Genomic DNA, 110922 nt, shown 5'->3' on the forward strand with positions numbered 1-110922 from the left:
ATAAAAACAAGATTTATTTAAAAAAATTAGCTGCATGCTACTGCACGTACCTTGAACTGAATTATGTAAATACCAGTAAAATGTTACGTTTGGATACAAGGACAAGTAGGGATGACCTAAGAGGTATAAATATAGATATACACACCAACAATGATTTTAAAAAAATGAGAAGCAGAAATAAATTATGATGACAGGATTTGCATCATATTTGTTGGTCGTTTTTTTTTCTCATGAGAACACACCATTGACCATAGCAATCTTTATATTGTCCAGATGTGGTTCAAAATCACCATTTACAGTAATAAAAATGTTGTTAATACTTATATTTTCCTTTCTCCAATTGCAGTTCTCAGGAACTTGTGCTTGCTGAGCGGAGTCCTTACAATTTGGCTGTCGAACGTTTGGGGCGTGGGGTAGAGGTTTCTCAAGAAAATTCGAATGTATGACCTTTTCTTCTTTTTTTTCTTCATATTTTATCACATTTATTTTAGTTCATAATACCTTATAGTTATAGATGATTTTAAAAGAAAGGCAAGCAAGGCATGAATCTGTATTTCTACATGAAATTTAACCATAGTAAATGGCCCTAGGGCGTTTATCCTTGTACTCGGCATTATTTCCAACGATTGTGTGAATACATGATTAATTATTAATCTCAGAAGGGGTGTCACAAAGTGAATATTCTAAAGATTCCCAATACTGCATATATAAGAAAATAGCGAGATGAAAATGTGTTTCAATAATATACTTATAAATATTTGATATATTTATGTTGGTAATTCGGGCTTTGTTTGACGAGAAATGTTGTAGACGGCTGAAAAACGTTTCCTTCCAACAGAGGACAAACTGTGTGTGAAGAATATGCAGCAATTCTTGTATTTGTATATGTTCTTAATACGTTAATGAAAAAGAAAACAAATCGTTGTTGGAAATATAATATTTTGACCAATAAGATCACTTAATACAAACTAATATGCGGGGATTCTTTTACTAAACACAACATTTACTATCAAAGTGTATATCCATCTTGATGTAAAATGAACTTCAATAACTGCAGAAAATGAAAGAACGGGTCAGAGAACCTTTATAATCCGATTAAAAAAAAAATAGTTATTACATTTTGACTCTTTAATAATAGACAAATTGACAATGTTGTGGGTTCCTATGCAAGTTACTCTCTGTTTTGTTCAAAAGATTTCAATTAGGAAGGAAATGTCTTCTCAATCATAGTATCATAACCTAATTATTTCATTTTAGGCAAACTCTGATAAGTCATTTTGTGTAAAATACTTCTTGACTGAAACCAAAGAAGAGGGATATTTATTTTGTATAAATGAATAGATAAAATGATGTCATGACTTCCTATTTTATATTGGTCATCATGTTTTTAAGACATGGGCTGGTTTTGATATCACCAAAATAATATTGGAATTCTTGATGGATAATTTTGTTTGTTTAAATACCAACATACAATCTGATTTGTGTTTTAATACTGGTTTCACCAATTCACTGATATGAGGATACAAAGTGAATACCTTATTTTAATGTATGACAAAGGATTTTTTTTTAAATTGTTAATACTATTTTAGTAAATATGTATATATATGTATATATATATGTATATGTATATTGTTATTATAGTTATATACAGTGATGAGAATCCAATAATTGCATGTCAAAGTATATTTTATTTGATAATAAGAGATCGTGATTATTGAAACAATGTGAATTTCAGAAGAGAATTGTATGAGTTTTATTTCATGTGACTAAAAGTATGTTTTTCGTTAATATTTGAAATCACGATAAATGTTATTGATAACTTTTGGATGACTTTGTGAAGTATAAAAAAAAATGAGTTTCAAAATTGTCCTAGATAGATTTTCTAGACGTTAAAAAAGTAAAGACTATGCAAGAGCTGCTACTATATAAATGGTACAATGCTCCAAATTAATCTAGTCTCTGTGGTCTAGTGGTTAAGACTCGAGAAATCCGTAACCCGGGTTCGAATCCCGGCGGGGACATGTTTCTTTTACGTTTGGAGTCATTTTTGCCTGAAGAATAAGCAGTAAAGACGTCTTTCCTCTCCTTTTATTTCTCATATTATGTATAATTCAAGAGAAATATTTTGTTGTTTAAATAATATGGTTAAGGATGGTAAAATTGATATTCAATAAATTTATACTCAACAAAATAATTTGTTAGTTCAAGGCCTTCTTTGCATAAAAAGTTGTACTCAAATGCAACTCACAAAATTAAATGCAACAAAAAAAGTTGATTTCTAACCAAACAAAATTGAAAAGAGGCCAGAATTGGAAGAAAATCTTTCTTCAGTTGAATAATAAAGATTATAATTTTTTTTAAAGCCGTAAAAACTCGAAGAATATGTGCGTATGCGTATATAATGTAATACCTACACGTATTATCATCAGCACTTCAATTATTTTCTATTACTGACTGAAGGAAATTTGAATTAAATTGCAAGATAAAGGTTTTATTGTCATGAATTGAAGGTTTTTATTATTATTATTTAATCTGTAAATGTATAATTTTTTATATTATTGACTTCATTCTACCTCAACTTATTGTCTTATTTGTATTGTTATGTTTGATAAAAATTTTGTAATATTGAGATGAATGTCACAAATTTAGTGATATTTTACTTGTAAAATAGTGTATTTGTATATTTTATAATGCTTTCTAGACTCGATCAAATGAAATGCTTTTTATAATGCAACTTGAATTTCTTCTATTATTATATTAGAATCGGTATTTGGGACCTGTACACTTAATATATTTATGCGTTTTACGTTTGATCACATTTAATTATGTAAGAGACACGATATTATAATGACAATGATTAAAAACTGTGGAGAGAGATTTTATAGCAAAACATGCAATATCTATCTTTTAATTTGTATAAAAAAATGCATAAGAAATTAAAGTGATTTCAACACATATACATAATATATTATCCTATTTAGTTTTCTTTAGTACTGTACATGTCTGTCCCGTCAGTTGAAAATCATTAAAACTTCTCTTTCTCTGTCTTTCTACCATTTCCACCTTCTCTCTCTCTATCTATCTCTCTCTCTCTCTCTCTCTCTCTCTTTCTCTCTCTCTCTCTCTCTCTCTCCGAGTCCCTCTTTTGCTCTTTTATTTTAATGTTTAATGTGTTGGTCGGCATTTAAAGTACAATTTTCGGAAGGTAATTGAAGACAGCAACGCTTTTAGAAAATATAATATTAATCGAATAATGTGTTATACGAAATATGTATCAAATCTCGGCCTCTAAGTTGAATAGTACAGTAGTATTATTTATTGTAAATAAATGTATACATGATGAAATTTACTCGAAATAATATCATAAACATGATGCGAGAGATTATTGATTGATACATGAATATATCCCGTCTTAAGTTTACTGATACCGATACTGACGACAAAGATAATTGATAGTGAGTGATCTTATTCCAAAGTATCGAAACAAAAATCTGATGCGCTCTGAGACACTTTCATCATTTAAAAAATCTTTGAGTTTGAGTATTGCTTTACCTGACTGCAAAGAAAGCATGTACTATGCTTGTAAGTAAGTAACCAGGGGACAAACGGTTTTAAGTCCTCTCCGAGGGACTTTGTATAATGAGGGTTAAAGCCTTACCAAATGGCAAGAGCGCATTGACTTGGTTTCGAACCCGAGACCTTCCTGTTACGAGACCACTGTTCTTCAATTGAGCCATTATTAATACTATTATTGTTATCTATACACTGCGCTTTTCCCAGAGCGGCCCAAAGCGCTTACAACAAGAAGAATCCTACGAAAAATAAAAATGAAAACTTACAGAATTCTAAAAATCTGGATTACCAAAAAAATGAATGGATTTTAATGAAGAGACAGATGGTGATTGCTTGAGTATTAAAGGTAGTCTATTCCACTATGTATATGCATTTATAGTGAAAGTCCTATCTCCAGCTAGTGTTAGAGTGATGTTGTATGTGTATATTATGTATGTGGTATGTGGATGCTCGTAGATTCCTGCGAGGGGTACAGGGTCAAACAATCACGTAGGTATTGAGGTGCCAGTTTATTAAGGGATTTATGGACTAAAAATAATAATTTAAAAATATACGATGTCTTACAGGATGACAGTGCAACGAGTCAAGGAGTCACGGTGGCAAATCATTAACATGTCGTCCAGGTGTATATCATTGGAAAATTTTTATTTGGTGTCATGTTTGAACATTACGCCCCATGTATTTTGCCGCACCGTGCCTTCCTCTCAAAGTGATAAAGGCCACCGTAACACCCAGTTCACGGTTAGCACATTACTGCAATGACCCCGAATATCCACAGATCTTGAAAACATGAAGATGTCCCACTTTGTACATTTTGAAATAATCACTCCTACAGCGATGGAGGTGCTATATGAATAGCCTTTTTCCCCTTTTCAAAGAATACTTCCACCTGTGTATCATGGAGTGCACTGAATGTGCATGAATGAATAATGATAACATAACTTTCATGAGCACATATCCAGTATTTCGTCTCCGTGTATTACAAAAATTGTTCTGCAATGACCTTTCTCTGCTCATGCTCAGACTGCAACCGTGAACTGGCTTATTGACAACAACTACATTTTGGTAGAAATTGCAATGGTAATACGAATATTTAAAAGTGGTTGTGCGACACACGCTCCTGCGACAATTAATAAGCCGCAGTAATTACTCAACACGTTAAACTTAACCCAAAGCCTAACCCTAATATTAAAGCTGGACTACACTGCTTGTAGCTATTTGAGCCCACTATAATTATAACAAACAATGCCTAAGCGGTACCCTTTGGTCTCCCATGTTCCCCTTTTCCTTATGTTCATGGAGAGCTGATTTGATGAGAAATTTAAAAACGTGCATATAGGCTTTAATCTATTTATTTAAACATTACAACACTAACCCTTTGTCGCGAGAGAAACTGTTGGAGTTATATTTTCTCATTGAGGTCCCTAACGGTCATCTTAAAAACGGAAGAATGAAATTGTGGAAAGTTGTGAGCCTTTTATTCAGAGGAGAGACCAGATTGGCTGCGAATCGTAATATCTGTTTTCATTTTTTATATTCATGCCTCGCTTAAATTAATCTATTATCTTATCAAAAAATTGAGGGGCTTGAAGAATTCAAAGAGTAATTTTTAAGGTAGCCAAAGGTGAAGTTTGCTCATATTCTAAGGAAGACAAATGATATCTTAAAAATCACCCCTTGACACCAAACTCCTAAATTTATGATTACTGTAAAAAAAAAAAATACGTTTTCTACTTTGACGTGTTAGAGGTGTTTTTTATGTTTTAGTTTTACCTGGCTTATAAAAGAAGTGGGAATTTTCAGGCATTATAATTATTACAGACAAACAGGTGCGGACTGAATTGATCTATAGAGGAAGGATGAACCAGAGATTCCAGATGTTGTCTGGTGGAATTCCCCAGATTCGATCGTTTTATTCTATACTGTTCCCATTTGATATCAAACAATAAATTTGGCTGGATATCCTTGATAATCCCACACCTAGTGACTATATCTCAACTTTAATGAAAATGTTTGGCATGCATTGCAGAAATGACAGGTACACGCTTTTGTACACGCTAAAAATTGCATGTGTTTACAGAAACAGTAATAACTTTGTAGCTTCAGCTTTAAAATCCTTGTGAAATTCACAAAAAGGGTAGGAGATATTACCTACAAAATATCATTGAGGATTGTTTTTACATTTAAAGATTTTGCCAATCAAACTCTCGTTGCATTTCTTTTATTGGAGACATCCTGTACCCGCCCCCCCCCCCCCCCCCCCCCCCCACTCCGAGAACGGACGGACCCCATGCGTGTTGCCAAAATGTCCTTTTCGTAACAAAAGAAAAAGGTCGACCCGTATTGACTTTACACACCGGACTTTTGCTGAAAAGGGGGGGGGTGCTGAAAAAGGCTCGTATACAAAAGAAAAAGGTCGAGCCGTATTGACTTTACACACCGGACTTTTGCTGAAAAGGGGGGGGGGTCGGTTGGAACACGCATATGCGTACCCTAAATAACACTGAGTGGGGGGGGGGCCGGGATCCTGTATAAGCTATAGGAGGAAATCGATGTGGAAATAGAGTGATATATTGAAAAATGGCTTGTAGATGGAATGAAAATACCCCTGTTTGCATAATAATAATTTCTGTAGTCTCTAAGTATATCAACGGGGAATGCTAATTATGACAAAATACGTTTTGAAGGGGTTAGGGTAAAGACCGAGAAAGGGAAGGAGGGGCAAATTAAAACAGACAGGCAGATACAGTTACGAGTACAGATAAATGTTTATTGGGATAAAGTTACAGTGAGAGAGAAAGAGAGAGAGAGAGAGAGAAAGAAAGAGTGCGCACACGTGCGGGAAAGAGGGAGAGGGGGAGGGAGATTATGTAGGGAGAACAGACGGAGAAGAATATTTATCTAGTGCCAGAGGGGGCACTGCTGGGGGCAGGGGGCATGGTGCCCCCCTCCCCCACTTTGTCAAGCACCCCAAAAGTGCCCCTCTTTACATAGGAAAAGTGCCCCTTTAACTTTGTAAGAAGTGCACCTTTTTACATAGGAATAGTGCCCCTTTTACTTTGACAAGTTCCCTCTTTCCTTTGCATTAAGTGTCCATTTTCCATTTCATAAGTGCCCTTTTTAATCCCTAGTAAGTGCCCCTTTTCAGGTAAGAGAAGTGCCTCTTTTTACTTTTGCTAAGTGCCCCCTTCACCTCTGATAATTGCCCTATTCAAATCTGAGAGGTGCCTCTTTTACTTTGACATGTGCCCCTTTTCCTTTGTAAGAAGTGCCCCTTTCCCTATTAATAACTACCCCCATTTTAACTCGGATAAGCGCACCTTATATTTTTACATGTGCCCCATTTTCTTTCAACTAATGCACATTTTCCTTTATCATAAGTGCTAATTTTTATATCTGGACATTGCCCCTTTTCAGGTGCGATAAGTGCCTCTTTTCACCTCTGATAATTTCCCTTTTAACAATTAAACGTTCCCCTTTTTCTTTCAAATAAGGGACCTATCCTATTTTCATAAATGCCCCTTTTCATCGCAATTAAATGTTCAAACCATCACACCCAACTGCAAAGCATGATGCTTAAAGATGAAGTTGAGTTCTGGTTATGCGATTGCATTGTGAAAGAAACGGTGTGGAATCGACCAAAAAAGGTTGATCATCTAGCATATAAGAATTTGTACGTATTGTAAGGTTCTAGAATCATCAAAATGATAAGAAATTTGGCCAAGTCTTGGTAAAGTTACAAACACTGTACACAGAAAGATGTATATGGGACTACATGAACACGTGGCGTAAAAATCCTACCCTCCGAGTTTTACGATGTTACTGACATATTTAGAATATAAAGGCATTTGAAGAGCCATGCTTTTCAGGGAACATGTCTTATCTGATGATCTTCCACACTTGCATAATAAGAATTATTACGCTCACAAATAATTTTTCACCTCTTCCCAGAACTCAACCTTCTCTTTAAGCAATATCTTGTATGGTATATAAAGTGAAACAAATATTGAAATCATACCTAACAATGTAATCACAATGTAGGGGCTTATACTAGTGTCTACAAAATTGTATATTTTCGTTTTCAGATTTCCCTTCGTAGGTACCCTTTTTCCAGAAAGTGCCCTTCTTTCTTGGTGCCCCCCCCCCCTCCCCCACTTTGAAAGTCGCTCGGCCGCCTCTGTCTAGTGCTAAAGGCAGAGATTTAAGACTTAATGAAATAGCAGAGGGTAAGAGAGAGAGAGAGAGAGAGAGAGAGAAAGAAGAGAGAGAGAGAGAGAGAGAGAGAGAGAGGGGAGAGAGAGGAAGGAACGGAAGGAGAGGGATGTGGGGAGAAACAGAGAGAGAGAGAGAAGAGGTAACGTATATTGGGTTACAGGCAGTGCTTTTTTTAAAGAGAAAGAGAAAAATTGCAATTTGCAGATATTAAAGCAGAGAAGATTCACATAAAAAGTCGGAAAAGTATTACAGAGAACGAAACTATCTACATGCTGGGGTGGGTGCGTGGGTGGATGTACATATTACCTATTTAAACATCGGGAATCCCCTTTAAGTGTAATGATGTCATACATATGTGTCAATACAATTTCATTAAGCGATAAATTATGTATCAATTACTAGGTCTACCATGCTTGGATGACAAAATAAACAGCGGAGTAGAGATAAATGTAATCATATAACTGTAAAGCGCTTAGAGACATCGCAAAAGCGGAATATTATTATCATTATTAAATGTATGGTGATCATCCGTCCTTGGCTCTCTCCGAATCCGCCACTACCCTTAAAAAAGGGGAAAACATGTATACGGGGGAATACATGTACTCCTATGTCGCAATACAAGTTGCCAATTAGCTGCAAAACCATCGATTTTTAATTTCGATCTTCTCATTTGAATGCAATTTAAGTTGATTTTGAAGATGATGAGATAGCAAAATAAGTATAGCAATCAACTAAAAGTAGAGGTGATGTGATAGATGGGCTGCAGCCAATATAATTTTTTAGATTTTCAGTCGAGCAGGTTTTGTCTAGATCCGCTGTAAAGGGCATTTTTTAATGTTATATCATGAACACTTATAAATTACTAAACTGACTGGCATGAATTGCATCAGCGGATCCTATCAATTACAGGTAATAGATCAGATGTTTTGATAGGGGCGTTTTTTCCGTAGATAAAGCACATGACAAGTGGTTCTAAACAAAAGGGAAGTCACAGCATAATTAAACTTGAACTTTCTTAAATACCTTTCGAAGGACATTCATTAAAAATAACAATGTATGAGCTTGATACAGGATGGTAAAACAGAAACTAACATCGTGCCTATACGCCCGTTACGCCACTTAACTTTCATTTTGTATGGATCGTGTATTTTAATAAAGACACTGAAATGTTCTCACTTTTCTTTCAGAGATTTAGTGAATATCCTTCTGAATGCATGACAAGTTGGCCGTGCAGTGACCTTTATTGTCATAATCGCTCATTGCATTAATTTGTTATTTGTTAAATGGAGCAACCTATAAATTTAAAGGTGTAGAGAGAAAGGGCTGATAAACGTTGAAAAAGATTATCTCAAATCTTCCCCTTTTTTTGTCATTTATAATGAGTGTATTTCACGAATGATGAAATTTATTTTGATGCTCACTAAATTGAGTATGAAAAACACAAATTTCATCTGGAAGAATATGAAAAAGAACTGTTCGAATTAGTGTAAACAAAAGAAAACAAAAGATTTTTTTTTAAATATTTAAAAAATAACAAAACAAAACAAACAAACAAAAACAATAGACGGCGGTGTTACAGGACAGGACGGCCAACAAGGCGAATGCAACGTTTCCCGTCGACTGACCATGTGATTTACTCCACTGTGTTTCAGTTTCACGGTCTAATAATTGATTGCCCTAAAACGAAACATTAGATTATCCTGCTAGTGCTAGTTATAAAAATGAAAGTCGTATTTCAGATGTTGGCTACACTGAACTACACGTGTGAAAGAAGAAACCTTCAATGAAATATTCATGTAGGAACAAGGAGGAACAAAATGACCTATTAAAACACAGCGTAATTAAGTCGTTGGTTAAAGTCATAGGGGCTGTACCGACGCTGTGACATCATAACAAATGATTTATTTTTATTTTTCATTTTCCGAAAGAGCATAACAAATGATGTCCATTGTCCAGTATTGGCTGAGGTATCGTAATGTTATGAGCCAAAGCAAAATAACACTGAGTTCCTAAAGGAAATATATTTATTCAAATTGATTTGATGACGTCACTACAGAGGAAGACTCACGAAGACTGCTTATAACACAAACTAAAAATTTATTTGTAGTTTGTCTTTAACATATTTCAAAGTTCAGATCACCAATCTGTTTGTAAGCTGTATAAAATCACGTAGAAACATAATATTACTGTAACGGCGCTTTCAGAATGGAGTTTTAAATGTATTCATTTACGAATGTTTAAGCTTTATAATTCATATTGATAATTGAACACGTCACCTCTATACTTTTGATCAAAGTTATTCATTTTCTACCTTTGCCAAGCTTCGTTCATTTTATTTCCTCAAAAAAAAAAAAAAAAAAAAATGCTACACCGTTTTAGGAAAGAGACGCTATTTGAAGTATATTGGCAGAGAAAAATAATATCATCTTTAATATTCTCTGCTTCAGTGTCTCCCATATTCCATCTTCTATATTTTCCCATGACTTTGAAAGTTTCATTGAAACACATGACTTATGAAACAAATAAAGACCAATTTTGCAAGGTAGACAGACCATGATATGAACTTATTTGGAAGGAAAAAAATAGGAAAAATAAGGAGGGGGTTAATGGAAGAAGACGAAAAAGAAGAATAATAAGAACAATAATAATAATAAGAAGAAGAATATGAAGAAATAGAAGTAGTAGTGGAAGTAGTAGACGAAGAAGAAGAAGAAGAAGAAAAAGGAGAAGAAGAAAAGTAAGAAGAAGAAGAGTAGGAGGAGGAGGCCTCGAAAATCACAGCATTTTACAGAAAGGAATGTAATTGCCATCATTCTAACAGCAACAATTACCAATCGAATTAGTTTCCTTTTTGAAACACATCAAATATTACCCACTAATATAACCCTGTATTAAACCGTGAAGGACAAATCCATACTATTTGTTAGTTCCATTATCTTTGTTACAGTTAAACTCTAATAAAGTGATGTGTCAATTATCGCCGAGTATATTTTGTACCATAAATAACCGCGCTGACACCAAAATATATGTTTTTTTTATCGAGAGATGACACTTGAACTGTGTATTCTACAAAAATGAAGCACTTGAAATTATCTTCATGATATGCCTGCACGCAATCAGTTAGTATTCTTTGCCATAACATACATTCTCCAAGCTGTTACGTGAAATCACCAATGTTGAAGTTTTCCTCTCAAATGTAGGATAATCAATCTATGGGACTATTTCATATTTGACACGGTCGTAAAAATAGTCAAATAAATTGTCTGTTTATTGATCTTAGAATGTTAAGAAACGGTCCCTAAATTTTCTTTAGGAACTCAGTGTTATTTTGCTCTGGCTCGTATTGTTATGAACCAGAGCAAAATAACACTGAGTTCCTATAGGAAATTTATTTATTCAGATGGTCATATCTCAACCAATGCGTTTGCGTGCCTTGGGGCTCTCTGGGAGCAGACGTGCGTGGATTCGAATGCATTTTGGAAACAGGATTATGTCTGGGCTACGGTCTACATTATTTGTATACACTACTGTAACATGATTGTTCATGTCTACTGCCTCGCTCGGGTGACCTCTCGTTCAATAACCTCGTTTAATGACCTCAATATTTTAAAGTGACTATTGTCTCATTTCTTTGGTAACAAATTAATTTGCTTGCTGTATTTGCTATTTTTGCTATTCTTGCTTGTTTCACGTTGTATAATCATCCAGGCGCGGATCCAGGATTTCTTAGGGGGGGGGGGCCCAAATTTGAAATTATGCGAGCCAAATATTGGTACGTAATATTGACCAGCAGTGACGTAATGCGGGGAGGGGGGGTGGGTGCAGGGAGGGGCAAGTTCCCCCTCCCTCTTGACGTTTCATTGAATTATTAAAGAAAGAAGACGTTTCGTTGTACCGTTTTCGAAAATAATCCTCGTCTAAATTCAGTTTTTCCCCGCCCGCGCAAAGCGCGGGAGCTTTTACGATTCATTAAACCATTAGAGAAAAAAGACGATTCGTCGTACAGTTCTCGACTCTAAATCCTCGTCTGAATTCAGGTTCCCCCCCCCCCCTTTTGCGATTCATTAAACCATTAGAGAAAAATGACGATTCGTCGTACAGTTCTCGACTCTAAATCCTCGTCTGAATTCAGGCCCCCCCCCCTCCCGCGCGAAGCGCTGAAGCTTTTAAGTTTCATTAAAATGATTAGAGAAAGAAGACGATTCGTTGTACCGTTCTCGAAAATAATCCTCGTCTGAATTAAGTCCCCCCCCCCCCCCCCCCACTCCCGCGCGAAGCGCGGAAGCTTTTACATTTCATTAAATCATTAGAGAAACAAGACGATTCGTATTACCTTTCTCGACTCTGAATCCTAGTCTGAATTCAGTTTTTCCCCTACCGCGCGAAGCGCGGAATTTTTGACGTTTCAAAAGATTATGAGAGAAAGAAGACGATTCGCTGTACCGTTCTCGACTCTTAATCCTCGTCTGAATTCAGGCTCCCTCCTCCCGCGCGAAGCGCGGAAGCTTTTAAGTTTCATTAAATCATTAGAGAAAGACGACGATTCGTTGTACCGCTCTCGACTCTTAATCCTTGTCTAAATTCGTTCCCCCCCCCCCCCTCCCGCGCGAAGCGCGGAAGCTTTAAGTTTCATTTTCAAGCGGAATTTTGGACGTTTCATAAGATTGTGAGAGAAAAAAGACGATTCGCTGTACCGTTCTCGACTCTTAATCCTTGTCTGAATTCAGTCCCCCCCCCCTCCCCTCCTGCGCGAAGCGCGGAAGCTTTCACGTTTTATAAAATCATTAGAGAAAGAAGACGATGCGTTGTACCGTTCTCTACTCTTAATCCTTGTCTGAATTTCAAAGATGTTCTTTGTCTGCTCCTTTTTATTCCTACGCCCTCTTTCTTTTCTCTCCTCTCTTTTTTATTTTGACGGCGATTTTCGGGGACCGCCCCCACAGCCCCCCCCCCCCCCGGCTACGCGCCTGCGGTCAGATAGACACATTTTGATAACTTGTCCGACCCCAGAAGCTCAGGGGCTATAAATTACGGTCAGATAAGCATTCAGGGGCCCGCCTTAGGGCCCCTGGTGGGGTCGAGGCGGTGGAGCCCCCGGAGGCTCAGGAGTTTGAGACATTAAATTACCGTCAGATGAGCATCTAAGGGCCCGCCTTAGGGCCCTAGGTGGAATCCAGGGGCCAGCAGAGCCCCCGGAAGCTTGGGGGGCTTTAGGCATTTAATCACGGTCAGATGAGCATATTTTGATGCCTCATTATTTTTTGACACTGGCAGTTAACTCTTTTTTCTTTCTTGCTCTCTTTCTTTTTTATTTTTCTTTAATATACCTTTTCAAAAAAAGTGGGGGGGGGGGGCTCGAGGCTCTCGATCCCCGCCGTTCCTCGGGCCCTGACATGTAGGAATCTCAAGAATCACATTTCTTGCCTGGCTGAAAATTTAGGAATTTGTCACATAAAAACGTATAATTTACTAAAAAGTGAGGAAAAATCTCTGAAATTATGTCATTTCAGCATTATTTGTAATCTACCGTTATGGAATTAGAAATAAACCACGTTTAAATTTGATTTCCCACAAGCCCCCTACCCCCTATCAGTTTGCCAGTATCTCCCCTTTTTCTTTTTTCTTTCCCTTTCCTTCCTTCTCTCTTATTTTTGTGATTGGGGGGGGGGCAACAGCCTGGGAGGCAAGGCCCTTTCGGCCCCCCCCCCCCCCGATCTTTTTCTTCCCCCTTTTCTTTTCTTCTTCCTCTTCTCTCTTTCCCTTTCTCTCCTTTTTCCTTTTTCCTTCTTTTCCTTTCTTCTCTCTCCCTTTTTTTTTTTTTTTTGCGGGGGGGGGGGGGGCCAAGGCACGCTCGGGCCCCCCCCCCTGGATCCGCGCCTGTAATCATCTTATGTTAAGGCTTCTTGCCCACCTATTATTACTGTTACGTCCTCTACCATTACAACTACTTCAACCAAATGTTAGTTTTTATTTATGGGAACCTATAATCTACAAGCTAAGCTTTTTAATAGGTTCCTCACATTTCACTCTGTATAACCTTATATTCATTACAAACAATTTCGACGTCTTTTCAAAGAATTAGTTATATAATGTGACACTTTTAGTATATTTCATATTATGTTCTATTTTTGTCTACTATGTAAATTCTTTTTATTTGTGAAATGTGAAATAAACTTGAAACTTGAAACTTGATATTCAATTGGTTTTCAACATTTTGGACATTATTTTTTATGCTCTTTCGGAAAATGAAGAACAAGTTATATATACCATAAAGCAATGACTCTAAAATGTCTAAATGATAGGTATTATCAGAACTAGAGTACAATTTTCAAAGAAAGTCTAAGCATTTGTCACCGTACTATCTTACTGCTCACAAACTGGAAAACCAATATTTGTTTGGGGGAAATTGTGCCTTGATCTGTATAAAAATCTACCACTCTTGGTTTTTTAGTCTCTTGATAAGACAAATGTCCGTTCGCGTGTTACATTCGGGGCTCTCCATCTCATAAACAGTTGATTAATTCGCCCTTATTTGATGATATACAGTATATATAGACCACTGATCTTGTAAACATGGAGTAGTCCCGCTCTATACTTTGTGTCCCCCCCCCCCCCCCGGAAAAGGGGGGGGGGGGTACTCAGATTTTGTTTGGATTGGGGTGTGTCGCTCAAGCCTCGAAACCCCTAACACATTTTAAATTGTCATTTTGGCAGAAAATGGTGCCATTTGGGGGGATTTTTCTCGCAAAAAAGGGCCCATTTTCCCAATTTTCTTATCAACTCGCAGCTTTCTGTAATTTACTTCCTCCCTCTCTCTCTTTCTCTCTCTCCCCTCTCTCTCTCTCTCTCTCTCTCTCTCTCTCTCTCTGTTTGTCATTGATTGGGACTTTTTGGAAGTGTGTGGGGGGGGGGGATGTTCCCCATGCCTCCCGGTATCTTTGCCACTAATTAGTATTAATAAAGCAATTTAAACAATCCTACCGACAAATTTGGTCAACAACTAAAACTGTAATCACGCCTCTATAATACAATTACCGTTTTGCAGGGCAACCTTTCGAATGAGAATTCACTCAAGAGAAAATCCATATTGTGGTGAAAATAAATGTTTTTATTGAGAAAAATTTCAATTTTGAGTTTGTCATACGATCTCTTTATATAGAATATACAGGGTGTACCACAACATATTGATTACAAATGCTTTAAAGTAATATACATAATACATGTGACCTAATTATTTTTGCATTCAAGGGAATTTCTATACAAATATACATAAATAGAAGTTACAGAAAAAAGGAAATCCAAAGTTGCCAATATCTTGTTTATAAATGCAACGTATTGTGTATACACCACTATAAGTTCGTGAATATTTATTCATTTTGTATTTTTAATGTTCTCTAAAAGGACTACCGAAGTATAAAGTTTTACATAATGTGAACGACATCCATGTAGGCCTACACCGGAGAAAAGAATTAGATGCAAACTGGAAATTGCGTAGCCGACAAATCTGATCAGAAGTTTGAAAAACAGTTAACGTGATTGCAAAGACTAACCAAAACCAAAAAAAATCTTCCTTACGCAGTTTCGATACTCTTTTCCATTAACTTTAGATTATTACAATGAAGTATCATCTAAGGATTATACATCGTTACTGTGTATGGACATTGTCCTTAGTCGATCTCTCGAGAGTCTTTGCAACAGGCGCGGATCCAGGATTTCTTAGGGGGGGGGGCCCAAATTTGAAATTATGCGAGCCAAATATTGGTACGTAATGGTGACCAGCAGTGACGTAATGCAGGGGGATGTAGGGAGGGGCGAGTTTCCCCCTCCCTCCTCTGCAAAGCGCGGAAGCTTTATATGACGTTTCCATTCAAGTATTAGAGAAAGAAGACAATTCGTTGTACCGTTCTCGACTCTTATCCTTCTCTAAATTCAGCCCCCCCCCCTCCGCGCAGCGCGGAAGCTTTGACGTTTCATTAAACTATTATTGAAAGAAGACGATTCGTTATAGCGTTCTCGAAAATTATCCTTGTTTAAATGCAATTTTCCCCTCCCGCGCGAAGCGCGGAAACTTTTACGTTTCATTAAATCATTGACGAAAGAAAACGATTCGTTGTACCGTTCTCGACTCTTAATCCTTGTCTTAATTCAGCCCCCCCCCCCCTCTCGCGCAAAGCGCGGAAGCTTTTACGTTTCATTAAATCATTGAAGAAAGAAAACGATTCGTTATATCGTTCTCGACTCTTAATCCTTGTCTTAATTCAGCCCCGCCCCCTTCGCGAAGCGCGGAAGCTTTGACGTTTCACTAAATTATTAGAGATAGAAGACGATTCGTTGTACCGTTCTCTATACTCTTAATTCTTGTCTGAATTTCCAAGATGTTTTTTGTCTGCTCCTTTTGCTCCCTACTTCCTCTTCCTTTCCTCTCCTCTCTATTTTTTTCTATCCCCCCCCCCCCCCTGGCTACGCGCCAGCGGTCAAATAAACAAATGTTGATACCTTGTCCGACCCGAGAAGCTCAGGGGTTTTAGGCATTTGATTACGGTCCGATGAACATATTTTTATACCTTATTTGTGACAGTGGCAGGACACTAATTGGCGTGAGGTCCAGCGGGCGAAGCCCTCACAAAACAGGGGTTTTAGGCATTACATTTCCGTCAGATTAGCATCCAGGGGAGTCTGGGGGGAGTGGAGGGGGGGGGGGGACCTCGAGGCTTACCGATCCCCGGGCCCTAACTTTTCTCAAGAATCATATTTCTTGCCTGGCTGTAAATTTAGGAATTTGTCATTTTCCAACAAACGCATACAAAAGTATAATTTACTAAAAACTTCAGCATTATTTGTAAGCCACCGTTATGGAATTAGAAATAAACCACGTTTGAATTTGAATTCCCCCAAGCCCCCCCCCCCCTATCAGTACGCCAGTGCCCCCTTTTCTTCTTTCTCTTTTTTCTTCTTTCTCTTTTTTCTTCTTTCCCTTTCTCCCCTCCTTAAGGTTTGCCGAGGGGGGTGGGGGGGGGGGGCAAGGGCCTTTAGGCCCACACCCCGATCCACACGTTGTTGGCGGGATTAACCGGAACTGATTTCTCGTTCTTTTCACCCTTTTCTTTTCTTCTTCCTCTTTTTTGTTCCCGTTTAGCTCTCCTCTTTCCCTTTTCCTTCTTTCTCTCTTTGTTATAGCGGGGGCGGGGGGAGGTAAGGGCCTTTTGCCCCTCCTCGATCCACCGGCGGGAAAATTGCAAATGATATCCCCTTTCTTTCCTTTTCTTCTTTTTCCTTCCCTTTATCTCCTCTTACCCTTTCCCTTTCCTTCCTTCTCTCTTATTTTTTTATTGGAGGGGGGGGTGCAACAGCCTGGGAGGCAAGGCCCTTTTGCCCCCCCCCCCCGATCTCCTTCTTCACCCGTTTCTTTTCTTCTTCCTCTCCTTTCTTCTGGCGCCACACCTCTTACAAAAACAAAATGCAAAAATATCCAAAAAGAGAGGACTGCAATGGGGAACTTTGATTTAAGCTACGCGACCATTATTCTCTCATTTCCTTTCACATTGTATCTCATAACCATGAGAATTGCCAAGCTATTATATACGTTATTTTGTTACACGAACACACACAAACACACACACGCACACACACGCACACGCACACACACACACACACCCACACGCACACGCACATGCACACACACACACACACACGCACACACACACACACACACACACACAAGATCATAACCTGCACGAGTCTACAAGGTGTGAGAAAACTCAGATTCAGGAAAGAATGCAAGGGTGAAAGTTAAAGCGAAAAAAGTGGACACTCTCACATGGCTTCCATGGATGCCGTCTTTGTTCTCTTTTTGCCTTCTTCTTACTCCTTGACCGTTCGCGCATATTTTTTTTTTACAAAACTGTTTAGCCATATATAGTACATGTGCAAGCACGTATACCCAGGGAAGAGAAGGTAATAGAAAAGGGAAAACAAAAAAATGCATAAGGTGAGTGCAGAGGATATGGAGAAAGAAAGACAAAGAAATACATAAGAAATACATAACGGAAGGGCTTTTAGGCACCAAATTACGCATCTAGGGACCCGCCTTAGGCCCCTTGGTTGAGTCCAGAGGGCAGAGCCCCCGAAAGCTCAAGGACTTTAGGCATTTAATTACGGCCAGATGAGCAAACAGGGGCCCGCCTTAGGGCCGTTGGTGGGTTCCAGGGGGTAGAGCCCCCGAGAGCTCATGGAAAAATACTGCCATTTTAGCAATACTTGTAAATCACTGGTATCAAATTAAAAATAACCCATGTTTAAATTGTATTGGGGGGGGTTACTGCCCCCCCCCCCCATCAGTACGCCAGTGAAAGAGGCGGAGGTGACGGAAGGGACTACCCCCATAAAGCTGTATGATAAGTCTTATATGTTGAAGTTTTGTTGTGTTACAAAATTACATTCTTTAGCAAAACTACAGCATAAAAACAAGCAATATACTTTTTTCACGCTTCACTTTTACTTTGCCGATATCTAGTGTGCAGTCCGAAGGGTTGTAAATATTTACTAGGTAAATTTTAGTAAGTACTGAGCAGGAAGGGACTTCTTAAAAGAGCAAGCTGAATATTCATTTTTGGAACACTGATCTATTTCTATAACTTTTAATCTTGTTAACATACAGTGTAATTTGTACATACGTGATACCAACAGAATACATATTTTCTTCAATATTTACTTGTATATTTTTAGGATATTATGCGAAGGAGCGTAGCGACCGAGCGAGAAGATTTTAGCATTATTAGTCTAAACGCTGTACTCTTGGGCCCACCAGAGCCTTAAAGCGTGTTGCAGTCTTTAGTCAGTATTTGCTATACATTTTGTTGGTGTGCACTTTTTCAAATTATCCATGGGGGACGATCCCCCTCAGAAAATTGAAGGAAGACGTGTACCCCGTCCTTCCACCTATTTTGTGTTTTGCTAAAAAAACTATCCACAAAAAAGGACTATGTATGCCCCTTTTGTGAAGCGACCTATCAATATTAATGTTCACATATCAGTCCCTTTTTGGATTGCCCTCCTCCCGTCCCCCCCCCCCCCAAGAAAGAATATTATCACATTGTTACATGTGTGCACAGTATATATTGATGTGTCAACCTTACGAAAGTGGTGTTTTCATAATGATTATTGACCTCCTTTAAATTTATATTTATATGGAAGACTTAAGAAGACAACTGTTTACAGTCCAACTAAGAGTGTAGAGCATGCCGTGTAGACTAAAATGTGCAATGTTGTTCAATTTCTGAATTCTTTGTTTAAAAAACTTGCTTGCTGTCAATAGTGTATACATTTTTTATACATTTCAAATGTCTAGTCCGGTTAAAAATAGCACGTAATGATTTCATTATTTGACACGTACTTCACATTGATTCATCTTATCGATAAGCGAAACGATTTGCTTTAGTATCATATAACAAATATAACAGTAATGACAAGTATGGTTTTCCTGAAAATTGCATTATACAATGTATATTCATCGTTATGGAAAATGTTGTATAATATACAACAATGGGCATTAACATTTTCCAGACCATTGATTTAATTACGTTAAATATTGAAGCTGTTGCCCTTTGTATATACATGAACTTGAAATAATAAGTAGCCTTGAAAGTGTCGCAATAAATCGTCCCTATTTTCACGAAGTGACGGTAGTGAGGAAAATCGTAACGCAAAGTGAATGCAATTTTTTTTTCACTACCATCATGTGTGAGTGAGCTTGAAGTTTAATGGTGTAGGTTTGTTTGAAGCTGTATAGCCTTTACTCTGTTTTTAATGAGATATATCTCCAATCAAATCAAATCAACTGAGTGATGTTATCGTACAACTAAACAATATCAATCTTCTGTTCTCCTAAATAAGCCTGGGAAACTTGAAAATTGCATTACAATGTGAATTCATTGTCAGTGAAAATGTAATACAATACACAACGATGGGCAAATAATTGTTTCCATACCAATGATTTAAGTAAGAAGAACTTACATTTTATATTAAAACTGTTGCCGTTGTATATACATCAGGCGCGGATCAAGGATTTCTTAGGGGGGGGCAAAATTTGAAATTATGCGAGCCAAATATTGGTTCGTAATGGTGACCAGCAGTGACGTAATTGGGGGTGGGTGGGTGCAGGGAGGGGCGAGTTTCCCCCTCCCTCCTCCGCGAAACGCGGAAGCTTTGACATTTCAATAAATTATTAGAGAAAGAAGACGATTTGTTGTACCGTTCCCAAAAAATAATCCTCGTCTGAATTGAGTTTTCCCCCTCCCGCGCTAAGCGGAAGCTTACGTTTCATTAAATCATTAGAGAAAGAAGACGATGTGTTGTGTCGTTATCCCCTTTTTTTCTTTTCTTCTACCTCTTTTTTCCTTTCTTGTATCTCCTCTTTTCCTTTTTTCTTTCCCTTTCCTTCCTTCTCTTTTATTTTTTGATGGGGGGGAGGGGGGGGGGCAACAGCCTGGGAGGCAAGTCCTTTTGCCCCCGATCTACTTCTTTCCTCTTTTCTTTTCTTCTTCCTCTTCTTTTTTCCCTTTCTCTCCTCTTTCCCTTTCCCTTCTTTCCTTCTCTCTCTCCTTTTTTTTTTTTTTTTTTTTTTTTTTGCGGGGGGGGGGGGGGGCCAAGGCCCGCTCGGCCCCCCTGGATCTGCGCCTGCTTTGCAATCATGTCATTATAGCCTGAACATCTTATCGAGACCCTGGTAATAACTTTGCAGCTCTTAACCCGTTGACTAATGTATTATCTAATTCCCATAGACTTAACACAGGGTCCACCAGGTTCCAGTAAGCAATGGGTTTAATGAGTGCAACTATGGAGAATTCTCACTCATTGGGTTACCGTATTGATCACAAGACAGTGAGAGGGAAAGATGATGTGGGGGGGGGAATAGAGAGAGAGAGAGAGAGAGAGAGAGAGAGAGAAAGAAAGAGAGAGAGAGAGAAAGAGAGAGAGAGAGAGGAGGGAGGAGAGGGAGCGAGGGGGTGGTAAAGCGAAAGCATAAGGTTGCATGTGCAATTGAGTTTGAGAGATTTAGACTGAAAGAATAAGAGAGCAGGATTTATATAATTGAGGGTTTTATTTATGACATAAAATCCCGTTAATATATATTTGTGTCCCAATATCAAGTCAGATTTATGAATAAGATATAAATATAGTTCCACAGTAAATGTCCTCGAAGCAAAAAGGATGCATGTCATGTATGAACATTCTCGGTTTCCATCCAAGAGGTACCTATAAATAGATCATTACGTCATTTTCTTTTTACTTTTACAAAATAGACAGAAAAAGAAGACCAAATGTAGAATAGAAAGGGTATTTCGAATCAATTATACCTGTTTTAGAGGAAAAAAATAAAGAATAATAAATCATTTGCCAGGCTTGTACATGTAACCATCTCTTTTTTTTTAAAAGCTCAATGCTGTATCTTTTCATGCCCGAGTTCAGAAACTGAAGTTTAATGGGGAATTCCAATGTCGATGTTGAAACAGCACTTGATGACGTCAGACAATGAAGATCAATTTCAACTTAACACTGATGTGAGTACAGTCACCCTGATTTATTTGCTATAACTGAAGCAAACCAATGCAGCCTGTGAAAGACACCATGACACCCTTTGTCAAATAGGGATTAGCCAGTAGAGCAGAAAACATGTTTGTATCAAAGTTAAAAAGTTCAAATTAGAGGGGGGAGGGGCTAATGGATTTTACATTAACATCTCAACAAATGCAAACGATGGCCTTCAAAATAAGAATCAAATTTGGAAAGTTCGAAAGTATGGTCCTTTGTTTGGAGAATGCAGTTGAATGCTAACTTAAAAACAAAGACGGATGTCAGACGTAATAATGAAGATGACAACTCTGTGCTAAAATATTGTTCCGTTCCAACACATGGATGTATAGGGATATAGACTAATGTGTGAAACTATAACTAGACTGGCTCTCCTACAGATAAATGGTATAATAATAAGTCAATAGAAAGTTCAGAAGACCTCCTCAGCCCCAGACTAGGGCACTGAGAAAAGCAACCAGATTGCGTTTGTACTTTGGGCCATTCAGCATAGTCCACAAAGTAGCAGTGGGTACATTTACTATATTTGCAAATATATCATCATTTTGTTGTTGTTGGAAACTACAGATGTCAAAATAAAGGGTTAAAAACATCATCATAAATGTGATGGTGGACCGTAATATATTTACTGCAAATTGTATCGATTCGACTTTCATGCTATGTCCTAAGGGAATTTCATCATCTTCAACGACATGTTCTGATGTTTTCACTATCATGAAATACAAGAGAGAATGTACCCCCCAACAGAGTGACAGTTATATCACGTGATGACCACCCCAATCAATAAGGAAATAATAATATCCAAATAGAGCAATTACATCGCTTGTTGGATGCGTGACAAGCCTCAAAAGACAGTCAAAGAGATCAACAGTGCATGGCGGTACAAAAGCAATACAATATCCCCGAGGCCATTGCATGAACTTTGAATAATATTCTCATGCATTTTTATTCTTTCTGCGTCATCTGTTTGTGCGAGACTATCCTGGAGATCCCCACACAACAGTCTTTGTCTGGAAGACAAGTAACCTTGACGTTTTCCTAACAGTAACAGGTGTAGCTCCAGGGGTGGGGGGAGGCGAGCGTGTGCCCCGAAATTAAATTGCAAAAAGAAATTAAAAGGGAAGTGGGGGGGGCAGGAAGATGGAGAAAGGAGAGGGGGCAGATCATTTCACACTCTCACCCCACTAAAGGCTTGGTGTATTGACATATTTCAAGAACATGGAATGACTGACTGGAGCCCCCCCCCCCCCCCCCCACCCCCTCAGGGTGCCAGTGGCCCCTCTTTAGCTGCATCCATGCTACGCCATTGCACACATTTACTATTTTTATTTTCCTTGGGAAGTTTTTGGTGACTCATATATAGAACCAGGTCCTCAAAGCAATAAATAACAAAGCGAGTTCATAGCAGTTTATCATGTTAACTTAAAACATCATTTTTTATTTTTTTTGTTGGAGGGGGGGGGGGGGAATATTTTTATTGATATTACTTGTCCCTCTCTTTTGTTTGGAATTAAAAGAAAAAGTCGCGTGATATAGCCCGTTTCTTATTCCTTCTCTTTGTTTGAGATTGTTATGCCGTTTGGGGCAAATTTCCCATGCTTGATGCGTCCTTCATACTTTGTGCACTCATAACATAAAGAAACCTAAAATACACATATCTGTGAATCCCCAGTTGGTATCACCCGACACAGAAAACCGTGACCCTCTTTCATTAAAATGAAACTAAAATCAGGGCCATTGTGACATCATTCAACTGACAAAATTCAGCCATAAATTATGATATGGTATTACATTTTAGAAGATGATCTACTATAGCTCACAGGATGATTAAGAAGAAGTAATGATGATTTCAAACATGTGATGGCTGCCAAATAAATTAAAAAGGAAGTAATTTCTAATGATTTATAGTTTATCGACTTATTCAAGTTTTTATGAGAAGAGAAATTGAAACTAATGAAACTAAAATCAGTGCCATTGTGACATCATTCAACTGACGACAATATTCAGCCATAAATTATAATATATTATTACATTTTAGAAGATGATCTAGTATAGTTTAAAAGATGATTTAGTAGAATAAAGGATGATTTCAAACATGTGATGGCTACATTAAAAAGGAAGTGATTACTACAGATTTATAGTTTATTGTCTTAATATTCAAGTTTTTATGACAAGAGGAATTGAAACTAATGAAACTAAAATCAGTGCCATTGTGACATCATTCAACTGACGACAATATTCAGCCATAAATTATAATATATTATTATATTTTAGAAGATGATCTACTATAGCTAAAATGATGGGAAAGGAAAGGATGATTTCAAACATGTGATGGCTGCCAAATACATTAAAAGGGAAGTAATATAGGAAGTTACAGTTCATTGTCTTATCTAAGTTTTAATGAGAAGAGGAATTTTTTAACAAAGCCCACAAGATTTTTAGAAAAAGAACTGGGTCTAGGTTCATGGACAGGTGTATTACAGCAAAATCAAGGAAAAAATCGTCCCGGAAATAGTTTTATAATTAATATGACATTATTTGCTGATTTGTGGGAAAGACTGTGATTTGGATTCCTGCCAAAATGCTAGTGTCTCTTTTGGATACTTTGCTGTTGATCCAACGTGAAGACCAATTTGCTCAAAAGGAAAGATTTATCATGAATATCAAATGACCTTCAGAGAACATAAAATAAACTGAACAATCAAAATTATACAATGCATAACAAACAGACCATAAAATATTCTTTTATGATTGGCTGCTCAAGAAGTGACAAAATGCCCAAACATGGTCACTAGTTAAACGGCTTGTGAATTTATGATGGTTTCTACTTTGTTTAGATATCAAGGGAAGTTTGATCTCTCCAGTCATAAAGGGTATTTTCTTTGATAAATTTAATTAGAGATTACTATGTAAAAGACAATTTACCGATCAATCTGATGTCATAAATAACAGATATCAAACACAGTTATGAAACTTTGAATCCATTAGGCAAAATGAAACTGAAATGAAAAAACCCAAGAGGTCAAGCTCATACTCTCTGTCTTATTGATTTAGGTCGATAAATATAAAGTATATTGATTTGCTTTGAACAATTTCTTTTAAATCTTCATGATTGAGAAGTATTGCATGAAATAAAATAGTAGAAATCTTGTACATATCTCTGTTTATTTATTCCTTCTCATGTCTGTGTCGTTTATATGGCAGTCTCCTGCGATTTTCAATTTTGAAATGATTTGTTAACTGTGTTTTTTAAAGGTATAATTATGTAGTTGAAAGATATTATATGAGTTTAACTTTTTATAAATATTATATATGTACCTAGTTTGCATATTACTTTCTATTATGTTGAAAAATGCAGATATAAATTAAAACAGGGAAAGATCCTGATCAAGAAGTATATTAAATTAATTGTTAATGCGAAGGTTGGGAGCTTATTTATGTTTACCAATAGCGAAGGAGTTGACCATCTGCTACTACCGGTATAAGAAAAAGGATGCTAGTCAAGTAGTTTTCTTTTCTCATCTTTTAAAGGAGTTGAGTCAAGTAGTTTCCTTTTCTCATCTTTCAAAGGAGTTGACCATCTGCTACTATAAGATAAAGAATGCTAGTCACGTCGTTTCCTTTTCTCATCATTCCACCTTTATTGTAGTTCTTGTAAAATCATTTATAGGACCATGAGTAGGTCCATGATAGGACAGAGGCATCTAGTACTAAATCTGTCACATTTTAAGCGTTAGATCTGAATTCCTTACTTTCACATTGGATGACAAGGACACTGTATTTCTGAGCCAGAATGATGGTATATATTCTTTATTCTTATAGATGTAGGTTCTCCATCATGTTACAGTGCACATGCAATATCCCTACAAAGTATCAAATATTCAATACAATAGTAATGAGCTGAGGCAATCTATTCTTTATCAAATTGTCACTTTTATACTGATAAAATAAGACAGGGTTCGTCTTTGATATACCTTATCTTGGCTTATTCCATACAAGATTATAGTTTCAGTATGTGAGTAGTTCATGCTTAAATACAGCACAGTAAAAAGGCACATCTCGTTCTACTGGTAAAGATAAGAATATATTCACAGTTTTACATACATGTAAGCAAAATATACATATTTCACAATTTGCATTGAATTCTAAGAACGAACATCAAATGCTAAAAAGTCCAGAAGACTTGAGAGAAACGATTGAAAGACATCTTTTTAAGATTATCCAGTCTCGACTCAGGGCTTCACACCAACAGACATCCGGTACACATCAGCTTTCCAAATTGGGCCGGGACTCCAGACATCCCCCAACCCACCCCCTTTTGAAGAAAAAAATGTGATAATAATAATTAAAAGTTGAAACAGGGGGCACATGCATACAGATTCTAAAAAATTCAACCTTAACCTCTTGTAAAGAAGAAAAAAGTTAGTGTACGGCTCTGCTTTATTTGATCCCCAAATAATTGAACACTTCTACTATGTACACACTTTAAGTACCGGTAATCTTTCGGGGCTTCAATCGATCTCTAGTGAATTAATCTCTATTTGCGTAGGTATTTTTTTCAAATGATGTTTCTCATAAATGCTATTCTTACTATTGTGTCTAGGATTCACAGTTATACTCATACATTATCCAACAAAAAAGCATACAGTATCTGTATGTCAGTAAACAATTGCTCAGAAATCTGATAAATATCGGTGAACTTCGCAAACAAGAGTTTACTTTCCCGCAAAAAAATTCTCACCTTTGATCCCTTAACTGATTTCCTGTATTTGCGTAGACTTTGTGTTTACTCATAGATGCTAAATAAACTCTATGAAAAGCATAGTTTTCAAGAACGGACAAAATTACCAGAAATAAAAGTTAACATGGTTAGTCCTTAAATATTTGTTTTTCACATGTGTAATTTTTGTATTTGATTAATGTTATTTAACCTTGTTTTTTCCAATAACATTAGCCTATTATTTGCATGCAGTGACCTGTAAATGAAAAGCCCTATCCTATATGCAAAACAGATTTTAATATATCGCATTACAAATTAATATTTTATGAATAATACTTATACAGATGTTGTGTATTAAACCAATTTTGAATAGATACTTTAAAGCTACACAGTAGTCGGTGTCCATGTGTATTGCATCATAATTCGCTGACACCAGATTAAGTTGAATTCCCATTTAATGTGTCTGTGTGTGCAAAGGTATCTGAAGCAGCAAACCCATGGTCCCATCAGAAAATACCCCAACACACCTTCCTATCTGAAGGATGAGGAAAATTTAATATTCATGTTGAGAATTCCTCATGGCGGTAGGCAAGGGCATAGTGCATTACACCAGACCTACTGGTCGTAAAGTGAAGTCCACTTTAGGTGATTGACAAACACCTGTAATTGGGTAAAGAATCAAGTGGTGTCAAAATCCCCATGAAAATCCACTACTATGAACCTTTAAAAATAATTTAATTGCTTGTTCGGGTCCCCTTTAAGAAAGGCAGATGGGACATTATAATCATGACGTTGTTAGGGTGGTCAAAGACCAAAGGTGTCAGATAGTCCTGTTATTATCTGATATCGATAGCAGAGTATTAAATGGGGGGATTATAATAAACTATCCCCTGCAATACACAATCACTATTCAACAACCAAATTTCATACAATAGACTGTATGGTTGACCTAATTCACTAAATGTATTGTACATGTTAAATAGCCAGGTGCAAGCACCAAGCAGAAAATGTTTCGCCAAGTTCCTGTTTGGATCTTAATTCATTGTATATAAAAGGTACAGCTGCTCACAGCAAATTGAACATGTTGTGCAAGCGTCAGGTTTAGATTCCCCCCGTTGCAACAGAATGGCATGAAAAGATCTTTCCTTTCACAATGATTATGATGTTAACTCCACATAGAATCTATCTTCTTTCATTTGTCCCTAATCGTAGTCGTATTGAGCATTAGTGGTAGATGAAGCTGTAACCGGTTGTTTACTAAATTTCAGAATATGCCGCTTTAAAACTTATTCAAGACTCATTACATAAAAATGAAATTTTCTCCAGCTTGGAAGAGATGAGCACATGAATACAGAAAAACATCAATAGAGATTCAGATCTATGTCAGAACTAAGATCACTATTCCCTTGCCGTGCTGCATTCAAATAAGAAATACTATAAAAAAAAAAAAAAGGATCCAGGATGAAGCACCAAGGCTACAAACTGATTTTAAAAAGATGACCATGGTTCATTTGTTCTGTCAGACACAAAACATCAGAGAGCCTTATTAGGAGCTCATATTTCATCTTCACAATATGGTCAATCCCACTCTTAGGGTAGGGTATGCCTTGATGTTTCAAAGAAAACATTTGACAAGAGCCAGAAAGGCATTAGCGCAAACTTTTAACACAAGAGTTAACCCATTGCCTACAGGAACTGGCTGGTCCCTGTATTAAGCATATGGGAATTAGAGAATTCAGTAGTCAGGGGGTTAATGCCTTGAATCAACACCCTCACCTTTCTGGCTTTTACAGGCAAAATACCCTAATGGCTGCAAAATTGTAATTGAATCAAAACACCAGTCTACCACCTCTCCACTTTCTTTCCTCCCCAATAAAATAACGTTAGATGCTCTAAGGTTGTAATTCTCATTTTGTGAGAATACCAGTACCCCCGAGACGGCGAGTCCAGACCTAAATGTGAAGATCTTTTAGAACAAGGCTCAATCATGTATTATATCCATGGCTTCGTCTTGATCAGATTGTGAAGTGTGCTGCTTTTTTTTTAAGACAAACTTTATAGGGCATTAAAAACATGTTGTGACATGTGTACATGTATGTCATCTGAGGGTGGATTCTATGACAGGCTCTTGTGGTGTTCAGTTCAGTGACACTTCATAAACAATTGTAGTTGTTCTGAAGTCATTTGTGATTTTAAAGTAAAAACCCAACAAAATTATTAAAAAGAACATAATAAAATGAAAAGTAATATCTTTTCTCATGAAAGATATACTCTCCCTGTTGAACATAAAACAGTACTAAGTTAAAGAGGATAATATATACCTACTAGTTGTATCAAAAAAGTCATACTTGACACTTAAATCACAGTGACAAACCTTCATTTCAGAGAGAGTGAGATTAGCAAATTAAGTAGTTTTGTACATTATGAGAAATATAAAACATATCTAGATAAATACACCAATCATACATTAAATGCCTACTATCATTTCCTTCGTTATTGCACTCCTATTAGAATGATATTTACAGTTAATCTAGTCTAGACTAACATCTAGGTGATCTTCAATTACACTGAGATATCAAAATGCAAGAGGACACTCTCTATCACTTATTACTTTACGGCCTCAATGATTTTGACTGGAAGAACTGAATGATGAAAATGAGATCTTTACAAATCAGAATGAAATAGTTCTAGTGATGTTGAGTGTGTACAGGAAGGGAAATATCACAGGAAAGGTTGTGATGATTCCCAGAGAAACTTGGTGTGGCAAGTTAAAGTTTCACAGAGATACACAATAGTGATTGACATCAAAGTCAAACTTTCTCTGAGGCAAATGCAGTGTTCCATCAATAGTCACTGTCAGTCTCCTAGTTCAAAATGAATTCTGCGACTATGCAATCACATTTCAAGTTCCTCTACGGTCTCCGCGTCGCTCTCTGGTATCTCACCACCCCCCTCCTGCTCTAACAAACTCTGTCCTCCTAGAAACCTTGCAAGGGGTGTGGCCAAAAAGGACCTTCGATCCCCACCTAGAAACTCCAGATCGCTGATGGAGTAGGGGAAGGCGGAGGTGAGCGCCTCATGGTTCCGTTTCAAGTCATCTTGAGAGGTGAAAAATAACCTGCTCTTTCGCTTGGGCTTCGTAGGAGGCGCGGCTACGGATTCCTTGGAGACCTTCAGGTTCTCCAGGGTCTCTCTGAGTTGCTGTATCTCATCCACCAGCCGACATTGTTGCTGGTAGATTGCGGGACTTCCCCCTCCCACCGTGTGGACACTCGGCACCCACCGCAGGTAACAATGATTCCATAAGGTGATCGTCGGCGTCTGCAGTAACGGTATGATGATCTCCTCCTCGCAATTAGCAAACACACTACTCGCAGAATTGGCACCGTTCACATTAGGGTTCTTCCTTCTCTTCCCGCCATTGAATGTCCAGCTGTCCATCTCCTTGAAGTCGGAGCCGATGTACGACTTGCCATTGTTCAACCTGCGGATGCTGCGGTAGATACCGGCGTTGCATCCCTGCCTATAGTCGGGCTCGTCGTCCAAGAGGTCGTTGTACTTGAGCTCAGACTTGGCAATGTAGAGAGGGTTGGTGAAGAGCGCCTGGTCGTCTTTGGTGAACTGTAGCGTCCAGGCCCATACAGTGGCCAGCTGGGTGGTCTGGTACTGGCCCTTGCTGCTACTGACGCAGGTCCTCATCCGATGGCGCTCGCTGTTGAACAGGAATGTACCAAAGATGCCTGAGTGCATGCTGTCCCAGAGGGCTATCAGGAAGGTGTCCGTGAACTCAAAGGCCGATGGGAACTGCTCTATCAGCTGGTGGACACAGTCAAGGAATAGCAGGAAGATCGGGGACTGGTAAAGAAAATAATGAAAGATGAAGAAAGGTTAGAAAAAGAGCTCTTTAATGTCATTCTAGTATCAAATGGAGTCTGAACAAATCATACATGCAGATTCTACCAGCATTTTTTAAATCTTAAAAGCAACTTATTCATAATAATTTAAAAGCAACTAAAGAATGTGTTTCAATGGCAATAAAAGCTATTGCACTACACACTTTTTAATCAAAATATATATGAATTACAGCACACAAGACTATATGGTCATGAGTGATGTATAGTTAGCGCTCCTCTCACCTCTTAGGTAATAAACCCTCTTAATCCCCAAACTACCAAATTGACCATGAAATGACTGCACATCATCATAATCTCAACCATTGAGGATGGTGTCCGTTTACTGTCAGTTATACATGGACACATGTCTATTATCTGCGTTATGAGCCTTTTAGCAGTTTGGGTTGATGACAATTGTTTAGGTATATCTGGTCTTTTGAATAAGCTTGAAAGGTCCTTCATCTACAACATGTTGGGGGCTTGTCAGGTATCAGTCCGGGTCTAATGGGTGACAGTTCCGCAAAAGAAAGTGAAATTGATCATCTTTTTTTGGTCTATAGTTAATCTCTTGTTGGGTTTGTCAGAGTGACTGGGATATAAAATTGACAGTACAGTGTAATGAGTTGGGTATCCTGCAATCCTACCTCTGTTCCGCTGCTGGGGACACAGTGTCCACAGCGGTCAAGGAACGGGTGACCAGCTACTATCCATTCCTTCTGTAACAGGCTCTGGAAGCCCAGCTGACTGCGGTAGTGACTGTCTAGCATGATCTGGGAGAGGCTTGCCACTACACACGAGTAATCTCTACCCTGTGATTCTGTACATGGTGGAATCAAGTAGAAAACAGAGAGAAAAAAAATATTAATACGAACAATATCAAGAATAATAATAGTGGGTTCTTGTCTGTCTGACTTGACACTCCTGACCTGGCGCTTCACAATTATATACCTCGGCTTTAACACGGCTGCTATTAAGGCGCTCTAGCATTTCAAGGAATTAATTCCTGCCAGGTACCCATTTACCTCATCTGGGTGGAATGTGGCAAATGTAGATTGATGTCTTGCCATAAAAGACATTACCAATAGTCCTCTTTTTCAAAGTGTATCTTTGTCGGATTTTATTGTTATTTGGTGTGCTTTGTTTTCTCATTATTGGTTGTTTGTTTCTAATTGGCACCAGGTAGGATAGTAAATATCTTAATTCATAAAGGAGAATCAAAATGTTGGCGGAAATAGAAATCCATTAGGCTATTAAACATAATCAGATAATTAAACTGCATTAAACTGATATGGTATTAGTATTCATTACAGTTAAACATTTTCAGTCCCCAGACCTTAATTAAAGTAGAATAACCATGCTGGCATATTTATCAATTGGTTTCATCGCACTTTATCTAAGAATAAGTCTTCAATCAGTTTAAATAAGGAATACCTAAACCATTTTATCCATGGCTTGCAAACCTTGCCTGAGGGCATTCCGACCTCTCCTGGGACCCTTTTTAGGTCTGTCTTCATCAGCTCGAGATTGCCAAATATCCCGCTATTTCAACTATCCCGATCGCAAATTATCCAGTCAATGTGGGTCTTCATCAGCCCTAAGTTGCAATTAGCGGGATATTTGGTCGAGATGATCATCCCAAGATATCTTGGGCTAGTTTGCAAAATATCCCGCTATCTGTCCGGTGCGTCTTCACCAGCCCGAAGACTCGCACTAGCGCAAACGCTGAGGAAAATATCTTGAGCTAATTTCCAGAGCTCGAGTTTGAAGTTTTGAAGTCGAGTCTCGAGCTGATGAAGACGCGATTTGTAACTTCGGGATAGCGGGCTATTTGGCAATCTCGAGCTGATGAGGACATACCTCATGAAGCTCAACTCCCGAGGCGAGGGCATGGTTGACAGGAAGGAGAGAGAAAAGAGGGAATATATCGAGAGGGGACAGGAAATTCTAGAGGAGTTTTGACCATGATAGGATGAAGAGTGACCTTAATCCTTTAATAGGGAGATTCTTACCCTGCATTTCATCTAGTAATAATTACCCTTCCTAGGGGAAAAGTGTTTAGAGTGCCACTCCCTTTCAATAATATAAAGAGGTATCTCTCTTTCACTCTTCTTCTTATAAGTACATGTTGCATAGACTTAATTGTTGGTTAATCATTTTGCCACAATTCTAACAAATAATGCATCTGTAAGATTGTGTCCTGTTTTGAGGAAAGGTTACTCATTTCATCTTTACATAAGTAACCTGTCCCATGGGACAAACAAATGTATTAAGCTGTCTCTTCCCCCCCCCCCCCCCCCCCCCCGCCCTCCCCCTCTCCCCTCCCATTTAGAAGGGATATATCTATCTTCTTTCAAAGTACTGGTACAAGGAAGTACAATCAGGCTTCATATTTTACAACTAATTATATGAAAACATTGGATATGGGGAGGATACAAATTGGGACCTTCTGAAGAAAAATATTGCCCTAAATTTCATCTATAAGTTTTTTAAACCTTCCTGCAAATAAAAATGAATTAAAAAAGGATAAGATGGTTCCCAATTCTCGATTATGGAATAATGGATACCTCTGTCAGGTTTTATTGTACCGGTAAAATCTAAGCACCTGTTGGCTTGGTGTTTGATCCTGATACAATTTACAATTAGGGAAATTTGCCTTTGAAGCCCAGATAATATGTAAATTATTGTACCTTTTCTGTTCTTAACAGTAGTTGAAAACAACAACAACAACTTAGGAATATACGACTACAAATAATTGTTATGCTCTTAATGTTAAATACAGTATCTACATGGATGCAAATGTGAGATTACAAATTCTATCGGTTAGTCCAGATAAATTTTATGTCCGTTGGCCTCATAAAGCGGCCATTTTTTTAATGAAATAAGACCAATAAATGTCGAACAACCACCCCTGTTGCAAGACCTGCATTTTTAATAACGCTTTCAACAGCTAGTGAAAAGAAGTACTCAAAGGAAATCTAAAAGTATTTTTCATACATATCATCTACATGTTGAGTGTAAACAGGATTTCAATTCCATTTCCTTTTCCGTCTTGCTTCCACATTTCAATCACCATTCCTGCCCCACTGACGTAGAAGCCCACTTTGCTGGGGATCATATTTCAAAATAAATTTATTCCAAGCCTTTACCCGGATCGTGATTCTGCCTATTAAAAGAAGTCTGGTTCTTGAGATTAAGGACAGATCGGACTATAATGTACACAAAAATAATTTTCTATGCTAAATACGTCTCTGAATGCTTGACACAATAAGTTTCTCCAATAGTAATATCCTTTCATATGTTTGTGTAAAGATATAAAGATATATGCCCTTGATGAGGACAATCTTTGTGTACCTTAACAATTTCTATGTTAAAAAAAAAGATTATCTTCTGCAAATGTAGTACTAATAACAATGTACAACAAAACTGTTGGTGTAAAAAAGCACCCAGTAAGGTGGAGGTAGGGTTAGTAAATCTTTCCCTGCAGTACTTGATGGTTTGCTTGTCTTACCAACTGCTAATAATGCATGTGTATGCTTGTAAGTAAGCAACCAGGGGACCTGGGACAGCTTTAAATCCTCTCCAGGGGACTTGATAACGAGGACTGGCTATGCCTTGCCAAAGGGCACTAGCGCATCAACTTGGTCTCCAATCTGAGACCTCCCAGTTATGAGACACCAACACTCCCATTAAGCAAATGCATCTCCACAAATAATCAAATGTACAATTAAAAACTGTTGATAAAACGGCACGCCCAGTCAGATGCCATGTACATACAAACAAATTTCTGATACAAACATGGTTTTACACTTAAAGATAAGATTAAAGATCTCTTCTGGCTTCCGGCACAAACAGCAGGTTATAATTTAGAATAAGCACCTTATGTTTACAAAGGTTTTCTAAAAATTCAGTTAAAGCCGAGGGTGGGTCTAAGATTGTATTGAACAAAGGAAAACATTGATCCATGACTATTAACCTCCTTGGTTAAACATGGGTTTTATCAAAAGCTTAAGCATTGGGTTTGAATTTTAGTTGAAAACAGGTCACAGACTGTATAATCTATGTAAATAAGCATGATTGTACAAAGGGCACATGAATGTATTAGATATGAAAATCTAAATCTAATCTGCTATTAAAAGGACAACAGTTTTGTTATATATACCTTTAATGATGACGGTCTTCTCTGCAATGTAGATTCTGTCAGCTGCTTCCTTAGCTAGACTGAGGCATGTTCTGTAGAATTAAAACAAAATTGAAGATGGAGAGGAATCAATAAAATGCAATAGAAATAAGAAGATAAGAAGAGACTTTCTCTCTAGGTTTTAAAACAAAATCTGCTGTCTCTGAATTTTCTGTTTCCAAACAATTCAAGTACTCCAAAAGATGGATTACCCTTTAGAATTCTTAATATTTGAGAACACACCTTTAACGATGCACCTATATTCATCTTTCCATTTTTTATGAATACTTATTTCATGTGTGAAACCTTTTTTCACTGATACACCTGACAGAGGCTTCAGTGACAGAGCAACAGTACATATGCAAACTAATGTTCCAAGGTAAACAAAAACAAAAACAAAAAAAAGGAAAAAAGGAAATGGGTTGATGGAAGAGATCAACAAAACAATGGGACAAGAAGGAGAGAACAAGAAATCACAGATGTAAACTATTTACTCATTCTTGCACAAAATTTACAATGACCTTGTGTCTGGTTGTTGAGACATTGTAAAGTTTAATAATTACAAGCTGAACCCATGGTCAATTGATATATTAAGACAAAGTATCATTTGATTTGAAAATCATTGCAGTGACCGTCTATCACATACACAGCATCCCTTTAAATATCAAACCAATAGATTTTTTTCCAAATAAAAAGCCATTAGCTGAATATATGTCACTACAGTGTGCACTCAACAGATGTGTTAACAACAGGAACTGGGTAATTACAATGCGAACATTGGGGCTCACATCTTCCTCATGAACAAACTGAATTTCAAAACATTGACAACTTCCACTCAGCAAATATTTTGAGGAATCATGCAAGGATCAATTACAAACAGTCATCTAGGTATTTATTTCCTGTGTTTATGGCACGTGTCAAAGGGATTTGAAGATCAGCGAAAGGAGTACAATACATTGCAGGATATCGCTTAGAGAAGAGGAGAGAAAATCAGGGGTTTTTTTCACCAGAATGGCAACATTATGAAGTTTTAAGATTGGATATTAATGCTCTTCATTTTTTTAACAGCATCCAAAAACTATTAGATTTCTCTGATATGAGTTGATATCATCAGGATGTATAGTTTTTTTGTTTAGGATTTGAAGAGAAAAAATAAAATAATAAAAAACTCAAATTACCTTGTTGAATCTGCATTTGTAAATTACATTTTTCCTTTTCATTACCCCTTTATTTTAACACATCCTGTGTTAATTTCTTTAAGCATTATAATTAAGCAGTTTTGTTGGAATTTGCCTTCTTTCTAAATTTGTATTTTGGATGATGCAATAGGACTTTTCTGTAAAACAGGCAAATGAATGAATGAATGAACTGCTACCTAACTTACAATTACTACTTGATCTTTGATAATAGATAAATCTTGAAAATATATTTCTGAGAATTTGTGACCTATTTTCCTACTATGCAGTACTGTACATTATTTTTAAATGTTTCTGATGGCCTTGTAAACTTTGAAACTTCCGGACCTGAAATGAGCTCATAAAACTGACAAACTACTGGGACGTGAAAAACAACTACATATTTCTCATTCATATAAAAGTTCTTAATAGTTGCACCTTGAGCACTTGATTGTCAAGTGGATTTCCCGCCTTACAAATCTCATGTTTTATTATTATTATTATTAATAATCAATCATTTGGCAAATGTCAACATCACCCCAAAATCAAAGTTACAGGTGCACATACTAATGTTAATCACAAGTAAACAAGTACCACTCAGGTATGGAATGGGGTATACAAATTCCTCTAAAAAAACTTGGAATCATTGGTGCGATCTTTCACTGGGGATTTTCTGAATAAATATGCAAGATATGAAATACCCCCAAAGAAAGGGGTTTTCACGTTCTGTTCGTTGTATTCAATGAATTATAATATTGACTCAAACTTCCTTGCTCAGAATGTCATTATGACTATAAAAGGCCCTGTTTGCAAACGATCTGGTATTGGTAAACTGCCAAAAAAAAAATCATGGTGGCAAAATAGACTACCGGTAGCACTTTTAAAGGTAATACAAAGTTTTGGTATGGGGTCATGAATTTGGTTCAAATGAACATATTGGAAGCATATGCGATCCTACAATATTCAGTGATCGTTGTCCCAGTTGAAATCGAGTCTAAAGTGATGAAATTGTAAATGATAAACTCTTTATGTTGTATAGTGCCCTCTCAAGGTCAATATATTAATTTAGCTATCAAACAATGTTATTTGACTAAAATCGACCGATTTGCTATTACCGTTTGGAATATAAATATCACAACTGCATATTCTGAGATTTTCATGGTCGCAACTACCATCGTATGGCCGTAGACGCTATTATAAATTTATCAAAATTTACCGGGAGCACCGGTAAATTTTTATATTCAATTTTTCTCGAAAGCAGAAGTGTTTTAGACGCTAAATTTGTTGGTGCTTATAATACATCCATAGGGGCATCCAAATATATCAATATTGTAAAGAATCACTATCCACCCAATTTTCAAAATTTACCAAAACTTTGTAATACCTTTAAAGCTGCACATTTCTGTATTTCATGACACACAGATGCCCATGTTTGGTTTACCGTTTAATAGGAGTCTTTGTTGCATGCAGATTCATCTCCACTTCCCATCTATCTCAAAGAAGGGAGTTTACAGATACAATCTGCGCATGGGCAGATATAGGTCATTTGTACCAAAAAGGTAAAACCCACAGAGATGAATATTGGATATGCGCTCATGAAAGTTATGTAACATTATTCATTTATGCACCAACGGTACATTCTAAGATACGCAGGTGGAAGTATTCTTTTCAAGAGGGCAAACAAAAGGTATTCATGAAGCACATCTAGGACATTGGCAGTTATTATTCTAATATGCTCAAAGTGGAACTTCTCTCTGAGTAAAAGATCTGTGGATATTTGGGGTCATTTGTACCATGTGCTATCTGTAAACTCCCTTATTAAAATATCTTCATTTTGCTAGAAGCAATCAAGCATGTAAACAAAGTGTCACAAGAAGACAGCCAGCTAAGTAATTCTATCAATCATTAAAACATCATCTCCACTTCTTATTCTGTGGCCTTTTTCTCCTTTTATTTTTGTTGCCAATTAATTGCATCATGTCTAAATGACGCACACATGTCATGGAACTGTCTCTGAAGGCAATCAAGCATGTAAACAAAGTGTCACAAGAAGACAGCCAGCTAGGTAATTCTATCAATCATTAAAACACCATCTTCACTTCTTATTCTGTGGCCATTTCTTTTATTTTTGTTGCCAATTTATTGCATCATGTCTAAATGATGCACAAACAAAACGTCATGGAACTGTCGCTGGAGACAATCAAGCATGTAAAACAAAGTATGACAGGTATTACAGAAAGGAAGACAGCCAGTTAGGTAATTCTTTCAATCATTAAAACAAGGTTTGATGCAACGATGTCTGCAATTGATAGCTTCCTTTCTTCACTAATTTACAAACAGTTCTTCCTCCAATCTATGGCTAGAATTCGACTTTGTTTTGAATATTTGAAAGAAGATGTGGAAATGAAGTTAATCAAGTGACTAGACCCTGTACAAACAACCACAGGCAGGGGGGCTTCAGAGGTTCCCATCCATCCTATGAAACAGACACCTATCAATCATTTTCAGCATCTTTATGGAACCCTTATCACTTAAGATTCTGCTTATATCTACAGTTAAAAACTGAATTATTTATACTCCTTGTAAGTTCAATGTTGTTGTTTTTGTAAGGTGGACTGGTTGAATTAGGGACTTTGTTGAATACTTTTACCGGTAGATGTAAGCTTTTATATGTCACATTCTCAAAAACATAATTGGGGACAAATCAACTTTTCACATACTTTCACATACGATTAAAAAACTTGGTCAGGGTAAACATAATTTTGTTGACTGTATGTTCATGTCCAATTAAAAAACTTGGTCAGGGTAAACATAATTTTGTTGACTGTATGTTCATGTCCAATTAAAAAACTTGGTCAGGGTAAACATAATTTTGTTGACTGTATGTTCATGTCCAAGCATACATATACATTGACAGAGACTGTGACATCATAAATGTCCGCTCTGTAGCTTTATATTACAGAAGATATTTCAATAATAGAATACAAAGCACTTCAAAACTCCTTTTCAATAAAAAATAACAAAACAGCTACCAGGTACACTTATATTTCCCACATACCGAACTCACCCACGGGATGCTCAAGGTGCCTAAAAATGTAACCATTACCCTAAATTATTAAGCTAAGCTGTCCTAATGTGTTGAAAGTATACAAATAATTAAATATTGGATTCCATCAAGTAACTCTACTTCAATTTTAATACTACGAGTCAAATACCAATATTCTAGTATTATCAAGTGCATATTCATGTACCGGTAGATTAAATATTCTGAAAATCCCCACAAAAACACTTAAATAAACAGGACAAGGTAGACCATGGTTAAAATCTGATTTACTCAGAACTAAAATGGTGCCTGTAGTAGGCAGTCAAAAGGTATGTCTTCATCAGCTCAAGATTGCCAAATAGCCTGCTATTTCTGATTTGGGAAATAAGCCCAAAGTTGCAAATCGCGTCTTCATCAGCTCGAGACTCGACCTCAAAACTCAAAACTCAAGATATTTTGCTCGGCCTTCGCGCATGGTGCGAGTCTTCGGGCTGGTGAAGGCGCACCGGACAAATAGCGGGATATTTTGCAAACTAGCCAAAGATATCTCGGGATGATTATCTCGACCAAATATCCCGCTGACTGCAACTGCAGGCTGATGAAGACGCAAATTAGCTGGATAGTTTGCGATCAGGACAGTTAAAATAGCGGGTTATTTGGCAATCTCAAGCTGATGAAAACAGGCCTAGACAGACATCATAAATTTGAGAGCTGTCAGAAGTCAGGGGGAGAAGGCTTCCTTCCCAAACTCAGCTTATCTAAATGTCAAACTCGAAGGCCAGGAAACACTTAATCCATTGACTAGACCAATTACATTAAGAAGAGCCAGAAAGGGGCGCTGAGTCCATGCAGCAAAATATTCCACTTACTATCTGACAGGGATGTTGTTATTGTTGTTGTTTTGATGCCAAGTCATCGTGAGAACAAACAGTCAGAACATGAAATCATTTAAAGCTCAGAAATGGGTGATTACAAAGAAAAAAGTGGAGTGGGAGGGGGAGGGGTGGTATTATATAATATTGTGAATAAAGAAAGGTAAACAGTTTCCTTCTCTTTCCAAATTATGAAATGCATACCGGTACATTCAGTGTTCTTGAATGAAAACTGTATAAATTGATATGCAAGCTTTCATCTATATCCTCAGCCCTGGGACGATCTTATGTTTTAACATTTACCTTTTCAAAACCCTTTGTTATAACTGTATTAGGTTATTACATGTCTGTTGTGAAAGTAATGACTTAACCAAGTAGATTTGCAAGATAAATTTACATAGGTAGACGGGGAACCAAGTCTATTCCCAACTTCAAATTTTATGTCCAATGAATACATCTGCACTTTGTTTTTATTTCATTTTGTTTTAAAGTATTTAAAATAAATCTCAAGATACACTCATCTTTCAAATCCACATATTAATCTTGAATAATACTTTCCATTACAATTCAATACCTCAGATAAAAGTGGTATCATATTTCTATTACAAAAGTCCTAATTTTAGCCCTCCATTTTCCATAATCATACACCTAACTTAAATAGGTTTGGCAGAGCCTATCTTGGGTGCTATGCCTCATGCATGAGAGGAAATGATATACGCCCGTTTCACCTAGACTGATTAATGGAGCATGTCAACGCTCTAAACTGCTCAAGCTGTCCTCATTATCAGAGAGAGAGAGAGACAAGGGAATCAAAGGCAACACATAAGGAAGGACTACAGGAGGAGGGTTTTTCTGCAAGCACATCTGTAAACAATCTACATGTATATAAGGAACTGAATTCAAGGGTATATCTATTTTGAAGAACAAACATAAAGTACTTCTGGATTAAAATTATTTCCCATGTTCCCCTGTTTGGTTGTACGACACATGCTCCTGCGACAATTGTTTCGTTGTCAATGGCCAAATTCAGTTCAATTGCAACAATGGACCCAACACTACACCTAACCCTAACCCTAAACCTATAACACTAACCCTAACCTTAAACCCAATTGCAACCCCCAGGCTAACTCTATACTTTTGCTGGAAAAAGTCAGAAGCAACTGTACCCAGAGCATAATGTCAGATCACCCCTCCCCCTTTAAGAAGGTTGTCTATGTATATGTAAGCCTTTGTGTTAGTAATTTCCATATCATGCCCTCACAGTGACCATACGTAGGAATACTCCCCAGGGAGTGGAGATGGTGCACATTGCGCCTGAATGAATCGGATGACAGGGGTAATAACATCTGTAAAGCGCTTTGAGGCAGTATTTTGTATTTAGTGCTATATATATCCAGACTATTTTTGAGTAGGGAAGTGTTTTATAGATGATCTCATATCTTATTCTTACCCCTCCCTTCTCCTCCAACAGCAAATTATACCTCATAGCCTCTCACACCTTCTCCCGTACCTTATAAATCATGGTACTTTGGAAGACGTTATGATTCATGGGGTGACTGACTTGGGGTACAGTAGCCAATGACATCACCTCTGTGGGGTTTATTCACAGATCATCGAGAAAGAGATTTTAGCTCATGGATCATTGACAGAAACGTAGGGAATAGTGCCAGAAAAGAATGAGACAGACAGGAGAGATATGCAGAAACAAGTAGAAAAGATCATCAAGAAAACGGTGAATATAACTTGTGGAGCAAAAGACTTTGGAAAGAGAAGAGTAAGAAGACAGACAAACAAACAAAGCAAAACAAAAAAAGCAAGAGAAACGGTAAAAGATACCAAAAAGGGAATAAAAGTCAGGCAAAAGAGGGGCAAAGCACCTAAACATCAGTACTTAACATTAAAGGTATGTAATACAGATGATAATCAAAAGCCCTTATCAGTGCAATAAATAAAGGAAAAGTGTAATAATTATTTTGCTATGTTGTTGCAAATGCTTTAAGTTTTCATGAAAAAGGTTGTTTTCGTCTTCTCAAAAGGATGACTACGGACAATGAATGGTAAAAAAAATTGTTCAAGGTCCGTCATAGAAAACAAGAAGTAACCAGACATCTATTTAGAAGCTATCAGACAAGAGATAAACACAAAGTGACTGTGCAGATAAAAAAAATCACAGCTTTTCAGAAAGAATACTTTCTTCAATTCTTGATAATCATAAACAAATAATTACACCCCAAAATCAAAGTTTCCAGATAAAGACCAACTGTTTATACATGTAGGTAAGCAAAGAACTTGAAAAGAAATGTACTTATATTCTAGATAAATTTCTAGACAAATTCCATGTAATTATTGACAGAGATAATTAAGTTGTCTGTACACCAGTCATAGTACAAAGGAACAATACAAATAATGCCAATATGTATAAGGAAATATTAATGGGAGGGGTAAGGTCCATGTTTGAAAGATAATTTCATGAATGAACAGAATTGATAGTACTGGTACTCATAACAACTGATTTTTATATATCTCTGAGACATGTAGTTACATGTCAATGGACTTTAAACACCATCTACTTAAACAATATAAATTTCTTAATCAAATGTGGATAAGAGGAAAGTTAGGGGGAAATGACCCATTTCTAGTACTCCTGGTACAGTGTAAACTTCTGACACCCCAAACAGTCAATAAAAAAGTTCACTCAAACAATTGCCCTGTGATTATGTATTCCTCAGAAAGGAGCAAACATTTGATATCATTCTTCATCCCAGGTGACTGAATGTACATGTATATCCCTATTCTCTGCGTCACCACGCTTTCAAAAGAGTCATTTACAAATATGTCATGTGCAGCTACAATGATCGATAAGCGTAAGTTGTAATAAAAATAACAATAATATTTGTTTCTTGTATAGCACATATCACATAACATTTCTATGAGTTTCCAAAGAGCTTTGGAAATTATGTGTATGAGGGCAACTACTTGATGCCTCTACTGAGAAATCTTAAGTTTGCAGTGCAAGACTTTTAATATTTGCTTTCTTCTGATGGCAAAGTACAGAGCTGCAAATCTAATCTTTTGTCTCAAATCTCTATTCTCAAATCTCTATTTCATAATTAAATTTGGCTATAAATGTCTTTTCTTGGAAGTTCACGACATGCCTTTGATTTTGACAAGTAGCTTAACCTCTTCTGTGTGGTGGCTGGCACATACCACACAAGAATATGAATGTTCCACTATATGTTTAAGGAAAGTCGTTGCTATTAATTTTAATCCTGAAGCAGAAACACAACTCTGTACATCATGACTTTTCCAAGAGAAGATATTTATAGCAAAATTTAATAATGAAATAGAGATTTGAGACATAAGATTTGATTTGCAGCTCTGTACTTTGCTGTTAAAAAAAAGCAAACTTAAGATTTCTCGGAAGAGGCATCGAGTAGTTACCCTCATAAACTAAAGCTTATCTATCATTGTAGCGTCATGTGACATACTGGTAAATGAGTTCATAGAAAGCATTTTGATAGTTGATTCAGAACACTGTTTGCAACCCTCCAGGGCACAGAAAGGGTTAACATGTCACAAATTAAAGTTTGACAAAGTACAGTCGAACCTGCACAGAAAGACCATCCAAGGGAGATACAAAAGCGGTCTTTGTGTACAGATTCAATGAGAATCAGTGTTTTATAAAGGAAACAGAAAATGTGGACTTTAAAGACGATGTACTCTGACACTTGTTTTTTAAATAAGGAACAGTGTTTTGAGGTAAACAGAAAATGTGGTCTTTATGTACAGGTTTAATCACTAACTCATGCTTTTTAAATGAGCATCAGCGTTTCGAGAGAAGGTCTACTGTACCAAATATTTAAAAACTGAGAAACAGTGTTTCCGGAGAAAACAGGAAATGTGGTCTTCATACAAAAGTCTACTGTATCACATATTTTTTTAATGAAAAACAGTGTTTCAAAGGAAACCAAAAATGTGGTCTTTATACAATAGTTTCCTCTATCACAATTTTTTTAAAGGAGAAACGGAAAATGTGGTCTTTATATACAGGTTTAATCTCTAACACATATTTTTTAAAGAGAAACAAAAATGTGGTCATTATAGACACATGGTCTCTGTACACAGGTGGTTGCTAAAGCAGACTGACTGTTTACTATCTTACCCTATCGTCTGTAGCCACTTGGTACTGTCCAACGTTGAATACCACTTCTCGTCTGTCGTCCAGAAGTCTTTGATGTTTTCTGAAAAATTATACAAAAATATGAAATCAAAACCTCAAAAATCAGGGATAGAAGATAGTTTTTACTTTTTATCCAAATTTCCTTTGCAGTGAACTTCATACGTCATAGCCTAATTGTGTACATATAATAATAATCATAACATATAGGATTTATGAGGTGCCAAATCCACTTAAAAAATTAAATATGAATCAAGTAGGAAAAGTCTAAACAAAGAGATATCATGGCCTGAAAGCTGTACACATGCATAAAGTGTTTGGGTAATGTAAGACAACAACTTAGTTATTATATCACATCATAAAGAAATACCCAGGGCATCGTTTCACGAAACCGTCATAAGTACCCGGTGGGGTCACTCAATGTGACTTCCGGACCGCATGACCGTTACCAAAATCGCGGAAAAAGGGGTCAATTTCAAGCAATGTCCGCGGACAAAATATTCCTCGAAATAAAGAAAATAGGGGTGCACAGGTGCCCCCGAAATTGATAAATAGGGGTCAGGAAAAGGGAAAAGAGAAAACCGGGAAGGGAAAAGAGAAAACCGGGAAGAAAAATTCTCAGAGCCGAGTCTTGTCCTTGAAATATGGTAAAATAGGGGTAAATTTGCGAAAGTGTCCTTACAATCTTATAAATAGGGGTATTCCAAAGTCCGATTTTGTCCTTGTTTTGACGTAAAAAAGGGGGTTAAGTTTCACAAAATGTCCTTGAAATTGACCGGAAAAGGGGGTTATATGCATTGGTGGTAACGGTCATACGTGTCACTCTTTGCAGGGGAGTGACCCCACCGGGCATAAGTATAAGTTCAACAGCATTGAGTCAGTGGTCATTTTGTTGAACTATTAATAACCCTCTGAATCAAAAGGGTCGAAATGCAACATTTATCTGTCTGAAGCAACTGTCTGAGCAAGAACCGAATCGGTGGCTGTCTATAAACCCACAGTCGTGAAACATGAGATTTCTACTCCTGCATGGTGCTAATGAGACTGAGTTAAGTCACTTTTTGTAACAGAAAACTAAGAATGAGCTCGAATTCCCAGAGCCATGAATCACACTGCCTTCAATGCATGAAGGATTGCCAAATTGAATTAAAAAGTCATACCCCTCTGACCCTCCCCCCCCCCCCCTTCTGATGACGGCAAACATTCTATGAGTATGTTTTTTGGTAGTGACTTGGCAGAATTAAATGGTTCTATCACAAATTGATAAAAAAGCAGTCTACCATGCTCATATTCTGTGCAGGGTAGTTTTAAACAAAATATATATGGGGAGAATACAGGTATTTTGGAAGGAGGACATTACAGTAGTAATGGTATTTATCTCAAATAGATGCATCTATTCATCATTCCATTCCTTTATTCACTAATTGTTTTTGTATTAAAGAAACTGCTCCAAAAAGGTTACAAAATAAATTTCTCTAAATTATTCACAATGAAAAACCAAATTGTTTAAGCCTTTCAATATTGCCATTTCATATAAAAATGATTAACAGATTTGTCAACAGAAATATGTAGAATGACAAGCCATTTTTAGGCAAAAAATGAACCATCCTAAGTTTCTCATTTGTATCATCAGGTATTTGTTAGACGAGCTACAATAACAAAAATGCAAAAGCTACAATTTTGTTGCGCAGTGGTGTTTAACATTATAAGAAGCAAAAAAATATTTCTATACCAAACACTCCCTTTTTTAATCTTTAAAAATAGATTTGTCATGGGGACTAACATAACAGCAAAATGCATGAAATGGGCAGTCAGGGTTTATACATTTGTTAAAATTTAATTTAGGGGAAATCCACGAGGAGTCTGACAAAATTAGAGTGCCATGATAAGATTAAATTTTACACATGTTTGAAGAAAAAAAAAATTCTTTTAAAAACCAAGACAGCCAATTAGCCTGGTTATGTAATCAACACGGGACTTGCTAACTTGGCAGTGAATTCTGGAAAACTGCCACATTCCTTGGAGGCTATTTCTGAAAACACCCATTTTTACTTGTAAGGGATTTAGGAACGAGGTAATCCAATTTGTTTTGGTGCTGAACGATGATCTTTTTTCTTCATACCACATTTTTGTACCAAAGAAGAGTTTGGTTTATCGTGGTTTAGTGGAGGTTATTTTACCTGACTGCTAAGAAAGCATGAAGGCTTGTTAGTAAACAACCATATGACCGACAGCTTTAGGTCATCTCCGAGGGACCTGGTAATGAGGATTAATGCCTTACCAAAGAGCACTAGTGCATCAACTTGGTTTAGAACCAGGGTCACTGAATTTACAGACCACTGCTCTACTAACTGAGCTATCACGCCTCCTCCTTGAGTGGTCCTAAAACATCAATGGGAAGGTTCTTGGGAAAGCTGAGACTGCAACGTATCTTGGTATCCATCTCAAGAATAACCTGAACTGGACCTACCACATCAAAACTGTCATTAAGAATGCAAGCAACATCGGTGCCTTTCTGCAGTGAAACATCAGGCCTTGCCCAAGGAAGACGAAAGCACTGTGCTACTTAGCACTTGTACGTCCCTTCTTGGAGTATGCTAGCACGGGATCCTCATAGTCAAGACAACATCCAGAGACTGGAAAATATTTTTTTCATTTATAAGCGAACCTCTCTGCTTTCAAGGTTTGCTTATTAGTGAATCTCTCTGCTCTTAATGTCCGCTTTAATAGCTAACCTCTCCGCTTCCAAGGTTTGCTTATATGCAAAGTGGCTGTTCATTGTTTCCACCATATCTCTATTGAGAAATGCTGCATTGACCTACCTGGCATGCACATGGACTGAAGCTTGAGGTAACCGCTCTGTAGTTCCTGTATACTGGGACATTCTTTGCCGATGTCTATGATGTCTGGATGCACCTTGGAGGGATGGATGTGAATAACGCTGTCTAGAAACCTGGATCGGGAGAGAGAAAGATGAGTGAGTGAGTGAGTGAAGAGGGGTGGAGAGTGGAGGATTGATAAGGGGAATATGAAAAATAAGAGGAAGATATAAGAGAGGAGAGGAGAAAATGGGAGAGAGGAGGAGAGAAAGTGGGAGGGAAAGAGGGTATAAAGGAGAGTTTAGAGGTAGAGAGATAAAGGAAGGGGAGAGAGGAGAGAAAAGGGAGAGAGGAGAGAAAGAGGGAGAGAACGGGGGATAAAGGAGAGTTTAGGGGTAGAGAGAGAAAGAAAGGGGATAGAGGAGAGTAAGAAAGGAGAAAGAGGGGAGAAAGAGGGGAGGGAGAGAGTGAGAGAGAAAAGGGGGAGGGAGAGGGAGAGAGAGAGAGAGAGAGAGGGCAGAGGATAAGCAGTAGGGGGTCGGTTGCAAAAAGAATACTAATGATATCTTGGCAATGAGCAGGTGAGGTTTACCTTATATCAAATAAAAATATAAACCAATTTAGGGACAGTCCATTGTTGCTAGATCTTATCAGAGTGGTCTACACAATCACATTATCTATTTCTGTACCACATTAAATCTACTTATAGGGGATTAAGGGGGTACTTCTAGCATTACCCCTGGTATCTGTGTATTACTCATTTCATGTAACTCTTGTAAAATCATATTTCTGTCTTGATAAAAGTGTTCCATACATTTCTAACATAATTTCTTTATACAGGTGAATCATAAGCCATGAGATTAAATGAGTTGGGGAATAGATCCATGGGCATAATATGATTTGGTACCATATAGGAAATGGCAAAATTGAATCATGTCACTTGATGTTTGCAAATTTACGGATATCCCTAAAGACCTATCATACATCAGATGACACAATGTGCAATATTTCTCCCCCTTTGTATCTGAATATAGATTTCTAGCAATGATAACAAATAAAACAAAGTAAGCATTTGCAAACTAAGTTACCATGAAACAAAGGCCACTTAATTCTTGCAGACCAAATCTGTTCATATTGTGTAAGTGCTCATTTTTGTTATAACTACATGAATATTCCAATCATTTCCAAGTGTCAATCACCCAAGAGTTCTGTCTCTCTCCTTCAAAACTCTCTTTCAAGTCCGCTCCTCAAAAGTTATGTTTATGATAGAAGAAAACAATTTGATATTGCATCATATTGACGGGGCTCCTGCATCTTGACTTATGTGAAATCAAACTTCTATTTTATACAGTTGATCTTTTCTAAAAAATTAGAATTTGTCAAATGTTTATGAACAGTGTAAATGTATATTTCTTTCATATTGCTGTGACATGTTTTAAGATTAACAGTAATATCTAGAAACCAATGTGTAATACTTCAATATGAAGTCAATGTTGGATCTTTGATTTGTATTGGCCCAATATTTTTTCTGGCTTTATTCATTTTTTTTTAAAGGTTTCTATGACTTCTAAAGACTCCTACAGCCACATGGAGAGAATTGAAGAGGCTGCCTGTTTTCTGTGAGGGGATGTGAATTTTTCACACCTAGATAGAATATTTCTTTGAAAGGCAAGGTGCATATGTTATCACCACAGACACGGTGGATATGTTCTCACTAAGAGATACGATCATCTGCAGCTTATTTAGTCATCAAACAGAACCTAAAAGTTGTAACAAGGTTCCGTTGCAAGCACGTCCCAGAGACTATTGTTTCTAAAATTATCATCACGGACTCCCCAGTGCTTCTATTCTTACGGGAGAATCTGTCTAACATTTCTGTGTGAACTCCCATTGACTCCACTCCTATCCCTAAAAAGCTGAAATTTTGGCTGAGGGCTTCATGAGTCATGTGATAGCTGGGTCCCCATGGTCCCATCGGAGCGCGCGAAACTCTATTTATGAATTTGGATGGATATTTTCAGGAGCTTTATCAGGTTGGCAGCACCTTAGACCCTGCATTAGCAGTCCTTCTCCCGTAATAGAATTATATATTAATTAGCTAAAATTCAATTAAGCATCCATCTAGTTAACTGTACTTTGGAAACATGAAACTTCTGTCAATCTCGACCGCTCCTAAAATTCACTTCAGTTTCATGCTCACTGAAATTTCATGCAGATATATGCTTCTGGTTCTACAGTTACTGGTTGCGGGATTTTTCTACTTTTTTTTTGTGGTAGGCTCTGAAATACTTTAAGAATATCTGAAATGTATGATAAATAGTCATCATTGACAAGTCGCAAAAAGGTTCAGGTCAGAACAAAAATTATGGTTGGAGAGTATGTAACCCTGATGCTTACCACTTCTCAGACTCGTTTTCGATAATGCTGTCAGAGGGTGCCGTCATCCTCATTAGCATACTCCCATTCCTGTGACTCCAACACCAGAACTAGAAAGAATGAAGAAGGACAAAAAAGAGGGAAAATAAAGACTAAAATCAGAAATACTGAATGATGCAAAGCAAGAACAATTTAAGATAATAAATACAAGGAGTTCATTAACGTTACATTAAAATTACAGCTCGAAACAGTGTCTCATTTTTGTACCGTATTAACCAAATTGATAACGAACCATATTCTTAGCTTTTTGATACCTCTGTCAAATAGACATTCGTTCAGGGGGAGGGGGGGGGGGGGCTTAAGTGTTGGTTCTCATTTTAGTTTCCAGAGCACATTTTGAGTTTTCCAGAGCTAAACTACTAAAGTCACTCTCAGCTTCTGCACCTGTATATTCATTATCAGTAGAAACAACTTTCAAAGAAAGCTAGTGCGAACAGAATTAGTGATTATCAGAAATCAGGACATAGAAACTGGGAAAATGAATGAAACATTTATTTGTGTCATAATGAAATATGAAATGGGTGTAACTTTTCAAAAATTGTACATTCCTACATTATGATGGTGACCATGAAACATACATGTCTACATATCATGTAAGCTCAGTTCTCTTGAATCTTTGATGTTGTAAATCTCGTAAATCCATAATGTTTCCCTTTACGCACAGGGATTACAAGATATATATATATTTGTTTGATGTAAATCCTCTGCTAAGTTCTGGACTCAGACAGGGGTGAGAAGTGATTGGTTTCCATGGCAACACATCCCTTCAAGGCAGGTGCTATGAATTCCAGGAGATCCAGAAATCTAGAGCATAATAGCTGATGAAAAGCCATGGCTGGAAATCTGGTTTTCAAAAAACCAGGAATAGACATGCTGTCAAGTGTCAGTCAGATGACAATCTCAGAACTGTTAAAAGGCACCATTGCATTGCTGTCTGAATCGGAGGGGGCCCAAACAAGGGATTAGACCCTCTTCACATCAGCTCAATAAAACGTTTCTTTCTATACTATTATCAGGCCTGTTTATAACCACCATTACAATGCTGTCTGTATCTGAGAGGCCTCGAGCAAGGAATGATAACTGGGTTGAGACCCTCTTCGCACCAGCTAAATATCGCAATTCTTTTCATGCAATTTTGCCTGTTTCAATGGAGTTTCTAACATGGAAGGACGAACAATATGAGACACTGTTCACACTAGCTAAAGACAGTGTTACTAGTAAACTGTTAACTGTGTTATTCACCCCATTAATGCAAACCGGTCTACATCAATCTCTACAAAGAATGGACACAGCAAGATCAAGTTCGTACCAACAATATTCCCCATTTCATATAGGCCCCATTCACACCAGATACATGTACACGTAAAACTGTGTTTCTTTTTATATCATTTTTAAGATCAGCTGACCACCAAAATGCCATGATGTCTGTATCAATGAGGCCTTATTAAACAAGGCAAGACGTCACCAAAGAGGCTGTTGAAATACAAAAGTTTATTTTCATGCATAATCTTCTGTAATCTATAATGTGGTTATTCTACAAGGGATCATGTGGCTTCAAACTTGTCTGTCAGAAGAAGAAAAAAAAGAGGTAGAGGTCCTGTTTAGGCCCAGCTTACATCAAGTTTTCATTAAATACTATGGTAAACATTACATTCATAAGTTAACCTATTGACTACTGAAGGCTCTTATTCCATAGACTTTAATACATGAATCCCTGGTTCCAGTGGGCACAAGGGTACTCTACTAAAGCCACAGCTCTACAAATCTCTAGCCTGATATAAAACATCTATCTCATGATATAATAATAATAATAATAAATTATATTTCTATAGTGCATTATACAAGGTATGTCTCTATGCGCTTTACATTATATTACAAGCTTAATTAATTACATACATCTACTATTGAACTATCCTCAAACTAAAATTCTGACAAGATCTTAACTAAAATAGTATAACAGTAACTAGATAGATAAACATTATAATTCATTCTTAAATAATGATACAACATATAGATATGATTACTGGTATGACACCGTTTAGACTTGGCTAAACTGACTGTTTTTATATGGTAACAACAAACTTGCAGAACTGAAGCTGAGCCCCTGCTCTTCAAAGTAGAAACATGATCTGTCAAATATGTTGTCAAACTCCTCTATGAATAGAATAGAAAATCATGTTGTCTCATGACAGGTATTCTTCCCTATCCAGAAAAAATACAAACTAAACAACTTGTTCGGCTCTTTTGATTATCGCCGGCTGCCTGCAAGAAAGCTTGTTATCACCATTGACAATACATAACTTTATGGACTTCTTGCTGGCAGCCAATATTCTTTGCTATCTAAAGAATTTCAGAAGTTCTTCATGATATAAATCATGCTTATCAGATGCCAATCAAAATCTAATTCATTTGATATTTATATATCATGTACATGTATAGGATGAGAGGAAGAGGCCTGTTTTGTATATCATGACTGAAGTTTTATCTGAAATTTAATGTTGTGCATTGAAACATTACCGATAATTCCAATCACGTTTCTTGGCATCTCAGTGATAAAGCATGTATGGTTTCATCAATCTTGGCTAACCATAACTTTGCAGTTTATGTTTCGTATTATCTAGAAATATCAAGTGATTTCCTTCCTGCTTTTTCAATATTTTTAATCTTGATGACATTCAAATCAATTTGCATCTCTTTTAAAGATAATATCAACCATTCCAAAAGTTTAATACATGTATTTACTTGTGTGACTCGTATGTTGGATGGGATGTAATGAACCAAGTAGCTGAATATTTAGATTTTGCATACCGTACTAGTAGACATCGCAAAATAAATAAAACGACGCAAAACAACACCCCCTCCCCCCCCCCCCCCAAAAAAAAAGGAAGGGGGTGTTGTTTTGCCTCGTCATTTTATTAATTGTTTGTTTTTATTATCATTGTGATGTCTAATAGTAAGGTATGCAAAAATCTAAATGTTAAGCTACATGGTACATTACATTCCATCCAACATACGAGTAACGCAAGTACATAGTACAGTATTTACAATGAGTTGAAAGTGATACCAATATTTTCCATAAATAGAGCACTGGCTAGGATTAGCAGCACTGGTGTGAATAACATGAGCCGCAATCCATAGGTTTAACTCAATACAATTAACCCTTTCCTCCCCGGTGTATGGGGGAAGACCATAACCCTGATAGTCTGAGTGTTAATCATGTGTTGGATGTTTGGTCCAGACAGAAAGGGAAGGATGAATAGTACATAAGACACTGGTTGAGTTTGCTACTAGGAGGGGAGACGATGTGAAAAAAATGTATTACAACAATACACATTTCTTCACATCCTCACCCCTCCTAGCAGCAGAATTTACCCCCTTCCTCCCTGATGGATGAGGGAAGACAGTAACCCTGATAGTCCGTGTGTTAATCATGTGTTGGGTGTTTGGTGCAGACAAAAGGAGAAAGTACACAAAGTACACGGGACTCTGGTTGAAACTGGTTGAAATCTACCCCTTTCACATGCAGAGTATCGTCTTACTCCTTCTGTGCCATCAAGTGGTTGAAAATTGTCACAAACAAACCTTAGGTATTAGAATCTTTACTCAAAATGTGTTTTATTGTCAAAAAACAATTATATCCCTACAATCCCTTGGGTAGCAACTTTACTAAAGAAATGGTGTAACTAGTTCGTACAAACTGTTGAGCATTAATAATTTTCAATGGAGTTAGCCACGACTAGAATACTGTAGATGGAGTTAATAAAATTGTTCACACTGTACGCATTTCATGAAATTATGCTTATGTCATTAAACACATAGAATTATGCCATTTATTAAGCGCGCTTTATGGAAAGGTGTAAAAAAAAAAATATCAAATTACAGACAGACCAAAGTCAGTTGATAACTAGATGTTATATAAGAAAGAAAATCAGTGTGATTATATGAAAAGGGTCAATTTCACAATGCCTAACAAACTGTGAATACTCAAGCCTTTTGCCTTTCTAAATTTTCACGTAAATGCCTATTATCATTTCAAGCTTTTTCCTGTTATTATATAATTTTTTTAATCTTTACTGGGAGTTTCCTCTAACATGTGATAAATTCCTAAGATAGTAATCCTAAACTTTCCTGTATACAGGTTTCATAAACCTCACTGTAGTCTTCAACTCTCCCCTTCATCAATATAAAAAAAAAACCATAATAACGATGTACCTTAAGAGGGCCTTCATATTAAGGTGTTGAGCCAGCGATTAAGTGCTGACAAATCACTTAATGAGTTTAATCAAGTTAAAACACACCTACTTCGAGAATAAGCTACACCTTGGCTATCAAAGTCTTCAAAAATACCAAGGAGCCTCTTTAACTTTTTCTTTTAAGAATCCTACAAATGATGGGTATACCTAAAGCCTTCAGAACCCCAGGAGCCCCATTCCAATAAGTTTTCACTTGATTAAATGATTAGTTTAGGGATCAAAAAATTGTGCTATGCTAGGACAAATATCCTGATCAATTTCCATGCAAGATATCCTTCGGAGATAAGGACAGGAGATACACATTGAATATCTACACCAATAATCGTGGGGGCAAGAACTGGGCCCTGTTTCACAAAACTTGTCATCAGTGAGAATGACAGTTTTTGTTATAAGCTACTGAAATCCTTGCTTCTGATTGGTTATAGGCCGATATGTCACTGATTTTTGTCATTTGTCATTGAAAAAAGGCTTTGTGAAATTGGTCCCAGATCACCATCACCAATGCAAGGACTATTTCTTATTCCAACAAGCCATTTAATTTTCCTCTGCTCTTGATAGTTACCTACAGTAGGACAATGCACAAGGAAGCCATGATTAACATCAGTTTTGGTTTCAGCATGGAATCTACCACACTAACAAATAAATTATTAGGTTCTTGTGATTTCTGACCACTATTAAAGAAGACAGCTTTGAAAAATGGGATTGACAAGTAATTCATCATCCCAATGTTTTAATCTCTGAAATGCCTGCTTGGATAAAAAGTATGATACAGGGAAGTATCTGTAATCCTGGGGGGTGTTTCACAAAGATCCTAAGTAGAACTTAACTCTAAGTTGGACTTAAAAATTATGGACAGCCATTGGAGTCTTAAAATGAAATATATTCAAAAGCAGAAATTCGAGTATTTTAGACTTGTTATAAATTCCACATCCAGAACATGAAATCTCCTTGATGATAGAAAATATGAATGATTTGAATAAACAATTAATGCCTTTCAAAATAACTTTTACAAAATATTTTCAAAGATGCTAATGGCTTTCCATAATTTTTAAGTCCAACTTAGAGAAAAGTTCTACTTAGGATCTTTGTGAAACACCCCCCTGGTCATTTAAAAAAAAATGCTAATTTTCTCCCCTCTGCCCCTTCATTTGTTTAAAGCTGCATATACATGTTTCAAAGTGAATGCCCACGAACCTGTTCTAGTTCTCCGAACCCCATGGCTACTGAAATACTATTTTCTCTCTTAACTTCATCCTTGACGGTTGCCAAAATTAACTCCAGGAACCCAACTGGAAAATAACGGAAAACCAAATGTCTCACCAGGGACTGAAAATATCAGCCAGCGACACGTTTTCTCTCTTCTCCTTGCTTTGGTTCATTTCCATTGAAAGTGTTTCTTTAAACAAATACATGTTTTTCTTCATTTCGGGCTGGAAAAAACCTGACTTGCCTTAATGTGTTAATTATGTGGCCTTCCTGATCATTGAAAGAGTGTGTATCGGGATCCTAGTTTCCATGAAGTACACCTAAAAATGTCTCTTCTTCACCCTTCCCTAGTTGCTTCTCTGTGTGGAAATCTCTGGATTGTGTCAAGAAAGTTTTGCCTTTGCCAGAATTGCTTTGGTGAGGTTACGGAATGATTTGGGAAAAATATACAAGGTCTATAGATACTTCTTGTTGAATCCATTTAGGGGAAACCAACATATGTTGCGATGTTGCAAAATCTTCAAACAAAATACATCTAACCTATATTTGTGGTATGGTCAAATTATACTACGGTATTTAATGATTTTTAAATAGTCTTTGTTCGCAGAAATAATTGTCTCCCATTTTTACTCTTCACCAGGAGTATAGAAACCTACACTAAATAATGAAAATAATCTGACCCTGAAGAAGAATACAGTATACAAAGTGATTTTAATTTATCTACAAAGCCAGAGAGAGAATGAAAACAAAGATGTGTTAGCTCATACAAACTGACGATGAAAAAAAAAGGAAAAAATAATAAATATTATATAAATTGTGTACTTCATGGCCAAAGATAGTACAGCTGATGATATACATGTACATGTGATGATTCCGATGAGAAGGAGGATGATGATGATGTTGGTGATGATGATGTTGATGATGATGATGTTGATGATGATTATAATAATAATAATGTCTGATTAATGATGATTATCTGAAATACAGGTACACATAACATCACAAAAAATGTTACTCCCCAAAGGACCTTGCAATGAAAGATGCTTGCACAGCCAAAGAAAGAGTTAAGAATCCCAAAACAGGAAAGTTCTCCCACTTTAATAAAAGGAACGAGACTTGAAGGAACACCACTGGGATTTTCATGTAAAACTGAGATAACATGTTTCACTGACAGATGCATTACCTGTATAAATTAAACACCATGCCGACAGTAAACAAGCTTCATATCAGCATTAAGCATAAACTGTGCATATAGGAAACACTAATGTATTAAGAGAATTACCCAGAAGGGTAAGGCAAAAAAGGTAATTAAGTGCATCTGGGAATATTTCAACAAGCTTTGGAATAGAGACAATTGCCAATTTGTGTATATTGTGTGAATATTCAGGATTCCTAATTGTAAGCTTTTATACATCAAAACTGTTATCTTCTTCCTCAATATTATATTACCTACATGTAGCTTTGCCCCCTATCCACAAGTTATAAAAGAAGTTGCTATGTCATTGCTATGGCACTACTATTTCAGCAGTGCCATAAATACAGATATAATGCAATGTGTCAATTTCAAAAACTCCTTTTTTTTTCTTCTTCTGCCTTGTCTTTGAGGGTGTAAATCACGTACAGATATAAATCTAGTGAAAGTAGGAGTAAATTTGGATCCAATCAAAACTTCTCAGGACTTCACAGAACTATCGGTAAGACCTCAAAATTTCAACAGATTGTTCATCAGATGAAAAAGAATCAAGAATGACAGAGGAATACAAGATCGCATGGTTGACAATGCAGGCAAACAGAGATATGAAAGACTTGCTTTCCTATGACTTTTCTAACATGACATTTATGGATCAGTTAATGTATAAATTAAAAAAACATGATACGGAAATGAAGGGAAGACTGGCACATGTTACAAGGAGAAGCAGGAAATATAAACATTTACACGGTCATAGCATTCTCCTCAAGTCCTCAGGAAACCTGAGATCTTTACCAAACTAATGTCTCTTTCATGAATATAAATATGCTCAAGCACGTCAGAAAGTATTCATCCTTGAATTGAAACTGTACTACCAGTTCTCCAATCCATTCATTTTCATCCAATCTTCCATGATTTAACATGGAACAGAAGTAGTTAATACCAAATTACAGGCAGAAGGTCATGCAATGGGGGCATGCTGACTTGGAGCAAAAAAAAGAGATGGTCTCTAACCACAAGGTTCTAGGTTCAATTCCAAGTTGATGATGCAGTAGTGCCCTTTGCTTTACTAGGTACTAATTCTCAACTATCAAGTCCCTAGAGGTAAGACTTAAAGATGTACACTGTAGGTCCCCTGGTTCAGTATCTACAATCAAATACTTGCTTTAAATGCTTGCTTTCTTAGTAGTAGTTGAGTAAACTAAACCATCACCAAGTGTCTTAAGGTCAACAAACTTTGGCAAGTTGAAGGTGAATCACTTCTAAGGCAATGCCTCTACTCAGAATGAACTAGATCATATTTCTGTCATCCGAACTTATTCTCGTCCCAAAGAATAACATACCATAAAAGTACTTCAAATTGAAAGAAATCTCAAAATAGGAAGAATCTTCGAGGCACACTCGGTGGAGATTTACCAAATTAATTTCCAAGGCAGTTGTGTTGATCTACACCCAACACCTGATGGGTATTTTTGTGACATTGGGAATAGAAACGGAGGAACACATTCGCAAGCAGGTGATAATTAGCTGGTAAATGCCTGGACAGGATAGCTCGTCACATGCTAACCTTGCCTTGCATGGATTCAACAACAGCTGGGCGATCGGGAGCATACGTGTGAGGGAAGGATAGAGGCTTAATGGCGGAACACATGCAGACTATCGGGGCTGTGTAAAGAGCGTGTGCAAGTCTCATGAGAGGATTAACGTTGGCATAAAGGCGTTATCAAATTAAAAGTTTCATGGCAGTTTGGGCTTTGGGTCAATTAATGCAGAGTTTGTCCAAGAATAGAGATAGAAGCAATGGACACAGTTGGGTCTTTATAAATTACGTATGAGGTGAAAGAGAAAGAGTTGGGTAAAGTACCGTTCCCTAAATTCTAAAAATCTAAATTCTACATACCTGAACAAGTGACATGCATGTAGTATTCAATCTTATCTCACATGCATTTACATGTATTTATGACTCCATGTGCTTCAGGTTTTATTCTGTAAAAGCTATATGGTTGGGTTGAGATGCACAGAGCTACAAGTATATAAATGTAAGTGAGATATATATGAAATCACTTCTTTATTCTTAGGGAGATAATCTCTTGACATTTGAAGGTTTCTGAATTGAGTGTACTGGTACAAATACATCCACATATCTACTTACAGGTACTCTGCAATCTTCAAAGTTTGTTGATGCCTTCTTTAGCTCGTAGTCTGAACACGGGTCTGGTACCACAAAGAACTCTGGCATGCTGTGTGCGGAAGAGAGAGAGAGAGGGGAGAGAGAGAGAGAGAGGGGGGGGAGAGAGGTGGGGAGAGAGAGGGGGAGATAAGGAAATATTAGAGAAAGGATAAAGAATGGAAAATATAAAATCAAATTAATATATATATATATCTATAATCAATAAACAGGTGAAGCAATAATTTAACAATTATAAGAATTATAAAAATAAAAAAGTTCAAGGAACTGAAGGGGAAAAACACATAAAGTAATCAATTAACACTAGTGAACAAGGAAATAGAAATATAGTATCATAGTTAGACAAGATTCAATAGCAGGGTAGCAAAGAATTAAGAAACAAATTTTTTTTTAAAGAATAGAAATACTCAGTTTTTACATGTACATCACAGTGGAGGCCCCTATACTTACTTTGTCAGAGTTGAATATAAAATTTTCTTTTGATAAATACAAATATCTCTGCAACCCCCTTCTCTCTCCCTCCCCCTTTTCTATTCCTCCCCTACCCTCTCTCTCTCACTCTAAATAAGTAAACAGTATCTTATCTCTCATCTGAATCTAAATTCTATTGATATTCTGACAATGTTTGAGTGTAAATATACCTTTAAAGCTGGCTTTGACAGTCTTCTCTAATCATCACCTTATAATGCACCCCAAGAATGCATCCCTTTCCTTCTTACACCACACAATGAACCCCTAACCCAGAGGGGGCTACAGGTTCTATTTAGAGATGCTACAAATATTAGCAGGCTTCCTTCATAAAACCTACACATCCTCTCGCATTTCAAATTCCATTTGTACAATTTCCTTGAAACCTGGTAAATTGCCCATTTTCTGTCCGAAAGCAATCCAACGATTCTATTCCACACAGATGCATTTTTATTTAAAATAACACTTGTTAATAGAATGTGAAAGTGTATTTGTGTGATATGTAAATGTGTTAGATGAAATTGACACTACGTGTATGAACATGTAGCATCTCATTACAGCAATGTTTATTAAAGATCCATTTCTGTTTGTTGAACAAGGAAGGAAATTACAATTAGTTTCTCACATTCCCTTCGAGCTTGAGTGTTTCCTGTAGTGCACAAGGATTGTATTTTGTCCATCTAATGTAACTTCTACACTTAATTCAGGTGGGAAGAAGCATGACTACCAACCTATTACAAGGTTTACAATCATTAATGAATTCCTTCCATTTTTGCCCAAAAGCCAACTTTTTGAGCCAAATGTTTTAATGTTGCATTACCCTTTTTGGCACCTGTCACAAGAAAGAACTTGCCCTATAAAGCATTCTTATTGTTAAGTCTCCAAACTTGGGATCAGCAATATGCATGTTGTACTAAGTGAGAATTGGTATTGGGTACGATTCATATCATAATAACGTTCACATGTACATGTAACCTATAGAGGGTGTACTTGAAGTGCGAGTGACAAAGCCCAATTATCAAAAGCAGCATGGTTTAAATAGAGATGACAGACAATAGGAGTGCAAGCAGACAAGGGGATGACAAGACCATGCCAAACACCTCCCTCTATCAATGAACGCTAATTTCCCCCTGTCTGGTCAGGAGACAATAGCCAGCAAAGGATTGTCTTACGGCTCCAGGGGACATGAGGGTGTCAAGACCACAGAGTCTCGTTGAAACTCAACAGAAATAAATGCATTATGGAGAGTACTATCCCCACCAGCCATCCAAGAATATCATAGGGAGATCTCTCTGTGGTTATGTGAGCATTTGCCTCTTTTTCTCTGTAAAGCATAAACATATACATGTACATGTACATGTACATGTACATGTAACAACAAGGTCTTTTCTCACTAGCAACACAAGAGAGATACAAGTTGATTTTGTGTTTGTTTTTTTGTCATTTGCCTCTATTTTTTAGTCTTTTGCCTCTTCTAAATGTAAAATATGCAAACCACCAGGTTTCCTTTCCCTTACAAAGTAAAATTCCATGACAAATCTTGTGATTATTCCTTTGGCTCATCAACGTGAAAATATCTCCCAGCCAGGTCTTGAGCGTATCTTTTTCTATGCACTCCACATTTCCTTCCCGTTCATCAACATTTATGCCTTGTGGTATGTTGCAGGAACGAAGAAAATCATTCTGTTCTTGACTCTTCCTGTATATGAGGAAGGTGGAATATTATACAGGGACAATATCACTCTCCAATTAATCTTTATTACAAAATTCAAAATATATTTCCCACAAAATGTTACCCTGTTATCATAATGATCATACTCCTATAGAGAAAGTTAATTGAATATACAAAGTGATAGATTTTCCGTCATTGTTTGCCTTTTTTTCTTCAGAGAATATTTTACAGCCTTATGAGTTTGTTAGCTTTAACCATAGGGACCGCTTTTTTAAAGTATTTTAAGTATGAAATCGACGGGTGTTTCCAAAGCGGTACCGCCTGATTCTGACGGCGCTGCCTCCCTAACGCATGGGTAACATCCTGTTAACGCCTTGACGTTCCCATAACGTCCTATAACGGGTCCATAACGTGTCCTTACCTTCACAGTAGCGTCATATGAACGTGCCATTACCAACAAATTTACTTTTGTCACCGTGTGCCACCGTTTGTCACTAATTATTGGGTATATATAGAGGGGTTTCGTCAGATGAGCTTTACTTTTTCTTGTCATGACGTCAGCAGTCCGGGGACTCGCTCACAGGACGCTCCGAGCGGTGAGGGGACGCTAAGTGACTGGTAGGTGGCTGCTACAAACCCGGTGCACACGTTCGAGACCCGGTATGGGCCTGGTATGGAAACGGCCAGAAGATGGCAACGAAACGGTGAAAAGATTAATTTTATGATTTTTTTTTTGCGGCCGGGGACAAGTTCGCTCAAAACCCAACGTTCTGGACTCCATTCTCCACGTTCTGGAGTGTGAGAGCTCCATAAGAGAAAGGGTCAGTGAAGGTTTGAGCAAAATCCAATTAAAAATAAGAAAGTTATGAATTTTTAAAGGTGCAATCGATCAAACATAAATTGGCAACTCTCTGTGATATATCTTGCAAGCTTCCCTCTCATTTGCTCTGTACTAAAAAAAAACACCTCTATTTAAACCTTTATGTTTCAATAAATGAATAGATCAAATATCCAAAGGGCTAGACATTCATATTATTCTCCAAACATATTAAAAGTCATGAAGATGCTGATTAAGAGCTTTAATCCACCACCTTTACATCATAGTGTAACTCTTAGCCCTGAAACCATTTCCTTCTTTGCTTATGCTTAATTACCCATAGATCACGAACAGGTGGCAGCACCGTGACAAACTAGTTTCACAAGAAACTCTCTTATTTAACCATTAATCTCTCTCTCTATCATAAGAAGCTATAAAACTTACTTTCTTTCTTTTGTTTGCCTTGTGAGACGATGTAATATGAATGTACTTTACCTACATATTGTTATTGTGTAGAAAAGAGAGTGTGAATGGTGCAGAAAAGATTGTGGGGCAATTGGGAAATTTTGGATTGTTTTGATATTTTAAGTATTTCTGAACATTTTCCTGCCCTTTCTTTGGACAGTTCAATCTCTGAATACTTTTCTGAGACATTTACAATACAAACTTGCCACCAAAAACAAGGTGAAGTCATGTTTATAGCTGTAAACAAAAATTGCATATTTTGTAACCTGCATACATGTACACAGGTTTACAATTTCACCTAGCTCTTAAATTCCTTTCTCAGCAATATCAAAATGCAAATTTTATTTATCACTCTACAATTATTTGTCAAAAGCATCATTGTTGTAATCCACAGGAAATTACTTCATCATCCCATTGACTGCATCCCAATGGGTTCCTTCCCATCATCACTATCACTATTCCTTTCCCAACTTTAACATTCAAATAAACTACCCAAATCACAATCCAGGCAGAACCAAAACAACTCTCTGTCATGTAACATGAGATCATCCGAACGTGCAAATCTCCCCTAAAACTGACAACTGCCTCGCTTCTCTTCGTTTTGATATATCCAATGACAGATCCTGGTGTAAAACAAACTGCAGGATTACATTTAATCTCCGCGCATGATCCGTCATTTTTTCCTCCGTGTCTCTCAGCGCCTATGTTGTCAGAGAGGAGCTATATTTAAATGAAATCTTGCTGTGATTCACGCAGGAAGTGGATCGTTCCGTGTTCGATTTCAACTCTGGAGTTGCTGGAACGAATGTATAAATGGTATTCGAAAATAAACAAAAACAATATTGATGATACTGCCACGAACAATCATGAGTATGATCATCATGATCGTGACGATTATTATATTTTATTTTTAAAAAATCCTATTTATGCACTTCAAGATAATACTTTACAATGGTTTTGTACTCATGGTTCAAGTTCCATGTTTTTTTGTTTTTTTTGTGTATGTCCTGTTATGAGATAATTTATGTCCGATTTAGATATAGCTGAAAATGAATGACCCTGTCTTTGTACGTTTCCATTATAAATTTGTGCTGATAACATCCTTTGTTTCATTTTCTGCACAGGAAATGTAACACGTGAATTTTTTTGTTATTCTCTTTCTATTAAGTACAACATTTCAAGATTCATAACATTAAAGGTGAAAATAATTACCATCTGCTAGATAATGACAACAACCATCACAAATGATTGATTATGTGCTGGTAATAGCAAGTCATAATAACATTTGAGTATGTTTTGGTCATGATCCACCTTTGGATGTAACGAAACATAAAAAAGCTACTGATCTGAAATTAAATGCATACAAATTTGTCAGGGGGAAAAAAATGATAATGTAAGTTTCATCCTAGTCTAGGGATCTAATTTATTGTTCATCTCTCATTTTCTGAACATTCCATTTTTAGAAAAAAAAAAAAATCTTACCAATTGCTTAGAATTTAGAGCACATGTATTAACAACTAAAATCAAAGAAATCTGATCAATTGCTTTTCAGGCTTTGTATTCACTTTCGCTTTCAACTTAGGATTTTGGTAACATCCAACAGAAAAACATTCATATTAAAAAGTAATGATAATGCGAACAGAACATTTAAATGAAGGAAACTTTCTTCCCTCCACAATTTTTATTAGATTTGAAAGAAAATTAACCAAAGTGAAATGAAATCCATAAGCAACAGTAAAATATCCTTCAATTTGAGCCAATTTCCTGTGTGGCCACACATCCCCCATCGACTGCTGTCAAATGATTAGGAAAAAAGTGCTTTGTTCTTTATTCAATTACCCTCCTCCTATACATGTATATATATATTGAAAAGCAAGAGCGACCTCTTAACACATCGGGTTTAAGCAAGGGCTGTTAGAGTATTGCAACGATATTACTTCTGACAGTGGGCGCTGTTAGGATTAACACAGACTGTCCGGTAGGTGGTGCGAAGGGGGAAAGAGGGCAGAATAGTTGTACATGTACCCCCACTCCCCCCATCATACACACATAACCAATTAAGCACATACCCTGGCACAAACTTCCTAATGCACTCTTGTAATGTGCATGTAAATGCAATACAAACTATATCGCATACCTTCTTTGATATTCTTTGCATTTCAATATGATATTTCTTGAAGACTTTTTTGAGTATTTGCTCTGGACTGTTTTTAACGTTCCATATGGTTCTCACCGGGTCCATAGAATCCAATAACAAAATAATGAAAAAGAAAATGACACAAACTGTGTAGGAATGACTTCTCCTTTTTTAATCCAGAAATAAGTCTTTTTCAATCTCCTGATAGAATATAACAGATTTCCTTGGAGGTATTTTCTGTAAAGACCTATTTTTGCAGAGCTCATTTTGAGACTTGCCAAAGCTATATTCCAAAATACCAAAGCTAAATATAATCACTCCAGATTTTAGTGTATTTTTTGTTTTCCCAGATATATGTAATGACATTGAACTGATCTGATCTATTTGGCACACCTATCAAGCTAATCTAAGCTTGGATACGGTCACAATGAAACCTTCTAAGGGTCAAAGTAGGGTCTGTGCTTGCAGACGGCCAGAGAGTTATCCCATGTTGCAAGTACAAAAGGAGACCGAGAACAGACCTTCTTTTCCCTCGTGCCATCACCACTGCCGAAGCAGCATCGTCTAGCTAGCGGAAGGAGGGATTTAATCAGGGCTGGCCCGAAATATTGGGTGGCACGGTCAAATTGATTATTGGTGCTCCGAGCTGCCAATTTGGGTTTGGGTTAATCTCTAGCGACTGGCTACCTGGTGGCTATGCGGAGAAGAGATAGTGGGGAAGGAAATCCTGCAGGGAATTGTATCTTGATTGGTCAGATGCCGTATCAAAGCAAGGTTAAAGAAACAGTTCAGCTGTTAGAGGACCGAAAGGATGTTAGCCCTAAATACTTTGTACAGCTCTTCTCCTTCATGTGACACCAATTTACTTTGGACCAATGTCTTTGGTGTCCTGTGAGACCTTCCCTGGGACTTGTGTCTAAAGTTTCGTAGCAAGATACTCACACCAACATGAGCGCAAATACTTTCCCCAAATGAGTCTGAGACCATTTCAATACCCTTGCTCCTCACCTTTTGGAATGTGAGATAACTATACAGTGACATATTACATACTCTGAACATGACAGACAAAGGAACATTCCTTCACTGCTATTGTGTAAAACAGGTGTCACATGCATATTCACCTGTCCTACACATTTTTACATAATAGCAGCGAAGGGATGTTCCTTTATTTACCTGAGGAACTGTATATTTTGTCCGCTTTCTTTGTCTGTCATATTCATAGTGATATTACATACTCTGAACATGATTCCTATAGCCAATACAATAAAGTATTGTGATTTCATCCTGAAGTTGGTAAACTTATAATGATAATAACAATAATAATACTCAGTTTTTATATAGCGCTTATTAGAATCACTATAAGTTGAAGAAAGACACATAATAACCAAATGTAGGTTCATCACTTACTGTTCTTGAAATGCGTCCTAGATATTTATTCCCCTACCCTATTTAATCACATTACTCTAACTTGTCTCAAAATGATAACATAATATATCAGAATGTGTTAGGATAGGGGTATTGAGCAAGTAACAAGCAGACCCCTTCTCTGGACAATTTACAAATGAGTAAGCACTTTCATGTTCATGCACTTTTTATTTATTACTTTTACTCTCTGATCCCCTTTTTCGTCCAATATTTTTCCGATCCCACCCTAGTGAGCCCTGTCAATTATATCATTTCCTGGTCCCATGTTTTCATACCTTGCAGAACACACATGGGTAGGTCTTTTCCACAGTCTGTTTGCTTTAATACTGGCTTCGGTTCCACCTTTCTCCCGTGACCTCCATTTTCTGAACTTCTGACCTCATGACCTTCCCACCTCCAGGTATATATATCTTTCTTCAACTGATATACCCAATCATCATCTTAAATGACCAATTTAGTCTTCTGATTTCTCTTCAAGGAGCATTTAAAACAAATTTCTGACTTTCTTACTGCTTGATTGTAAAATTGCAGTCCCCATAGTGATCCCATACCGGCAAATCTTTTGGTAATATCTCGGCCATTGCGTAAATTCAAGTTGTTTTTTTTGTCCAGTGTCAGTCTATGTCATTCTCGATGGTACAACTAGGATGTATATATCTCTTCAATATTTTGAACTCTGTCCTACTCTGTTCAGTGCCTTGTTAATCTGGTGTCGGCCTCAACGGTGTAATTGGGGTGTACATGTATATGATATATATTTGACATTTTTAACAGTATCCTTCAATATCGTCTCTTTAGCTGTACCTGCAATAGCCTACATATATCTAGCTGAATACCAAGGTCCTTGTCCCTGTCTTATACATGTAAATTAAAGCGATTGATCCAGATTGATCCAGATTGATCCAGATTGATCACACATTCTCCAATCAATCAAAAACTCATGAAATCCAACCTTTTCAGTACAGAGTTGTGATTGAGGTCAAGTTGATTGAAATCAATCATAACTCTTTATTAGACAGGTCACTGGTTATCAAATCTTACCTTTTGGGAACAACTCACCTCCCCTCCCCTCCAACCCACCTACTTCTCTATATTTTCTCACCTGTCTGATAACCTGAAGTCTCGGTTGACCTCCGTGACCCGGACGTTCCTTGCCCCCGTCCTCTTTATCTCACCTCCTACCCATCTTTCCCCCTCCCCTCCCCTCCACCTCTCCCTCCAACCCACCTACTTCTCTTTGTTTTCTCACCTGTCTGATAACCTGAAGTCTCGATTGACCTCCGTGACCCGGACGTTCCTTGCCCCCGTCCTCTTTATCTCACCTCCTACCCATCTTTCCCCCTCCCCTCCCCTCCACCTCTCCCTCCAACCCACCTACTTCTCTTTGTTTTCTCACCTGTCTGATAACCTGAAGTCTCGATTGACCTCCGTGACCCGGACGTTCCTTGCCCCCGTCCTCTTTATCTCACCTCCTACCCATCTTTCCCCCTCCCCTCCCCTCCACCTCTCCCTCCAACCCACCTACTTCTCTTTGTTTTCTCACCTGTCTGATAACCTGAAGTCTCGGTTGACCTCCGTGACCCGGACGTTCCTTGCCCCTGTCCTCTTTATCTGTTGCTCCCAGTCTGCTACCCGTCTGAACTGGGGTGTCCTCCCGTGCCTCTCCCGATCCGGTTTATTCGGCGGCGGGGGCGGAGGCGTGGCCGATATTCTGTCACGGTACGGCGTGTATTTAGGCTGAGGATGGAGGAGTCCCTTGATGCGGGTTCCGCTGCGGACGGGTAACGCCTTCTTTGCTTCGTGTCCGTTTGTGAGAGAGTTGTGAGTGGATTCGGTGCGTTTGGGGCGCGAGTTGGGCGAGTTGGATGGAAGCTCAAAGAAGAAGGCAAAGAGAAGTTGTGGATTGGTCGGGAAGGCATGATGCAAGATTGTGTTGATCATCTAGACATGACAAGATAAAAAGAATAAAAGTCTATTAAACAAAATTCATCTTAATTCTATCATAGCTGGATAATTCTCTACTTATCATAATTAAACATGTTGAAATATCATATCTTTCTTATATTCCTTCAAACTCTATGTGATGTTAAGTAAGAAAATCTTAACCTTTCTCAATACATTTCTCATTATAGGAAAATATAAGTGCAACTTACGAGCTGACATTTTTTTAATGAGGATGTCATCATGTTTCATTGTGAGAATACTATCCTAATCTGTACATAAACTATGAGACATTAATCTTCATCTAAGAATAAATTGCCACTCTTCAGACAATGTAACCTCTCTATACCCTTCCACCCTTATCCAAAATAATCCAAAACCAGTTGAAAACCTGCCAAGATTGGTGTCTTTTCACTTTACAGACCAAAATCGAATCAAACACTTCTTGCACCACAAGACGAGTTTCTCAATCAGGGTTATGCATTAGTCACCCTCCCGTCACTCTTCATGTCCTTAGCCAGGGCAGCTAGGAGGTGGGGGTTATCCCCCTCTCAGGAAATTAATTACCCACATGTCTCCTCACATGGTCGACTTACTGCCCAAGAAGCCTCGTTTGGGCCTCTGTGGAGTAGTTAGGAAAGCTTCTTTTCTTATTCTTCTTTGCTGATCGCACAGAGATGTCAGGAAGAAGACTTTCAGGTTTTAAGTTACTTATATTCTGTACTTACATACAAATGTTTTTCAATACACAAACCAGCTTTATTTGCTGACATTCTTTCAACTGAAAAGCCCAATGGTCTTCAATCATTCAACTAAAAATGTAAAAACTTTAAAAGACACTATTACAGGTGATGATTTTTGTTATTGAATGATCGATAATGAACTTCTTCTCCCCGGTGTGTATTGAGTCTTTACAGACGTGTATCAATCAGATAAGATCATTTACGTCTGGAGACCGACCTTTAAACGTTATCATCCGAAAGACGTGACTCAATTTCAAACCTGCGTCCTCGGCTGAATCAGTTTGTAACTTCCATTGTTAGCTGGATTACAGGCGCATGCCACAACGTGTACACCATGTACATTTATTACAACAACAGATTGAAGAGTTCATTTGATTTGTGAAGTTAATTAGAACGATTTCTCTATACACGATCAAGATTTATTTATCTTGTGAAACTTCAGCTTACAAACAATAGCAGTCATTATTAGACGACTGGCAGCAAGCCAAGCTGTAGCTGGGAGAATGGCAGTCTCTCTGACTGTCAAACTGTCAGATTGTCAGAATGTACAATGTACGACTGTCACACTGCCATTCCCCCACCTCGGGCAAGTCTTCAACACTAGTTGTTTGATGGGACCTACCATAGTTGAAGGCAAAAGTCTCACCAAGGCACATGCATATGAATTTTATTTTGTTTAATAATAATTGTTTTCTACTACACAAACTCTGATTTAATTTCCTACAATCATTATCAGCAATTGTAACAAGAATCCTTTCCCTTATCTAAATTAATGCTGGTTGCTGAGCACTTTTATACTTAATTCTTTTGCGTTTTTTAACATTCAGCGCCCAAAGTACATTTGTACATGTGACACTTAATTCCTTTTTAATAATTACATTTACTATGTACAGTTTGCATAAATGACTACATTTATTAATAGAGGAGGGTTAGGGGTTGAGAAATACAGATACAGGTAAAAGATGAAAGTGAGTCATGAATCAGATATGATCAAGTTTTTCTCCTCCTTTTTTTCTTACCGACAACTACGTCCCACCTAAGGGAGGCGAGATCAAGGGCGATTCAAAGGCACATGACTTCATGACTAGACTAACGAGATTACAACGTGAATGTCTCCACAACCCTCAAAATAATCACATACTTAGGAAAGCCAACTAACATGGGTGATGAATCCTTTCAATACTACCTTACATTTTTTATTCAACAGCCAACTAAAATTTTTACAAGAATACTATCAAAGAATAAATAAGACTTTGAAAAAGGAAATACAATTTAAAAACCAATAAATAATGCAATTAATGTCATGGCTTTTCTCAGAATTAGGCAATTATTAATCTTCAAAAATACAAACTGAAGTTTCTACTGCTTGATATTGCCATTTTCCAAAGAATAATTTATCTTTAAGAAGAGTGAGAAGGACTTAATACAGAATTGACAGGTTCTGACTTCATGCTAACATATCTATTAATGGGGGTGCAAATTTGATGACTATGCTGAAAGTCATCTATAACTATAAATGAGTAAGACTGCTAGCCATCAAGAAATATCTTTTCAGTAATACTCATACTTTATATGAACCTACAAAGTGTGGAGTTCCTATCCTTTTGCGAATGATAACACAGATTGGCCTGGATAGATCATACACAACGGAACAAAGCCATCTTTCTCTCTGCAGGATTATGATTTTTCCCCGCTCAAGCTAAAATCGTCTATTTGGAGCCAGAAGGGCATTATCCCATCTAAAGTATCATAGAGGTAACACCCTTCTGGCTCTCAACAGAGTCAAAAATCCAAAGCTTCTGGACCCTGTTTCATAAAACTTGATATCAATATACATGTAAGTTACAAGCTACTGCTATAAGCTACTGAAATCAAAGCATCTGATTGGCTGAGAGCAAATTTGTCATAGAAATTTAGCATTTGTTATAGATAAAAAGTTTTATGAAACAGGCTCCCGACCCTGTGATGCCTAGAGATACATGCAACCCACTAAGGACTGCCTTGACATTTCATATTAAGTTTCCTGAGTTGTCTCTGCCATGATCTCCCACAGACAGACCACAGGGAAGATACTAAAATATCATGTAGAGATATTATGATCTAATTTTCCTCATAAATCATTTTTTGTTAAACCATATGTTCTTGACCTTTTCCTCTGCGGGATAACTACCCTAGACATCAACTTAAAGGGATCGTTTAACAATATTAAATCTGAGATACACGGCCCTAAGTGTTATCAGTGTCTGTGATATGGTGTAATATTGAAGCCCTAAAAAAATTGCGCTTCAAAATGATCAAGAAGTGCCTCAAAAAAGTAAAACTCTTTGAGTGACCGGTTTTACCATACTCGTTTTCCCCAATAGACTGTAGTGTTATGAAAACCGTCAGGCGAACGGTTTTCAAAATTTGTAATTCCAATCTTAAATATCTTGATAATCAGACAGGCGATCGGCTTGTAAAAGTCATGGGGCTCCTGACTGACCTAAAGGTTTATAATTATCATTGCATCATGAGCTAAATCCAAAATTTTGTTTCAGAATCTGAGACAAAGTTACCGGATGCCTTTAAAGCCTATAAATGTTTCAGAATAGAGAGAAAGGGATATTAGTTGAAACCATGAATTTGAATATGTTAGATTGTACGTAATAAAAAGGTCTTTGGGACGCATCAGCTTTAAATATTCATTTTTTATATTTTCTCTTCTTTTAACCCTTAGCAGTACAGTGCCCCCTTTTTAATGATGTCTTGCATTATCTCTTGATCTAGAATGATTAAAAATTACACATACATGAGCAGAAAGAGCAAAAATCCAAAAAATTATTACTCTTATCCACTTTTCATTAAAAAAAGGAAAACATCTTGATATGACCAGTGAATAATAGCAGTGATACTGAAATATCTATTTATAGTCAATGATCGAGAGACTTTCATCTTTGGTGATATAAATGGATAAAAATCATATATTCTATGTGCCACATAGCATGAAATCCCCACATGTACATGGGCATCAATTCACTGGAATATTTCACCCTTTGCAGTTGCATGTAGAGATCTTGAAAGTTGTAAATGCACTCTAACTACCAGAGGGAAACATGCACTTTTAATTGATAAGATTAATCTAAAATTAGCAAGGATTATTGGATAACGAAGGCTGATTTGAGAGGTGCAGTAAGGGTCAATTGATAATGGGCATTGTGTCTCAATACAGATAACACTGCACTTTCCATGCCAGCCCAGGACATCCGGTCCAAAACACGGCTGATTGCGATTATTTGCTCAATTTCTCTCAGAAAACTATCCCCTTACCTGCTGGAGATGGATAGTCCCTGTATTAAGCCTATGTCATTGGCAGGATTCAGTGCTCGGTGGGTTAACAATATGATATTTTTACTGTAATCACCTTAAAAGTACAGTGAACACTCCTACAATACCTACTAATGGAACCAATGTGAATTGACATTTTAGGAGGTACTTTTACTAATAATTTCAACACTGGTCATTTTTCTATTCATATGATATAATCATATATGCACATATCATCACTACATGCAATATGTAGGTGCATGTATACATTTCAAACGATGAGGATCTGCAATAGTTACAGTTATCCTTGTATATTGACTGCACTCATGACTAGTGTACCCTGTCTCTTTAGAAGTTTAGAACTGCTGATCATTCATATCTACACTGTTTCCAAGGAGCATTAACTGCAAAAATGCAATAATACAGGCAATCATTTGACATGCTTAAAAATTCATAAACGCTTTTTTTTTAAAGACTAAGTGCATTCTAGACCAGTATTCATAGGTCTAATCTAAGGTGAAGCAGCTAAAAAAAAAAAAGAAGAAGAAGAAAAAAATGTCCAGTCATATAGGAAGCATTGCCAAGTCATGTGTAGCCACGGGGAGGCATGTACATCCCCCAACCAAATGATGGAGACGAGAGAAAAGAAGGAAAGAAAAAAAAGAGAGAAAAGGTGGAAGGATGAGCAAATGTGATGATAGGACCCCCCCCCCCCCCTCCAACCCACTCCCCTAATCAGTAGCCTAGTAAATTAATATTTCATATTTCATTTTCTAAATGAAACCAGCCCACCCCCCCCCCCCCCCTCATGCAAGGTGACCCTTCAATGACTGGACTCACTCTATACCACAGAGCATGAATGTGTTGTGCACTCATACAAAACATGTTAGAAATGTGATCTGGGGTTGCGTGGACCTGGAAATATCCTTGCTCCAAACCAAATACGATAACCAACGACCCTGGAGGATATCATATCCCGGACAAGTTAATGAATCTCTAATGAAACATGCAAATGATTTCACAGCTGCTGCTACTGGCCAAAAAGCTCACGCAAGTCTCATGATATTTCGTCCTCTGTCAATATGGCCGGGTGGCAAGTGCATCATGTGGGTTCCGGAATTCCGGCCATGAGGAAACCATCTGGAGGAGGTGTAGGTACTGTAGTCTCAGAGGAAAGACGAATCACATGGATCTGAATCTTCCAGACATATCCCTACTGGGATATGAGCTCTAAAAAGGGATCGTGGTGTATGAATATACATGAATTTGAAAGAAATGTACCAGAAAGTAGTACATCTTGATCTACATGTATGTGATCTATTAAGGATTTCTTTATTGGGAACTTTTCAACATAAATGCTCTGCCCTTTTCTACCATATATATTGTCTCTTCCTAAATATACACGCATGTAAACCATGCATGGGATGTAAAAACATTTTATGTACACTTGTATGGGGTCCTTTCCCACAATCTTCTTTGCACGTCCCCCCCCCCCCCCCCCATCTCTCTATCTCTCTCTTTGTCTGTCTCTCTCTTTTTCTATCTCTCTCTCTCTCTCTCTTAAACATTGTAGTTCACATCAGCAGCCCCCTCCGAAACCGGGGGGTGGTGGGGGGGGGGGGGAGATGTGGAGTTGGCTACATGGATGATTACTACCAAAGTCTAAATCTTGAGTATCTTAATTCTCCAATTGTTACGGCTCGAGTTCGATTAGATATTCACATCCCGTTTGATACATACACATGTACATGTATATAGCTCTACAGGAAATGGCGTAAGTGTTGTGTGGAACAAAGATGATTGAGTACTGTTCATTAACTGAGCTACAATGAACATCCTTCAGTTTAACCTGGCTCATCAATCAAAAGGGTTAATTGCGAGTCTACAGGTTGTCTATCACTATGAGCTTTGTAATATATATTCTGGATTAATGCTACATTCAGTTTCTGAAGGTATCAATGTTTGATGGAACATAATCTTTGCTGCTGTATGAAAATACAATATAAAATATCTTTGCAGTCTAGGTAAAGTGACAGTAAGATAGACAAGAATGAAATCTACTGAAGAATATGATTTCTTATTGCTCTTCCAAACAAGAAAATTTCAATGATAATAGAGGCAGCCATATCAAGACCTTTCTGACTTGCTGTGATTATTGGTACCATTGTAATCATTATAACTTTGTTTACCTAGGGAAGCCTCTTCAGCACCAATGCTGTTTTTACTGAGGGTCCTGCTATTACTATTACCGACGATTGCCAGGTACCCACTTCCACCTGGGTGGAGAGTGACAAATGTAGATTAATGTCTTGTTGAAGGACGATAGCGCCAGACTGGGCTTTGAACACTCGACCCTAGGACTGAGTCGAGTAAATGAAGCACTATACCACGACACCTCCTGTTGAAGTATCATGCTGAACTTTAAAATTAAACTTCCTGAAAGTTAATATTGCGTGATATTATTCAACTACCTTATGATAACATGAATAATGTGGAACATCTGTACTAACTTGTGAACGACCACGCACCCAATATCCAATCAGGCGTATTCCAAACAAGAGTTCCTATTGCATGTTTCAAACAGGATGTCACAAAATGATACGCCCTAGCACTTCATGCACAGGTGCATGCATGCAAAGCAAAGGTCTAATGGGAAGTTTATAGCCCAAATTAATTGCCCAATCGACTCGAAACTGACCGATAGCAGATAGGGTCGTGGCCATCTGGGTAATGTAATGTTTTTTCTGTCTATTGTCAGTCGCATATTGGTCCAGTCAGTGTGACCTGCCATATGTGTAGGTACATGTATGTGAACTAAAGGTTGAATGTGAAACTGACTCTGAACTGACCTAAACTGAATTATAAATACCCACTTGGGCTGACAGGCTAAGGTAGTTTAGTGATTCATACAAATGAAAACAGTAACATAAAATGGTGAGAGTGACATGAGTGAACTAATGTCAAAAATTCATAAATAATAAAATTACTATCAAGCAGATATTTGAGAAAAAGGATCCGATTGCAGGAATGAGCATTATTGTATCAAAAAAGCCAGAGTTAGATCGTTTTCTGGGAGTCAGCTTGATTTCTCTTATTCTAAAAATAGAAACGAAGAACAATGGAAACATTTTTCTGAAATATAGAATATTTATGTTCTTATAACGAGTCCAGAACATGGCCAGATTCCAATTCACAGAAAACATCATACGCTATGAAGCACTGTCTGTTATGCTTTGCTAAATAGGATCTGGCTTATACAATTACAGACACATGAATCACATAATTAATTACTCCCAACAAAAATATTGGCTATCTATCATGATTCATTGAGAATAATGAGGTCAGAATTGTTACTCTGCCGGTCTCCCGCCCCTATCTGACACTAACAGCTGGGCATGGTGGATCAGCTAGTTAGCGTCACGGTCAAAAGCTTTCCGAATTATCGACACGGCGTTGACGGAAAAGTCGTCTTATTCCATAAAAAGTTCATTGTCAATGTTCCTGTATAATTGGGGCAAAGGATTAGGTGGGTTTTACACTATGGCAGAAGAAGTGCAACAAGTTTGATTTGATTATCGTTATTTATGAATTTTTTTACTTTTTCAGTAAACACAATGGTACTGTGACTCATGCTTAATTTGACAGAATTAAAATAGTTTGTAACTCTACTCCTGTTCACACATACAGGGTCGTTAGAAGCACACATAGTTGTAAACTAGGGAAGGTAGTGGGGGGAGAGGATCTATCTGAAGTTTATGATTTTCAACTGAGAAGACGCGATAGTTCAGTGGTAAAGCAGTCGTAACTGTTGTAGGTCCCAGGTTCAAAACAAGATTGATGTGCTAGGGCCCTCTGCTTCTGGTAAGGCATTGATTCTCATTTCCAAGTCCCTCGAAAAGAGCACTTAAAGCCTTTGGACTCTTGGTTGCTTACTTACAAGCATACACATGCTTTCTTAGCATTTAGGTGAGACAAACCATCAAACTCACCACTATTAAAAGAGAAATGGTTTTACATTTACAGAGAAAACATTCTCTTCCTGTCAGGCAGATCAATCACACCTTTTTGTTTGTTTTCTCACATAATTAGAAGACTCTGACTAAGATTTAAAGGGATCCGGTAACTTTGTCTCAGATTCTGAAACAAAATTCTGGATTTAGCTCATGATGCAATGATAATTATAAACCTTTAGGTCAGTCAGGAGCCCCATGACTTTTACAAGCCGATCGCCTGTCTGATTATCAAGATATTTATGATTGGAATTACAAATTTTGAAAACCGTTCGCCTGACGGTTTTCATAACACTACAGTCTATTGGGGAAAACGAGTATGGTAAAACCGGTCACTGAAAGATTTTTACTTTTTTGAGGCACTTCTTGATCATTTTGAAGCGCAATTTTTTTAGGGCTTCAATATCACACCATATCACAGACACTGATAACACTTAGGGCCGTGTATCTCAGATTTAACATTGTTAAACGATCCCTTTAATACAGTTCACCAAACCAATGACTTTAGCAGATGCTGTGGTTCACCAGAAAAACATTCACCAGGAATATAGTAGAAAAATGGAACTACAGGGTTTGCTTCTGTAGTGTATGGATAAAAACTGGCTGTTACTGTACAACCAGAACCTTTCAGACATGAAGCTAGATGATCTGTGAAAGAGAGTCCCTTTCAGTTTTGGTACAATTTTTTTCGGAGCATGAAACTTTTGCAAATCTGAGCCATTCTTGAAATTTGTGTACATTTCATATACACAAAAAATTCTGGTTTACAAAAGATGAATACAAGTCCATCAAACTGAACTGTTCTATGATAATCCTTCTTCGCTAAAAGTACAGGAAACTGTGTGGTGTATTCTTATACATACTGTTACATCGGTATCAGTTAACACAAGGAAACCCCAAATTCTATCATTTGTATTCACTACAAATGAATTTTAATGAGGAAACTGCAAATGAATTATCCAATACAAATATCATATTTCTAAAGCCCTTTCTCAACCAGACATCTTACTCAGAGGTCGAATGCTGACCAAATTCCGCTTTGACCGAGATTCATCCTATAATCCTTGCACAACGAGGATGAGGAAAGATTACAATTTGACCGTAGAAAGACAGATCTGGAGGGAAGGAAAGGTGCCTGGAAGCATATGTGTAATATCCATTTTATATCTGTCCTTCGCTTAAATAGCAACAAAGAAACTTGTAAAATAAGACGTGCAGATGTAGTTGTCCAATTAAATTATGGGGAAGTGACAAATATCATATTTCTGAAGCCCTTACTCAACCAGACATCTTAAATACTCACGAGGTCGAATGCTGACCAATTCCATTTTGACCTAGACTCATCCTATAATCCTGGCACAACGAGGATGAGAAAAGATAAGGATGATTTGACCGTAGCAAGACAGATCTTGAGGGAAGGAAAGGGGCCTGGAAACATATGTGTAATATCCACTTGGTATTTGTCCTTCATGTAAATTACAACAAATGAACTCGTAAAATAAGACGTACAGATGTAATTGTCCAATAAAATTATGGGGAAGTGACAAATATCATATTTCTGAAGCCCTTACTCAACAAGATATCTTTAATACTCAGAGGTCAAATGCTGACCAATTCCATTTTGACCTGGACTCATCCTATAATCCTGGCACAACGAGGATGAGAAAAGATAAGGATGATTTGATCGTAGCAAGACAGACCTGATGGGGAAGGAAAGGGGCCGACACAGGTCGAGGTGTGAAATTACAGTACTGTAAAGTTGTCCAAATCGATACACTTTTAAGCTCTATTCCCACATAATGCAGTATACCGCTCAAAACAAGAGCACTGTAGCAAAATGTAATGACATTTCTGTACATTATAACACACAGATATTTGTGAGTGCACTCTGCCTTTGTTGCATACCGCTACATGTTTTTCACCCCCACTTACCTTTTATTTTACATGAAAGATGTTTTCATTTTGCCACTGCAGATTTTTATTGTTACAGGTAGATTTCAACATTATAGCATCTGTTTAGAGCCAGAAAGGAATTAATTCATATACTTAAATGCAGGTTTAATGCCCTTCTTGCTCTGAACAGATCATATCTTAACGAGGCTTTAACGCAATGTATGCCTAGATCAATCTTGGAAAGGCACGATAGAAACTCCCAGATGCTTTCCTGGAGACTACACAAAGAGATTGGGGCTATATCGCCTTCACCTGTCTGACTTCATTCGATTTGGTTATAAGATGCATTCTCCCTGACCCTAGAAGAGTTATCTCAAGCTTTGCATTTGATAAATCAACATGATGGGGCCCATCAGCTGATGATGATGATGATGAAGATGAAGATAAATCTTAAACGGTATAGACTACAGCTTGACCATCCCAGGCCACAGATTGACCATCTCAGACCACAGATTGACCATCTCAGAGCAGCCACAGGTCCCAAGACGATGAGATGATGCTACGCAAGCATGACAGGCAGAATCGAGAAGGAGGTCAGCTGATGATGCGATCGGTTAGTACCTCCAGGTAAATGGGCCGAGCTTTCATCAGCCACAGAGGCCAGACTAGCTGACAGGGTCTTACGGGTCAGTACGCTGAATGACGCTTAGAATTAAGTAATGAACAAACACCCCCAAGGTCCCATTTTCCATCCCATTTTGCCTGCCAGAAACGGGTTATTTCGACTATAAAAAGAAGTGAAGGGAAATGGAAAATTAAAGAATTGGAAGTCTAGAAGAGGGTCTAAATGGACTGGTTCCCCCTCTCTTGCTCTAGGTTTCATGGACCAGCCTGGCCTCCACAAGGTAAACATAATTCTCTCCTATTAACCTCTTGTTTTCTATTGATTTCAATTTATTAAAACAAGATAAGACAACCATCCAAACAGGGTTTTTCACTCTACAACCTGACAGAAAGAAGACATGAAAGATAAAAGTTAATCATGGCTTTTTGTCCATACAAAACAATCCTGGCAGTTCTAATCAGTAACATAAACTACAGACACTATTTCAAATTTGTGGGACTATTCAGGAGATCTGAGCCTACATGTATCTATACACAGCTTAGTTACACCCACGATCTCAGTTTCCTGGAATCAATCACTAGTCCCAGTACATCCGCAGCTCCACACCACCTCTTCGTGAAAGGCCGAGCCTGATTACTCATTGAAAGATTGAACGATTGATTGGAGGAAATGGCAAATCAATGACCTACGCTTTGTGCTACAGAATCCAGACCATGTAATGTAGATATCCTTGGACCCTGGGGCATGTTTATATGCTATGTTTTAGTGCCAAGGGTTCATGTTGGAAGGAAACCCAACCCAGACAACGTGCTTTGAGTAAAGCAGAAATGGTGCTCAGAAAATAATCAGGGAAAGTTTGAAAAAAAGTCGACTATTTATAGTAAGAAATTGATAAGTTCAAAAAGTCATCTACATGTATATTGAAACCTCAAAGCTATTTAGAAATATATAGACTTATCTCATTTGTCAACTCTGTACATGCAGTTTTTGAAGATACTACCCCTAAGAAGTACACATATTTTTACGATGGAAGGAATATTGATTTACTTGATTGAGATTGTTTGAGATTCCCACATGTATAGTGATCAGAGCCTTAATGTATTGTATCAAAATGCTTACAATGGTTAACCCCATAGGAATCTTACATGCAAAATAGTACACATTTTTTTTCTTCCAAAAAGAGAGATTTTGAATCCGTGCAAAAACATTATCTGGACAAAAACAGCAAACATAATATTCAGTGAAACCTTCTTGCCACCCTTCAGTGGTCTGTATGTTCAGGTTCCTTTAGTATAGGTTTCAATGAGAAACTATATTCATGGGAAAAGAAAAATGTCGTCTTTATAGACAGGTGGTCACTCCATGCAGGTGATGGCTAAAGCAGGTTTGACTGTAATGGGTATAAAAGAACCTTTAAGCAGCAGGCAAACTGGCACTCGCTTCACAATCCTTGGTCGGGTGGCCATCATGCTTTTCTTACCGATTTCACTGTGCTCTTGGGGGCAAACTTGAAGCTGAACATGTGTACTTTGAAGTTCTTTGATCTGATCTCGATGAGCTTGACATGACTCGTGGACCCCATCCCAGGGAGCATCTGACGTCGCTTACCGTTACTGACTACTCATAAAGGAGAAGAAGAGTTAGGTTTGGAAAGAGAAGTTAAATATTAATATGCAAGATTAATGAGGTTATTTATTAATTTCTAAAAGAATCAACATCACATTAAACAATTTATACATTTATGCAAGGGGGAAATCTAGAATTTTGTAAAAAGGGTGCCAATTCCAAAAGATTACATATTAAAGTAAAAGCTGTATTTTGTTGGTATTGTTGTTGTGTCCATAATGTATGCCTGTTAATACGTTTCAGAAGGGAGCATCCCCCCCCCCCCCTCCATGTTGGAGAAGCCATATGCAGGAGGCTTTACCATACTGATCATTCTTTGTGTATTAATGCATACCAAAGGAATATTAAAATACAGGACAAGTTAATTTGACATCAGACATAAAATTGTAGGTAAACTTTTCAACTTGCCATGTACTAATAGTACATGTAGGGAATAACAAATCTGTCTACTATAATGTATAGTGCATTGAGTATCTATTTCTAGTGTATTATACCTATGACTTAATTCATACTACTTTCTATCATAGTTCTTAACCTTGGGAATAAGTCAAGTATGTCTTCCATTGTACTACAATCGATGAATAGATGTGAGAGTTGGACTTACCATGAAAGAGCTGGCTAACTGCTGTAAGTGGAATGTCATTCTCTTTGAAAAGATGATTTCTGTGGTCAAGCTCAATCTAAAAATACAACAACAAAAAGACAGGAAATAGGCATTGATTGCAAAGTACATGCACCTCATTCAAGAAGGCTAATTTACATTTTATCACCAATCGATACCTACATACATGTACAGTACTACCAAAAAATAGATTGAAGAATACACAAAGCAAAACGATCTGCACTTTACATGTACATGTACATGCAGATCATTTTGCTTTGTGTATTCTTCAATCTATTTTTTGTTTCATTTTTATATGAGTACATGGAACATACATGTAAGTATTCACAGAGTACATGAAAAGAATGCCTAGAGCTGCTGAGATATGACCTTCAAGTTTGATACTGTCTGTATTAAACTGTGCTAGAATTACCAATCAATAACTACCAATGGGTGTCGCCTTTATAAACAATGATACAGTAACTGTACACATATAGGATATCAAAAGAAATATCAATAGAGTAGAAAGAGCTCTTCATAAGGCACTGTATTCTCCTGAACTACAATGAAACTCATGTGAATCTTTCATGAAACAAAAAGAAAGAACAAAAAGAACAAAAAGAACAAACAAACAAAAACACTTCATACATGTATATGAGGCACAAACAAACCAGACAAACATGCATAATTGGTTCGTGGTGCATCTTGTACTTGTACTTGTATTGTGTGTACACATAGGCCACAACGTAATATATACTACATGTATGTAGTAGTACCGGTAGGTTATTTGTATTTCATCACCAACCAGTAACAGGCACATCTGCAAAATTCATTTTGACCCGTGTGTTTAATAAGGTTACTCTCAGTCGTTCTATAACGGTATTCTCAAGTGATTATGACAAAACTGCCTTACTTTGAGAATTTTTTTTTTTTTTTTAAAGATTTGTAAAGTCACAACATCATGTGAACTGCTGTTTATTTGCCTTGGGGGTATTGAAAATAGTTTTTCTAGAAACTTGGCACTTTTTTCAGTACTCAAATTGAAGTTGAATAGGGGTTCAGTTTGAGGTAGTAGGATGACATCTCATTTTCAGTACTAAAGATAAATATTTGCCTGATATATTCTTCTAATATTGATTTGACCATATACTGACCAAAGTTCTGTCCATCCCCCCCCCCAAAGAAAAAAAAATATATCAAGTAAATAATCATAAACCCTTCAAAATCTTTATAAGAATCATAAGCTGCCTATACCACCCCCCCCCCCCCCCAACAAACACACACATCAAGCATATCATCAACTCTTGAAAACCTTGAAAACCAGGAAGGCGTTTCATGAAACAATTAGTTATTATTATGGAAATCCATTTGAATTGGTAAACGATAACATTGATACTGGCTGACCTAGAAAACTCAAACGGTTTCATCATTAATTTAATTAATCCAACGGCTGTCATGTAACTTCCTGTCTAGGCTTCTCAGACATGGTCATTGCAGACAACTGACATGATTTGTCTGAGGCTTCCAAGAAAAATAAAATACAGCTTACTGATTGACAATGAGACGACTCTTCATGTAGTTTACATGAAGAACCGGGGTTCTTCATTGTTTGAACTACCTTAAATCTTGTAAAATATGTAAGAATTTAGTAAGCAGTTATGACAGAAGCACTTTTGGTTTGGAGAATTTAACTTTACTCAAAGTTTTAAAACCACACATGATCTCATGGTTAGAGCAAAACTATGTCCAACAGATGATTCTCAATTGAAGTATCGTGCTTTGACCAAATTACAATTGCGTCAAAGCACAATCTCGCTGTGATATCCTTAGCTTGGAGTCCTCTTTAATATCCTCTCAATACTTTTAAACGATTTTGGTGCCATGTGAACATATCTAGAGGGACATACATGTACATGTATGTGTTTGTATGAACATGAAACTGAGGAATATGTGAGCATAGCTACAGGGACATACACCACAGTCATGGACCAATCTGGCTTTCGACGTCCTTGGCCTGGAGCTCCTTATTCTCCCAGTACTTTAATGCTACAATGGTGCCATGTGAACATAGCAAGAAAACCTACATATGAACATGAACTAGGGACAGTCTTCGACCAATCTTGTTGTGATATCCCCACCCTAGGCCCCGTCTTACAAAGAGTTGCAAGTTTGCAGACTCCTATCTCTTATGTACATACAGTTTCTATTGATATCAATCGCAAATAAGTTGCAATTGATATCAACTCTTTGTACGACGGGGGGGGGGGGGGAGCTGGAATCCCTTATCCATCCAATACTTCCTGCACCTGTCTCATAAGGAAGGATGTTATGGCTAGAATGAACCACCCTGTCCATATAACCACAAACCAAAGATGATCTTCACTGTCCATTTATCACCACAAACCAACCAAAGCTATGGTCAATGGTCCACAACTATCCTTGGAACTAGATGAGAACATGGTCAATAGATTTAACATACTTGGTATCATACATTTAGGCTAGAATTTACGAAGGAGGTCTTTCTTCTACCTTTTAACCTTCAGTATGCACATGGCCTTGTGTCCAATGAACTGGTAATATATGTACACTATGTTTATTTTAGTTCAGTGTCGAGGATTAAACCATTCCACAAGACCTGGCCTTTGGTCAAGTTCAGATTGCGCCGCAAGTTGTCTCTGTATAACCATAGTTAAATTTGATCTTCCTTCATAAATTCATGTCATAGATTTCGTAAAATGCCCTCATGACAAACTTTTGTCAGGGGGATGAGGTTCTGTGTTGGTATTTGTACACTACAGGTGTGTATTGAACATACCTCTGAATATGTTGTAGGGATAAGGACTATATGTTCACTTTAATGTACATGTCTGTGTATATACATAGCTATGCCAGCCAATGCTCAAGCAGGCCTTAGAATTGCACAATTTGACCACCTTGAAAAAGTTGTCTGCATTCGGAAAAGAGGAAATACAATACTAAAATAGTCTTTTCAGGGAGTTACGAAAATGACCATTATTGGCAGGAAGCCTATCATCAGAGCTGCGTTGCCAATTTGCATCATAAAAGATAGTGCGGTCGTCAGTGATCTCCTATAAAACGGGTCGGTCCTTGAGGGCTAATGGAGGATTAAAATGACCCATGTACTAACCACATGTTGCGTTGGTCTGTTGGCTGTGACGAAGCTGATCTTGAAGTTGGTACAGAAGAGAGTTCCAGATATTCCACGGTTCGACCCATTGTAGGAGTCAAACTTGAGCACGTTCGGCGTTTGACAGATGATCACCTCACCTGGAAAGATTATTAAAAAAGATGATTTTCTTTAAAATTCTGCTGTGAATATTAAGTTTGTAAATCATACTGAATTTGATGACCTTCTTTTGTTTTTATCAATGCACCCCTATAAAAGGAAATATTCTTGTTAACATCTCTTTGAAACTTTATTTTCTACTTATAAATGTTAAAAAAAGCCATATTTTGAATTTACCAAATCTATATTTACCGGTAGCTATAATTTCTTAAATAATATGTAATTGTGGTAAAATTTCATATTTTCAACATTCCAAAATATTAGTTATCATTCTATAGAATACTATCTTAATTTTTTAATTTTAACTACAAGAACATCCAACATGGCACATCATGTACCAACTCTTTGTCTTTTAACTTTTTATTCACACTCATTCTACTTAATCAAAATAAATATGATCTACATGATTGTCTACATGCCAATGGAGGAGAAGCTATTTTACACTTAAATCTAAAGTTTACTTTGGTAATATATGGCATAAATATATATTTCAAAACTATAAACGAGTACTCATTAACCTTCTGTACAAAACATGTTCATGGTTTTGTGAATTAAAATGCCTCATGAACTGTAAAAATAAGTAACGTCATAAACAACATATTTATTGATTAATGAAGCATAAAAACACTGCTTCAAGGCACACAAAAATGCAATGAAAACTGGTGATATGACAATGACCTTCATATAAATAACGTAAAACAGGATATGAAGAGTTTAAGCCCACCATCTATCAATACAGAATGCTTTCAAACTCAAGGTATAGAAGAGCCACTTCACTGGTAATTCATTAATTAGCGATTGAAAATATTTGCTTTGTGAATGTACTTGTGGATCTACATGTGAACAAGCAAAAATACAAATAATACACCCTGATGATATTGAAGTTTTATACACTTGAAAAAAGAAAAGACATCTGAGGAAAAAAAAGCATTATTTTGGGAGATTAGAAATGAAGTAAGAATTGAACGTGGAATGATTTACTGGCAGGATAAAAAAAAATATTTGCTAGGATAAATTTACACAATATTGGGTAACGGTAAGCTTTTTATGATTGGGTATAGCATACCAAACCCTTTTTTTAGAGTGAGCAGCTAATTAAATTACAGAATAATCCCAACTCATTCATGTAAACTGTGTGGGGAGGGGTTCTTTCAAATTGTTTTACTTTGTTTTGCCCCCCCCCCCCCTCCAAAGAAAAACAAAAAAATATTAGATTCAACTACCATTCTTTAATTGTTTACTACGATTCACCAATTGAACAAACACAAAACTGGTATCAAACTCAACTGTTTGTAGGCCAACATATTTTACGCACAGTCAACCATATGCTGTAAACATGTAGACTTCTCATCTATTATTAAACTGCAGTAGTACATTGGGGAATAGTGTTACTGTCACATTAGCTCATCATCAACGATCAGCTTTTTCTAAATTTAAACCGTTTGGTGCCTTCACATCAAGGCGACAGCCACTGACATTGATGACATAGCAGTATTAGTCCATTTTTTTAGACTACCGCCTCAAATTTTACAGCAACATTTTTTCTTATCAGGATAAAGAACATGATCTCCGAGTAAAAAAAAATTAAGTACCATACAAACATGATAGAAATTGGGTTATATCAGTAAAAGTTGAACATTCCATAATAATTTTCAAATTTTCAAAATTTTGCAAAATTTTCTAAATTACAACCTGCTGTATAAAGCTTTCAAGTGTAACATTTGGCAAAATGATTTTTTTAAATTTTTATTTTAGGCAGAGTTAGATAGTAAAAATGTCTAAAAACCAATTGATCAAACAAAAAAGTGATATCAAACTTCACTGGAACATTAACAACTGCACAATGATGTACTGTACATACCAAACTGTAGGCATATTATACACAGAGTAAACCACATGCTATATTTTATGAAGACTTCCCATCTACACTGTATTAATTGCAGTAGTACATTTTACATTTAATAGCACATCATCAACGATCAGCTTTTTCTAAATTTAAACCAGTTTGTCCCTTCACGTCAAGATGACAACCACTGACATTGATGACATAGCAGTATTAGTCAACATTTTTAGACATACCTGTACACGTATCACCTCAAGGTAGCTGTTTTCTGATTGTGTGAATACGTTTTTAAAAAGTTCACATTAAAACTTCAAAATCACAAGCTCGATCTTTTTGGAATATCTGAAAAAATCATTACTTGACCCGGACATGATTGAAAAACACAAGAAAATACAGGGGAAAGGATGTACAGTATAGGAAGATAGGAAATATACCAGAGATTTCCAAACGATGCTTCCCTTATCTAATTACAATTCATTATTTTCAAAATCATATCCTGAAACTCCTTAGGTAATAATATCTTACCACAACAATATATTTCTTATGAGGATAAAGAATAACATCACCTTAGGAAGAGAATAAAGTACTTTTGTAGCATGAGAGGGAATGGGCTATATATTTATGTTGAGATGAGATTTTCATAAGTGACAAGTTCAAAATCGAACATTTTTCAAATTACAACCTCAAGATTTCAAGTTTAAAATGAGGGAAAAGATTTTTCAACGCAGGGCCAGATAGCAAGAATGTCTATAAAAAAAAAACTTATCTGTAAGATGAGATTTTCATAAGTGACAAGTTCAAACGCGAACATTTTTCAAATTACAACCTCAAGATATCAAGTTATAGAGAGAAATATCGCCTAAGAGAATATAAACTACATGCACATGTACAATGTACATTTTCTTACTGTACATGATGAGGAAATATTGCCATAAAACACACTTCACTTCACTTTCCTTTTCCTTTTCCATCAAACCTCAACAGATCCTGAATAGAAAAAAATATCTTTCTTTAATATGTTCAAAACCTGAAACCAAGACAGAAAAGACAAAGGTTTTGTTTTACATTGAAATATTCCAGGAAATATGAGGCCACCCTTGTTTTACAGTAATTTCAAAATCATAACAATATCACTTTCACAAGAAGATCATGAGAATGAAGTATTTGAATAAATCATGATTTCTTATTCTCTTTTTCTCCTTCATTTAATCACATCCTGACCCTTATTAATGACAAACACTTTGTATCTAACCAGGAGTAGTATTAATGGGAAATATACCACAATATATTATCTTTCAAATTCAAAATAACTTTTTAACTTTTTTTCAAATAAATTTCACAGAAGTCATTGTTTTCTTACCATGATATAGGGTAAGATCACCCGAGTACGAGAATGCAGTGCCATACATGATGGTTAAATATTCCAATAAAATCCTCGAGAGAACTTGCAACTGTGGAGAGTCAACAAGTTGCTTTTGAGTAGTCACAGCCAAGAAGGGGAAGGACTGTCCCCCGCCAGGACTCAAAACAGAATGGTTTGGTTTCCTCTACGGAGACTGTGCGAGAGTGAGAGTTGCAAATCTTGTCTCAACAGCTGCTAAACAGTTTGGTGACAGATGATTGCTTACTGTGCATGCTTTTGTTACTAGAGGGCACTAGACTGTTTAATAGTACTGGATGTATTGGTTGTATAACTATAATTTAAAGTGTACGTTGTTTTTTCTTGTTACTGCTGAACCGTTCAGTGAGGAACCCATTTATGAAATAACATGTGCAGATTTCTGCCACAAGAGTGTGCTATAGACTTTATCAGTCATGGCTGTATTGCAAGAAAATAGACTGTAAAAGGTCAATAAACTTGTAAATGAAAATCAATGAGCCATGGTAAAATAACAATAGTGAAATTCCTAAAGGTATAAAACAATGAAAAACTGGAAACCAACCTTACATGTCTATGAACATGTGGCATATTATTTTGAATAACTGTTGATCATCAAATTGCACACTATTATTGAATCTCTTGTTTATACTAATTTTTCTTTCAGAACCATGATTCTCCCACTCATGCAGGCTTTGAGTCAACAATTGCCACCTGTATGTACATAAAACTCACCATACTTGAATGTTAGTACTGGTACATGTTCATGTATGCATTAAAAATTAACACACTGATTTATCTGTAATTAACGTTCCATATACCGGTACAATACATGAGCCCAATACAGTGGGCATATAAATTCTTATACATGTAGGAATTTGGCATCAAGAATTTAGCCCCTACATTTTATAAAAATTCATGAACTACTGAAAAATTGCCATTTAGTAAACAAAGATTGTACATTTCAACAGAGAAAATAGTGCATGTCCTGTACTTCTCTCAGACAAATACGTAAGCCATAGCAGTGTACATCACAGAGGGCAGCACAATCATTTTACAGAAAGGTATTATTGTATGTGTGCAATTTTGTCAACTATAAACATGTGTAGGTTGCTAGAATAACATTATTTCACAAGAAGTGCCAAGAAACGAGCGCAAAATACTGAAATAGTAGAAATGTCAAACCGAAGCGCCATGTATCATGCCAGAAAAATCATCATCTTCCTTGTTTTCATTCCTATGAAATTAGATTGAAAAATAATACCAACTACAAATGTCACCTTACAATATACAGGAAACCACATCATATAAAGTTGGGTTTTATAGTTTCCTGAAGAAGAATTAATCTTAAAGATGGACCCACATTTTCAGTAGAATGTCAACCTGAAAAGCCACAAGTCTATTAACCCCTGTAAAATATAATTAATAACATAGGAATAAATCAATCAATCAATGAGAAAGAACACATAAAACAAACTTAAATTCAATCAATGACATTTCACATATGATTACAACATGCACTAATTATCATCAATTACAATACTAACATCAATCAGCTATATAGCTGTATAAATATGTGCACTCTTCCTGTTCTTCTACACTGGCAAATATAACCCGGCTCATCTCCTGCGCAGCTGTCATATTAATAGAATGAAACCAATCAAGTTCCACAATCGTGAGAAGTAGAAGAGGCTGTAATACCATACATAGAAATGTGTAGGAAGAATATATCCGAAGACCATAGAAGTATACAGGAAGGCAGCAGCTCTAATTTATATAGGTCTACAGTGTATATAATTATGTCCATCATAAATATTTAGCATCTGATTAAAGTATGATCAATTGTCTCACAAAATGTCACAGAAAACAGTGGAGGTGTTGTGGTCCAAAGGATATAAATCTTCGGACTGTGAACCACAAGGTACGGTGTTCGAATCCCTCCCACAAAACTAACGTCCTTTGGCAAGACAATAATCTACATTTGCCACACTCCACCCAGGTGAGGTAAAAGGGTATCTGGTAGGATTATTCCTTGAAACGCACTGTGGCTGATAACGGCTGCCAGAGCTAAAGCTAGGGTAATAATTTCCAAAGCTCCTTGGAAGTGCATAGGGACAGTATATCATAATGTGTTATGTGCCATCAAGAAAGTTTTTGAGAAAATAATGGGCATGCCAGAAAGCAGAGCTCCACACTTTCAGGGGGGGGGGGAGTCCCTCATCAAGATTTTAAGGTCCACAGGCATTGGGCCCCCGAGGCCCTGACCCCTGTTTAAAGTTTGAGATACGGGGGAGGGGGGGGGGGGTCATGTGTACCGGTATCTGGAATCTTTCAGTGTTGGGCCCCCGAGTAAGGTACATTGTAAAAAAAATTATTTATTAATTAGAATGGTAGTAAATAACAAAACAAAAAACTCTAGAATCAAGATATTATTATGTACTGTTCAACTACCGGTACATGTAGCTAGAGAAGAAATTTAAAGATTATTACATACCCTTGTCACCATTCAACAGCCCATGAATTTGGGGGATTGATCTCAGTACACTGTATATGTAAGGTACATTGATTCCGCAAATACAATAGCACTGCAGGGACCGTAGTCCAATAAACCCATAAAAACTACTCAACCATTACCTTTGATTCTTGTTTCATAAAATAATACAATTTCCAGTTCATGAAGCATGGCAAAAGAGTACACCACATATCACAGCAAGTTAGACCCAACATGGAATTACATCCATCTTTACCTTCTAAGGATGCATCTAAGGTAATTAATATTATACAGAACTGAATGTATTAATATAATAATAATATTCCGCTTTTATATAAATACCTTACCCCTTTTAACCCAACAGGCCGACACTACATGTATACCTAACCCTAAACATAAAACTAAGGTGTCATACTATATCGATTATAACCCAATCCTTAAGACTAGAAACTTCACACAAAATAAAGCAAGGAGGCTGGAACAATTGTCGCCAAAGAAAATACTGGACTATTTTTTGTTTATCATTTACATATTGGGAAAAAATGCAGCATGTACAGTAACTGTGTCATACAGGAACAAGTCTATAGAGGCTTGTGAACTGAAAATAAAAGAGTGTACTGTATATGCTAGACTATAGCCTATAGGACAGGCACATTGTAAGTTTGTATTGATAGGACACCGGAGCTCTGGTCTATGAGCTTCCTTGAATCAGCATTCCTGTTTAGTACAACTACTTCCTGAACACTCCAAAAGTTCCTGTGCCAGTGAAACTCTTTTCCCATCATAGGTTTCAGTTGGGCTTTCCCTAGTAAAATCACAAGAATTACAAAATCGACACCAGCTGAATTAAAAAAACAATCATACACATAAGAGAAAAATCAAACATGAAAAATATTATTCCTCACGAACATTCCGTAATCAAATGGCAGAAACAACAGCAACAAAAGTTTAGTTGTTACACTGGGTTACTTTCACTGTAAAAACAAAAACCTTATGGCGCATTCTTGCACACTAAATTAAAAGTTATTTTACTATATTAACAAAGAGCTTTACCTTGAGGTTTTTTTTAATGAGCATATCCTCTGAATACAAAAATATGGCAACAACACTGGTGGTATACTTTTGTGGTTTAGGCTACACAAGTATTACACACATTTTGTTGGTCAAAATCCAGATCTATATCTTCCTGTTTTGACAAACTTTTAGGAAGTTAGAGCAGAATACAGGTGCATTATTTTCATTCCAATCGTTTCCCCAAAACTGACAGATTTGCATGTGATCTGCCTGTTACAGGGCCCTGAGCGATCACAGAGTGGTACTCTGTACAAACCCAGAAGGGCATTAACTTGTTGTTAAAGTACCTGTCTATACACATTTAAAAAAAAGTTAAAGATTAAACTTTTAAACACATATACATGATCAAATCTCGGTTTGTTTGACTTTCGACTCAATTTCTTCCTCAATCTCTTTCTCCCTCATTCTACTGATCTACTTTCCCTTTTCTAGAGCTTTTGCAATCATTCATTTTCCCTTTTTTGTATCCTTCTTTCTTTTTGTCTTTTATTATTTTCCTCTATTTGTTTTTTTTTTTTTTTTTAAATCCCCCCCCCCCCCCCCAATTTGGAATTTCTTAGCTACATGTTTGTCTAAGCATTTCCAAGCATACTTCATGTTTTATTGTAAAACAGCATCTGAGGAACTACATGTAACACTTCATCAAGCTCTGCTTCAAATTAGTTCCTCTTTTCTCGTGCTATTTCCATTATATTTATTGTTTCATTGCATATTTGTTGTAATTTAATTATTCTTGTATTATGTTTTTCATAAAAAATAAAATCCTTTGAATCATTTGAATCAAAGTATATGAGTTTAATAATGGCCTTCTGGCTCCAAACAGACAATATATAGTTACCAACAACCATGGTCGGCTTCCTATGTAGACCTGTCTGGAAATTTGATTCATCCTGAACATAATTTTGACTTTGAGACCTCACTTTCAGCTCCATTAAAAAAAAAATTGTTTAGTGCACATGTATTTCGAGATTAAATCTTGGCAGTCTAAAATAGACCAGGATGCAACAGAGTACCGGTAGTCTTTAAATCATATCTTTGGAGCCAAAAATAGACCAAAAATCATTACAAAAAATCTGTAAAACTATTCTTTGTTATAGATCTACATGTACACTGTACATTGTACTCGTACTTACTGTAGTAGAAGTGATGTTGAAAGTGTGAACACTTTGCTTGAATTAATCTATGAATATTTGGAGAATACAAGTATAAGTTCCTATTAGCAGGTGAAAATTGTTTATTTGTAGAAAATGAACAAAACTCTGCGACGATTATATTTATCGATAATATTGTATCCAAGTACATGTACATACAGGATAGATACATTGGGAAAAGTTCAGTCCCTGATCATACAGTGACTAACAGAGGGGCAGGAAAGCATTAATAATCCTTTCCCTTTGATCACCGTAGTGATAGTTACTTGTATGGACTTCAGTTGGACTAGTCTTGTCTGTATTAAACTGTATACTACTACACTGATGAATATAAAATGTGCACATTCTTGGCATCAGTTTACCTTCAAGCTACAACAACACACTAACTGGTAAAAGAGCTCTGGTAGTCTCGTAATATAACAAACAAATAAATGAATATATCACTGTGAGAAATATCACACTTACATAACAACATTAAATCCTATATTAAACAGCTCCCAAGAACACATTTTTATTTTTGTTTACACCGGTGCATGGTTTTCATACAAAATGCAATAATCCAAAGCCTTCTACATGTACGTACATCTTGTTCATAAAAGTTATTAACATGTGATAATTGTGATTTATATATTTTTAGGTTTGATGAGTATATATACAACTCAATGACTCAATATGTACATGTGTACATGCACATGCAGGCCTATATTCCTATACTGTAGTCTTTACATGAGGAGATTGATGTGTGGAGTACATTACATTCCACTTCAACAAATAAAGATTGGTAATCAATTCTTCCATCACCAGTTGACAGCCTATAGGGACAGTGTATTTGTCTTTGGATCTCTGCTCTTTGGTTATTAAAACTGTTACGACATTCCAAAGATCGAGGCACTGTTTGTATATTGCCTGCAAATCTCTGCTATAAACACAAAGACACTTCAATGTAATTTGTTTAGTACATGTAGATGATACAAATCGAAGAAGATCCACCCTGGTAAAACTGTAAATTGGGATTGTATTTGCCATCTAAAAATAACCATACATGTTTGGTACAGCATTGAACAGTACATGTTACTAGGGCATTTGCTTTAACACCGACCATACGTGTGTGTTACCTGTCGTTGCGTTTTTAGATGATGGGGTACACATTTTCTGTTTGAATTAAAATGATATGCAGGGGAAAAGTAGTGATATGTATACATGTACACAACATGTAAAATAAATTACAAAGCACTTAAATGTAACAGCTCTACTTAAGTCTAGATCAATCACCAATCACCATTGTCATTAATGACAGCTTGAAAATGAAATAAAGCCATAATTGATTAAGCAGGGCTCGTTAACACTAAATGTATTCTGTACCATTCACCTAATAAACATGGGTGCGCGAAATGCTATTATTAATTTCTTTCCTGCTGCTGCTGCTGCTGCTGCAGTTTAAAGGTATGTGAACGAGGCCTAAATGTTGTTTACAATGTATCTTTCACCATTATCTCAAGATGTTAACCAGACTCTGAGGTTAAGTTCATGACATTTAGACAGGAACGTTTCTTTCCTCCAGTCAGTGGCACAGGTCCAGGGTCTAGTCAAATTATGGGAAGAAGAAAACAACATCAACTATCTTGTCTCATGCTCTAATGCTCTATTGCCTCTATAGGTCTGTTTTCATCAGCTCAAGTTTGCCAATCAATCCGCCATTTTAACTATCCCGAATTCCCGATCGAAGATTAGTCTTCATCAGCCCGCAGTCGCAATTAGCGGGATATTTGGTTGAGAAAATATCCCAAGAAATCTTGGTCTCATTTCCAAAATATCCCACTATTTAGGAAATAGCAGGCTAATTTGCGGCCTTCTGAGCTAGTTTGTTATGAGCGTATCAGTCTGGTGAAGACGCAATTTCGAGCTTCGGGATAATATCCAGAGTCTGAAAATAATGGGTTATTTGGCAAACTCTAGCCGATAAGGACAGGCCTAATGACCAGATCCAACCTATACGGATCCGACCCGTAGGGTATTTCATTCACATGTACCTCCTTCCCCTTGCTGGTACAAAGAGTCCTAAACCCTTTCCGCAACAATCATTCAAAATTTTGTGGTTTGGCTCAATAACTTTTGATTCAGAGAATGAAAGCCTGTAAACAATAAGCCAGATGCCTGAGTAGAAAGGGCATACCGTTAGGTATCTGCATGCACTGCATCCATTTTTGTTTCATCACTATATTGCATTTGACGGTATGAATTTAAAAAAGGAAAATAAACATTGAGAGATTCAAAATCTTAGTTTTTTTAATCAATATTTGGCAATTTTTTCATCTTTTCGACAACACCCTCGCACATAGTATTTTATTTCAGCTACGGTGTGCTCAGTAAAATAAAAATGTCTTTGTTGCCAATTTAAAGAACAGTATGTGATCAATTTAGCCTAAAAATAAATCATATCCTGACTCCTGAGAGGGATCATATGATCTATAATACATTATTACCCGTATCAGACATCTGAGCTGGTCATTTACAAAACCGTATTGCCCTAGTTTTCACTAGCAGTGGGAACGGAGGGGTATATTCTTTGTATTTTCCTTGGTCTCCCTGCGCGTATTGACTTTGCGTGTAGAGACGAGTGAAAATATACCTTGGTATTTTCCACGGTCTCGCATTTTCATTGCGCATCTATTAATATTATGCGTACGAGAACCTGCGCTCTTTGCGCGCACTCTATTGTGACGTAATAATCACACCAAATACACACTGTTTGTAGTGTATCGAAAATTTTGTCAAGCACTGGATGCACAGTGTTGGTTTGACAAAGTTTGTTCAGTTCTTGAGATTGTCATGGTGGATGTCTGTATTTGCTCTAGATGTCTGATTTGGATAACAATAAAAATATTGACTGGCTTTACTTTCGGGGGATATCAGAAATATTGACCGCGCTAAGACCATATTGCCCTCGTCTTTCGACTCGGGGCAATATGATCTGAGCTTGGTCAATATTTCTGATATACCCCTCAAGGCCAGTCAATATTATATAAATGTACAGAATAATGTACAGTACAATATACATGTTTGGGCAAATGATGCATTGCATACTTTACATCCTCATCATCCTCATAGGTCTGCCACTCAAACAATAGTAGATCACTTTAAAAGAACACTTTAGTCAATATAAATAATAAAAAGTCCACATTTCATAGGAATAAAAGATTTCAGGAGTTTCTTAAACTGGTCAACAGATGGAGCTATCTTCAGGATGGTAGGTACATGTAATTGGTTTCAGAGTGTAATTATCAAGCAATTTTTTTTGAGAGTCGATGCAAAGAGAGGATGGTGAGCATGCATCTTCCCCATATACTGTACATGTATGATGATGATGATGATGATCCATCACACTTATGGCGCTATTTCTCTGTTTAAAACATTCAAAGTTGCCCGCTCCTCCAATAGTTAAATGGACTACTTGCTCTACAAGATGGGTTTTGATGCCTGCTTTGAAACTTTCTAGCTTGTCGGTGTTGCAACGAACAGGAGGGAAGGAGTTCCAGAGGCATGGAGCAAATGAAGAGAAGACTAGATCACTATATATCCGGAGTCATGTACGTGGAATTTGGAGAAGATATCTGCAATGCATTTAGTTCTACAACACTTGCTACATGTGTACATAAAGCGACAACTGCTCTGTGTCCAATTTCCTATGTACACTGTACACTCAACGTATTCCTAACATAAAGCCTGTACCGAGCACCATACATGTACCATCTAGTATATCTACATGTAAACTAAACATCACTAAAACCAAATCACAACCTTAAACCTAAATCTCACCTTTGACAAATGTTGAAGGAGCAACTATCGAACCACAATTCATGTGTATCATTATTGATGACTATGTAATAACAGATCAAGGAGAGCGACAAAAAAACCTGACACACTGAAGTACTGATTATTTGATCCTTGAGAGGTTAGAAGGAACTGTCTGCTAGTAAATTCATTATATTTTTTTCCCCTTCTTCCTTAAAGATGAAGTTGAGTTCTAGTCATGTGATTGCATTGTGAAAGAAACGGGTGTGGTTCGGTCAGAAAAAGTTGATCATGTAGCATATTGTATTGGTGTGTACTGTAAGGGACTGGAATCATCAAAATGATAAGAAATTTGGCCCAGTCTTGGTAAAGTAAGGCCAAGTAAAAAATATTCATTTTTAGCATCCCCGCCCACTTCCTTTTTTGGGGGCTGCCTCCTTTTTTTCTTTCTTTTTTTGTAATAATTTTTTTTTTTTTTTGAAAAAAAAAACATGAAAAACACTGCTAAAATGATCTACCGGTATTTCTGATTTTAAAAAAAAAAATGCTGGTGGCCATTTTGAAAAATAGCCCGACTGTCAGGGAAAATGTACCAAGCGGCCATTTTGAGCGGCCATTTTGAGCGGCCATTTTGAAGAAAACAAAGAAGAAAAAAAAGGGCCTCCTCCTTCCTATTTTTCAAAAAGGCAGGACGCAAAACATGTTTTTTTTTTTTATTTGGCCTGACAAGCACTGTACATGTACAGTACATAAACATGTGACATAAAAATGAGGTCCTCATTTTAAAGGGAAAGTTGAGTTCTGTTTTCATATCGCAAATGCATGGTTATTGCTCTTATTCTTATCTACCGGTATGACATTTCTAGTGCCCTTTTAGGACCTAAAATTGCTAAGAAAGTAATTTTGGACCCCAAAATGTGTGAAATTTAGCCAATACGATCATACCAATTCAGCTCTACTTTAACAAAAATACGGTGACCGTTAATTAATTAATAAATTAATAATAACAATACATGGGCCACCTGATTGTGCGTAATATAACCAACACAAAAAAGCCAACAAAAAAGCCAACATCGCCATTGCCCGAAATACAACGTAAAAGGCGCTATTTTGTCTTTTCAACAGCATTCAATGGCTGACCCAATTATGTAATATTTGTGGTGGTATACAAGTATTAGAAATTGTTATATTTATGGATATTTCAGCCGTCTCTGAACCGATTTTGATCAAACAAAGATGATTTTGTCATTTAAATTGTATGTTCTTTCAAATTTGACACCCAGTTTTTCATTATCTCACAAAAAAAATTGTTTTGTGTAGCGCCCTCTGCAACAGAAATGAACTATCCCTATAAGCTGTTACATGTCATATTTAGAATATGAAATAATATGAAGGCATTTGAAGAGCCATGCTTTCCAGGGAACATTTTTTCTCTGTTGTTCTTCCACACTTGCAAAATAACCAATGAAAACGCTCACAAATTATGTTTCACCTCTCCCAAGTACTCAACCTTCTCTTTAATTGAACGCTAAAATAAAAGTTTATCTGTTCAGATGTTCTCTTCAATTCATGGGGTGATACACACTGTAGCTCCACTTCATTTACATTATGTACAATGTATATTTACATACCGGTACATGAAATGTACATGAATGTAGACGGCTACCAACTATACATACAGTATGTACATTGTTTACAACATATTCAAAAGCTCTAAACATTTCCTAATGTGATGATATCAATGAAATTTCCCATCTAAGGCTTGTTTACAACAAAAAGTAATATTACTATAGAAATTTAATTGTAAATCATAACATTATTCCAAGACAATGTCAAAACATGTCAAAGTCATTTAACATATTTTGCAAATGAGTTTGTGTTTGCATACATATATCATTGCATCTCCTGGCTGAGTGATGCATTCTAGATGCCCACATTTCAACTAAAGGCCACAGCCCCGCCCATCCACACAGAGAGTGCCAAGTTCCCATGTGAAATCATGACAAGGGCATGCTGGGACAGGCAACAACCCAACACATCAAATGTCAATCATAACCAGTCACCTTGATTTTATAAACAGCAAACCACAGCTGTAAACGTAAACATTCGGATGATGATTATAGCAGGTACAAATTGGTAAATGTATGTACCGGTACATTTAGTTTATATCAAGTTTGAAATTTGAACCTTTATCTAAAATGTACAAGTAGGTTTACAATCGGTAAGGAAAGTAGGTTTAACAAAAAGTTGCATAAAAAACCATACACATGTGTGGGATGTCGTAATTAAAAAAAAGGGGGTGGATACACTGCATACAATATCTCAAATTAAATCTGATTTTTATTCTTTTTCTTAAAGTTCTTAAACTACTCCATAGGATCTGTCCACTATAAGACATACAATGTAGAATCTAGCATTCGGGTTGAACAATTCCAGATTAGAAGGTGTTCCATTGTCTGCTCATCCAAAATGGCGCACAGTTTGTACTTCTTCATTAAATGTATATCACCACATCTGCCTCACAAATTATATTTAAACACATATAGTTGGTGTACTGTCTGATGTAATCAAATCCCATTGGTTTCTACCAGTCATATTGAGAAACTGGAAAACCTTCCAAAGTGAATAAGTATAGAACAAGTGAGAGTGTCAAAACTAACACTTAGCCAGTATTCTACAACTTAGCCAATATTGAAATAATGTAAACACAACTGCTAATCAATATAAGTTGCCTGGGTAAACAACGAATGGAGAGTATTTGTTTAGACACAAATATTGCACTACACCATCTTCATCAAATCCCAATTGGCTAATGTTTTGATGCTGTTCAATTTTCATCTATTAAAACTCTCCCTTGACATAAAAAATCTATTAGATTAATTTCAGACAGTTTTGTGACTGTTCCTATTCGACAGACTGAAGTAAGCCGCCAATTTTCTGATCGCCAGTGGTTGTCGTTTTGGCGATTACTGCTCCCTATATGTCAGACAGCTGGTATAAACAGGCTGCTTACTTAAGTTTTCCAATTCTCATCTGAGGAAGGAAGATGTCTGATTTCTAGTAGGTCTTTTCTAGACATCGATACTGTTACAGGTACACTTTCCCTTTGGATGTGATAAAAGAACTTTGAAATCATTAATTACAACCATCCTGATGGAACTCTGTCATAAGATATCATACATGTTTACAGATTTCCCCTCTCAGCAACAAGAGGGCAGCACATAGCAAGAGTCATTTTTGTCCACCCAAAAAAGAACAAAGAATTAATACCAAAGGCAAAAATTAATGCTTTAAATGCCAAATTTCCTGACTTTACGGTTTGGCAACGATACAGAGGGAATTACCCAGTCAGTCCTATTATACTTTCCATCCTTTACATGTAGAACTAGTTATTATTTTTTATATATCCTGTTGTTACATATTAATATTGTGTAGCAGACGTCTATGTTTTTGTTTCACTATCATGAGTTAGTCTTACCATCAAGCAGTCGAGGAGGGTCCGTCTTTACTACATCACCATCTTTGCTGGAGTCTTCTATGATTCTGAATACAGACGGGATGATGCGATGCAGAACAGTACTTGTTCGCTTTGGTAATGCAGGCTGCATGGTAGTAAAGAAAAAGAGAAGAGTTGTAATGAGGGCCAAGTCATAAACTTTTTGTTCTTAAAACTGGTTTAAAAAAATTAATGACCAGTTTTGTCATAAAACTATTGCATGCTCTATAAAGTTACCAAAAAAAAATCAATCACTGAAATGTCCTGCAAGAGCAAAACAGCTCTCATCATCAATACCTTATCAACCATACTACACTCCTTAATCACCAAGCTTGACATGATGTGTACAATGTGATCATCTCTTTACGAGCAAGCATAATCTGCAAACTTTTTCAAGTACTTTTTTAATGTAGGATAATCATAACACATCAGGTCAATATGATACCATCTCTAATTCTCTACATCATCTTGATCAAGTAAAAATGTTCAGCTTTTAATTATCATCCCATGCTCATGGCAGCCAGTGATCTCGCTTCTTTAACACTGACACACACATTCAAGAACATGCACTGACAATCCTAGCATATTGTTCAAAGTCGCTGCTGTATCTAGTCACTCATACGAGGTGAGAGACGGCAAGTTATCCTGGGTTATTTGGGGTATGTACAGGTGTACAAATGTATGAGAATATAAGTGTAAATTACCCACTTTTAAGCCATTGCTGTGGCGTTTGTTTCCAGGAACAATGGCTGCTTTATCAGGTTTGGTTTTCCATGCATGTATGGATAGCCTAATAATAAGGGCATGGTGATAATATGAAATAGTCTATGTATGTACATGTATGATATTGATATTGATGATGAAAGTGATTAGTTTACTTAGGTGCACGCACAGAGTTCGCTGAATTTAGCGAACTCCCTGTTCGCGCGCAATTTTACTCTAATCGCTATCATCGTAAGTATTAAAAAAGTATAAAATTGTCAACGTGAAAACATATTTTCTCATGTACACTACATGTATTTGCATTTTAGGCAGAACCAAAATTGCGAACTCTGGTATTAAAGAGATCAGTGTTTTTTTTAATGTAAATCGCACGTTAACTCATTATCATCAGGAACATGTGGAAAGAAAGCAAATCGTGATTACTCCGGTATCAAAATCTCATATTTTTGGTTAAATTATTGACTGATTTCAAAGTGCTTTGTATAAGAAGAAAGAAGTGTCTACTAGCAAACTCTGAAGCCTGTATGCAATGTTTGTCGGGTGTGGTGCGGGAAGGGGTGCTTGTTTACCTACATGTAGTACCCTCTTCGTGCAGGGGTATGGGTGCTAAGGTTAGGCAATATCAATATCATATTTCATATTATCACCTAGGCGCATATATATGGCTATTGTGCAAGTGATAATCTGATTCTGACAAGGGGGATTAGGATTTTAAAGGCCACAGATGCAGATCTAAACATTGGCTTTTTTGGACCAGTACCAAAGCCATAGCCAACAACACTCTAATTCTAAACATGACCAAATATTGTATTTATTGCACAACAAAATACAAAAACAAACAAACAAACAAAAACAAAACAAGACCAACAAATATTTTTTAAATTAAAGGGTTTTTTTAAAACAAAAATAAATATGCTTTAGTGTCAGGTGCAGGCTCCTACAAAACAACCAGCCGAATAAGTATATGCAGATGTCTCATCAGCATCACCTACAGTCAGACTACAGTACAATCATGACAATGCTGCATCATATTCATACATGTAGGAGTAATATCAAAATAACAATCTTCAAAGTTCAGACGTAGATCGTGCAAATATATAGTCCAGCTGCTCAACATCCAATACCAGCCAGTCGACACCATGGGTCCGGGCGGCCGGGGATGCGGTAAGCTAGTGGGTAGGAAAGAGCCGTAGAATCGTCGCGGATGCCCGCGCGCTACCAGTACCACTACTTGCAGTGCCAGTGGGAGTGACAACAAATGTAAATGGTGCTTACCTTCTGTTTCTTTTTCTCCTCTTCTGCTACGTACAAACTTTCATTCAAATACGATTTGAATGAACCGGTATTTCTGTTTAGAGACATGCTGAATTCTGAATGACGAAGGAACCAATATTATATAACAGTAAATTAGAAAAAGGTCTTGAAGTATGATGATACCGGTGGACGTAAATGCCTATCTGTCCACCGCCATGTTTCCGCACAAATTGCATTGACAGGTCAAAAGGTCATCCAGTCGACGGGCGTTTCACATGTACATGCACTTAATTGTGTAGCCTTGAATTACAGCCTTTGTATTTGAACGAAATTTCATCACATGACCACGCCCTTTTTATGAAATTCTAACATCTCTCGCTACTGATGGATATTGTAGACGGCGATCCTGGAGGACCCCCCCCCCCCCCTCCCCCCCCCCCCCCCACACACACACACAGTAATAACGTATATGCATGATTTATAACATAATCTTCATTTCAGTTGAAGTCTATCCACCTTTCTGCTCGCAAAAGGGAAATTCCCATTTTTAAATTATACGTTGAAATAGTAGAAGGAATTAAACGAGGTATGTGCAGGCCACTTCTCACGAATTTCAAGTTTTAAGTATAACTTAGGAGGAAGAAACACTTCAAGTCAAACAGTTCTTTCCTATTAGACGGAAACGCAAAATAACCGGCCCTCGAACATACTTTTATTTAAAGGTAAAGACCAGTATTGGAAACGCCCCAATTTCAAAAAATGAAATGGAAGCTCTCATTACCAATCATGTGAAAGAATATGTTTTGACTAATACATGATGATAACAAATTTGCCGGGAAACTGCCTACTAATTCATATATTTGGTAAATTTGTTTCTCTCATGGTCTGTGAGAGATATAGGGTAGTCCCATATACATCTTTCTGTGTATAGTGCTTGTAACTTTACGAAGAATGGGCCAAATTTCTTATCATTTTGATGATTCCAGAACCTTGCAGGTGCTAGATGCTAGATGATCAACCTTTTATGATCGATTCCACAACGTTTCTTTCACAATGCAATCGCATGACCATAACTGGTCTTTACCTTTAAGAATTAAATTCCACTTGATTCCACCCCTTATCATTTACCAATATAGTAAATTAGTTTCGGGGGGTTTCTTCGGGAAATGTAGGCCTATATAATAGGCCCTATTTTCTCCTATATGATAACACAAGTAACACAAGATTTTAGTTATTCGAAATTATGAAAGTTGTTGTTATAGTTCAAGGAATTAGGCTACTAGAATATAAGGGCTACCCATTCCAATCAAAATGCAGCACCCCCCCCCCCCCGTATATAAAAGAACCAAAAATGAAGGTTTGATTGACATACATAATTATTATACAGTCATGATGACATATTTGAATGAAGTAAAAACAAAACATGTCAGACTATACTATTTTAAAGTCACATTCCGAATACCCCCCCCCCCCCCCTTCCTTCACTTCGCGACGCCCCTTGCACAGTTATGTTAAATTCGGACAAAAGTCAGACTGGGGACGATACAAGATTTTATAATGAGGAAATGGCAGAGAGGTAAGGGCAAAGCGGGCATGATATGGAAGCATTGGTGTTTCAAAAATGTATATCCCGCTCACGCCCCACCCCCAGTAGGGGGATCACACACACCACTTTAGTCACATATTTCGAGATACGCCACGTACTATGGTTATCTAGAATGGGTTCTACCATCCCATTCCAATGTTCCTTCCCCTTCACATTTCTTTATTTCCCTCTCTATCTATCGATATCCCTCCATCCACCCCTCTCCCAATCATCTCTCTCTCTCTCTCTCTCTCTCTTTCTCTCTCTCTCTCTCTCTTCTCTCTCTCTCTCTCTCTCTCCCTTTTCTCTTCCCCCCTCTCTCTCTCTCTCTCTCTCTCTCTCTTTCTCACTCCCTTTCTCCTATGTTGATGCTGTCATTTATATTATTGGTATTATAGGGGCCTACAATACGGACCTGCTGACCTATATAGAGTATGCAGGGGCGTGCCCGGGCCTCTAATGTAGGGGCGTATCAAGGAAAGATCGTTGCTATGCTTCTTGGGCAATTTAACTAGGATGATGTTTGCATAATTACTAACACAGATCGTAATTACTGCAGATTGATCATGTAGGATTTTTATAATGTATCATGATCGTTCTCGTTATGTTCAATTTGACACTAATATAGCGTATTTGAAGGAGGCGCATGGGGCATTTGTGACAGAGAAGAAAAACTGTAAGTCAATTATTATTGTCAGACTTGAAAATGCACGAAAATTGACATACTCTAAAATACAATAATCATAGTTGAAAAGAAAGAATGATAATCTGCTCGATCGCAACAGAACCTCGCACACTATGTATATTGGCTAGTGATGCCATACTTGCAAGTTGCAACTTATACGACAAGGGGTCATGAGGCGCCCCCTTTTTTATAATGTGATGATTGCCTTGGATTTCCGTATAAAGCCTAAAAATATTTTGCCCCTCGTGAGGCCAAGGTCTGGATACGCCATCGCCGTGATAGTTAACAGATTTCCAAACTGAGGGGGCTCAGGTCACAAGTATAAGCGTGGGTTGCATTATTTTTTGACTGAGGGATCAATTAATTTGTTGGCGGGTATCGGTTAGGGATTAACTTTTTACCCCAAACGTTAGATAATTATTATTATTTCTATACTTATTAATTAATTATTAGTTATTTTATTATATACTTGTTTTGTACCCCCCCCCCCCAAAAAAAAAAAAAAAAAAAAGAAGAGTGCCAGCGAACGCCCGGAACACTCTCAAACAGGGTAGACTTGAGTTTAATCGATATTATAGAGCCATATTTTGTGAATGATTTCTTCTAAAATAGAAGAATGGAGATATGAAAAATTAATAAAACTCACATGATTTAAAATAATAGAGATTCACACTTTTTTTATGCCGATAAATTGCAATCTCGGAACTGTAAAGGATAATTGACTTAATGCGACTTTGTCCACTGTGAGTATTATATTTATTTTCTTCTTTTCTTCATCTTCTCCTCCTCCTATATATACCCTCATGGGCTTCTTCGTCCTCCTTCTCCTCGCTTCTTCTTCTTCTTCTTCTTCTTCTTCTTCTTCTTCTTCTTCTTCTTCTTCTTCTTCTTCTTCTTCTTCTTCTTCTTCTTCTTCTTCTTCTTCTTCTTCTTCTTCTTCTTCTTCTTCTTCTTCTTCTTCTTCTTCTTCTTCTTCTTCTTCTTCTTCTTCTTCTTTCTTCTTCTTCTTCTTCTTCTTCTTCTTCTTCTTCTTTCTTCTTCTTCTTCTTCTTCCTCTTCCTCTTCCTCCATCTCCTCCTTCTTCCACTAATACCAAGTACAACTGACTATTTGCTGACTTAGTTGATGGAGTCTTTATCCTCAGTTGTGCTTCAACCCAAAACATACTGTTCTCCCCTCCTGTTCCCTGTCTAATTACTACTTTTTCAATATTTCTAAATTTTCCCAAAAAATTGGTGTTTTCTCCAACTGTAAGACTTTCTTTCAGGATTTTTGTTTAATGACATACAGCATCGGTAACGGTGTCAATGCCCTGCGTAGTATATATACCTTGTGCCAAAAAGGAAAAAGATGTCAATTATTCAGAAATAAGAACTGGATATAATCTTATTGGGCCATGTTGCGAATAGAGAAGGGGCTAGTCTGATTAAACTCTCCCGTGGGACAAACTATATGTTAGAAGACAGCTTTATCAAGATTTATCTTTTAGCTACACAGGTCGTGGAAGCGTTGCATTTATGCATGACTTGCCGAAAATGTTAAAGTTCTTGAAGATAAGTTGTTTATTCATTATTCATACATTCTCGGTTATAGAGGGGACAGGGGAGCTCACCACCCCCTCCCCCCATAAATTCTGCAAGCCTCCCCCCCCCCCCATTTCTTACACACATAGGAATTGAAAGTAAGAATCTCTAAGCCCCAGCGCCCCCCCCCCCCCACAAAAAAAAACACTCTATATATAGAACCGCACCTGATAATCATTCGTATATGCTGCTTGTAATTATCAGTTATTCTCTCCTTTTGTTTAAATTTTTCCTGTTCAATCCTGTGTATCCTCCGTTCTCACAGCATTTATTGGAGTAAATTATGCAATTATTTACAACATTTAATGATATAATCTACAGAACTTTTAATAGAATACTTTATTATTGTAGCCACCAAATGTGCCCACCACATAATTGTAAAGGAAAATACTCATATCATACAATTGCTAAACAAGTTTTAAATAAGACTGTTTTATTGCTTCGTATTGTAGGGCTTTATAACGATGACAGAATCACGAGAATTAATTGTAAATGTGTTCCGAGGTTCACTAACATTTGTTTAAAGAAACTAGCTGTAATCATGATTATATCAAATTATAATGTCAAATTTGCTTTGGTGTGTAGACATTTCAACAAAGACAGGAAAATAAAATGAAAAACACGGTGCGACATTTCCGCATACTAAATAGTGACTTCCAACATCTGAAATCAGTTATTGATGATAACTTATAAAGGCAACCGGATGCATATTTAATAACATTTTAATCATGTGAATATATATATATATGTCTGTCTCATGTGCAGTCTGTTTTAAATTTTGCTTAATGAGGCTTACTCTATTTTGATGGTTATGCTTTCTTCCTTTTTTCCTCCTCATTCGTCCTGCCTCGTTCAATACTTCTAATTCACCCGACCTACCAAGAATATGCAAAATAATATGTACCACAGACTGAAAATATCAAGAAGTTGATAAAGATGAAAGTATTCCCCCGGACCCGGGGGGGGGGGGTGGGTGCCATTTCGCATGCTTTAGACTAGATATCTATCCACTTAATAAACAGGCCTACAAGTAAGAGTGCACGGTCATTTAGGGAGTAATATTTTTTAGGGATTACTTCGTTTCGGCGTGCAAACCCGTGCACACTAAAAAATCAAAATATAACTAAAAATCAAAAATCAACATAAACGAACAAAAAATGAAATTCGCTCTCAAGGGAGTCATTGAACCATTACTTTGAGTATAATTTTGGAGTAGATTTAACTCCAAAACGACGTGATCGCTGAAATGACCCCTGAACAGGTATTGTATATGCAGTTGCAAGTTTAACATGTGTAGTGATCTTTTCTCCCTTGCCGTTCAAAACTCAGGGGCGCACCCCAGATTCACCCCATGACGAATACGTCATAATATTATTTTGGTAGCAAGAAACTTAAATATGCCAAATGGCCATGATGACTATATGGAAGTAGGCATAGTTTGACATCATAATATCTTCTCCCTGCATCCGGTTGCCTAACGAGAAATGTCAATCTAAGACGCTTACTCACCATGACCTGCTTGCTCACCATGTTGATGTAGAGTCGAAATGCCTGACCTAAATCGATCAGTTTCTTTCTGTAAGACGTAACATTCACCTCATCTAAACGTTAATGATGTCTGCATGGACCTTTGTAGTCATTTATTCAATCATATATACGACCTATACAACTATGCTCTTTGTATTTTCAATGCTAGCCTTCGAATTTATCATTGTAGACATTTATATATCATTATCAAAGTCTATGGTACACATGTACATGTAATAACTTGTTTTCTCAAAACATGGAATTAGAACTTTGCACTTACCCAGCTTAGGAGACCAAAGTGCGACATGAAATTATTATTTTCCATGATCCTGAATGAAGTCGATATATCTAGTATCCAATAATCAATAGTCCTGATCAATTAATTAGTGATCAAGTGCCGGGCAACTATATAAACGCCCGTGGGAGAACGTTTACTATCCGTAGCACAGAAAAATCCACTCAAACGTGCCCTATGCATGAGAGGTGAAAAGGTGCACCTTTGTATCACGGGCATGCAAGGGATGCTCACACGCATCTATATAAATCAGCAACCTAGATAGCTGTTTGTGAAGTGTTTCAAACTTCCAAGTTCACATCTGCTAATTCCAAACTATCCAAGGCTGATTCTGGAAAGGTCAGAGGCGAACGACACCATAACCTGTTGCAGACATTCGCCTCATGCTATCAAAGCAGAAAGTTTCTCTGATGTCTTCCGCGTGTCTGCATTTGAAGTTATAGTCCATGGGAGAGAGACAACAAAGTTTGAAGAAAGTTAGACAGCGCGAAAGAACGAGCGGTGAAAAGCACATCCGATTTGTAATTGCGCCTGCATGTGTTGCAGTTGGCCCTAGCTACTGCACTAGGTCGAAGAGATTCGTCTTTGCCAACGGATCCCGTCTGATGAGTGATAGGGTAATACAGACAGTTGCGACAGACGAACAGAGAGAGGGAGAGAGAGAGAGAGAGAGAGAGAGAGAGAGAGAGAGAGAGAGAGAGAGAGAGGGGTGGAACTCGAAGAGACAAAGAGATACACCGTAAGAGAGGCAGAGGTATGCAGAGAGAGGTGGGTGAGTCAGAGAGAGAGAGAGAGAGAGAGAGAGGAAGGGAGAAAGAGCTAGAGAAAGAGAGTGAGAGATAGAGGGGGAAGGGGAGATGGAACTCCAAGAGACAAAGAGATACACCGTTACATGGTTAGAGAGGCAGAGGTATGCAGAGAGAGGTGGGGGAGCCAGAGAGAGAGGGAGGGAGAAAGAAAGTGAAGGGAGGGGAGGAATGTGAGAAGGGTTCAAATTTACATAAAATTATCTATTAAAATGTACACTCATCTTTATTTTCAGTTATTGATGGAGGTATTAGGACGGTAGTTATATTATATATCATTCTATTAGGAGGACTTTAACATAATAATGCAGGGGATTTTCTTTTTTCTTCATAAATAGACTTCATAATTCGGCATATTATTATGCAAGGATATTAATGCTAGATAAGATTATTTTTATCATCTATAACACCATGGCAGGAATTAAACAAACAAATGTTTTCATGTATAATTTCTCTTTGCTTGTATTTCGTTCATTGTCATAGCTCCTTGATTTTGTTGTGCTGTACCCGGCTGTTTTGAGTGTTGCTATGTTTAGATATCTTCGTTTTTGTAAGGTTCGGCTGTTGTGTGATGTCATATTTTCTGGCTGCTGTACTTTAACAAGCAATGTTATGAATGTTATTGTCAATATGTTACCATTGTGATAAAGATTATCGTATTTGTTTAATTAATTCTACAAGATTTGTATCAGTTTTATCATTTCATTTTAACGGAGAGGGGGCCTCAGTGAAAATAAACCACTGAATTTGACAAAGTTGAAGCATATACATAATAATCAGATATTATTGAAATAATTTTAGGCTATTCAATGTGCTGTGAAAGGTTGATTCCCTTTTTTTATCAGACGGTATATCAATTGACTTTTTGTTGTTGTAGAGTACACGAAAAGTAAGTTCAAGGGAGGAGAAAATATCCGGAATGATTTTAAGATTGTTCTATGTTGCAACAGTTGTCAAATAGATTTACAAGTTCGAGGGCGGATCAGGGGAGATGGGGCGAGGGGGGCGGTCGATCACTAATTCTCTCCCTCTTTTAATAAGTAGCAAACTTTTGCGATACGCTTTCGAGGGGTCCGCGGGCTTTCGCGGTACACAACATGTCGCGGTATAGTCATGTACATATTGTGTTATACAACAAGATATAACGTCCTTTAAAAAGTTCATGATCTCATACACTCTTCCTAAACATAGCCATCATTTTTCATTCTTGATTATTCTTCGATTATACTCTATAATCAATCTTGATTATTCGCAGTTTTCTCTGTCGATTCGTAATAATGGCCTTTCCGTTTCACATTTACCAATTCTGTAGAAATGGCCTCACTGCAACAAGCCCTTATTGACTCAATATAGTCTCCGTAAATTGTCGCTGTAAACAAAATTGTATGCCCATACACTCAGGATGTGTCATGTTAAGCAAGGTCCTAAATGTTAATTAGTCATCTGTGCTCACTCTATACTTGTCCTGAGTTATAACGTCTTAATAATCGCCCGGATATTGCAGGTGACGGGGTTTCAGACCTTTTTAAAAATTCACATGCAGACTGATCATCGTAGCCTTCCATTTTATACAATGTTATGACGGAAATACGTGAGGTTTTGCTTCACCGTGGTTACTAGTTTTAATGTATCACCTTTTAAGAGGGGGGGGGGGGGAGCAGAATTGTCGATTTTTTTTTTGCTCGTCGACCCTTTCACTTCCCTTATTCATGACGAAAATTAGGCCAGTGACCCGTCCTCGGTGAAGAAGTTTCTATCACGTTGTGTTCTACTAGGATTGTTGAAAAAAAGTTGTTTGCTTTTACTTAATTCATTAAAAAAAAGCAATTTGACTTTCTTCCAGAATCCAGAGTATATGTAGCCTACCTTATTTATCATCAATTTGTCATACTGAGTTAACGATTTGTGATAGTCTCTTTTCGAGTATTTTTGTCCACATAATAATGGACCTTAAACATAACTCCGAATTCGTCTAAAGTAGATCATTTCAACTTCATGGCAAAACGTAAATAAAAATTAGAGCATCCCAATAAAACTTGTTAAAATGCCAAAAAAATTGTGATCCATGTTACGGCCCTTAATACGCATATAACACGTCCCTCACCAGGCGATGACGTATTGTCATGACATCATAACCATGCAACCAATTCTAATACTTAGAAGTACTTCTTTCTCAACAATAGGGCAGGGGTTATAATACCTCAGAAACTTGGAAACTGGTAATAACATTTATGACAGCAAAACAAACTTTGGATGATTAGATGCAGTATATAGTGTTAGTAGTAGTATTATCAGTAGTAGTAGAAGTAATAATAATAATAATAAAAATAATTGTACATTTATATTGCGCACAACTCTGCCAACATAATGGCACTCTTGGCACACAGATCAACAAATCAAATCCATTACAAGAATATGGTCATCAAATCAAATACATTACATGAATATGGTCAACAAATCAAATACATTACAAGAATATGGTCAACAAATCAAATACATTACAAGAATATGGTCAACAAATCAAATACATTACAAGAATATGGACAACAAATCAAATACATTACAAGAATATGGTCATTAATCAAAATTCAACAAATTATATTACAAAATGAAAAGGCGACAAATGGTCAACCTAACTACAGATATAACTAATAACCAAAATTAATACACAATATTCTATCTCAGACAATAATCCTTACACTAACGGTACGCCTTATTCATCAACAAGGTCTTCAATTTTTGTTGAAAGGTTCTAATTGATGAGCTCAACTTCAAGTCCAAGGGTAGGGCATTCCAGGCAAGTGGGGCAGTAGAAGTAGTTAGTAGTAGTAGTAGTAGTATAGTAGTAGTAGTATTGTGGTTCAAGGCATGCCCACATAGAGGATTTTGTTGGGGGTAGGGGGAAAATGCAATGAATTATTGATGATTTATTGCATTTTCTTTGTTTTTTGTATTTGTGGGGGCGGCGACGTACCCTAGCCCCCGCTGCGTACAGTCATGATACAGTGGCTCAGCAATGGCCTCATTACTGTGAGCCCCCAGGATCAAAACCGTGTCGATTGGCTATATTAGTGCCCTTTTATGAGGCATTAATCCTCATTACTGTCAGTTATGACTTAAGGACGTAGGTCCCCTAGTTGATTAGCATACAAATGCTTTAGCAGTCACGCAAAACAAACACTCACAAATTAGTATGCAATAAAATCTGAGAATGTATTCTATCATCTAGATCTATTAGGAATAAATCATTGTCAAAATCATTCCATAAATTGGGGTAAAAATAATTATTGCACCATGATTATGACCAACAGTGTACTACTATAATGACTTAGTATTGCAGAAATACATGCTAAGTGCGCTTTACAATTAAGTTGACAGAATCGATAAGTCAGATCATGGATAAGATTGAGAATTATTTTGTTATTATAATTATACAATCAACTCTTTGGAATTATTTTGTTAGTCCGTAATTGTGTGGAACTTAATTGACATGTTTCACCGCCCATACCATCATTACGTTATACTGAACTTGAAAGTAGAACATTTAGGCCTACGTGGGCCCAGAGAAAGCGATTTCAAGATTTAAAAAGGAAAAACATTGCCAAACCGAGTTAATCCTGTTTGATACCCATGACTTTATTTGGTAAACAGACACCATAACCGCAAGTTATATGAACAACGGCAAACAGGTTGCTATGGACAACGCTAGAAGTTGAATCGAAATGTCATTCTTTTTGTTTGTTTCGTTCTAATCGTGTTTTTTAAAAATAATTTTAATACGTATTATATTGAATCATATTGCACATAGGAACGCGAAAGGAAACCATAATCTTAACGCAGTCTGAAGGACTATTCTCGTACTTATGCGAAGTGGGGGTTGTGTGACCAAAGACATTAGACAATAGTTTGGCAAACTAACCTTGATGGGCGGATTATTATTTTACCTATTTTGCTTGTAAGTAAGCAACCAGGATACCGACGGCTTCGCGTGACTTGGTATTGAGGATTTATGCCTTACTAAAGCGCACAATCGAATCGAATCGGGTTTCGAACCCGGGGCCTCTCGGTTACGAGACCACTCCACTACCACTGAGCCATCGCGCCTCCTCGACTTGCTTTAACTTTGTCACAACATGCGGGTATTTCTTTTGTTTGTGCCTTCGCCCAACATAGCGGTATTCCCCATAATTATTGTAGTCAACTAGATCCGGGATTGCTCTTGTTTGTGACATGGTTCTATAACATAGCCAAACAGGGGCTCAAAATCCCACATCTTTCCCAGAAAGCATGATCACTTTCATTTAACGAAACGAAGGCGTACTTTCTCGCCCATGGTGCAATTTCCGCTGAAAATTTTGACGATGTTCAAATTATTTGGACAAGTGCCTTCGTTGATGACGTCGTATCAGAGGATGTTGTCATCATGCTTTGTTCGGTACGAGCATAGGCGCCGGAAGTGGGGGGGGGGGGCAGTTGCCCCCCCCCCCCCCCCCCCAAAAAAAAAAAAAACAGTAAAGGAGTAAACATGGTTTGTATTTTTAATCCTAAAGAACGTAACAATAATAAAAACCTGAATTAAATCACATATACAATACCATTCAAAGAAAAAGGAAAGTTCAAAGGAATTAAATTTCATAAACATTGCGCATGCCACCTATACGGTATTTATCAATGGAGGTC

At 37.1% G+C, this 110922-nt stretch overlaps 2 protein-coding genes across 4 annotated transcripts; both read right to left on the reverse strand.

Annotated features, from left to right (window-relative positions):
* Positions 1-26934: 26934 nt before the first annotated feature.
* Positions 26935-65706, reverse strand: LOC576021 (myotubularin-related protein 10-like). Its single transcript, XM_030976452.1, has 8 exons — positions 65613-65706; positions 57491-57578; positions 48652-48740; positions 46258-46388; positions 43421-43499; positions 34151-34221; positions 30636-30808; positions 26935-29953 (listed from the first exon to the last, which is right to left on the reverse strand). The coding sequence occupies exons 2-8, from the start codon at positions 57575-57577 to the stop codon at positions 28994-28996; spliced, it is 1590 nt and encodes a 529-aa protein (XP_030832312.1). The 5' UTR covers position 57578; positions 65613-65706; the 3' UTR covers positions 26935-28993.
* A 177-nt stretch (positions 65707-65883) lies between these two features.
* LOC115920551 (myotubularin-related protein 12-like) lies at positions 65884-105934 on the reverse strand. 3 transcript variants are annotated; one of them, XM_030976454.1, is made up of 7 exons: positions 105422-105934; positions 97767-97890; positions 82401-82540; positions 79256-79331; positions 78506-78642; positions 66122-66451; positions 65885-65974 (listed from the first exon to the last, which is right to left on the reverse strand). In XM_030976454.1, exons 1-7 carry the CDS (start codon positions 105464-105466, stop codon positions 65903-65905), a joined length of 924 nt encoding a protein of 307 aa, XP_030832314.1. In that variant the 5' UTR covers positions 105467-105934; the 3' UTR covers positions 65885-65902. The 3 variants fall into 3 exon arrangements, with proteins under 3 accessions (XP_030832315.1, XP_030832314.1, XP_030832313.1); XM_030976453.1 differs by lacking the exon at positions 105422-105934 and adding an exon at positions 99783-99995; XM_030976455.1 differs by lacking the exons at positions 97767-97890; positions 105422-105934 and adding an exon at positions 85763-85871 and having other exon boundaries at positions 65884-65974.
* Between the last annotated feature and the right edge of the window lie 4988 nt (positions 105935-110922).

The sequence above is a fragment of the Strongylocentrotus purpuratus genome, unplaced genomic scaffold (genome assembly GCF_000002235.5).
Source record: "Strongylocentrotus purpuratus isolate Spur 01 unplaced genomic scaffold, Spur_5.0 spur5_scaffold_9, whole genome shotgun sequence".
In the NCBI taxonomy this organism is placed as follows: Eukaryota; Metazoa; Echinodermata; class Echinoidea; order Camarodonta; family Strongylocentrotidae; genus Strongylocentrotus; species Strongylocentrotus purpuratus.

Coding starts and splice junctions, on each gene's coding strand:
- LOC576021 (XM_030976452.1), bottom strand. CDS start 57,577: ATGCCAGAGTTCTTTGTGGTACCAGACCCGTGTTCAGACTACGAGCTA. Junction 46,389..48,651: donor GAAAACGAGTCTGAGAAGTG/GTAAGCATCAGG, acceptor CTCCCGATCCAG/GTTTCTAGACAGCGTTATTC. Junction 34,222..43,420: donor AAGTGGCTACAGACGATAGG/GTAAGATAGTAA, acceptor TTAATTCTACAG/AACATGCCTCAGTCTAGCTA.
- LOC115920551 (XM_030976453.1), bottom strand. CDS start 99,869: ATGTCTCTAAACAGAAATACCGGTTCATTCAAATCGTATTTGAATGAA. Junction 82,541..97,766: donor CCCTCCTCGACTGCTTGATG/GTAAGACTAACT, acceptor TAATCTTTCCAG/GTGAGGTGATCATCTGTCAA. Junction 78,643..79,255: donor AGTTAGCCAGCTCTTTCATG/GTAAGTCCAACT, acceptor CTTTATGAGTAG/TCAGTAACGGTAAGCGACGT.